This window comes from Anopheles funestus, chromosome 3RL (genome assembly GCF_943734845.2).
Source record: "Anopheles funestus chromosome 3RL, idAnoFuneDA-416_04, whole genome shotgun sequence".
NCBI classification, from domain to species: Eukaryota; Metazoa; Arthropoda; class Insecta; order Diptera; family Culicidae; genus Anopheles; species Anopheles funestus.
The window spans coordinates 40419070-40531318 of NC_064599.1; the positions used below are offsets into that span (position 1 = coordinate 40419070).

Sequence of the window (112249 nt, forward strand, 5' to 3'; positions counted from 1 at the left end):
GAATATTAGATTCTTTTTTGTACTAATTTTGTTCTACAAGCGATGTGGAACTTGTCCAGCCTCAACTACTGTTCAAGGATGTTTCTTATGCCTTAAAAAGTGTTAAACACACCGCCAATACATTACACTAGTAAAGAAACCGATTAAAAAAATAATTTGAGAAAACGTTTATATATTTCTTTGGAATAATGTTTTGTATTACAAAAAAATGCACAGCCATTTGCCTCGTCACATCCTCGGTAAACAGCAAGTGGTAGTGGGTCAAAAGATACTGCGAGTGCTTCCTGTATGCGCTTACCGTAGTTGTTGACATCTCTGTGTGCTCCCCGTACAGCCGTATCTGATTTTAATTTATCAGATAACATAATCAATCGACGGATGCTCGATATTGCCTATTACACACACACACACATCACGACAGAGTGTCTGAGGCAGTTCCGCCATATACGCTCTCCATCATTAACGATGGTTGCGGCCAGTCGATTGTGGGCAATAACGCAGAACGGAACGGTTGTTCGAACGGTGCGCGATTTCCAGCAAACAGCAAAGTTTGAGGAAGAAAAAACGAATAAGTGTCGTCGAGTGTGTCACTTCATGAGTTCTCACGTGTCGTTTTTAAAGATCTGCCGGCAGTGTAATGGGTAGTGAAAAGAATGTTGCCTTAAGAAGGCTTCCGTTGATCGTGATTATTACTTTGGTGCTAGTGTCCATCACCGCCAGTGCGCAAGGTGAGCAATCGAGTTTTGCGTGCGAAATGTTACACGTGTTAAATGAAATTACACACAGCTGCTACAGTGCTTATGCGGGCTTAGATGAAAATCCTTAGAACCGATGTTCTACATTAAAGCATGTACCAGCTTTAAGAAAGTGATTGGCGGTTTTAATGCGAGGTATCAAAGCGAAGCTCTGGCGCATACTCACACAAGAACAACCACATTTGCGGCATGCATCGAACCACATAAACCCGACAAAGCAAGGCGCATAGTGATGATAGATACTATCAAAGTGACAGCTACAATCATCGCCCATTTGTTGATTGCCTGTTAAAACACGTCCATTAAAACATCTTCCAGCGGGAAACCATAGTCCAGGTGCTGGGCTACTCTTTTTGATGGATTGCATTTTTCAGGGTTCCTCACGTTGTCTCGTTAAGTGTCAGTAATGGTGTAGATATGGAACAATCCCCATAACAGTGTGAATTACACCGTTTGACTCATCACCATCATCACCAGCGACAAAGGTGTCACCATAAGCTTCAAGACACTGTAAAAAAATTAGTCAGAAAGTTGGGTGGATAATGAAATCACATATCATCTCGATTCATTTAGGTGGGAGTTCCCATATTTTGGGTTCTTGTTTTTTTTTTGCAAGATACTAACGACAATTGAGTCCAATTAAATTAGTGTTATCAGGCCTAATATTTGATGGCACTGTATTGTTTGCGAGTCTTATCACGTTGTTCTCCGTAATATTACTTCATATTGGTCATTTTTTGGGGTTACGTTGAAATCTACATCCGTGTTCTATATTATCAATAGATTTGGATTTTAGCACATATGGGATAAGAAATGGTATATCTGACTTACTTATCAGACATACCATGGGACTAGATAGATAATTGGCAGAACTGTGTCTACATGTCTAATCTCTTGTCATCAATCCATACACAAGATGGAAGCGAACTCCCATTTCCTGGAAATGTAGTTCCCTTTTGAAGGATCGATCTATGTATAAGTTGATCTTCAGAAATCTGGTAAAGATTTCTCTCACTGGAAATGTGGAAGACATCGAGCCTTTGTTGTGGGCGTCTCGATAAGTGTTTAACGATCTAGCCAAACATAACGTATGCATTAGAAAAGCGATATATTTTTCCGATTTTCCATGCGACTAACCTGCCATCTGCTACTTGGCCAACCTATCATTATTCAATGTATACTGTAGTTGTCTATCAATGTATACAATGTGTCTAGTTGTCTATCACTTTATTTGTGACCGCTATTGCCAGAACAGTGAAAGATCTTCGATTTACAGTTTGTTTAAGTAGCCTGCTTCATGGTGCCTGCCTGCTCAGGTAACGCACAAGGCGTCAGATGAATATTTTTATGGTTATCATTTCCTAATTGGCAAAATGTAATTTAGTTTATTAAAATATGATTTTCCGTTATTTTTTATCATCCACTTGAAACTCTGTTTTCAGTTAATTCGATAATTCGCGCGAATGTCTCTTGTTGATACTTTGGGAATATTCTACGCTCTTTACGTTAGGAAATATTAAGATTAGAATGTATTTATGTTAATTTCATCAATCAGTTTAACAGGTATCTCACATAATCAAATTCTAGATTGATCATACATCCAAATACCTTTGGTAATTCATTATAATGCGGTATCTAACGTGACCCCTGTTGTCTAGATCTTTGTTTGTAATTACCCTTTTCAACTCAAATCGTCGATCGTTGCACCGGAAAAAATAGTATGGGATCATTGTCAAAGGCCAAGTCACCAAACTGTTCATCGTTTCTCAACAAGTCGTCCGGTTATTTGTCCTAGGCTTATAAACATTAATATACAACAAGACAGTGGCGGATCAACCTTCTCGGAGGCCCTAAGCGGAATGGTAGTTGGGGCCACCAAAACTAACGATGATCGCACTGTCGATAAATTTAAATCAGGGAGGTTTATTTTGTATTGGTTTGCTGTAACTACCAAATTTTGAAAATACTGACCGAGTGATGTACTGATTTCAAAAGTGCTGACCAGTGGGGCGGACTAAAATATATTAACGACAAGCACGGGACCCCTAACAAGCTCGGCCCTCAAGCATCTTCTTAGTTTAATGGCCAGAACCAACCAATTCGTTTGGTGTTTGAGCTAGGGTTCTCTTCAATCCGGGGGTTCCACGCTGCCGCTTGGTCCACTTATAGGAAAATCCGCCTCTGCAACAAGGCTTTGTGTCGTATACACAATATATTGATGATGTCCTGCAGGTCAAAATGTTAGGTTGTGTCTCCCATGATCTCACATTCTAGACTTATTTAGCTTTAGAACCAAAACTGGACCACTCGGTGTATAGTACAACACAAAACGTAATAAGGTCCTTACCATCAACCCCGTATTTTTTCCTTCATGTACAGAATGTTCATCACCCACCCTCAGCTTTGGCGGTCAATTTCCTGTTGTTCCGGAAATTTCGGCCAACGTCGGAGCAGGCTACACGCTGGCACAGCATGACGTGTCCAACGTTATTTCTGTGTCGACGGTGAATTCATTTTCACCTGATTTACCGGTATATATTGATGCTGTGCTCGAGAACGGGAAGCTCATCATCAAGACGAATCAACAGTTTACGAACTATGAAAAGCAGGAGGATACACTGCTTTTCCTAAACAATGTCCTCTTCACATGTGCGTCTGGATCCGAACGGACTATGACGTTCCGACAATTCATCAAGGAGGAGAACAATCACGCTCCGCTATTTGCTCAAGAAACGTACAACATAGCAATACCGCTACCGCTGCCCAGGGAGTTCAACATACAACAGTTCATTGCCGATGTAAGGTTACGTTTCCATTGGATTGTGTACCATTTGTCTGAGAATCTGAGTGAAGTATTGAAAAATATTGCATTTTTTCCAGGGTAAAGGGATCGTTGCGAATGATTATGATATAACGAAGAATACGATAACATTTTCCATCGTGGAAAATGATTACTTTACCGTGAAAACATCGGGCGGTTCAACGCGTACGGAGTTTATAGCGAATCTAATAACGAAACAAACGCTGACGAAAATAGAACCACCGATCACGTTGCAGATTACTGCTGTGGTAAGTATGATGATCAATAATGATACAATCTAAAGTGTAGTTTATTTTATTCAATAGCTTACTTGAATGAGCTGTTTCGAGCACCGAGACTGCGTGAAAAATAGTATGATAAATAGTGGAAAATAGTATGAAGCAAAAATTGTCCTTCATCACTTCCCTTTCATTGAAATCTCCGTTATTTGCGACAAAATCAAGTAGAACCCGCCAGTTTTATGGGTTTGGATATCAAGAGAATGCAGTTTTAAGTGACACTGACCCAGATTGATGAAGTGGAATTAAGTTTACAGCAGAATTCTTGACACTAAATTGTAATTATAAAGAAAGACCTCTTTCATGATTTTTTTAAGATTTAAAATTAATCTGAAACACTTCTTTCTATTGCAAATAGTCAAACTTAGTTAAAATTATGTTTTTTTACACAATGTCGTAAGGAATATCAAGAATAGCAATGGAACCAGTATACCAGGAACTGGTATAACAAAAAACATTCATAATTCAGTTCATCATTCAAGATTCAGTTCAATGAATCTTTGAACTGAATGAATGAGCTTGAGTGAGTTTCGGAACAACCCGATGTTTTATGTGATCTATGAGGATTCATTTGAATTTATTAGAATTCATATATTTTTTTGGGAGTCGGCCCATGATTTGAATGATTCTTCACTGAAGATTTATATGACGAATTGCTCTTTTCAAAATATTCAATAAGGACAACACTAGTTAGTAGCTAAAATGGCGAAATACATCGTTTCTTGAGGATTTGTTCTCAATTATCGAGGATTTAAAAAGAAAATGATATCTATTGAGAGATTCTTTTGTATTTCCAGTAGCTTACTGATTTGTTCATTTCCACTCTAACTACTTCAATAGTACAACGCATGACACTATCAGTACAACGTGTATCTTAATGAATTCAATTATTTGTGCGGTTTTAGGATGCCGGAAGCCCTCCGAGAACATCGCAAGCAAGCCTAAACATTCAAGGTGACCCAGTGATAGCATTTACACCAGCTCCGGAGTTTGAACAAAACTTGTACCAAACAGTTTTTAAAATTGGTGATAATTTCACTCCGGTTCGTATCAATTTGCTGCCGGGAACATACGATTCAACCGTACGATTTGAATCTTCCGGTGAAGATGTCGATTATTTCACCATTACACCTGCTACAGATAGTGGCAGCGCCACGGTCACATTACGCCCAGGTACATCAATCGATGCGGAAAAGAAGCTGCTTGCTCTTACCATCGCTGCCAGTCGCTCTGGAACGGAAACCGTGGGACGAACCGCACTGGTAGTGGAACTTTCAACTGAACCGAAAATTGTGCCCACCTTCGAAGCATCCCTGTACACCGGTACCATCAATCGCAACAAAGTGATTCAACTCGATAGCATCAAACTGATACCGTCCAGCAGTGATAGCAGCGTGCGGGTAGAGCTGGCTGGAGAAGATGCTCGGTATTTCACTGTGACGTTGGCTAACAATCAAGTTACTATCGCACCATCTAGTCAACTGACCGACGCAGTGTTGAAAGAGAAGAATTTCTTTCAGGCGACTGTTCAAGCGGTCAAAACAGATGTCGGTACGGGGGAAGCGTTGGTTATTTTGTCGGTGGAAAAAAATAACTTAAAAGATCCACATTTCGAACAGTTGGTATATGAAGGTACGGTTACGGAATCTGGTGTATTGGATGTGCCGACGGTTCGAATATCACCTGACAGTTTCATGCCAGGTTTGACCTATAGCTACGCAGGCGATATTACGTTGTTCACGATCAATGCTGACACCAGCGGTACAATCACTATAGTATCGAACAATATTACACCGGAAAAATTGACAGACAAAAGCTATATCATGCTTTCCATCGTGACGAAGCTGGATGACGACGAGGTATCGCACGCTGTAGTCATCCTCAAGGTACTACGCACTCTGGTAAAGTTACCTCAATTTACCAAACCATTCCTGCAGGGTGAGTTGATTGAGAAAACGTTAACGGTAAACCTTCCGTACGTGGAACTTGCGCTGGAATCCTTCTCAAGCGATACCGTACTAAGGGTCGTCGATGATCGATACTTCTTCGACATTCTGGAATTTAATCCACGAAACGTATTCCTACTGTACCTGCATGGGAACGTCACCAGAAACATGTTGCAAGGAATCGATCGACTTTCGTTTACGGTGGAAGCGTCCAATCCGAAATCGGAAAAAGTTTACTGTATCGTTACGGTCGATATTGTTCGAACCGTACCAACTTTCGAACGACTGATCTATGATGGTGTAATTGATGAGTCGAAACAGTTAGTTACAGAGATGATAGCAAAACTTACAACCGAATCTACTGATGTAAACATTGTGTACGCGCTGGAAGGTGAAGATGCGAGTTTCTTCGCACCTTTAGTACCAGTTACGAATGGTGTACGCATTCAACTGAAGCTACCGTTGAGTGACGATGAGTTTGATAGGCGTGATCATTTTCAGTTGAGTTTGAAAGCTACCAATCCACAACTACCAGCCGACACGGTTGTACCGGTGATAGTATATGTGAGGCATTCCTTGGTGAAAATTCCCCGTTTCGAAAAACCACTCTACAAGTCCCGCATCGATGTAAACCTGCAGCTTGTGCCGTTTGAGCAGATTAATGTTGAACGTGGCAGTTACGTTGATGAGGCTACAGTGGCTATCCGTAACAGCAACAATGAGCTGTTCGATGTGAAGCTACAGCAGGGAATCGTTACTGTACAGCTAGCCAAGGAACTAGATCAAGCAGCTGTGAATGGTGTCAGCCGATTCGAGTTTGTCGTGGAGTGCACTAACCCTGAACAGGCGTCCGGATTCACTACCATACTCGTCGATATTGATCGTGTGATTGTTCCCGAATTTCCCGATCTGTTTTACTCTGGAGAGATTCAAGAGAACTCGAAGAACATAACATTTAACCGAAGAATAGCTCTCTCACCGCAAACGATCGTAAGCAATACAGAGTACAAGGTAGAAGGACAAGACAGTGCTCTGGTTGCGTACCTGAAATCAGACGATCAAAGTCTAAGTTTCTTTTTGCGCGATGAAGTGTCCCAGGAACAGTTAAAAGCACGCTCAGAAATCGGTTTCATAGTCGTTGCGACCAATCCAGGCGCTGATCAAAGAGCAACCGTTACCTGTTCGGTAAAAATAGTGCGCGAAGTTAAACCCACCTTTACGAGAAGCTCGTTCCATGGTAAAATTGTCGAAGAAACAACCAGTGTCAATTTTGGCAGTGTTCCAATTGCTTGGGAAAGCGGAAGCATTAAAGAAACAACCACGTTCACTATCGTTGATGCAATTCCGAACGATTTCTTTGACGCGAAGTTAGCCGAAGATCGCAACACGGTCAACATTGTTCTAAAGTCTGACGTGAAGTGGGATCAGGTAAGATCGGCCGTCTACTACCAAATGCAGTTGCAAGCCGTAAATCCCGGTTCCGAAACGACACAATGTACGATCGTGATCGACGTTGAAAATCTTCCCGCAATCACACCCACCTTTACCAAATCCATTTACCGTGGTTCCCTGCAAGAAGGTACGAAGGAGGTGATATTTTCTGCTGCAGAAACAATAACCGTACAACCGGAGACGATCATGTCCACCTTTCAATACGCTGCTGGACCCGAAGGTGATGCCAATCTGTTCGATGTGGTGCTGGTAGAGGACAACAAGTTTAAAGTGTCGCTCAAGGATGGTATCGAACCGAGTATCATCGAAGGACGCAATATGTTAAGCTTCATCCTAACCATCAACAATGCGTACAGTGCGGATGATGCAGCGACCATTGTGATCAGCATCAAGCTGGACGATATCATTATTCCAACATTTTCGAAGCTGTTATACAACGGTAGCATCGTGGAGGGCACAAACGAATTAAGTCTGCAAGAGACAATTCTACTCAACACGGGCACATTTACGGATAACACCGAGCTAGGTATCGGTGGAACTGATGCAGCACTATTTACCATCTCTAGAGAGGGGTCTGCGATAGACCTAAAGATTCGAGACGAATCCATCAATTGGGGCGAATTAGTATCCAAGCATTATTTGAGTGTATACGTACAAGCTACCAATCCTGGTAGCGAAACGTCAACATCCTTTGTTGTAGTTGAGATTGAACAGTTACAGCAACCTCAATTTGCTCAATCTTCGGCCCACGGGTATATTGCTGCTGGCGAACGAGAGGTACAGTTTTTGGAAGGATCGGAACTTAGGATAGTGACCGACAGCACCCAACCAGGCTATCAGTGGAATCTAGTCGGGGACGACTATCAGCTATTCGATGGATCGTTAACAGACGATTTGTTTAAATTTACTCTCAAAGAATCTATTTCCGATGAACAACAGTCCAGGACGGTTTTCAAATTTAGAGTTACTCTAAAAAATCCCACGGGCAAGGAAGTCGATTCCATCGTTGTAGTTAATCGTCAGCTGTCCGTACCCCAGTTTTCCAAGAACATCTACACCGGTACGTTCGATCAGGATCTACGCTTATCATTGGCTGATACGATAGAGCTAACGCAAGCCAGCTATGCTAACGGAATCCTTGTGTCGGTGATCGAATCAAATGTGGACTTTCTGTCATTAGAACAGACTGGTCGAAGTATCAAGCTGAAGCTTTCTCGTTCGATTTCGATAAGCGATTTTCAGGGTCTGGAAATGGTACGCCTTGTTCTATTAGCCAAAGCTTCAGATGACATCTGGAGTACTTGCTCTGTTACGTTGAACGTTCCCGAAGGAAGTAAGTTTCATATTTTGTCACCATTTACTAATAGCAACGACACTAATTACTTTTTGTTTACCGATTGCAGCACCTTGCATTCCCTTGCCACCGGTGGTTGATTGCTCTAGTTGCTATAACTGCACAACGGGAGGTGTCCTGGAGGATGTGCCTGTATTTGCGTACGGTAATTTCCGATTTCAATTACGGAGCGATACTGCCGGTCCAATTGGTTCAGTGACCGCTACAGTGAAGGACCCAACGGCCGTTGTTCAGCATAGCATAGATGTAGAAGATGGTGAGTATTGGTTACATTGGAATTACACACATTGTTCTATTTATTACACATAAAAAAATTTTCAAATATGAAATGAGTAATAACGACTAATAGAGATATTCAGAAGTTGAAGGTAGTCAACTGATCAGAACAAAAAAATGACATTTTAAATGTTTGACTGATATCAAACTATAATTTTCAGCTTACTTACAATCGCAACTCTCTATAACGCCCGAAGGACTACTAATCATAGCGAATCCAATCATACCAAACGTATATCAGTTCCTTGTACACGCGACGAATACAGCCGCTGGAAAGAAGGCCACGGCAAACGTTTGGCTAGATGTACTGAACCGATTCGAATGTACCGAAGGTGATAAGCAACCCACAGTCGATCAAGTAATGATAGTGCAGCATCTGGAAGAAGAGCGACCATATGCATCCATCTTGTCAACACAGTTGAACCCATCCTGTTCGTATGAACTGATCAGCGAATATCCTACCGACAACCAACAGCCTTACTTTTACATCGACCTCGAAACAATGTGGCTTGCCTCAAGAAGCTTCGATCGGGAAAATGAAGATCTGTTTGAAGGCATGCAAATACCACAGTTCAAGCTCGTAATGAAATTGAAATGTCTCGAGATGGACGAAACACATGAACAAGATCGACGATCGCTAGTGAAACGATCGCTCATTGAAACGGATACAATAAACTACGCATCAGATATTACAATTGTGAGCATTGTTGTGGATGATATTAACGATAACGATCCAGTCTTCGTGGAGCCCGCTATCGTATCTGGAAACGCAGTACAACTTGGTTTTCCCGAACCATCGTTAGCTAACAGGCTGATGCTAGCTGGGTTGATAGCCATCAAAGCTACTGATGCGGACGAAGGTTTAAATGGAAAAGTTAGATACAGTTTGTCTGAAAATGTGCACTTCATGATACACCCCGAAACTGGATCAATTGAACCAACGAAAGATGCTCTACGAGACTCCAATCGCATTGATCTAACGGCGTTTGCTACCGATCGTGATGGAGCCCTGGACGGGCGTACTACACAACTTGTACTAACAGTGCATCGGCTAAATGAAAATCACATAGCATTTGTAACTGTAACTGCAGCTGATGAAGCTACCGTTCTGGATATAATCGAGCAAGTAAATATTCAACGAGATTTTCACCTGAAGGTACTTCGTCAAGCTTATATTCCTGAAACAGTAGAAGCGCGCGTTCACGTAAGCCGCTATCCTTCAGCTGCACGTGATATTGAAGCGTCACTAAGTACTATGCGTTTGATAGTGTACGCGTTGAATGATAATAATCAACTGCTAAATACGGACGACATTCGAAAGTAAGAAAAGATTGGAAATATTAAATTAAATAATTTTAACACATTTTCAATTATTTTATATCATTTCATTTTCAGCGCCATAAGAACCGTATTTCCAAGCATTGCAACTACAGCAATAACATCATTCAATGATGCCATTTGCTATGGCAATAGTACGAATCCCTCCTGCCCTTCGAACCCTAACTGTCCAGAAGAATTAACGGGTCGCTCTAGCAATGGTGGCCTGATAGCTTCGACTTCAGTGCTGGGTGGACTGCTTCTCATCAGCTTAACGATTATAAGCGTGCTGTACCTGCGGTACATTAGACCTTTATCGAAAGGAACCGACAGCAACACCTCTGATATAGTGCAGCTTGAAAACGACTTCGACGCCACTCCACCGCCATCGCCAGCGACATCAGGTGGCAAGAAGGATCCGATTGCTGACCCACCGATGCTAGAGGATCGGAAAATATCGATCAACATTGTCGGTATTACTATGCAAGGTATGGTAGAACGGATGAAATAAGAGTAGATCGTAATAAAGAAACATTAACATACATTTTTAACACAAATTTCCACAGAGTCCGAAGATACCAATACGGACACTAACCGTTTGGCACGCTCATTAACCGACCGGTTGGATGAAGAAGATGAGTATGGTGCCGCTATTTTCGGACCGTCGGGTCAGGATACGTTCAGCGAACCGAAAAATGTTAAATTTAACGAAATAGTCGAACGGATAGAGGTTGAAGAGCATCACAGTGATGAGGATAATGATGAATCAGTATACGAAGAACGATTGTAGTGAATGAAGTTATTATTTAAAAATTAGTTTTAATGTACATGATGTACACAAAAAATATTGTACAAATTAAAAACGACACAATAAAACTTAATACAGCGCAATAGCTATGAGGGCGATACTCGAAAAAGCTTTGCATCTTTTTAAGGAGCAAGAAGGATGCGCCGTAGGCCATCCACGATTGTTATGATACATACAGTGCTTTTGTGCATAATAATATCGATCGTTATTGAGAACCTAGTAAAAACGAATTAATTAAGTACATGCAATTCAAACTAAAAGGGAAATAAAGCTAAAAAAAATTAAATTGTTTAAAATGAATTGTAAAATTAAAACGCTGAATATAAGGATGATTAACTATTGCGTAGGTGTATGAAAATGTGGAAAAATGTAAATAATGTCTACTTGTTATCTGCCTACATTCCTTGTCTTCCATTTCTTTTATGGAATATACTATTCTCACTTTGTTTCCCTTGCTACAAGATCCAAACCTACGTAAAGCTCTCCCGCTCTCCTTTACTCAACTCGTATGTCCTAGATCAGGTCTCCCGTGTCTGTGTAATCAAGGACTTGGGTGTTTGGCTTGACTCTACTATCCCCATAGATTCCGTGGTGTGCAGGGCTTAGAGAACGCTCGGCATCATAACGCGCATTGCTAGTGATTTTTCTGATCCGTTATGTTTGAAGGCTCTGTTCTGCTCGTTGGTTAGGTTGTTGCTGGAGTATTGTTCTATAGTATGGGCCCCGACTGCTCGGATTCATATTGAGCGCATAGAACGGGTGCAGAGATCCTTCACCAGGTTTGCAGTTCGCAAATTTCTGAGTGGTTCCACTGCTGCCATGCCCAATTGTGAGTACAGGTGTCGACTGCTCGGTATTGACTACCTCGAGAATCGCCGCTCTCAGGTCCGATCCTTATTCGTTGCTTCCCGCTTGCTCAATTATATTGATTCACCAACGTTTCCCTCCTCGATCCCCCTTTAAGTTCCTAATCGTTCACTCCGTATTTGTCCTTCCTTATTTATCCCCAGACTATTGCTTGCTCTGCGATCGTTTCACTCCTCTTCCCACTTATTTGACTTCCATCACGCTTCACCCTCTATCCGTTGCCTCCTTAGATTTCCCTTTTAGCCTCTCCATCCTGATAATTGAGCTTCTGTAATGTTTACCGGGGGCGGCCTGGTGGTGCATGTGATAAACGGCGGACGTCCACACGGCAGGAACGGGTTCAAATCCCATCCGGACCGTCCCCCGTAGCAAAGCCTTGACGATCCGGCTACGTGGTAAAATAAGTCTAGTAAGCCAGAAATGGTGTGTGCCAACAGCAACACATGGGAAGCAGTCCGGACCGCCGCAAGGACCATCTTCAGAAACCTCCAAGTGAGATGGAATGAGGAAAGTCCACCTACGGCCAGACGGAGACGATAACAACGACGGCGGAACACGGAACACACGGGACAGCAACAGCTGCCGCCGCTACCGCACCAAAGGATGACGACAACGGAAGCAGCAGCAGCAGCAACGAGTAACCAGAGCAGCAGCAGGAGCTAACCCCTACCGGAAGTAGCGGCTACAGACAGGCGGGCACGAAGGCACGAAGCAGCAGCAGCAGCTGAGACAACTAGGACGGATGACGCAGTAGCAGCATTGGAAAGCAGCAGCGCGTTAACAGGACACATCAAGCGCATCGGCAGGGTTCGGATCAGGTCGAGGAGTGGTTTAGTTAGGGTCCCATCGGCTGCCGGGTCCGCTTCACGGGCCCAGCGTCACGATGAATCCCACATAATCCATCTCGGAGGGATTGGTTTGTAGCCGCAAGAGGCCCTCAGAGGTGGGTACCTTTTGAAGGTTCCCTCCCCGTTAAAAAAAAGCCAGAAATGGCCGGCGTGACCTGTAAGGTCGTTAAAGCCAAGAAGAGAGAGAGAGGATGTTTACTTCAATAAACTTCCCGTCTTGTCTTAGTTTTAGTTGTTAGTTATATATTACGTTTAAGTTAGCCGAAGAAGTCTACGTGCAGCCTTACGGCAGACATACAGAAATAAATGAAATGGAATGAAGATGAAATTAAATAAAATTTACTCAGATTTTCGTCCATTTCGAGAAATATGTTTCTTTCCATTCATCGCCGCGTATTTGGTTATATACTTCAAGCGGTACTGGCAAATGACTAGTTATTTTCACGTCACATTTATTTCGTACCTCTGTTTTGTTTTGCATTTTCACCATTCGTATAGGCGTTGCTGATCTCGCGCAACAAACATTCCAATGGCGCGCTTCGAGTGCGTTAATGTACCAGCAGAGAATGTAATGCTCGTCTCGATGTCAAGCCTCCAAAAAGGAAAACGATGCTTTTCTAACCATCCTGTTCTAAGCTTAGCTTTTCCACGCACATACACATACACACATACACTGGACGATCGTGAAACGCGCGCTCATACACACACACATATACACACTCACACCGCTGGCACATATTAAATTTAATCATTTATTTTCGTACTACTACATGCTACGTGTCTAATCTCTTCGCCTCATACGCCCGGTAAGTAAAATGTAACACAACGACGCTATCATTTAGCCTTTTTGTTTTTTTGTTCTTTTCTTTTCGTTAGTTTGCTTGTATGCTCAAGTATGCTTTTGTTTTCTTTTCGTGCCAGCTGTCTACTGGTGAGAGCTAGAGTTCAAGGAATGTTGCAGATTAATTTTGATATTTGGTGTATTTGCATTTGTTTTGTTTTATCTAAACTTTCTTATTTTACTCCGGCAAACTTTTCGTTTGATTATTTGTTTTTTTTTTTGTTTAGTTATACGTTTGCTTTGTTTCGTGGCGAAACTCCCCTTTTAGAAACCAAACTTGAACACAATCATCAAAACGGGGTACTGTTTTAACGCTTTTGTTTGCTTTTGCATTAGCTGCTGTTCCAAAAAGGCTTTCATCGTTAGGCGTAACATATACGGGTCCGCTTTCCCAGCCATACTGGGACGGACGGTTTTCATAAAACTGCTGCCAGCTGCAAGCCGTCGAACGTGTCTTAGCTTATATAGTATTATGGTTTAAACGGATTCCATATCCTTCGTACGCGAACGCCCGCTTCCACTTGTTAACACTATGTATGAACTAAAATTATCGTTAAGCCTAAGTTTATTGACTGGTTTCTTTGTTCTCTTATTTGACAAGAGACGTGGCATATCTTTCGAACCAGATGAGCCAGTAATAGGAAAGTAATAATAAATAAATCAAAATATTATTTAAGCATTCGGAGGAATTTTATGCTACCAATACTACGGCGTTAAACAGACTACTGATCTGATTGATTTTTTTGTTTGTTTGTTTGTTTTGCTTGCTCTTCCGCTAAACCTACACATATGGTGCTGTCGTGCTGTTTATGTAAAGGTTTTGTTTGTGTTTTTGTTTTGCATCTTTCATTTCATATCACTTTTTCGTCGGTCGGACTGTTAGGACCGATTGAATTCTCTATTTCACACTTTCTACTACTTTAGCTTATATAGGTGGGAGCAAACGAAAGCTTCGATCGCAGAAAGGACATAGCTTTGCATTGGTGCTTACTATTTACTGAAACTGTTGCACATCAGTAGTAAAGTCAGAGAATAAACATAACTACCAGCCACATATTTACCAGCTGTACTAGCCGGTAAAGCGTTGGTTCGACAGGATGGATTTTTTCCTTGATAAGCTTTTTTCTTAGTTAGCTGTTGGTAAGCTTCCCGAAATAGATAGTGTTTTTTTACAAACCGGAGGAGAAAATGATTCAAACTATTTGCACGCTACATCTCCCTTGCGCTCTATTGAGCGAGCGATATAATGAAGGTAAATTTACTTACAGTGCTCTCAATTCAAATTATAAACATTTGTAAAGATACAGAATATTCGACTGGTTAGGTTATCCGAAACGTGTTAACATGTTTTAAGTGGGAGTGTGCAGAAAAATACAACCAAACTCAGTATCGGAATCGGCTACATCGATACTCCCTGTCATCCTCCAGTCGTGCGTCATTTATGCCACTTTAGGGCGACTTCCTACACGGAATCATCTGCAAACAAATTGAAACCATAAATCGTTACTATCTTTAGATGGGTTCGAATGGGAGACTCGTCGTCCCACTTACCGTGGTACCACCATTTTGTTTTCTTAGGGTTTTTGTTGCATGTCTTCACATAAATACCATTGTCTGGTGGTCGTCTTTTCTCCCGACAGCTGCTTAACATCGACGATATACTAAGACACACTGATTGTACTGACAACGCTGGCGACCTATGATTGGCAGAAGTGGAGGAAACATCACCATTAAAAGAATGATCGACCAATGTTTGATCAATTTTACGCTCTCCTTACCAATCGTCCGTTAGGATCGAAAGACATATATGACCATTCGAGTAGACGTGCGGGTGAATGGGAATATTAGAGCCTATAAAAGTAACCTAAAACAGAATGAAGCATTAATACGCATCGTTCATGGGTTCATGGCAGTACCGTATTCTTACCTCTGGCGAATCGAAAGGATATTTGTTGTTGAATTTAAATAACAATTGAAAATGTTCACCCTCATACAACGTTCCTTCCACACCATCTATGTTTATTATCCACCTAAAGCAACATTAAAAAACACATTTGTTTGTTACGATTATCGTGAATCCCTTAACGACCATCATGCCATACTTACTGGGTTAGGTTTTGACTCACACTTTCCTCATCGACTGACACACCTGGCGGGGGTTCCTTAATTAAAGACATCAGTTCCTTCTGGAGGCGTCTCTGTTAACAACAATTGAAAAAAATATATAATCAACGGTATAAAAAGCAATAATAAATTTAATTTGCAAGGAAAGCCAAATATTTTCATTATTTAGTTTGAAACATGTATTCATAGTAATTGCTTTTTTTCTCTCTTTTGCAAACAAACTTGCCTCCCAGCGGCTATTGTCCAGGATAAGCTTTTTATTATCCTTTGCAGCATCCTGTATGACGGTCGTGTTGGTCGTAGAAATCGTTTCCGATTTCGACGGTTTCTCCTTCCGCATTCGTAGTCGGTTGAACATGTTGATGTTTGTTGCTTTTGTGTTTATAAAAAAATATAAACTAAACTTATTCTTCGCTCAAGTCGGTAGCCACAACTAACTAAACACCCAACAAGTTTTGGATTTCGTTGCTTTGAGTGATTATTTCTCGATCTATCCGATGGAGCATTGATCTGATTTGGCTTGGTATTTATCTGGACGGATGTGAGGCACACTATTATCTGCAAGGGTAGTTGATACTATTTAATTAGGTGTTTAAATTTCCCCGTTTATAAAACAGCGTCATAAATTCGATAAGAAACGGTTTATGCTAGACTGGTAAGCATGTTTTGGTTTTGCATTGCAGTGCAACGTTGTGCATTAATTTATTGTAGCACAAACATTCAGCAATCTGTATGGAAATACCACAGCACATTATTGTAGAGTGAGTGTCTGTGTTTTTGTAGCCTCTAAAAGATTACATTTCTTCCTCACAAAACAGTTAAAGGAAAGTAGACTTTGTCCAGAAGACAAAGAAGATTATGAACTTCATTTTCCGGCTTTGCTCAATTGACCGTTCGGGATTGATAGGATGATGAATGATAATACGGATGAATGCCAGACAAAGCGGTAGCAAACAAAGAATGACTCACTGCTACATGCGTTTTGTACTAGAACAATTGCTTGAAAGCCTTCAAAACGAGTGTTGGAGCCATTTAAATGAATTAGAATCAAAACCATTACTGGCCAGGTCTTACATCTAAAAACTACAACACCGAACCGGATCGTTGAGCGTGTGAATCACAAATTTCGCAAACGCTTACGCAGCAACCAGTTTCCATATGTTTAAGCCCGATCACAAGCACATGGTAAGCATGGCATATGCTTTGAATCGTGCGGTTAGCACAAAAATTGCGCCGAAATACAAGTTCAAACCCCAATGGCGCAGCACGAAAAAACGCGAAACAAAAAATGCTAGCGAAATCGAAAGCGAAAAGTGCACTGGTAAGCGCATTTGCAACCGGTGCAAGCATTGAAGTGCACGCTTGCACTCTTCATACAGTAGAGCGAGTGTGAATATGTGCACACGAAATATTCGCATGCCATGGCTGTTCGCAGACGGTTACGGAGGTTTAAATTTCAATGAACTTCGAAACGCTCGCAACCCTAGGTTAGCCATAACGGATGACTGCTCGCCAGAAGGGTAGTTAACCTGGCCATTTGCTGCGATGCGTATGCTCTCCAGCAGAAAAGATCTTAAGCAATCTTAAGCTGCACCAAGAAGAACAAGGAGCTACGTCACGTAAACTACAGAACGGAATGAATCACTCTGGGGTTGCCATAAACGAGCCAGAGGAAATGGTTTTTTTTTCCTCTTTGATCCACACACATACACAAAGATAAGTTGCGGCCATTCGGTGACCATCTGAAAGTGAAAAAGGCGTAGAAGAAACTTCGAACATATTTGCATTGGCAGCCTTTGTACAGGACCGCAAAGAAACACTTCCAATACGGTGCGAACACAATGCATGCTAATGAGCAAATGCAGGCCGCGGTGCACCTTTTAACCCTTGAAGGGTTTGTCATTTTATGTGCTGGTGCTGCTATAAGGAAATTTTATCTCATTTTCTATTAATTCTTTTATAAAACCTCAACTTGGTGCTAGAGCTCACGAAGTTCATTTATGTTTAAGATTAAAAACAATTGTGCTGAATTCTTCGACATTTTCAATGTGTAATACATACCTAGAACATATATCAAAATTTCCAAAACATTGAAAGGTTAACAGGCACAATACTTTCGTTAAAACGGGAGGTCAATGCATGCAAACTGCATCTTAAAAAGGGGTCCAGCCAAACGTTGCACACAATCTCACCGTACTTAAAAGGTATTGTCGGCAGCGTAAATTTGTTTACTCAACATCACAAATCACGCATAAATCCGGAGCACAATCTTCCATTACGATATGGCCACCACCCTTACGGTGGCTAACGAACATACTTAATGGTCCAGCTTCGCGGTTTGTGCCAGCTGACACGGGGTTGGTGAAACAAAACAACACCCAACACGCTACACCAACGCGATCGTAGCTGATCGTAGCTGTCAGGTGGTGTGGGGTAGCTAAACCAATAAAATGAGGTTATGTCAACACACAAAATCGATCATGGTTCTAGCAGCAATATTTTGCATCGCTAGCTTCCCTTGAGATTAATCAGCTCATAATTCTGGTCAGCTCAAGTTTAAGGACGCGTATAAACGTGTCCCTAACGATCACATCAAATCAACTGAACTTGGCCTAAAACAGAGCGGTAGTAGGTAGTTAAGAACACACATCGGTCGCTTTATTATTTAATTAACTCCGGTGGAACGAAACTATAATTTTATCCAGCTGCACCCGTTAAGCTTTTTTTATCGATCAACTTTTAAATGTTCTTCTAGAAAAGGAAAACTTTTGCCGTCGAACCACGTACTGACGTTCATCGTTTGTTAGATAATCGTTATGACATCGCGGTGATCGCATTCTAATGTTTGTGCCAACCGTTGAGACGTATGTGGTGCGCACGTACTAGTGGCGCCTGTGTAAAATGCAAAGAGGAAGTTGAATAATATTTCCCTAACAGAACGCAACAAATGATGCATTTTTAATTGCTGCTAGAATGTTTCCCAATTGCTAAAGATAGTCAACATTGGCTGTAATGTGGAAATAGAAAATGATAAAATTGGAAAATATTTTCTAGTTATGCAAGTTAATATGTAAAGCCGTAAAGTATTAATTAATTAACAGTTCAAACATTTCCAGTTGCGTTTGTGTCGCGTAAGACAATGAAGGAAATACATTAGCTGTACGTGCCGTAAATAATCAAACACCTAGGCACGTCATGAGAAATATGCTGGACTAATCGGTTAGCAAAATGATATAGAAATGTCAAAGAACCACAACTAATATGTCTCGAGAAGCGCTTAAATTTTATGAAAATAATTTAAGTTTCATACAAACAGTTACAGATGAAACAATAGCAATAGATTCTGAACAGAATATTTCTCTACATCATTCAACGGAAGAAAATAAATATTCTTGAAATCATCTTCAAAATAAGTTATACACAAATACACATACGAAATACGGAATATTGGAAATGTGCAAATAGAAACTCTTCTTTTTGATGGCTCTTCATAACCTCGGGGAAGGGTCTTGGTCGGCCATTTCTGACTTTTCTTGACTGGGCTACCATTGACCTTTGATAATGATTTTCAATTACCTATAGCTAGTAAGTCTTGCTTTGGTAGAAACAATAATTCGACTAAAATTTGTTACCCAGTTTGTCGGGTGAGAAATGTCTAAAAACACATTTTTTTCACATTTCAATGTGAAATCAATATAATTTTTATGTACACCAACAAAACTAATCGACTTCGTATTAAAACAGAAGAAACTAAAATGAAAGAACACAGTAGCGTTTCCTTCCGATCTTTTCTCTTCTTTTCTGATGGATCTTTTCTAAAGGAATCCATCGCTGTTCAAATTTTGAGGTTTCCCAAGTTATGCACTGAATAAAACGGTTATTATCTTAATAAAAACCAAAAGAAAAAATATTGAGGTAATTGTAATCACCGATCAATCTCGCTTCTTGAAGTCACGCAAGGCTCTGACAAAACTATAATTTGTGATAAATCAAACTGAGCAACTGATATGAACGAGCAATATTTAAAATAGAAACACCATAGATGATGGCATTGGGTTTTTGATCCGTTGGTATGTAGGATTCGAAACCTTACTAGAGCAGGTCATGTATGCAGCTTTAAATCTTCCTCATAAATTACACAGAATCATGATTTTGATGCTTAATTGCTTAGTTGTAAAATTAAAAAGATTGTAAATTAGGCAGCTTTTTTGCGAGGTTTGTTACAAAACAAAATATGTTAATGAGTTGGTAAGGATTATCACAAAATAGTAATTTGATAGCTTCGTTTCTGATGACCAACATACAGGGTTTCGAATCATATAAGGGAACAGTTCAATCGGTAAGGAGAAAGATTCAACCGCTCAGGGGATGTTTGCAACGCTTTGGTGGAACTTTTCACTCGCTTAGGAGAATTTTGCAAGCATATAGGGGAATGTGTCAAGCAGTTAGGGGAGCCGTGCAATCATAATAGGGAATTTTGCAACCGCTGAGGAGAGCAATCTGTCAACCTCCAAAATGTCATCGTTGGTCGTCCGTTTGTTTGTTTACATTGAGCAGCTGCATTACGAAAAAATGAACATAAATTTACACAAAATATGAATTTAAAATAAGCTTAATAAAATAAACTGCTTTCGCAAACGTTTTGATTACGGATAATTGTTGAATACAAACAAACAACGGACGACCAACGATGACATTTTGGAGGTTGACAGATTGCTCTCCTCAGCGGTTGCAAAATTCCCTACTATGATTGCACGGTTCCCCTAACTGCTTGACACATTCCCCTATATGCTTGCAAAATTCTCCTAAGCGAGTGAAAAGTTCCACCAAAGCGTTGCAAACATCCCCTGAGCGGTTGAATCTTTCTCCTTACCGATTGAACTGTTCCCTTATATGATTCGAAACCCTGTATATGATTCGAAACCCTGTAAATCACTGGTAACAGTGACAATTTGTATTGGACATGGCTGTGAACCTGTAGTGAGCGGTTCGAACACTCCATGAAGTAAGTAAGTAACAGATTCACGCACTCTTGTGAAGCTAATTTTCAGGCACAATTACTACATCTTGATGGCAACATCGGGTGCTTCGAGTGGTGCAATCGTATATGCATGAATTTAATTAACAACGATCTTGCAACCACTAGTGAGAGTACCGTGCAACTTTAGATGCATTTTCTTAACCAGTTACACAAATACACAAACTGGCTCGTTAAAATGTAAACTACCAACTAACCCTGAAAAGATCTCTGTAATCTTTGAGCGCGAATGCTAGACGGATCGAACCGTTCAATAACAGCATTCGGATGCACTTGGAACCGGTATCATCGATTGGTGGGGCCAGATAACCTTTTCCAGATGGACGTTTGGCCAGAACTAGGTGAGAAAGGAGGCCACCAAACCGTTGTTTGCGAAAACAATCTAATCATCCAAGGCAGCACAAACCACTGACGGGAATCGCCATTACCTATCGTCCTTGAATGAAGTGACTTTGTAAACACGATGGGTAAATTAAAATAAACCCAATCATCCTTATCCTTCTGATTACTATTTAAACAGATGGTCCATGAATAAAGAAGGGTTGTTCATATTCGTTGTAATAAGGAATACCATTTATTTTGCTAGTAAGGTTAAAAGCACAAATAAAATAGGTTTTTAATTATTATAAAAGACGAAAACAGTTTGACTTCACTACAAAAGATCTCTTATAAAGAAAAAATACGTACCACAACATTTTTACATTCCAATACAATTTTCCTTGAACTTATTACAAATTGCACAAAACATTCGAACATCACATCCGGAAGCTGTTGTGGTATGATTAACTCCCGAATATTGAAATTCAGGGTCATTTATGTATCGATGACCTCATCGGTCGAGTTTAGGTCACCAATATCGTCGAACATAAAATGGTGTACATGTTCCATCAACATCATATGCTACTGGTCCTATCCCACCCTATGTGGCTATGGTTAACACATCGATAAAAGTCCGTTCCGATTTGCTCGATAATAGAATGAACGAGTGTCCACTTTGTGTGGAGTTCAAACGGAATAAAAACGCCAGAGGGAAACGATTCCTAATGCAGCTGATAAACATATGTATATTTAGAGCATGTTTTGGCCGAGGGGTGCCTATGTTATTAAAAACGATTTATGATCGTTTTTTTTTGTTTGCTTAGCTTCTCGCTTCACGATCTCTCTCCCGAACTAAGCAAGCATCCATCAGAACGCATTCACAAAAGCACCATAGATGCGAGCAGATCTTTAGTATCGTAGAAGAAGAAAAATTCAGAATTGCCTTGATCTACGCACACACACGCGTCCACTTTGACAAATCGTTGTCGAAGAACTTTAAAGCGTCCGAAAACATGGACGTGACAAAATTGAAGCCAAATTAAAATGAAATGTTTATTCGTCATGAATTTGATGTTTAATTTCCTTCACAAACCATGTCGCTACCGTCCCATAAGTCGTCCGAGAGCTAGACAAATGGAAATCTTTGATGCTACAGGAACATCACACACGCCTATTCCATGCGTCCTTCAAACAGAAAATATTGCTCAGTCGATCACGCTGCTTGATGGCAAGCGAAATGGAATGAAGAGACATAAACCCCAATGCTTTATCTGTTTGTTATTATTATTGTTGTTTTTTTTCGATCTTTACTGTACACACCACATAAAAAAAAGAAAGATACGAACAAAATGACAGACATGTAACATGGAAGGTGCCATTTGGAAGAGCAGCAAGCGGATTAACAGCTGCTTGCAATAAATATGATCGTAGACCTTTCTGGTGACATAAATGAAACGGCTAGCAGTGCGCTTATGACAGATTGCATCGTCGCTAGAGTCGATGGCCATTCGATTAAAAATTATAAAGATTTAAGATGTGCTTTGGATTGATTTTCAGGATTAGTACAAGTGGAAATATTACATTTAAGATACATTGTTTTATATACATCATACATGTTGTATGATGTATTCGTTGGTTTCTTAAACAGCTTTTTAAGATTCTTAAGCAAAATTTTAAAATCTTGTTGTAGTAAATATACTTATCGTCATTATTTAAATTATTTCTATTAATTTCCAAACAATGTTTTTTTCGTTGAAGTAGAGGCAAACCTAGAAATGTTCGTTGAACGCAAAACAATTCTTTTTTAATTTTTCTTTTTTAACAAATTGTAAAATTTCTCACCTAAAAGTTTAACGACTTACTAAGAGTTTATTAGAAGTCTTTCTATATTTAGATTGGTATTTAGATTGCATAGTCGATTTATCAGATGGCGTTGAAATAAGCATTATTTCGATTAGTTGTTTGAATTATAAACGAAAAAGTCTGTGCTGATGTCAGATTGCTCATCTGCCGACAGTCAACTCTTGTCTAAACTTATATATGAATTTTTGAACTAAATTTCAATAATATTTAATTTGTAGAAAAAACAAAAATCATCATCAACCATCATTTGAAAGTTCACATACTCTACATTACAGAATAAATAACATCACAACACTTCGAACATTAACATTACATGTTGTTCAACTCTTGGCATTTTGTTGTATTACTTTATTGATTTGTAGAACAATGAATTCCTGTCGCCCACCGTTAAATAATTTGGCACTCTAGGATCCATTGGCTATTCGTGTGAAATATTGATTTAGAATATACAAATATAAATATTGATGTGCTCTTTCTGTCATGGACATTCGAGATGAGATTCGATCTACTACGTTCGGTGTATTAGCCCATACAACGATGCACGAGACCATTGTATCGGTACCTATGTGCTAAGGTTATCAGCGTACAAATAAGAAATGGAAGAAAAATATTGTTTTTCACAAAATACTATTCATAGTAACGGAGCCAAATTATAGTTACAAATTCCACTCTGGGAATATTGAAATACATCATAAACAAATCGTCGTAAGGCTCCAATGGAAATATATGCGTAATTCTTTTTTTCCGCATAATGAATAAAAAAAACATGATCGTATGTTGTACGAGCAGCAAATAATGCCACATACGTGAATACCTCACAGCACGAACCTTACACAGATTCTACTAAATTAGCTTCTTCGGTGACACATGATCGTGTAAAGCCTTCGATGTGTTTTGTACGATTGTAGCAAATGGAAGTTTGTAAACTTCCCCATAAGGGAAAAATAAGGAAGCATGATTGCAATGCCCGTATACTGACCACATACAACACGTGAGAGATTTATCCTCTTCGTGCACATTTCTACGCGGAATACACCTTCGTGACCACACAAGTCGTGAGGCATGATAAAGCGCGCGCGACAACAGCAGGAACCATTGCTGGGTTGGGCGGTTTAATACAAATTGCGGAAACTAACCTACCCTAACGGTATTGGAAAGCAAATGCGTTTTTGTGTTGTATCCCAAAACAGCACCGTAAAAGGAAAGTCTTCCTTATGTGCCATCGGCTTATCGTTGTACGAGCACTAGGCACAAAGAAACAGCCATACAACAAAAAGGCACAAAAAGAAACAAACATTCGAATCGGTACAAGAAAAGGGAAAAAAGGAACCAATCCTGACCTATCGCAAAGCATTTTGTTGTGGCGTGACATTTTGTTAATTTCAAACGCACTTTTTTGTTGCTACTATTGCACTACAAATCATGAACAGCGTTTCTGCGTGTATGGTGTAATGGCTTTGTAATGTACGTCTACACAATTTACTTAGTTAAAGCAACAAAACATGATATTTTTTATGGTTTTAGATTTATCTATCTTAATGTTGCTTTATATGGCATCATACGACGCTTACAATCGGGATTACAACAATAAGCTACTGAATGGAATATAAGAGCTTACGTTAAATGACTTCGCAGTTGCATTATTGTTGACGATTAGAATGGTGTTAATAATTCAAGGAAATGGATTCATTAATCCGACCTAAATCCACACTTAACTGTAAGCATCTGATAAGACCAATCATCACTATCAGTCTCTTAAGGGAAACAATCTTGCTACTGATTACAAGTCTCTCAAGGGAAACAATCACCTCGAACAAGAGTATCATAATCTGTCGATAAAGGAAAAGATTTTCGTGACACTTTTTGATAAAAGTATAACATAACCGGCACGAAACCGACGCATGGGACAATAGGGTAGCAAAATGTCGATCTAGTGGACATAAGCATTTCTGCAGAAGTATAGCCACCTATTTATAGCACCTTTTATTCTGCCACACAAATGTGCACGAGAACGCGGCTAAATTTTAACAGTGAAATAAAAACAGTTGCCATTTAAAAAAACACCCCAACACGTATTGGCATTTCTACGATCATAAACAGTCGAATGTCGTAAATCTGGTTTTGGGCCACAAAACTTAACCACCAAAAAGCTACGATGACAGACAGCTGTGCTGACAGGTTTCCGAACGACACTCAAACTATCCCTTGGACAGTGTGTTAGAAATTTACTTAAGAATGGGCATGGGAACATTCTTTGCAGTCTCTCCTGTCAGTATAAGCGATTTATTGAGCGGTTCTTACGCTGTCGGCCGTCACTGTGTCATCCGCGGTATGGTCAGTTGGAAGATATCATAATCAACATGACCCGTGGCAGTGAGCGTAGGAGTGCAAAACCAGGAAGCAATTAGACGTGACTGAAGCAAAACAAAACGTCTACAGAACCAGAACGAAAGGACACACCGCGGTGATCGGTGAAGCTCCTGTCAAACTACACCACGCTGTATTCAATCAATGACTTCACGATCCGCACTCTGTGCACCGTTCCGTAGCGTGCTATTGAGTGTTCCTTCCTTTCCCTTTTTTCGATCAATACAAAAACGAGGATGACTAAATTCTGGTGAAATATTGCAATTTAATTGCTACCGATGTGTCGTTGAGTGAGGGAGGAAAAATAATAATAACAATAACAAACGTACGCAAGAACACAGCGCACGAGCCACGACGACTCGCAAGGCGCGAGGCGATGCAATTAAGCTAAATTGAATATTCAATTCATTAATGGTACCCGACACGGCACACACCGGCGGCACAACTGCCGGGTGAAACTGACCGCACACACAAAAAAAAGCGCAACATGGCCATTTATTAGAAGTTAAACACGTGTTTCGGGGGCACGCCAAAGTTAAAACAAACATTTCAAACAATAGTTGAACCGATAACCTTCACCATGGCAGCTCTTGTTCAGCAGTGCGATGCTTTAGCGAAGACTTTCGGAATATGATTGTATTTATTTTTTATTGCTTGTTCAATTTACACAATCAATCAAGCAACAAGAGTGTGAGAACAGTTCGAACTACGTGAACTTAGTGCAACATTGTAAATCGGTTATGTTATGTGAAACTTTTAAAATACTGTACTTGCAGTTCAGTAAATATTTCATTCGCTTAAGCAAGAAAAAAGCTTATTTAATCATTACTTTGACTTACTTAAATTAAACGCACACAATTAAACTTTTCGCCCGCAAACCAAATCAAGCGCACGTTTACAGTACATGTTTTATTCCTTCACTTCGTCGGTTTCGTTTTTACTTTGCTGACAGCAACCGATGAAACCGTATCATCATGTTTGCAGCAACATTATTTTAACGATACGATCGCTCGCAATCGATCGCGGCTATGATTTCTGCGATCAAAACTAGGCATCGGTAGCGTCCCAGTTTTGCAGCACCATTACACTACAGCCAAATGGTACCATATCCTAGACTCGACGAGTAGCACTAGTCGAGACGATGATAGAGGCAATCTAGCAAAATTCATCGCTTGACTGCGTGATGATCACTTGCGAACCCCTCGAGCTAAACGTGTTTATAGCACAGCATAGTAGCTCGAGAATATGTAAACATCGGAGGAAGAAAATGATCGTACGCCGTGTTGGATATCATATCCATGAAGTATCTGCATGTTTTATGCTCCCAAAGTCAACCAATGTCATAAAACAAAGAGTTTTTTTACGATTATCTGTGCATAATTATAGTGATTATTAAATGGTCCATACAATTTTTTAGGACAAACTGAGTGAAAACTAAAACTTTCTAAAATGCTATAACTTCTCCATTTGTTATGTAGTTTCGAAGTTATAAAACAAAATGAAGTATAAATTTTAATACACGTTTTATAAATTCATTTTGAGCTCATGTGAAATATGGTTGGAAAAAAAAAGTTTGAGTTATCCACGACGAAAGGGTTGTCTTGAGTTCATCTATATTGAGGTATTTTATAATATATATATATATTTTTTTTTTAACTCGGTTAGAACGGCCTGGCCGTATCAAGACTTATTTTACCACGTAGCAGGATAGTCAGTCCATGCTACGGGGGGACGGTACGGATGGGATTTGAACCCGGTCCCTGCCGTGTGGACGGGCGCCGTTTTTCACATGCACCACCGGGCCGCCCCATTTTATAATATTGTTTATATGTAAATTACTCCTGTAAATTACTTCAAATGGAGAAATCCTTCAAATTCTAATCTGGTTCGATTGTGAAGGCCTTGCGACCAAACCATGACAAGCTCAACCGAGATTTCGTATTTCACTTTGAACTATCATCTTGTTCACAGTTTCATAGCAGCTTTTAGCATACATTCGAGGTTTTTGCGCCCTGAATTTGGAAATATTTCTGTTGATGTAGCTATCTTGTACCTACTTTTATTTTACTTTTTTATACAATGCCAATAGTACTAAAGATAAAAGAATTTATTCACATGGAGATAAGGTTTCAACATTATGAACCTAAATATCTTTGCACTTCAACAGAGCGCAATTACGCTGTAACTTAAGATCACTGGCATGAACAACTTTTCTGTTCAACAAGAAAGGTGCAAGAACTTGTGAACTTATTAGTTTACAAAGAACAAGCTGTGTACAGCCGTTATACAATTATCAAACATGGAGTTTTGATACAGTCGTTTTCAAGTCAGCCTGTATGAATTTATTCTGACAACGGCTGGGCAAAAGTGCAATATAAAACGACTGGTATTTTTATTTTAACGACGTTTCAATTTTTGACCATTGCAGGAAACGGAATGCAACAGAATATGTTCACCACTAAAACCTCCAGTATCGCCTCATAAGCGTATACGCTATTCGCTCAACATCACCATTGCTGCAGCAGATCTTCTTTTCTGTCTGCACGAGCGACATGCCATCCGCTTAGCGGGTGCTGTGAAAAAATTAAAGCAATTAAATCCCGATCGCCCATAATCCGACACTTTTGTGTAGATTTTTTTCCCCCAGTCGTTTTTGGTTTCGTGAAACAATTCTTTGTTTGAGTGGTTTTGATTCACAAACGAAAAAAAACGGCCAAACATGTTTCCAAATTTCTTTAATCCATTCTCATAATGACCTGTGATGGAAATGCTTGATAGGCTGCTTTTTTGCAACCTACTTGATCCTATCATCAGCGAAAGAGGAGTATCTTATTAGCGAATCATTCGATTAATGTACACCAAACACCAAAGTGTTTCCGATGGATTGTTCACGCAAAAATAATGGCACTTGAGCGAGACGTTAAAGGGCACTTGACCGCATACATCAATCTCACATAATATCAGACCCATTTCATCGCGCAGAACCTGTCTATACGATCTCTGCACGGAAAAGTGCGGAGTTATGAGCTAATGAACCACTTGACTTAAGATGCGACTCACCATCTATTGGCCACTTCTAGCTTACGATCGCTACTCCCCCCACACAAACAACTCCATCGTAAATTAGCGCGTATTAAATTCGTTTGCGCATCCCAACAACTAATACCAAGCGAAGGAACAGTGTCGGCGATAGGCCAGTAGACAGAGGCAGAACCGCTATCACAATCATAAAAGTTCCCGAACGATGGATGCTGAGAAATGATGTCTTGAGGACAGCGGGTTGTTCTGGCTTTAATTCTCTGTGCTGATTCGTATGCAATCTTTCTACCCTTCTGCGACGATGATCATGATGATGACGAAGGCGCGAACCGTAAAGTTGATTGCATGCACAGGCTTTGGCTCCACGGTGCAAACTCTCCCAGAAGTAGAAACACAACACCAGACCTCCTTTGCATTGCTGTGGTCTTTGCCTGCCATATCGGGCATGGTGGCATAAGCCGATTGATGACTAATAAAATAAAACACCAGACGTGTATAATTTCGTGTTTTAGGAGAGCATCGCTCTCGGTTGCGTTGCGGCAGACATAAAGCCGCTGTGTTGCAGAACTGACGTACGGAAATCGACAGAAAATCGTCCGTCTGGCCTTCACTTACAACACACAACACACTTGCACATGGCATTTAAAATAAACCTCTTTAAGTAGTTGTTGGTTCGATCCGCCATAAGGTGTTTGGAATGGTTTCGAAAATTTTTATGCCAATTGTTAAATGTTACTTGAACTAAGGTTTAATACATGGTAGAAATAAAACTACCTGATGTAATAGTTAATCTCAAGTATTGACCTTTCGTATATGTACATGTTATATCGTGGTGATAAATCGTAAGTACGGTGGCACAATGGTAGCAATGTGAAGGCCCACACGACAGAACTGGCACTAAAACCTTACAGGAACCGCGCGACACCAAATCCACCGTTTGTAAAAATGTATTATCTAGTTACGACTAAATCGGAAACAAAAACAGTCGCAAATTTAAAATCTCTACAAATGTTAGTGCCCAAAGAGAGAGAGAGAGACGTTATCCAACAAAATTTTATGTATGCCTTATTTCACCACTTCTATTAACACATAATACATTTTCTTTAAAAAATGTTAAATTATATGTGCAGTCTACCAGAGATAATGTTGAGGGGTTAATTGTAGACAATCACTTAACCGTTCTCCACCCTTTGTCGAAAGCAGACGCCTCTCGCACTCCTACCGTTCAAAACCCGGTCACGCTGTCAATTATTCTAACAAATCATAAACCATCGTTCGCCGCTGGTGAAGTGAAAAGCTAGAAAAACAAAAATAGATCCCTCTCCATCCAACCCGAGGGACAAAAAAGTGAGAGAGAAAGAGAACGAGGTGTAAGTGCAAACGGGAAACATAAACTTCCACTCCGGTTCAGCAACGATCAACCACGATCAGACTGCCACGACGCGTGCTTGGTTTGCCGGAACATGTGCGGAAATTGGAAAATACCCAGCTGTCAGCCGAAGGTGAGTGACCGAACCGAAAGCGGAATGGCCAGTGGTACAGGGTGTGGATTTGAAAATTAGGAAGGAGGTCACCGAAAGTCACGACATCCTAAATTGCGGGCATGGTACCGATCTGCAAAATCCACGGCAAACTACTGCCCCCTTTGTACGCCACAATCCACCTTCTGCTTAGTTTGCTTTGGGGTGTAAATCGTTTGCGAAAAGCCAACTAATCAACTAATTAGTTACAAAGTCACTATATGAAGGGCGGTGGATAGGTGGTTGTACTTCTGTGGAAAGAATTCGACAAAGAGCGTGAACATTATTGCATCAATTTTTTAACAGTTTTGTATCCGTTTTTTTTTGCTTCACGCACGGGGCCCTAACTGATTACGTAAGCGGCATTTGAGCGTAAAAGAACATAGGTCTCAATGAATGATGTTTGGGGAAAAACGCATCGTAACTGGGGAGAAAAAAAACTGCACGCGCCAAACCGTTCGCTGGGAAAGTTGAACCGATTTTCCGTTCGTTGATCGCAGCTATAACGAAAAAAAACGCCCCGTTGGGCACGTTGTTGGTGATCGAGTAGGTGTTGCGAGATTTTTTTCCCGCCTATCGCCAACGCCAATGATCTTGAAAGACGTGCCCTCACAATGCAATCCACACACTACTTGCCGAGAGTGTTGGGAATTGGGAATTGAGTATGATGTAAAAACTGATGCAAAACACGGCTGTTTCGTTTGGGAAAGTGCCGGGAATAGAACCATAATCCCATCGGTACCCTTTTGCTTCGGGTGTAGCAGCGATCTTACTGTTGCTGAGCAGCAGTCCAACATACCAATCGCACTTGAATCCGTGCTCTGGTTGGTAAACAACGCATGGCATGAGTCGAAGACCTGCCTTTCGGTAACTTTATCTTAAACACGATACCTTGCACAATTTGGCTTGCACGCAGAAATACAGACACATTGGACAGTGTTGTGTTAGCGAACAACATAGTATGGCCCTTTGTTAAGACGTGAGGCGTGATTAAGACTAGCCAAGATGAAGCCAACAGGTTCAATTCGATTTGCGCTAATGTTACTATCTGCCAAATGCGTAGTTTTTGCGTCATCTCAAAGCGATCAAGTGCTTCACATTCCGTGCCAAATTTGCCAACTAACCAAGACGCTATCCAACACTACCCAAAACAAAACATCACAGATGCAAAATCCTTTACATTGACAAATGATGCACAGTATGCCGATCAGATCGCTTCCTAGTGGAACAACACAAACTGAACAACGACACAAGACTTTTACCTCCCTCTCGGGGCAGTTTGCGACTGCTACTTAAAGTGCATGTCATCACCATTGTCAAAGGACATCCCAACCGCCATTATGGGTTCGTTGGCGAAAGTGTCTTGTGGCGTTGAGCGCAGTCACTTTTTATACCCAGCCTACGCAGACCTTCACCCACAAAATGAAACAGAGATCTTTAGAGCGATCGCAATTAACTGCAGGAGATTGTTTGTGTGTGGGAAAGCAAAAGAAAATACTAGGGAGATTGAAATGAGGAGCAGCGATCGGGGAAACACACTCTTCCTTGGCCCATGTTCTAGACAGTATGCATCTTTTCTCCTCCGTGTTGACAGACAAAAACGGACGGGAACGCCTTGATGCTGTACTGCATCGTGCCAAACTAAAACATTGTTCGACAGCTTGTATACGGCGGTTCAAAAATATTTATTTGCACTTGTGGATCTGTAGATGTCAAGAGATTGAAAGCGTAAAAAACAAATGTCAGAAAAAATACAACACTTAGAAATAAAATAATAAAATTATTCATAGTGATTCAAACTTCCAAATAATCTAATCAAGAATCAAATATCCTTAAGTTACTGAGCATTTGAGTGATATTTAACATTTCCACATAGTCTAACGCAGAGTGAATATAGCATTATTGTAAAACAATGTGTTTTATAGTATTTAAAAACTTTCAGAAATATTTCATAACAGAAACTACTGAGGTTTGATATGATAGCCTCGTGACTAAGATATTGAGCCTTAGGTTTCTGCTGAGATTTAAGTAAAAAATCGTTTGGTGGCGCAGAAAAGTAAAGCCAAAGGTCCAAAAAGAAGTTCAATTCTATCCGAAGAAGCATTCCTTGATTCAATTCACCTCTCTTGGTACAATCATTACTACGGACTCATATTTAATTGCTTTAAAACCCCTGTTTTTCAATTGAAAAAATAAATTGTTTCAATAAAATAATACCGACACTTTCATACTACCATTAAGAGGATTTGGTGCGATCGTTAGAGATAAACCATAAATTGCAATAAAAATAATCGCCATCTTTCAACGTAACGCCAATGCATCATCTAAAGCCACAGCAAATTGGATTCTTCCAGACGGGAAGGCCAATAATACCAAGCGCTGTCGGCACAGAAATGGACCGATCTGTGCAAAAACGACTCGACCATAAGTAAACACAATATCACACTGCACCGAGAATATTCGTACCAGTTGGAGGACGAATGCATCCAAACAATGGGCCCGTTCGATGTCGGCCCTTCGGTATGAAAAATGAAGGGCTAAAGAAAGATGACGGTTTGACGTTATTTTTCTCTTAAAGCATCCAGCATTATTTAGCAACTGGTGAGTGTGTGGGAAAGTTCAAGGAAATTGAACGATCGAGAAAGATACTTTGTTTCCGTCATTGGTCATCTCATAAGGAGCGGTTTATTTTTTCACACCAGACAGCTCAAAACGAGCAAAATGAAAGCATTTCTGAACAAAAATCTGCTGTGTCCAGAAAAATCTACTTTGTGTGAATATTAATGTATTTTTTTTCAAGAATCGTATCAAAGATCATTGGTTTGATGATGATGATGATGATCACCACAGAGACTTAATAATTTTTGAATTAAAAGCATATCAACTTTTCAAGTTTCTTCGAATACAGCATATAAGCTTTCTTTGTTGCGATTGAGAAACAGGTTTGATGGTGCCTAGAATTGCATTGCTTGCTGTATTGTACTGTACATCGCTGCCATCGAAGATCATCTCACGCACAACCGAATTTGTAGCATTGGTCTACATTCGTGCACGAGTCCAGCTAACGAAGACCTCGGCTCTAGATAAGCGTTCTAATTTCATACAAAAACAAACACTCTTCAAAAGGTATACCCGCAACCAGATGCCGCACCAGCACCAGTACACCAGTGTTTGGGGTGTTGTGTTACCTTCTTGCCGCGCATCCAATTCGAGCACTCCAAATGTCCAATAATGCTGGGGTTTGCTTTGTACTGGTTCTAGCGTACCGTCTTGCCAGTGATCTCCACGCTTAGAGCAAATATGTAACGCGCCTTCCAGTTTTACCGCAATGGCGCAACGGTGCGGCTCGATGACATTCAAAAGCGTGTACTCCCCGGGTCTTTCGCTCTCCTAAGGGCAAAACCAAAACGCACACACAACCGGCTGGAAGACATTAGGGAGTCTTCTAATGGTATTGGATGGTCTGTGTTTCTTGTTCATTTGCGTTGTATCTTTAGACGCACCACCCACAGCGATGCACGATCATCGCGATGCAGCAAAGCAAGGTATGTCGCGTACCAAAAACGAGATGATGGTATAGGAAATTGCGGCCAATATGTTGTAACTCCACTGAAACTCCAAACACATTAGAATATTTTTGGAGATCTTAAGACGAGTTGCTTTAAGATATTAGCAAAACTAAAACAAATTTGCATACATAATGCAGATTGAAGCTTCAAAAACATAAGGAAACATTCGGAGCAATAACAAAAAAAATGAAATCCTCCAGAATTGTGGATTTCCTATTTTAAATGCAAGACACGTGCTTTGAGTTAGTTCGTCGGGTAAGGCAAAATTTGCATATATCACGTGCACGACGGGGTGCTGCTACTTTTTGTTTCCGCAGGTTTTCGTGTCGATCGAACAGCGCTAAAATACCTAGCAACGATCATACGCTGGACAGATTGTTTCCTTTTCTCCCCGACCGATCATAATCTGCACGGATGGCACGAAGTAATCGTAAAGTATTTCCGGCTACGATCGTCTCATATCTTCGAAGCGGGATAGAATAAAGCTAGAGAATGATGAGTCTAGATTGGCAAATGCAAAAGAGATATAAGTTTAACACCCACACTGTGCAATTTGCATTTTGTGGTTTTTAAGTCAATAAAATGGTGTCACAGTAATTTCGCACATTTGCCCACTAAGCATGCGGCACAGTGCTCTTAGTGGCAAATTATGATCTACCCAAAAAAAACCGCAAGTATTACACCACTTGCGAACTTGGTACCGAAAATATACAAACACACATGCAATAATGCCGAGACGAGTGTAGGGTGGCTTGCACATTCAAAGTATACTAAACCACGGTACGCTCTGCACACAGCCAGCCCCAAGTAAACCGAATTTATCACGCTTTTCATAATAAATTGCCACCGTTGGTCGTACGTTGTTTCTCGGTCCGCCGGTTACCGACAAACCGCCAAAAGATCAAATTACTGCTCCTACGTGTTCTGCCGCTGACGATCGTTGCTCGGATGCTCGGTCGCTCCGTCGGTAAGCAATACACTTCCTGACGCGATGACACACTCGCGAACCACTAGAGTCTGCTTCTAAACACACTAACTGGCACGGTAAGGTAACCAGACGCTAAGTGTTTCGCACCGTCTTTTCTGGTTTCGAGAGGGTTTTTTCCACTTCGTTTTCACACACGAGATAATTTCGGGTTTCTGGTTTTTCGCAGGTTTTTCTCTTTTTCCCACCCCTCCTTGGAACTCTTTTTTCCCTCTATTGTCGAGCACACCACACTAAGCCACTAAACGACATTGAAATGAGGGTTTTTGTTTGGGGAAATTTCTGATCGTACTGTTTCACTTCTGTACGTGTGGAGGGAAAAACAGGGTAGCCAAAAGGAACCGGATTTTCCAGCTGAGAAAAAGTGCGCACTGCACTGTACACACTCAAAATATTTATAAACAAAAAAAAGGAAACACACTAATCAGCAGCAGCAGCACCGTTTCGTTCTAATGTTGAGCGCCACTCTATCGGTAGTGTTATTGCCACCCCTACGACTGAACTGGGACTGGTGGAACTGATGCTTAAAATCCTTAACCAGCAATACCGGAGTGCGTCGTTTTCCCGCAAGCGCTAACATTCACTTTCACGTGCGACAACAACGGATGGATGCGATGGGCAATCGGTATCGGCAATCGGAGATCACTCCGAGACGCAGCACACACAACTTCTTTGTCGTGCGCTACTGGCACAAACCGTGGCTACATTCGTACTGAGTTGCTTGCGTACGCGCGCGTACGAACAAAAGTGGCCTGCGACGGTTATGCGAGCGAGAAACCGCCTTACCGGAGGATCGCGTTCGTGAGTTGCGCGAGAGCGCTGCGGCGTGAGTACTTATGGTAGTAGAGAGCGAGTGAGAAAAGGATGATGACCGAGAACGACGCAAACCCTTCAACAGAACGCTGTCCGGTTGGAACTTTGTTTTGACCATGACCATCGACATGATGTCGCGTGGGTGCCGTCCAGCAATCAGATAACACAATTTGACTGATACGCGCCAGTGCGATGGATGGTGCGCGCTAAAAGGGTATTGAACCGACCATTTCTGGCATGAAATCCGATCCAATTGAGGGCAAAGGGTTTTTATATTATTTCTAGTTGCTAACCCCATTTCTACTGAGTTCTTGTATGCATTAGGAATGAAGGGTGAGAGATGACCGTCACAAGTACATGAAACATTGATAAAATATTCTTCAAAGAAAATCTATCTTTTAAAATAAAAAAAAAGTAAGAAATAGTCTAACATATGTATATGTTAAACGAAATGAACAAAGAATTGCTCTCTTCCTGGATGGTGCAAGCAAAATGTGTATGATCTTAATCCACCCTTAAATGTTTCATAATTTAAAAACAATTAAGCACGCTCATTCACACAAACAGCTTGGCTAATACCGACGATTAGATGCATTCCTCCGAGTGTGCGATAATAGAGGGAATGGATTTGGAATTGAAAATGGAAAGTTAAGGCACATGCAGCTCCCATTACTATTAATCTTTGGGCTGAATTTTCCCTTCGGAACGCGTGAAATAAATTGCACATCGTTTATGACAGTTTCAGCACAATACAAAAGTACAAAACTGTGCTTTACAATTAATCGTTCACCTCGTACACCATTACGCTAGTTCGTCGTTTGCTTCTATTCGCGCTAGAGTAAAACATTTCCGTACGGAAGAGAAAGCGCCCGCTGGCAAACAGCGACCACACCAAACAATCGAACCACTGATGAAAATGTTGCCTAGGATAAAGTAGGATTATGGATCCATTTATTGACGTGCGGCGTAAACAAAATGAGGATCATTGTATTTAGAATGTTTTCCCTTCCAATGTGAAAACACTTGGTTCATTCATCGGAAAGACGATGGATCGATTATGTAGAAATTGACTGATACATTAATACGAACTATATCGCTGAGCAACCATTTAAGCGCAACACGTCCCTTGTACTCATTCATCATCGAAGATCGCACTTTTCAGGGTGTGTGGGATGAAAAAAAAACCCAAACAAATGCTGCACATGAAGTAAACTTTTCTTCCACACAAAGAAGCCCGTTGTACAACGAAACATATGGCTGTGAGTTGAAGGGAAGCAGCTCGAACGGAGAGGTTATAACTTCCTGCTAACCGTTGGTAATTTTTTTTTTGCATTGTGTAAATGAATCGTGCTTCTAGCCGATCGTTCAAGGCAAATGCATCTTCAGCGCGTTCTTCGCATGCATAGATAATCGATGTAACTGAAATGCACCGATCGGTACACGAAAGCGAATGTACAGCAAAATGTATATTCCAGTCGTTCCGTTTGTACTGCACATTCTACGTGCAATTGCAAAGAAGGAAACGTTAGCAGCTGGTTAGCGAAGATCACGTTTTTGATAATGTCTTTTGCAATGCATAAAACAATTTCAGAATTTACGAACACAAGACACACAACAGAAGCGCAAGAACAAGAGAAAAAATCACTCGATTTCAGGAACAACATAAACCTTATCGCCTGTGATTAAATAGCAAAAAACACGATACTTTAGATACTTTAGGAGGCAAAATCCATCGTTGCATACTGTCTCATTTTTTTGCCATAAGCTCGACGTAATTTTGAAATTACGATAAAACGAAAGTTTCATCAGTACTGGTCTATCTGATAAAAAAATGAAAGTGTAGTACTATCTAAACAAATTTGTAGACTATATTAGTATCTTATTATCATTATAATTACTATAAACCATAAAATTTAAATTGTTTAATATAAATCAAAAAGAGAGCACCCGTAATAGTTATAAGCTGTATAATACCACTCACACCGGAACCATTGCATTGCTATTACTTCCCCAAAACTTATCTTTCTGAAGTGGATGTCAAGGATTGTTTTGTTGCTTGAACGAACAAGTGAAAAAGGCAACATAACGAACGTTCTATTTGCTTAGTCTATATAGATACATCACGCATCAATCGCACCAATTTCGGTATCCAGATGATTGCCGCCCAACCAACACTACAATGAAGAACGAAAAAAAAACACCACTGGACGCCAGTACCTTCTTTCTATCGTGGGACCATCCATAGCCGGTCCCGATACGGATGCGGAAGGTGTGAACGTGTATTATGTTTACCCAAAATTGACCTCATCGAGCGCCGCTTCGGTAAACATAAATAACTGAAACCAAATTTCATCAAACGCTTCTCAGCGCCACTCCCGAAACGGGCGCACCGATGATGGGGCACTGGTCCTGTTTCCTTTTTTTCGGGCCTTTGAATCAATTGTACATTTCATTGTGCGTGTGTGTGTGTATGGTCTGGCCGGTACCATTGCGATATGATTCACGGCTTTTGTTTATCAACAGCATCCGACAAAACTGGCGGCGCACCGTACCGACAAGAAGTGTCGACAGAAGTGATAAATGTTTGGAGCTCCGTGACGCTGTTTGGAAAATGGAAATTGTAATTATTTATCGAAGCCGTGTGCGAGCTTAGAAGCACGTTAGTTAACGAGCTATTTATTTGGAAACTCTTCCATTATTGGGTCCATTTCATGAGAATCGTAGAGATCGCGAAGATCGGGAATATGAAATTGTTTTGAAGCAACGATGAGAATGTAGATTGAGTTCATCATATTGGATGGTGTTGTATCAGCACTAACTGCACATTAATGCAATGCAGTAGTCATTTCATTAGTGAAAATCTGTCCCATTTCCGTTCGCATTGGTGGCGTGCATGGCTGAAATAAAATAAAATGTTCTTAATAAAGTCAACAAACGCCAAAACGGTACCGATATGGGCAGGATTATTGGAGCTACCTTCATCGTACAACAGATGGTGTGACGCACGGCTATCGATCCTGGCAGAGGGCCAACAAACCCGGGGAGGGATGAGAACAAAAAAAAATCCAGCGTGACCTTGAGCTCAGCCGTAGCAGTTTCTGTCACTCCGAAGATAACCCACACGGGGTAGATAACGACAGCCCGGTGGAGGACAATTACGATTTGATTGTGTCTACACTATAATACACCTTCGCCAAATGCATTGAACCCTCTATGATTGATTATCTACAGCATTCACGCTGATCTAGACATTCTTCAGTAAAAAAAAGAAACCTTCATTCATCCCGTGTCTTCGTGTGCTAACCAACTTGCCATTTCATTACGTATGGTATTTATTTAAGCACTTTAAAAAACTGGCCAGCTCGTTCGGAAAAACGAACCTCGTGAACGTGTTTATTTGGCTCTCCTTGCGTAAAATACAACAAACAACAATACCACTCACCTCGGACGGACTCATCGCCGTCTTTTTGGAGCAATCGGGTTTGCTCATAGAATTTACACCATTCACAAAAAGCACAGCACAACAGTATAGCACCAAACAGGCTACGAAAATCCTTCCGCTAGCGCAGATTTCGTTTTGTCCTTGTTGTTTTTGTTGCACAGAATATTAAATGTTTTATTTTTTATCACAGAAAGAAATGCGGCGACTTCACCTGAGCACTGGTAAACATTGGTGCATCAGGAAGGCTCGTCTATCGTATTGTTATTTGACAGATCGACACGTCAAGAAACCAGAACCGCGCTTGACGTTTCTGATCGAATGCACGTCAATAGCTACTTGGATTTGTGATTCGGAAAATAAAATGTTTAGCCAAGTTTTACTAAAATTTTGAAAGAAATATAAATCATACCAGTTTAAACAAAAAAAAAGGTAAATTTTTCTTTTGCTGTTAACTAATTTTATTTAAAAAAAATTCCATAAACACAAGTGCAAATAAATACAAGTAAATAAACGATTGAGATTGGCATTTAGGGAAATGCATGCAAATGTGCAGAAATTCATCTAATTTTAATAATATCATTCCAGATGATCATCTCATTTGTAATGCCCATCACTATGCAAATAATGTCGACTTTCCTTACAAACAAGCGGTTCGTCGACTATTGGTCGACATAGGCGAAAATTGACGATATATGCTAATTTAAATTATCAGACTAGAATAATAAACTAAATATAATTGTTATTACTTCTTCATTCATTTCACTAGGTTTATAGGTTGAGCATGTTAACAAAGTTTCATCTTTATAAATGCATATTTGTAAGCTACTGTTAACGGTTGGCTTTATAAAAGAATTATTCTATAAGCTATTAATAATAATATATTAATTGGATCAAATCGATAAAATTCTTTCAATAATTAACAAATCTAAGCAACTACAAAAAATCGATCTCTTATTTTAATTATCTCCTATTATTATTCAAACTCATATCTGTTTCGTATGAACAAAATGTATTTCCACACAAACTAACTACACTTAATATATTTACAGTTTACTATTAGATTGCAATGCTTCCCTCACAAGTTGGACCGCGTATTTTGCCGTTCCGGGTGCAGTCGTTACCCCATACCCTCCATGACCATAGTTGTGTACGATGCGTAGATTTCCGTTTGATGTAGGCAGTAATTCAATTTCAACGCGCACAGGATCACGATGCGGTCGCAACCCGACCGTTTCCCGTATAACAGGTGCCCCTTTCAAGCTTGGCAGCAAAGATTCGCACCGCTCACGAATCGCAGCAGAATCATGCCGAGAGACCTCCGTATTGTAGCTATCAAAATTACGGCAACCCCCGAGCGTTACACCCTGGAAGCCCGGAATAATGTACGTATCGAAGTCCGCATAGAACGCCGTCTTCACCCAGGACGCTCGTACCTTTATGACCTGCCCGCGGATGGGTACCAGTTTATGATCGTTGCACAACCGCTTGGCCCCCAAACCGGTACAGTTCACGACCACGTCGTACTTGCCGCGCAGCTCCTGCAAGCTGCTCAAGGCAACAGTAACAATCCGTCCACCATTGTCAAGAAACCTGTAGAAGAACGAAAACGAGTAACCCATTAATAATCGCTTTCACCGTACTTGTTTGCACTGCCTCTGTGACCTCGTGCCACCCTCGATGCCAAACGAACCAATCAATGACCTACCTTTCTGTCGCCCACGGTTGAAACAGCCGACACTCGGTAAGGATGGTGGTGAAAAACGACCCATACTTCCATTCGCCCGGACATATTTGAAGTTCCTGCTCGGTAGCAGCACGATACACTGGCAAGACCTTTTCGATGTAGTGATTCTATGGATAAAACATTAACAATTAGTTTGCAACTGCCTGAGCGTTAGTTACCCCCCGTTCCCGACCCGTGCTCGAATTCCATTCCCAGGTTGTAACTCACTTACCCTAACAATGGCAGGATCACGGCTGGAAAAAATATAGCCCGACAGCTGGCACACACCGGCACGGGCTGATTGTTCCGTCTTGCGAAGTTCATCCCAGTGGTTGTACGCGTCTGAAATCCATTTCCTGAAAAGAAGCACAGAGCAGACGAACCATCGATCTGAGGAAAACTGGCAAGGTGGATAGCAGCTCTTGTGGAAAGAATAGCGTCGATTAAAGCGAAGGTCCCTCCCGTAGCTTGCGTTTTTCCCGGAAAAGGCAGGAAATGACAGAACAACCCTCAAGCCGCAAGCAATAACGTCGACCGCATAAACTCCGGAAAGCAACAAATGAGTGTAAGCACCGAATGGGGCATGAAAGCGCCTTAACATTAAGCCCGACGCCTTTCACTGCCAGGAGGCCGGTTTTAAAGAGTTCGATAGAAAATTGTACTATACGATCCAACATGGTGAATTGTTCCTTTCCTTTTTCACTACACATTTTATATGGGAACTAGAAGCAATCAAAAAAATGCAAACTCAGCATCATTAATAGCATTATATCATATACAGTATGTTTGACTATTTGACCCTTTCATTTACTTTTTTTTTCTTCAAAACGTGCACGATCTATTTCTGTTCCACTAATGTAGTAATTTACCGCTGCGGATAGTGCACTTGTTCTGTGTATATGTGTATGTGCCCATAATTCGTCCAAACCCCTTTACGATCGATTGCCACGGCCTGGAAACGGGCCTCCCAGCGTCAGCGTCGTGTCCTTTGTATGTAAATATTTACGCGAGCTACATTCGCTCGCCACTTAATGCACTTGGGACAGTTTTCATCACACTGCGTGCCCACACGAATCGGTAGGTCAAAGGACCGTAACTGTAAGGGTTCGCGACGCTACCGTTGTAGGTTAGCAATTTGACACAATAGATTTCACTGCACACTGTGTGCCGGGTTGTGGGGATCGCATGACTGGAGCACATTACGAAAATCATCACGTTAGTGACCCGCTATTCCATTGGGGCCTCAACTTACAGGTCAAAAGCACCAGTCACTACTGCAACTTCCGGGTATTGCTTAATTGGAGCTCAAGAACTTTGTGCGCCCGTATCAAACCAGAAGTAAATTAATCCTTCACGAACGGGTGGTAAATTGTTTCATCGTTGAAGAAACTGATGCAACATGTGTCGAGAGTTTATGAGCAGAGTTTGTTTCGATGGACAGTTCTTTACCCTAGTTCCCTACTTAAATTGATCTTTAATTGTATCAATAAATTGTTGCTATTGTACTTAAATCAAACAAACCTCAAACAATCGTAACGCGTTAATAGGTTATTTATTGTACATTTTCTCATTGAAAGAAAAATTCATAGTACTACAAACTCGAAGGAAGGAATCGTGACAAAGAAAGTAATCGATTAAAAAATTATCCGCCACCAGGCGTCTCCATTTGTATGGAGCGATCACAACTAATAAAAAACAACAACAAATCACAGCAGTACAAGGACGTACGATCGTTCCAGTGCTGGCACAACCAGCATTTGGCTGTGACCGTGTAGTCTGAATATAGGCACTGTGTTCATCTGCCCCACCGACTATCCCATTAGGAGACCCCAGTTTTCATATATTTCATGTCACCAAATGGTTTCGCTCAAGGGCTTCTTCAGTCGGTATCGTTTCTCGGACACGGGAAACTAGCAGAGAAGGAAAAAGCAAAAGTGACAACACTGGCTATGTGGCCTATGGTGTCGATACCGTATACTGGTTTCGGTGTCTATCGATTCTTTTGTTTTTCTTGTTCTCTATTCGCGTTACGCACGCCAGAAATCAATGCCAGCGGTGATTAGTATCAGCACGTTTGCCATTGGTTAGAAGCAAAAAACAAAGTACAAATAGAAGAAAGAAAAACAACAGCTGGTTGCGAAACATGTGACTTAGCGATGGTATGTTACGTTACGGAACTTGCTATCAACAGTTCCGTTTTTTGCACAGTTAAACGTTTCATCGGTACCCATTTCTAACAATAAACACATTGTGTTGTAAACAATTAAGTCTACGTAGAAGTAACGATGAGGTCTTCATTCATCTTAATGTATTATGGTCTACCGGAGTGATCCAATTATCGATGAGCAACATTTCACCAGTTTTTAATTCCTTATCATTGGTGCCTAGAAATAAGTTTCCTGTGATTTTTTCCCCTACAGTTGTAGGCATTATTAATAAGGAAATTAATAATTATTGATAGTTCAAAGTATTGTCCAACATTGTATTGGAAGGTACAACTGTTCATTATCTTTCTGAAAATATATGCTATTTGGGCTTAAAAGCCGGAAAGACTATGCTTTTTCTTTAAGTTTTGCTTCAAACTTTATCGCTTGGGTGGTGAAATCACACGAAAGCAACTCATAATATACGATATTTTACTGATCCCAACATGTATCAAGCATTAACTGATCTACCTAAATTTAAGATAAACTAAAAGCTTTCTTCTTATATCTACGTAAATGTAAACTGTTCAAAACATTCCACAATTTCGTTCGATAAAATCTTTAGAAATGTACAAATAGTATTGAACTTGATTGTGTCCGAATTCTGCAGGTGGCACATTTTATTTTATAAAATGCACAAAACTCTGTTGCGCCACCGCCAGACGTCCACTATTAGCATTATTTTCTTTGTAACGCGTACATGAATAGAACAAGATTTTTTTACAATAAAAAACGGTTAACATATGACATTGGAATGCAAAACTAATGCAGCTCTGTAGGTCCGTGTAACGGCCAAACAATGTCCAACTAGACAAGTAGTAACCCGTCTGTACGATACAATAGTGTAAATAATTAGTCGACCAAATGAAATGGCATATGAGGGCGGAAATTGTTGCCAGCACGAACACCCGCCCATTAGACGTTCCCCAGCGCTATTTTGCTAATTCGCTGAATAGTACGATGGATTCCTAATTTCAAACTCTCCTCCACACCCACCACGTGTGCCACCGTTACTCACTGTGTCCACATACCAGCCAAACTCACTTTTGCTTGATTCGTGTGGTTTATGGTATGGCGTAGTAAATATGGTTTCGATATCCGACGACGGTTTCGGTCGGTACAGTGGACGGTTCGGAGAGACGGAAGCGTACACTTCACGCTAAAAATAGCAAGTTCTCCCCGTAGCAGCCGTGCACAGGGTGGTGTTTTAGGAAAGTTGGCACAAAAAAGAACATTGAAGCATAAACTATGCGAACCACGGAAGAATGACCACTTGGAAAGGAGAACCTCAAAAACGGCTCCGTACCGCACCGTTTGTACGTTGCTTCGATGGCCACTCTTTTCGCCAAAACAAACTTCTCCCTTTGGCCGTCTCTCGTGAATCATTTTGCGTGTAAATTACGTAATTCCATCCGGGGAGGGAAGGGACGACTGTGGCGTTTTAAACGTGGAGCGGGAGATCCTCTTTTGGTGACCACCAACACCCGACCCCTGGATGTGCGCCTGTCGTGGTAAGGTGCTTCCACCAGGTGCAGCAAACATTCACGGTGAGAGAGAGAGAGAGAGAGACAGAGAGTTACGAGGGAAGGAAAACACCCCAGTTGGCAACGAAATCCTATCGATCGTGACCGTCTGTCGGAGGTATGTTCCATTCCCGCTCGACTTGACCCGGAGCCAAGCAGAAAGAACCGTTCGTTCGACAGGTGTCTAATGGAGCGAATCACTGCACACACGCGTAACAGTGTGGTGAGGGACCAACTCCATCCATTCGGTTCCAACTTGATTTCCCATCAATGGTTTGTTGCAGCTTGTCACACGAGTCGATTAGTATCGTGTCTTCCCACTGAGATACAGTCGGAAAATTGGGAACCTTTTTGTAATGCAATTATCAAATGAATGAGCTTTCTAGCGTTATCATGGAACATTAATCCAATTCTTTAAATTGGTTATTTGCCATCTAAATTACTCATCTTTCCAGGTCAATTCAAAAGCGAAATAAAGTATGATCGGTTTTTGGCGGGTTTTGCCAACGATTGGCGCGTGTGGTCATCGCGTACAAAAGTAACCCTCTCTCTCTCGTTTCGAAAGATACTTTGCCTGTAGGATATTAATCTTTCTTCTGCCTAAACCTCGTACGTAAAGAGTGTGGGATGGTGTTGGCTGGATGAAAAATTAAATTGCTTCTCACGCAACGTAGGACAACTTTGACGTTGATGAAAATGAAAAATGATGATAAGAGAGGTCCACCTTGTGTGTGTGTTTGTGTGTTGGTCCGCCTGTTGGCACTTAACAGTGAGCACTTACAGTGAATGGAAAACAAAGGTTTAATCGAAAATACTTTTGTTTCTATTAAATGAAATAAAAAAAATCTCAATTTACTATTATTTTAAATAATAGTGCGCTAAAAGCGAAGTAAAATTAATTCTCTATTGAAGATTTAAAAAAATTAACACAAAATATAAGAACAAAACACAACTATTCCACATTCGATCACTGTAAAAGCACTGCGCATCAGTCTGAATAGCAGTGAACCGTCGACCTGGTGAGTGTGAAAATGGGTTCAACGTTTCCTATCTTCCCCAGTCCCCGTACTTCTGTCCCATTATACCCTTCCTCGTCGTCTCTCTCTCTCTCCCTCTTCTCTCCCCCCTTAAACTCTATTTTGTGTTACACCACACACTACTACCTTGTAGCTGTTTACCTGGTGATTTCCTCTGTCGGGCCGGAAAAGCTAGTTCCGGGGCGAAATAGGCCAGCCGCAACGTCGCTGCATGTGTCCTGCTCGAACCGATCAGCTAGAATGGTGACATTGGCGTTCCGCATCTCACGCTGTAGTTCCAGCGCGGTCGTCAAACCGACGACACCCGCACCAACGACGCATATATTCATTGTCGATAAAGGATTTCTTTGTCCCTGTTGTTGTTGAGGGTTGTTTTTTTATTTCTACTTTCAGAAGGACAACCGCCGTCTCACCGATTGCGCCACAAATCCTTGTGTGAGTGTTATATCGGTCCGATGTGTAAAGCTGACGAAAGCTTCACCTGCAACACTAGCAAACAAGCAAAAAAAGAAAATATTAAATTAAACAACCGACTGGCGAGGAAAAAGTGATACAGACACGGGGCCGCGGAGGGGGAAGGAAAGAGACCGGTTTGGTGAATAGTTTTCTATCGATTTGTGGTCGGTTGATACAGTTATACTGCATCGTATAACCGGGTACCGGGTTTTGTTGGGTGTTGGGCGATTTTGCTATCTTGATGCCCTGTTTTCCGTTCTAACCCGTAGCCTAAATTCTTACTGATTTTATTATAGATTCCAACAGAATCGGCTAGAACAGAACCGGACGACCGAGTTCGGTAACATATGCCGCGGGCGATGTGATGTGAACCAAGGTCGAGTTTTTTTTCAAAATATTATGTGCCAATAAATGTAGCGGTACGGTACATTGCTGTATTTGGGAAGTGGTCGTAAAACAGCAATACTGTGCATGAGATTGTGAAATTGAGAAGTATTCCGTGTTTAATTTTATGGTGGAAAAATGTATGATTCAAAATTAACTGATATTCGATATAGCATTAGCATAAGGATTAAGGAGGAAAAAAAATTTTCGAAGCTTGAAAACAGGTTATTTTTGGGATTATTAAAAGAAAAACTAACTCCTAAAAATGAATAGTTATCGTGGCCATTTGAATGTTTAGTTATCCGGGAGTAAATAAAAAATATATTTAAACAACATAAAAATTCTCGTTTTCGCAAAGACAACTTCGAAGCGCTGTGGACATAAACAGAGTTTCCAGAACTCACTGATATTTCGTCAAAATTCAAAAAATTTAAAATAATTAGAAAAGGATACATAAATTGGATTTTTTGTTATTTTAACTGTTACAAAATGGCGGAAGTTTAATGTTAAAAAAATACAATTTTTGCTTGAAAATTCATCTTTTTTTGCTTAAAAAAGAATGATAAATGTATGTAAAATCAAGCTCAAGGAAAGTATTATTAAATCGATCTATAAAGAATATCTGGTGAAAATTTCAAGTCAATGAGCTTACTAGCTACTGATTTGCAAAACGTAGTTTTGGATAAAAGCGTTTGTTATTTGTCATTTTACATTTTAAAAAATAAATTTAAATTTTAAATTCACATCAAACATTTTTGAAACCTTGAGCTTCTTCAAAATGCAACAAAAAATCGATTTTTTATAACCCACTTTTAACAACTCTTTTCAAAAGAAGGAAAGGACGTACTTGTTTACTTCATTAAGACCAAAGCTGACATTTAATACGCTTTATTAAAGCATCACTTCCCTGACGACCTTGTGACCTAACGAGCAACATTAAGTATCTAACCTAAGGGGTAAACTGTAAGATTAAATATTTTTGTTACTTTACATTGATTATTAGCATTCAAAATTCTTCTCATCTCGTGGCCCAGTCCTATCTATCTAGCGAAAAAGATAAATAGCTAAAACCCAGGAAATTCTGAATTTAAAAGCCACAAACAAACCTTCATCTGGGAAGCTTCGTGCCAAGTAAATATGAATACGTACATTTAAAAAATTAAAGTAAAAACAATACAAAGGCGGACGATTCTTTGTTATCTTTCCTGCTTGGCATGATTCCATCTATAAAGGCCACCGCGGTATACTGCACAACAGTTGCTCCGGAATACAATTTATACACGGTGTCCTCATATAACCCTATCGTGTTGGTGGCCAGGTTTTTTTATTTTGTTTTTCTTAGTTATATGGCATATTTTATTGTCACTGATAGGTGAAGGTACACGAAAATGGCTGCTCTCCTTCAGTATGATTGCTTTATTGACTTTGATGAATAAAAATAGAAAATGGAGATTACATAAATTTAACAGAAGGAATTCATTCATTGTGCTTAGAACAAGTTGAGAAACAGTTCTCGGTTAGCACATAAGAATCACATACACACGCGAAGTGGCCCGATATGAATCATATGGCCTTGCCATTGAAATCAACAGCTGGTTGAAGTGAGTAAGGACTCGGTTATGTGTGTGTGTGTATGTGTGTGGGAGTGTTTTTTTTTTCTTAATTCTTGTTCCCTTCTATTACTTCTCGTGATATTTCTGTTATTAGAATCCACCCGAACAGGTTTCCATCGCTTGCGTAATCATCCCGGCAAACTCAGGGACGCAAACTTGCAACGACGATCTTACTCTTATATGTATGATTCTCGTCGGAAACTGATGCTCACAGAGAGCGGCTACCCTTTACTCTCGCGTACGCGCATCATTTGCGACAAACATACACGCACACCACGCAGCACTAAAAATCGAATCGAAAATACTACTGCCAGCAAAGATGTCTTATGTCGCACAACTTGAATTATTTTTATTTACCCACCTGAGGGAATGCCGCTTTCCCCGACCCGGAAAACAAAAAAAAACACTTAAACACCACGGACCGGAGAGATTCGGATAGGTTCGTTTCCGTTGGATGCTGCAACCACGGACGGACACTTTGCGTGATCGATCCGAGCACACAGCGTCGTTTGGCGGAACTGAAGAAGGATGCAATGCAATCGGAGCAGCTGGACCGAAATACTGGTAGTACCCCTAGATTCGATGAGCCGTTGTTGTGAGAAGTGTTTGCAAACTGGTATGTGTGAAACTGATTGCGATAAGAGCCGGGAAGCGTTCGTTCGAAGATGTGTTGTAAACAAGACACTAAATCAGACACACACCTATAAAGTCGGAATAATCTTACTTTCGCGTTGATAAAGACGAATCACTTAACAAAACCAAGCACAGTTGTGTATGCGATTAAATTGTTTGTAAAAACAAAAACACCAAATAATACCAAAACCAACTGATCAACAGCTGGGTCAAGGATGGTAAAATATATTGCTGTGCGTCCAATCGTTATCTAATCACGGTTCAATTGGTTGTAGTGTGTCCAATCGATAAGCCGGCTATGAATTTTTGCTACTTTCAATTCGATTTACAAAACTACAAAATACTCACATGCATTTAATGTGATTTTTTATAAAAATAAAAACATCTCATGAAATTCAACGGACGAATCACCCCATTTGCCTCAAAAGTTTGGTACAACTGTTGTCTATTAATTTTCAATAGCAAGCAATCATAACATGTTTGCGATCGTCCCGTCAAGGAATCATAGACATGAAATGCTTCATTTCCCTCCAATAATTTATCGTCTAGCACCGTTAGCAAAGCGGGTGAGATTAAATTATGCTTTCCCCGAATCGTCAGCTCCATTTGCGCTCGTGTGATTGCTCACTGGTGTTTGCAAACAGTTCACAAATTTGCCATCCGGACAACACGTTTTTTTTTGCGCCTCTGACCGGTCACTGTCGTCCATTACATTCGAATCGACAACCAAACATAGAAGAATCAAATTTGAAACGAACTGCAGTGCCCGATCCCTCTCGGATCGCACCTCCACACGTTGTAGGTTATTCCCGGGTGCATTCATCACACCGAAATCAGGTGGCCTTCGGCTGTTGCAAAATGTGTGTCAGCTTCAAAACCATACCATTTCAACCAAATAGCATTTCCCTGTCGTACCAACGCCATCCCCCCCGCCCCACCATTCGATGCATATGGAGATCGTAGCGCTTCCCACCCACCCCTACTAATACGGTCACTTCCCTTCTTCCGCTTGTACGGAAATGACGGTTATTGACAAAACGACCGGATGGGTAAAACGTTAGACAGTTGGCAAGAGAACCTATAGGTAGGCGCGAGCAAAAGCACCGAATGAAGCAAGTACGCGACAGTAACAACACCGTTGATTGATTTACCATTTTCCCTTTTACCCCGTGGCCTGACAGGCCCGGGGAGGTTCGATGGAAGCGACCGTTTTTGGTGCTTGTTTATTGAAATGCTTGTTCAATGATGGATAAATAATCGCATTCCTATTATTGCTTCGCTCCCTTCCGCCCTCCTGAGCTCCGCTCAGCGCAAATCGGCTGAGTCGGAAGCTTTTATGAGCTTCGATTACAATGTATTGTGCTACGATTTCAATAGCCAATGAACTTTAAGAAACGGCAAAAACTGTACGTATAAAACATTTTCTTTCTTTTCTTCACCGATTATTCTAACCCAACACGTCCTAGACATGAGCCGTAGCAAGAATTTGAAAGTCAAATGAATATTTCTTTAAAGTACGCTTCTGCTAGAGTGTGTTTTAATTTTAGAGTTGCAAAAAAAACTTCCACAAGGAGAGGAGAAAAAAAGCAATAGTAGACTGTCGTCATATTTTGACTTGCTCGAATGTGTCGCACACAAATCAATGGCGCCCTTCTTGGTTTTGGTTTTCAACTGTGGCCACTGTAGTCGAACGATTAATGACGTTCTCCGGATTTAAAACGGAGTGAAAAATACTTGTAGATAAAAAAACCACACGCTTACATCAGCTAGTAAGTACCAAACAGGGGAAGGAAAACCATTTTTGCTCACTTACATTTTCCATTCTGTTAACAACTGAAGGTCTATGTGTCGCGTTTGTTATGTTAATACTTATATCCACTATTTTGGTATTCATTAAGACCATCCTACTTATTTAGTATTTACTTCGTATTTGGTACTTAAAAGTAGTTGTAAGATAGAGCCAGAAGCATATATTCCTTACTTACTTTTCCAGAAAAATTGGAAGCGAATGTTTCAAGCTTATACACAAAAGTTATACACATTATTTCGTGTGTAATTGAAATTAATTTTAATTTTTGTTAAGTGAATTAAGATTTTTTTGTAGCCTTCTGCTATATTATGTTTGATTAATAAAATGAAAAGAGTTTTCTGTTGTGGCACTTCAACCTCAATAAGTCTTGGTACGGAGTATACGGATGGGATTTTATAGAATAGTTCTGTCAATATAGGGACTAACGGTCAAATGTTAGTGTCCGTATAGCATAAAACTCAAAAAGAATACCTTTTCTGAGGTTCAGAATCGGTACTTCTTTCGCATTTTTCTTTATAGAACATCAAGTTCCTGATACGGAAGGACAGAAATGGTCTGCTTAAGTGTTATGATCAGTTTTGTGTGAAGATTTGTATCGATATCACGAACCCATTGGTAGGTCTAATTAATGTAGCAGTCAGTCATCATTCATTTACGCAAAGAATGCCAAAACCCTCTAACGATCAACTCAAAATTTTAAAGGATTCTACCAGCTTGGAACCAAACAAAACTATAAAACATTCTCCAAAACCCAAAAGTTTGTAGGAAACATTAACTGAAACTGAACAGTTACATGTTTATTTATCAGGCTTTACAACCGCATGACACTTTGTGGACAATTGCATAAGTTTTTAAAACACTCACAGTCGAACGGTCGTCGATTATTGCTCTTTTAAGCCGACCTACGTGATGGATGCAACAACGTCTCGTTACTCCACATTTCTTCAAGCCTTTTGGTGTTCAATTTCTGCTCTACAAATGTCAGACATAAAACGACCCTCCACCACATAGAGGCTGGTGAGTCTAATTCGCTACACGATAATAAAATTCATTGACGCGGTTCCTTCATATACAAACTAAACGTTTGACTCAGCTTTAGACCAACTTCATCTTTTTACGAGTGGAGAGTACTGGGACTATTGTACATGTGTTGTGTAGTTTCAACCCCAACTGGGACGTCATTTTTTTTAAATGGATAAGTTTGTACAGGCTGTAATATGACCGATAGGCAGTCAACCTGAACCTGAAATAGCTTTACAATAAAACCATTGAACTCGTCCTATAAATCGTATAACAAAGCATTCCAAGCGGACTGGAGAAGTTTCCATTTCAGCTATTAAACAACCATACTTACCCTTGCTAGGAACAATAGTCATTGGATAACATTGTCCCTTGCCTCGTTTCGGACAAAAAGGACAACACATTTCGGACCCAACATACATTACCCGGGTTTTTCTGTATCCTTTCCTATTCCCCAGCGTGGCAGTGTCCGAGACGTTGCGAACAATTGTACACTTTTAATTATCCTAATGCAACATACATTCAGTGAAACCCATTTCCGCAATTCCGAGGCGACGCGTGCTTTGGCAAAAAAAAAAGAAATAAATAGCAACGAAAGGAAGCAAATTTCTCATTGTGAAACAAAAACTCCCCAACAAAACCAACACGGACGCAGGTTGCACAGACAAATTCATTTGACGGCGCGTGTGAACTGATCGTCACACGCGATTTCTTATTTTATTTTCGGTACATGTCTCACACCGATTCTCTCCTTTTTTCTTGCCACCGATAACGATAGGCTTTTTTACACCGCGAGACGTACAGTAGTGCTGCAGAGAGGGACGTCTGTCTGTCCTTTTGTCTTTCTAATTCTCGCGCGTCACCATTTTTCGTGCGTATTAGCGCCTTCAACTAATCGTCACCCAACAACCTCCGCTCTTTATTCCTCTCCAAGTCTCGATTCTTTTCCCTTTGCGATCGTGTACGATGTTCTGGTTTATTTTTTTCAACTCACATTATCATTGGGCGCAACCATGAGGGATATAAGGGGATCGAAAGATTCAATAAAACTAATTTAATTATGCATGATCTGTTGCATGATGTGTGGGTGAATGTGCACACCTACTACCTGTGTAACTTTTGTGTAACTTTGTGTGAGCTTTCGTGTTTCGTGTATGTGAGTTTTAGGTGTCTATGCGAATATGTGTATGAATGTGTGTGTATGTGTGTAACGCTCGATAATTACAATATTTATGATTGGTTCAAAAATTATACAAAGTGTAAACCAACTTCGCTTCCGCTTTCTATTCGATTTTTGCTTTAGCTCACATTTCTTTGAAAATCCTACATCACTAACTTTGCTTGGTTTCCGCTACTTCTTCGGCAACTTCGGCATCCTTGCATTACATTATGCGGTTCTCCGGCTATACTCCGGCTTACACCGTCTCAGCATTGCTGTTTAATTTCGTGCAACATCTTTCTTGACCTTGGCAGCGGCTGCTTTATTGTACCAAGCGTCCATGTATACCGACGCCCTACAGATAGCCCTGTTGTCAATAGGTACCTACATCTTTTACAACTTGTTCCTTAAGTTCAACATACACCTGCCGGACTTCATTTATGCGCCGGTACACATTGAAATATTTATCAAAATTACACAGTTTATTTGCTACTTCATAGTTTTCAACCTTATGTTTTGTTTTGTTTAACTCACTATATGTTTGTTTTGTTTTTTTTTCTTTCTTTTGTTGTATAAATTACTTAATTGTTCTTATTCATTTTTCGTTCCTTTGTTAATGCGTTTCCTAATGATTAACACAAAACATTCATCCCCTTCGATTATGTGACATCATGGGATAAGTGTGCCGTAAACGGTGTATTGGCACGGAAAAAACATGCAGTAAACATTACTAGTTCACAGTAAATTAAATCTAGGTTTTGTGTATTTTTTTATACAAACAGAAATATATTTGTGTATGGTTTTCTTGTTGTCTCCAACACAAACCAAATACAAATTCTATTGCAAATTGTTCGCTTTACGGGGCAAAGGATTGATGATGATTGAAGGCTTTGCATAAATAATCTTTAAACGCTGGATGTTGTTGAATATCTGTGTTTGCAATATGTACTGGTACTGCTAAACGTCCTGACTTGCTGCTAGACTTTGTTGGACGCAAGTTCTACGTGAAATCTATGGTCAACGTTTATCGGGAGTTTTCCGCCACTAATCATTTGCGCAAGTTTACATCGACAAAATGGATATTGTAGCAGCTCACAGTACGCTCGGCTGCTATTCGGCGCTTTCATTTGGTCATACATGTACATGTGGGTAAGGTTTAACGATGATGAAATTTTTTTATTATTGTTTTACGTTAATGCGATGCGGATATGATTCGTAATGGGGCTGTAGAATGTTTCAACGCGGTACAGCACATTCGTTTAACGCTTGCTGACAAGTGAATATTAACAACAAATTGTTTTCAACACAATATTTGCATTTCGAAAATGACAGCTTTTGTTACCATTGGTCATCAAAAAAAAAAATATGTGTTTTCTTTTTCTTCTTTCCTTGAAACGTTTTGGATACTTTAGGGTTGAGATTCCTTTCATACGAATAATACAAATTTATGTACAATAAATTTTACACTTGCGATTTTATGGAACCAAGTTGTACGCATAGTCCGGAGTAAAGTGGTGTTAAGTAGACAATTGGATACTTTTGGACAAATTTTAAAAAGAGAAAGAACAACGTCATCAAGTTGTCGCAAATGTGGACAAGTTTTCTTAAAGTCAGGACTAACCAATTATGAATCCAATAAAGTCAAGGAAAATCAGAAATTAAATGCCAAAACCACATCCTGAAATGATTAGGGAGCAGAACGACTCATTTCCATGCTAGTCTCAGTTATCATCATTCAATTTTGCATGCCCAGTGAAAGGCGATGATAGAATTCAATATAGGACCTGGACCTTTGATAATTCTCAATCGAAACCAGTTGAAATAACCGTTCTAGTTAGTCAAGATTTTGATTTGCACTGACAACATGGACAGACACCTGTGGTTCTTCTTTCTGTAAAGCAAAGCATTACTATAAAGATCGTTCATCCATAAATGACCGCATCTTTCAAGTCGTCTAAAACTTTTCCTATCTCGGAGACGTTGTTTGTGAAAAGACAAACCTACTAATCCAGCAAGTAAACACCACAGCGAGTTTGTGGTGTCTACGTAGTAATTAAGTGTATTTCATAAAAAAATTGGAATAGATTTTGAAAAATGATAGTATATACAAAATAAAGTTTCACAAATGCGTATTTAAACGTGAATGTTTACTAACATTTGAAAACCTTTTCGTAATTGAGCAAAGTTGAATCCGTCTAATTAGAATAACAAATTCTGAAATTATATATTTTATTCCTACACACTTAATATTGCTACAATATTCAACAAAACATTATTTGTCGCACAAATTTCCTCAACGAAGTGAATTGGGAATAAAATAAGCTAATTGTTTGATAATGGAACATTTTTCACACGTTTACTGATGATGACTTTGACCAGGTGTTTGTTCAATTTTTTCGATCTTGATCTGTTTTACTGTTTAACGACCACAGAGGCACAGATGTCCTCTAGTGAAGGGTACGATACTACAGCCCATTTTCCAATTTAGGTTTGAGTCCCATTATGAAATCATTCAAATAAACTATACTCCTACAGTTTATCGCTATGAAACTCGGTATGTGGTTGTTTTGTGTATGATATTTTGAATGTATGCTGCAAGGAACTTAATAGATGACATTATGGTATAAATCAATTAATATGAATAACTTTTTCTACTAAACCGAGCTGTGGTCGTGACTAAACGGCGTTGACAATGGCATATGACGAGAGAAACAGTGATGTCACTTGTCCACACCAAATATTTATTTAATCAACTCATCTGAATATCCTCCTAAAGCAACGCAATGCCAATGAATAAAGAAAATCTCCTGTATGATCTCATAATATTTATTCAATCTCATTTATACAGCAATACTTCTATTACAAATGATTATGCATGTATTCCGAGACACTTCCACAATGAGTAATCGAGCACGAGGAAGTAAAAAATAATGAAGGTGGTTTAGTAACCCACATGGAAACGGTTGTCTGGTGGTGGTCTGTGTAACTGAGCGGTAGTTCATAGGTGATGCGTTGGTTTTATCCAACATTTGCACTCGTTCATTACGCTTGTTCAGTGGAATATGTAAGTATAAAGGAAGGTGATACATGAATGTTTCCATATTGTAAATTCCTTATGACGCTGAGAAAAGCAACTTTCTTCTCTAAGAACCTAATTTTCCTTCCATCGCAATTACGAAATCTCATTCGTTTCGTCCATCATATGATTGTAGGAGTTTATGTTTTCTAAAAAATTCACCCTGTTTAGATTGGCAGTAAAAATGCACAACCCATGCCGGAAGAATTACAAAACGAACAGACCAAAATGTATGTATTTACTCTATCTATATTTTTCTAGAGCTACAAAGCTAAAAAGCTAAAAAGAGCTAAAAAGATCTTTTTTTTTCTGTTAAAAGAAAAATCATCACATATATTGGATTTGGATTGGATTGGATTATCCACTGGCGTTTCGTGAAAAACAATGTAAATTATAAAGAATTTAAACAATTCGAAAGAAAATGCCAAAATTTGATCGTATAACTCTTATCTAATGACAAAATGGCGAATTTGGATAGAGAATTCGCTATTTTTTCGATACAAGAAAGAGAAATCGATTCAGAACTATAAGACAAAACCGAGTAAATTGCTCGAAGAATATTTGATGAACATTTCAAGTGAATCCGTCCAATCCGTTTACTCTTTAGAGAGTCTCTTCTTGGCTTTTAACGACCTTACAGGTCACGCCGACCATTTCTGGCTTACTAGAATTATTTTACCACGTAGCCGGATAGTCAGTCCTTGCTACGGGGAGACTGGGATTTCATACGCGGTCCTGTCGTGTGGAACTGTGCCGTTTATCACATACACCACCAGGCCCCCGCAAATTGGTCATCGATACAATTAAAAAAAAACGATTTTTTCGAACATGCTGACTGTATATCTCAACAGTTATCACCGACACACACAAAACATACTCTTATCGAATGCGTAAGCTATACAGCAAGAGAAATATAGAGTGTCCTTTAGCTGATGGCTGATTTGGAAGAATATGATTATGTAGAATGTATGGAAAGGTTGATTATCGCGTAGGAAAAAATAGTTTCGACTGCCATTTGACATCACAAATGCGTTGCCACCAAAGTCAAAAGGTCTTACTGCTGGTTTAAACGATGTGCAATCTCAAAGATCATCAATATTTCTGTCAAACTATGCGCTTTTTTGTTCTGTCGTTAGTGCGTTACATCATTTTTTTTTTGTTCATTCGCACTTTTCAGCAAGAATACTGCAAGAGATAGAATAAACAAATCCCTAATTTTCCGCGTAACAACTTTCACTTAGATTGGAAAACAATTATATTTCTGCCGTTTTTATGTAATCAAATTAACAAATTTTGATGATAAAACCTAGCGAAGACACGATCGGTCAACATTTGACGGCAAGATTGATGATAATTCTTCATGAATGCGCATCACGCAAACCGGCAGTAATATGTACTGAGCTATGCAATCATATTCCATGTTTATCTAACGCAACAATCGGCAGATCGATCCCAGGAACACCATTCGGTGAGGTAAGAAGTTGGAAGAAAAGAAACAAACATTTCCTGCTACACATCTGACCATCATCTCAAGACCTTCTTTTCTAGTACGATCATTCTAATCGTGTGAGATCAATGCGAAAGTCCTGCAGCATAGTCAGCAGATTTGTATGTCGTTTTAGTTTAGTTATGAGCTTTTGTCTTTCGTATTTCCTCCCCTCAGGACGGACTACGTAGTCTGATCTTCTTCGGCGTGTGTAAACGGTCAAAAATGCTGCTGGTAATGCTCCCGTAATGCTTTTGATGCAATGTGTGCATTCCATATAGTAGCTGCAGTTTCCGGGACAGGGAGGTTTCTGTTGGTTATATGAACGAAACAAAAACGGTACGGCACACAGACTTGTCAAAAACGGCCGCGAAATTTGGTATGTTTTTCAGCTAAACTGCCACTACTTTTTCGAATATTATTGTGTTGATGTATTTAAGGGATGTTTTAACATACGCGTAACATAATATTTATAATGATAATATTCAAATATAAGATACTACTACCACTCCTCTTCGTAACTTCGCCTCTCTTAGCATCCATATGACCTATTTTCTATAATCCCTTAAAAATGTTGCTACCTGGTTCTGTGTTTGTTTAATTATGTAGCGTTCAATTACTAGTAACGAAATATTTGTTGCCTGCTCCCTACTGCATTGAATTATTTTTTTCTCAGTGCGGTGGTGCCTACCCACCGTTTGTGATTGCACCCGGTCCATGATTTCATCGCATTCTGTTCCGTTTTGAAATTCTATTGCCGATTGTGATGATACAGTTGCAGTCGTCTTATTTTGCGACACCGTTTTATAATATTCACATTTCATTTGTTCCAATTCCGCTTCTAGTTTGCTAACGAGGGCACACACGGCACATTGATGTTTTAGATTTTCCTTATTTTCCTGCAAAATTAAACTAACATTAGAACACTTGGGCAACAGGCGTAAGTTAGTTCCTTCTCCGCTAATCAATCAAATAATACAGATAAAACGATTTAGTACTGCACTAGCATATAACTGAATATCCTTTGCTCGAATGCGTGTTATGGCTTTTGTGAGGTCACAATAGTAATGGGTTGGGGATAAAGAAAACAACTTTTAAAACAAAAATTTCGATTAAATCTAACAAATAATCGCAGTTGACCGGCATGTTGTTAGTCATAGCAACGGAAGATTCTAATGCATTTGTGGTGGGACTACAAGAACGAGCTACCGTATCGCCAAACCAGGCCAGAATTCGTCGGAAGCTCAGGGAACTTGGGTGGGAAATTTGAGAAGTTTTACAGGGAAATGCAAATGATAAGGTGCGGAGAGCCCACTTTAAGGAATCACGCAAGCAAATATTTAATACGCGTCCATTCATATGGAAGCATCCAAATCATCCAAAATTGTTATAGAATCGCCATTAATATGGAATGTCTAATGGAATAATGAATTTCTTTTTCCCCAACCTAATACCAATGAGATTGTGTTTCAGTCGGAAAAGGAACAAAGATTACATTATATTACATATGCATCCGCTTACTTACCATCTATTGTTCTAATTTGTAAAGCTGATCGTTTGATGCGGGGATATTGGGATATTATTCCTACACAAACTTCATTAAGAATTTCGGTCTCCGCCTCTATGTTACATATTTCTGCTACATATACCCACTATAAAAACGATTCACACACTATTACAACGGGCTGCAGCTGTGCAAAGAGCGCGCTGCGGAGTAATTTTCTTCTGCGCAACCATGCCACCATAATCACCACCGTTAGCAATCATTGCGGCCACACTTTAACAGAAACACCAACCGATTGTTCCATTCGATTGTTTCTGCTGACGAATTAAAGTGATTTTCTGACGTGGTAACGAAGAATATGAGTGCCGAAACAGAGAGAGATGCATCAGTCTGCTACTTCTGCCTGTTGTATGCTGCTAGTGTCGGTTGTTCTTCGCTTTTGCTATTCTCTGCTGGAAACAGTATGCAATAATGTTATGACCACCGTATGTTACACTGCTTTTGTGTGTGTTTGTGGCTTTTTGCATTCCAGTCGAACACTTTTGGCAACAAGCACTTACTACACCACAACGTGTTTTGAGCATCTCATTTCATCTACACTTTCGATTTGTTTTCATTTGCTTTTATTACTATCACTCTTCCTACGTTTGCTTAACAATTTCGCTTTCCTGCTTCCTGCTGTTTTCACTAAGCACACCGCGCGTCTATAACTGCATCCTGCACTGCACCATTTGCTATTCCTTGTCGCAGAATTGCCATAACAACGCACACTCACACACACACATAAACGCGCATCACATCTGCACCAAACGCTCATACAATTTTCCTTTTTACACAATATAAATCATGTTGGACGCCGGCCGTTTAGCAAACTAATATCCATACGCACGAAAAAGCTCTTGCACTCCACACATAATGTGCACTTTTCACAACACACATTACCCCTGCACTGTACTGATCTCTGGGTGTTTATTGAGGTGCATCTTGCTTGCACATGCACAGACACGATTGCTCGTCACGATGGTCGGGGCTCAGTGATTCAGCCACGAATGACGAAGACAGTCGGCGGCTGTAGCACGCGTACGTGGATCGTAATCTAGCATCGGTTTGAGGAAATCACTAAACTCGAACGCATCTTCTTCCGGCCATTCGTACTTCTCTATCAGCACATCCACCAATCCCCAGGGCTTCAGGCCGGAGATGTTTTTTAGCAAGCCCTTTGAGTTGAAGGCATGGCTCGAGTTCTTGCCCGACAGGGCAATACGTTTGGGGATTGGTCCCAACAGCTCGATAATGTGCGCAATGTGGTCATCGTCCCGGCAATAATCTTTGCCGGAGAACGGTTCAAACAGATAGTCACCGGTTGCCAGCTCGAACGCCATGCAAGCGGTACTCCATATATCCGCCGACGTGTCGAACCCGGCACCGATGATGACTTCCAGCGAGCGGTACTGGCGCGTCTGAATGTCGTCCGTGAAATGCTTATCGACCCAGCACGCATTACCGAGATCTGCAATCTTCACATCAATGTCACACACTTCAAAGGCCGGATCTTTGCTTTCTTGCACCGACGACAGTATTTTGCGCACCGATTCGCTGATGTCGAGCTTCGATGCTGATGTAGCCGAGTGCAACGACGAGGAGGAAGGTTTGTCCGGCGATTTCGGATCGTGCTGCTCCCGGTCACAGTCCGTTTCTTTCTCCAACGTATCGCCGCTTTTGGCGGGCGATTTCCGGTCACTGGCGATATCATCATTGTTGTTCGAAGAAGTTGCCTCGCTACTCGATGGACTGGAAAGCGTCGATGCGCACGGCGTCAGGGTTGGTCGATCTTCTTCCCCGGACGATGGTGTACCAGCTTCACCGCCACTTTCCTTGCTGCCACTACTCACACAACCGGCGGTACCGTTCACTAGCAACCGTCGCGTTTCAGTTGCCTCCTTCCTTTCTAGCGGCGAATTCAGGGTCGTCGTTCCGTCGGCTGTTGTCGTTGTAGTACTCATAGCGATTGTAGAGGTACTGCCATGTGTCGTTACGCTCCGAACACTCTTCATTCCCGCACTACCGTCATCGTCAACAGTTCCATCAACGGTCGGTGCCATTTTGCCGGACTCTGTTCCATCAGTTCCGTTCTCCAGCAGCCCCAACGTAGAAGACGACATTCCGCCGGTACTGCCAAACTCCAGCTGCTGAATGTGTTCCATTTGCTGCCGAATTAGCTCCGACTGCATCTTCGCCTTTCGCTTCATCTTCTTTTTCTTCGCTTTGCTCATATTCTGGTTCATCGGTTGCTCCTGGTACTGGGGTGGCGCGGCAGAGATGAGCGAAATCGGTAGCTTGCAGCCCATTGCGTGCATCTCCGTAGCCTCGCAGGCCAATTTACGCACGTAACTTTCGTTCACACACACCAGCACATTTTCCGGCTTAATATCCGTATGTATGATCTTGCACTTCGTGTGTAGATAGTCCAACCCCTCGAGCACCTGCCGGATGATGGACTTCACGTTCGCCAGAGGGATGCCGCGATAGTTTGATTTCATGATGAGCTTCAGCAGATTGTGCCCGAGCACTTCGAACACCATGCAGATGTGCGTGCCGTTCACGCCCGTTATCCGGAAGTCGTTCAGCAGCTGCACCACCTTGTTGCGCTTCGTATCGGTCGGATCGGCGTCCAGGATCGTCTTGAGAATGTGTATTTCGTCCTTCGCCGTCTCACTAAAGTGCTGTGCCGATTTGACTATCTTTAGCGCCACGTATCGCTTCTCCTCGAGATCCCAGCTAAGCCACACGGTCGAAAAGTGACCCCAGCCAAGCTTCCGGATCACATGGTAGCGCTGCAAAAATAGATCGCCCAGCTTCACCGGATGATAACCACCCCGGCAGTAGTCTTCGCGGCACTCCTGTTCCTCCTCCTCGCTCGTGTACCCATCGGCATCACGGTCCCCGTCCCGGTCCTGCTCGATCGTCTCGTTCGATGAGCTTGTGGTCGCGTCCAGCGCTGCCACCGTATGCACTGCTGATTTTGAGCCTCGGCGTACCGAATCCGACGCCACGGCCGACACCGAATGCTGACTGTCGTTCATCGCAACACTACCACCAACACCACTGACCACCACCGCGCCACCCGACGTCGTGCCCAGGATCATATCGTCATGGTCGTCGTCGTCCTCGTGGAGTTCTGACCCGCCGCCCACGAAGGCACCACCACCAATGGATGCCGCCGTTGCAGGCGACTGGTGATTCTGGCCGCTCCTGTAACTATTGCTGTTCTGCGCCGCTGCTTGCGCCGCCGCCGCCGCCGCCACTGCTGCCGTCGCCTGCTGTTTCGCCTTCTTTTTCGCCGTCTTATGACGTTTCTTCTTCGCCTGTATCGTCAGTACGTGTCGGTTCGTATCGGGTTTTATGTTCATTGCTTTTTTTGCTGTAACGCCCGCCTCTTCCGGAATCTTCTCACTTGCTACTCCAAAACACTGTCCGCAGCACACACACGCACAACCCCACCGTTGCTTTCCAACGGGTTACCGTATTATTGTTCTCGCCTGTTCTAGCACACGCGCGCACACGCCAACTGCACGCCACACCGAATCTTAATACGCGCTCTTCTCGCGCCTCTGCTCTTCAGTCAGTCTTCTATCTCTTTTAGTCTCGAGCACTATTGTTTTTGTCTTGCCGACGTCTTCTTCCTCCCCTTCTTTTCTTCGCCTATTACTTTCTTTCGCGCACTCGCACCGTTTCCCAATTTTTCTGCAACTCCGTATGACAGCACTCCGTTCTTCGGAACAATAATAATATTCGCCACTGGGATTACTGCAACGAGCGCACCGAACCCATGCACAAAGAACCTGCGTTGTCTTCGCTTATGCAATTGCTAGGTGATGCTTCTGTTCGGCGCATCAGCTTTCTTGTACCGTGCACAGTCGCCACACGGAAGAAATGGTCAGGCCAGTTAATTTAAATGCACTATCCCCTACGATGGGTAGTGGCGAGTTCGAAGCGACCCGGGAACACAACGATGCACGGTACGGCGCAGAGAGCAAACTTTCAACCACCGATAGAATGATTGGTTTCAACACCGGAACTTCGGGAGGCAACTAAAGCAGACTAACTAAAAAGAATGGAAAAGAAGGAAACCAATCAGTCACTTTCCCGACACATTGATTGCAGGCAGGACAATGTTCGAGCCAAAGAACTTAAAAAAAAGACTACTACGATCGACGGGGCGAAGTTTGCTCAGGAAAACTAAACAAGTGGCTACACACTGTCGAAGCAAAACGAGAAGCTGTCACAGAATCAAAAAGCTGCCGAGCACCGCCGCCGTGCCTCCTCTGCGGCTCCGTTGACCGTATCTGCTACTGCTTCCGCCCTGACCCGTGCAGAATACATCCGGAACGTTCTGCTGCTCGGAGAGTAGCGAAAAATTTTACGACCACACACTACACGCACGTTTTTCACGCCGCTGTTCTTTCTCGTTGCTGTTGCTTGTCGCAGCTGCTTCTTCGCACATCCAAGATGATGCGCACCGCGAACAATGCGCATCTGTCAAGATGCTTTGCTGCTTTTCCTTTTTTCCTATGACGCGATTTGATTTCTTCGTGAACCGGAACAACTTACAAAGCAATGGAAAACCAGGAAATCTGGTGCCTCATTAGTTCGCTTCAAAATTTTCCTTTTTTATCATAATTGCACTCTATCAAGAAAATTTGCTTCACAATAGATCAAACTTGTACAATCGATGTAGTGAGGTTTACTCGAATAAATGAAATCTCGACGAACGGAATATTTTGATGCCATAAACATCGATTTTTTGACTGTTGGAAATCCGTTTCGTCGACAAATTTATAAATCGGATTTACAACAATGACCATTCGAGAGTTCATCAAATTCACAGTCAAGCCTAAGTGTAAATAAATTAAATTAATAAACCATTTTATGGAGCCATTGATGAATTCCTGTTCAACAAAATACACTTTATTTTATAACACTGTTGTCATCAATTGAAGGGCTCTGTAAAACGTCAAGCGTTCGACGATCCCACATAAACAAGACACATACCGTAAACAAACGCCCTTTCGTCGACGACTTTGACGCAGGGTTTCATCGACTATGCACAGGAATGCAATTCCTGCGCATCACCAGCCAAGTGCAGGTTTAAATTGGAGGGAAAATCAACTGACAGAACACGATCGTCGCATCGAAAAGTAGCTGCTGACGCGTGCCACTGATAACAATTTTCTTTCGCAATTAGTTAACTAGTGAAAACAGTGTTACCATTAGATAGTTTTTATTTCCTCGTATCAGCTACATAATGTCGCAGCCAACGGTCGCGTCTTACTTTAACACTCGCAAACGCGCTGCGCATGATGCGCTGCTTGGTGCAGGAAAAAATAAGGTACTGATACTGGAAAACTCTATTGCGCATACGAATGGAAACTTGACGAACAGTTCGCTGAACTCGGATCACGAAGAGCTACGCTTCGTACATGCTAACGATAATAACTTTACTTTGAAGAACATTGAAACCGCCGGAAAAGACAATGGTGGCGGCACCAGAGCAAACCCTGACCCGACGGAGATGGAACGCCGTGTTACGAGAGCATCAAGGGCTATCAAAAGGATTGGTCCGGTTGATTTGGACGAGAAAACCAAAGCCCTTCTATCATCAGCCCAACCGAAGCTGGTGTCTTTCATCAAGAAGGGTAACTTGTCACCGCAGAAACGCGTTCATACGGCTAGTCCCTCAAAACAACCCGTTGTGCCAGAAAAGAAGCTAGCATCTCCTAAAAAGATCGATAACGGTGGTGTTGCTGGTAGCGCTCCTGCTTCGGTTGAGTTTTCTCCCAGAAACAGCTTAAACAATGTGGCTAAGGCACCAACGAAGGCTACCGTTACACGAACGCTTCAATTGGGAAAAGACAAGGATTCCATGTCGCTGGCAGATATTCGTAACAAGCTGCTTCAACATCCTCGTCTGCCGGAGCTTAAAACGAAGCTAAACAACATACAGAGCGGCCTGGATAGAGTGGACCGTCTGCGGAAGGAGCGTCTGGAAGGAAAGAAGCCCGCCGTCTCGCCGATTGTGGCTGCCAAAAATCTACAACAATTTTCAACTCTTGACGTGGAGGTGATGGTAAGGTAAGGGGTCGCCGACAATTAGCCTAATGATTTGTTTGTACGCTTCCGTCGGACGTTGCTAATTAGTTTCTGTCTTTGTTTTTCACAGCCCAAAGAAAACTATTATCTCTCCTTCGAAGTTGCTTCGCACACCGACTAAAGATGCATCCAACTCTCTGTCACCATCGAAGAATGTGACACCCAAGCGTATATCGGCTCTTATGAGTCCGATAAAAGATCCTTCGATTGGTACACCTATTACGGCTAGTCCAAAAAAGTTGCCAGCATATCAGCGTTTCCACAATCTGGTCGAATCGGGCACTCCTACGTTGCACTTGCCATTCAAGTACCGATCCCTGTTGGAGCTGTTCAAGTGCACCGACACGGTCTGTTCCATGTTTCACAACCGTAAGGAGCAGATCACTTTCAAGAAGCTCAAACCAGCCGTTCAGCGGATGGCACGGAAGAACTTTTTCGAATCACACCTGGCGCAAATACAATTCCTCTTCCCGAAAGCGTTTAGCCTGAGCCAGGAAATGACAAAGAACTACGGTTCGGCTACAAAACACGAAACGTACCAGCTGGTAATAAGGCCCAACATAGAGGAGGATGTAGAACAAGCGAAGAAATCCCAGGAAACCGATTTTCTACGTACTATCCCGAAGCAGTCCGTAAATCCACAGGCATTACTCGAACGTTATCAACACTTTCGCCGTTTGCTGTTAGAAAAAACGAAGGACGCTCATGAAACGTTTCTGCTAAGTTTAGATCCACCGTTGAACATTGAGCGCAACAAGATCGTTCGCTGGCACGCTGATTTCGATCTGGAAGGCTGTCCCGATATAGAGAAAGCGGAACTACCGCAGCCACCAAATGTGGAGAAGTTCTCCTCAGCCAAGGACGTGCTTTCGACGGCAAGAAACCTTTTCAGTTGTGGTACTGCAATGGAACGTGCGCTAGCACGCTTGGAGCAGAAAAAGAAGCAAGACACGGCGGCAACTGTAACTTCACAAACGCCGCTTACCGCAACGGAGGATACAAAGCCAGTTGAAGTTAAAGAGGAGAACTCTAGCGACAGCAACGCCACTAGTGTTCCCGCATCGATCAGCAAAGATCCCGCGGAGCATCTTCTTAGAAACGTTCCAAAAGCACTGCTAGAGAAGATACGAGCAAAACAAGCAGCTAAAGCACTAGATCAAATGACTAGACGACCGTCCCAGGAAAAGGAAGCGATGAAGTACAGCCGTTTACCGGAGATTGCTCGACATTTGCGGAACGTGTTCGTGACCGAGCGAAAGAACGTGCTACCTCTCGAAACACCTGTAGTTAAAATCGAAAACAGCTACCGTGGTAAACTGACGCTTCAGGAACTGGAAGACCACATTCGCATGATAGCCCAGTTGGTACCGTTTTGGTTAACGTTACCGGAGGTTCGGAAGGTGAAGTATGCTAAAATTGCTAAAGACTGCGATATGTCCAAAGTTCTGGGTGTGCTGGAGCGAAAGGCAAACGAAGTGGTACAGTAGCAGGTGGTTGGTACCCAAGATGCCTAAATGAAATGACCACCCTACCCAGTTGAAACTATTTACGGATATGAATAAGGAAGATTTGGTATGTTTTTTTTTTGCAGTAATTTTTCTGCTTTGCAATTTTTTACAATTTTTTTAGAATCATTTTTTCGTCTATCATCTCATTTCTATTCTAATAACATGTTAAGCCAGCGGTTGCAATACCTTTTATTAGCACCGATGCTATTGACCATTGATAAATTGCTATTGTTAGATAATGTCGCATTGTTAGTTAGTAATGATTTTATCCCTACATATATCATACTACCGTTTTCATTGAGCCGTTAATATTTTGCGTTTTGAGACAATCCCCATGTGTGCGAATTAAAAATAAATATAAAATGTTCAAAAAAAATCTTTTCCTTATGTTTGCTGTTCATGAAAGAATGGCAGTATTGACTTGTATAATGCTTTAAACCCCTTTTTTCCTTTGGTACCTACTACATGTAGAATAATATTCAACGATAATTTCATGTGGAATTCATCCCGAAAAACCTTTTTATTGCATAGCTTTATAATTCGATAGACAATGGAATCAATAGAACATGATTCTTGGTGTTTTTTAGCGTCCACCAGCGTCCTAGCCGATGTTCCTGTCCAACGGCCACAACCAAAAATTGACCGTCGCTAGTAAATTCGATTGCATTCACGAACCCTGCGACTGGAATTTGTAGCAGTGGATGAATTGTATTTCGTTTGTTAGTAAGCTTCCAAACACGAACGGTCCCATCGCAAGAACCGGACGCAACAATGTCCGAGTTGGACAATACACCCACCGCACTAATCCAATTCGGATGACCAGCGTCCTGTTGCCCATGAGCCAGCTTAATATGATGTAGGGGTTTCTTTTTCCCGCTACTCCACAGCGAAAACGAACCCTCCACTGAGCCGGACACGAAAAGATCATTACTAACAAACTTTACCGCGGAGAAGTCTTCTGCGATTGAATTGAACACAAGCTGCGATTCTTCTGCCACCTTCCAGATGCGTAACGATTGATCCATGCCACCCGACGTAACGATACGTTCCAGCGTTAGCGCATCAATGCCTGAGATCTGGCTCTGATGCCCGTACAGTGTCTCGATGTACACCATCTCGTCCAAACTCCACACCTTCACGGTTCGGTCAGCACTGCACGAGAACAGTTCATATGAGTTTAGCCGAAACACAACTCCCGTGACGGTGTTCGAATGTCCTTTTAGGGTGTTTTGTAGTACCAAGCTAATGCCATCAAGCACCTTGATCTCTTCCGTCCCGTCCGCCACCACCAGATACTTCATGTCGTGCGACACAGTAATCGATTGTATTGAGTTTTTTGGGGCCTGAAAGTACGATGTGCGTTGTTTCGATTTTACGTCCCAACGAACGACCCAGCCACTCTTGCAACCAACATACAGAAACGCATCGTCTGCGGACAGGACACAGCAGGTCGGGGATAGACGTTGCTTTTTCCAGTGAAATGATACAGCTTTGTCCAGCTCGAAGCCAGTGTATTTGCCACCGAGTGTTCGGTGAATTTTGCCCGTTGCACTAAGGAAAGAATGTTTGAGTGTACGGGCCATGCCGCTAGCAAGATCACTCTCATCTGCGTAATCATCCCGCTCTTGTTCCTCTTCCTGCACTTGTCGCAAATACTGCTTGGCCAAACGGATGCGCTTGTCCTGTGTGGTTTCAAGCGCTGCCACTTCATCGTCAATTTCGGCTTGCTTATTTTGCTCTTTCTCTAACTCTTCGTCACTATCGATATCTTCATCATCGTCGTTTCGCCGGGATGTTTTGCTCGGTACGATGCTAACTTTCGGTCCGCTCTTTGAGCGCTAAAACATGAAGTAGTAAATTTTTACACAACTTTATCTGCCATGATTGAAAAGTGACAATTACCTTACGATTAAACTTTTCATGTTGCTTTCGGCCAGCTTTAAACAACGACATTTTGCTGTTGATAATAACTATTTGTTAACGAAAGACAAATCAATACGCTGTTCTGTTTTTTACGAGAAGAACAACAAACCGCATGGCTCGGCGAAGTACGCACACTGACAGCTGGAATGTTGTGATTTTCTACATTAGGCGGTGGTTAAACTTCACTCGATGTAAACATCAATGTCGGAACATTTTGTCGGATAATGGGGAGCTCATCGTAATTTTGAAAATTACAATTGTACGAAAAGTACGTTAACATTACAAAAGGAGTACATAATGCTTTGTTATAATATTGAAACTGTTCTTCGTAGTTAAATCTACGAAACATAGTAGAAAATCGTTTTAAACTTCAAACCAAACATAATTGATTCGAAATTTACTTTATATTTCCCCGCAATGAACAAAAATTCCTCCACATTACATTCCACGTGGAACGATCCTTATAGGGCGATTCAATTTCGATTTGAACCCGCCATACATTATGGCACCATGCTAAGCACTACGCATAGGACAAGACGAATTGTGGAACGACATAGTGAAGAGAGAAATATATCATAGTATATGTAGCCAATTATTCTTGTGGCACATGTGGTCGATTTTTTTTAGACACTCAGACAAACATTACCGGGATTGCTCATGCGTTCCCATGAGCGGAAAATCGTAACGGCTTCAATTGAAACTATTGTTCCCTTAATTGTGCTTAACAAAAAGTGTTCAGTTTATTTCCAACGTTTGTTTTGTTAAAATCGTTTAATGTATTGCTTTTGTTAACTAACTAATAACAGAAAAATGGATACATCCGCATCGTGTTACCACACACACGCACAGACATACCTCGCTCTCAACTATCTAAGCATTTAATACTTACTTACAAATCACATTTGTAAAACATGACGTACATTAACTATTATTTATTGGCATGACTAGGAACATTCCGGGGACGACACATGGCGCATTTAGCACGTTCACGTTTTTCACGTTAAGATTTCGCTATCTTGTGTAAACAGTGGATCAACCTGAGCTTTCCTTCGTTTACGCAGCAACACCGCAATGACTCTGCGAGATAGAAAATGAATGAAATTGGAACAACACTTTGGTTGGCGAACGCACCACCATCAAATTACTCACCCGACCAGCACGACATTAAGTGAAAATATTCCCGAAGACACAAAATTAAACACTTGCGGGGCCGATGCAACAGTCGAATTGTAGATGTACGTGAACAATGGCGCAGAGGCCAAGGAAACAGTGTTCGTCATAGCCATCGCTATCGAGTAGAATTTAGCAATTTCGCTAGAAGGTATGATGGACGAACAGATGGCCATTAGTGCCGCACCTTCGGTTGCCTTCAGCGGTGTAATGCCGGTAGCCAGAAACAGTTCCCAGCCCTGTCGGGCCAAACCTTTGATAAGGGCATCGAGCGCATAGTTGAGCACTGAAAGAAGCGCCAGCCAAATGTCCGGCAGCTTTAGCAGCGTTTTAAGCACAGATATACCGATCACATTGCCTGCCACGATCGACAGCAGCTCCACTGCCTGCCAGATGGTAAATTCTTGTATCGTCCAGCCAAAGCGGCGACGCGTGTAGAGGAAAAACACTGTGCCTCCACCGGCTCCCAGCACTGTTATCACACCGATCGAGATCGTTAACCAAACGATGCCACGATCGTACGATGATCGTTTCTTGAAGAACGTCCTAAGCAACTCGCACAAATGGCTTAACCGGAAGATTTCCCGCACCTGCCGATGCACCATACTCGCATCCGGTTTGATACTATCCTCGAGACAGAAGTACAAAAAGGCACTGCTGGCGGAAACTGCAGCGGCCGAAAGGAAAAACATGGTAGGCACGTTCGTCCACTGCAGGATGAAGCTGCTCGACAGTAGTCCCACGAAGGCACCGAGCATGGTACAGGCCTGCAGAATACCTATCCGCACCGTACGATTATCTTCGGTCGTCGTATCGGTCAGATAGCTAAATATGGCGGCCATTAGTACAGTGCTGCCGCCCAAAACGGCGGCCGGTATATGTGCCACTACGTAGCACCAAGGATCCACCAGGAAGTGTTTGGACAGTAGCGACAGTATGCCGATCATGAAGTACGTCGTGATGAACCCAACCGAGGGAACGATCATTGCCGGCTTACGACCATATTTGTCCGACCATGGTCCCATAAACAGCGCACAGAGTGCAGGCAGTACCGACATCAGGATAGTGTTCACCATCGTAATCTTGGCCGCGTACGGTTGTACGATCGTTTCCAGCTGAGCGACATCGGTGGAGTTGCTTTTGGTGCCCAGCTGGGCACAGAGAGCCCGATCATAGCCGAGCGTCACGACGCACGATTGATAGATAATTTGGTCCGCCAAAACAACCCCTTTATCGGAGGAGAGCAAAAAACAAAAATAAGTAACAATGAAAGTAGGGCCAAATTTGCAAGTCACATTTGTGTTCGATTTAATAGCGCAGCGATAAAAGCAATCTGGCAAAGAGAATGCGCATTTGCTTACCTGAAACACTGAGGCCGAAGCAAAGCAGTACCAGAATCGGTTCGAATGTACAGAACCGATCAGATACGCCCGGCACTTTTGCTCCGGCAGATGCGCTGGTAGACGAAGCAGCTGCTGCTGTTGGTGAGGCTGATGTTGAAGCGGCCATCGATGTTAAGCTGGGAGCTGCCAACAGTGGAGTGTCTTCGTCGCTATTGCGACTGTGTACACTCGGCCTGCGCATATCACTTCTCATCGTTGCGCTAAACCCACCCCTGCCTATCGCTACCTTACCACACCCAGGAAAATCCGTTCCAAACTACCGTGTTGCTGCACCTGCTTTGGGTTATCCACAGAAACACACGCAGACACACGATGGGTTCGAGACGCGTGGACACTGTTTTATCTCGCTAATACCTCAGTTATCTTTTCGCAAGCATGAAAGCTCCACCACCGTGGTGCTTCAAACATGCAGACAGACAGGGTTGAATTATGACTCACACACCACCGCGCAAAACCGTATCTTGATTACAAGGGCTAACATATGTGCGATAGGGCCACAATGCACGTTTTCACATCAAAAACTACTCTCACTGTGTGCGCACGTATTACGCCGTCCTCGAAGGTGATCGTTCTGTACAAAAAGCAAAGAAAGAAAGCATCGAATTGATCAGCATCTCAGTTCAAACTGACGACGGACAACGACACACTGTTCATTGTGGATGCTGCAAGCAATCTCCGTACATACCTTCGTACAGTCGTTATCGATATCGGAAACTATTTCACGTACCAGCGAAGCATTACACTGTTTGTATAAACTTATGCCCACCGCACAATGTTGCCGGAAAAGTACGAACAACTGTGATGCTGATGCGATAATGTGTGATTGCGCAGCGTATTAGTGGCGCGAGCCTCTTCTTGATGCGCGCCTGTACGTCCAGCTTGATCGTGTGGCGAACCGTTTCTAAGGTAAACGAGTCATAATTGTACTATCAAACCCGAATCCCAGCACTAAAAGTACAAACACGCACAAAAACAATGCTCTCGAACGATATCGATGATGGTTTGTCACCTGTTTTTGTTACTATACCGTTTGCTGATGAATCACGGCCGCGATAGAGCGGCAGGGAGGTTTTGCGGCCAATCATACACAATTACTCTCCCCCGCCCAGGATGAACTTTTGCTGGGGGTGGGGAGGTGATAACGATGCACAGGTATTGTACATTGATTAGAACACCGACATTCTCTAGCGTGGCCTCACATCTGTAAAAGCGATAGAGTGAACCGCTTCACACTGTAGCTTTCATTGTTTACGGGCTAATGAAACTGGCCTGGGAAGTATGGATGAGAACCGGCGTTAATTTAGTTTGTGTTTATTAGGCCTTCGGAGGAAAACACCGTCACGCTGTATGGCATGCATCTTATCTCCGTCCGGTTGTCGCATTTCAAATATAACCGCCATTCGCTGGGTGCAATTTGTAATCCTTTCATATACCAGTTACAGCTCCATCACACATTACATTTGTTGAACAGTCAAACAAAGTAAATGGTCATTTATATGGTTACGGCTACTGTTTGGCTTTACGAAACGAAATGTTTGTAAATTGTTGTGGCCTGAGAATTGTCTGAATATTTTTCTTGTACGCCATTATTCATCTAGTTCATACTAGTCGTTCATACTTTTAAGGAGCTTTTTAGGAATCCTCTGTCCTTGTGGATGACCAAAACAGGTTTAATGAAATTCTCGACAAAGCTGTGAAAGTGCCTGATAGGAACTGTTCCTCTAATTTCTAAACTTAAAAGAACAATTGTCTTAGCATGGGCATGGTCACTGTTCCATTTCTAAGAAAGTCGTCACAGTATTCGATCTCCGACTAGCTCTTTTTCAAGACGATTCTGACGATTCATGTGTCTCATTTCGCATTGTATTTAATGGCTCCTTATACTAACACCTCCTTATACCCTATGCGAGTGACATACGCCCAGTGTTCCAAAAGGACGACAGACTGGACTGTGCTAACTTCCGAGCCATCACAGTCCTGAATGCTGCCTACAAGATCCTGTCCCGAATACTCTTCTGCAGACTTGTGCCCCTCACAAGTCCCTACAGATTTTGTCGGCAGCTACCAAGCTGGATTTGTTAGATGCAAATAGATCATCGGCCAAATTTTTACTCTACGGAAGATCCTCCAGAAGAGTCGAGAGCACCAGATCCCTACGCACCACCTGTTCATTGACTTTAAGACGGCCTACGATACCATAGATAGGATCAAACTATGGAACACCATGCAGTAGTACGGATTCTCAGGGGAGCTGGTACTGCTGCTGAAGGCCCCTATGGACGCGCGCGGGCTTCGACGTCCGGGGCATGATTTTTATCCATTCTATGCAAATTCTTGGTTTTGCGGATGATATCGACATCATCGGACGGACATCGGCGGCCGTGTGGGACGCGTACACCCGACTGAAACGCGAGGCGATAGAATTGGATGGAGGATCAACGCGACGAAGACAAAGTACCTGCTTGTCGGAGGCTTTGACCGTGATAGAGCACGAACTATCAGTTGACTGCGACGATCTTTAGGTAGTAGGGGAGTTCTGGTACGATCGTAACTTCGGACAGCAACATGAACGGATTCTTAGTTTTCCGTTAGAGTTCATATCGTGGTCAAAGTCTTCGGCGAACAGGTACTTTCCTCTGACGCATTAATCTATAGCCGAATCCTTAAGGACGAACGCGTCAGTTGGGTATAGATGACTGGCATGCATGTATGTTCTACTGCCTAACACTTTGATAGGATTTAAGCTTCAAATAAACCCCAAAAAAGTATTCGCTACAGGTTTTTAAAGGTCATATTTTTTCTCAAAGTGGGAATTATTAGCCAAACATTAGACGAATCAATTTTTAATCTACCATAGAATAGAACCACCGAATCGAAATCGCTCAGGGTCATGTTTATTATTATACTTCCCACAGGTTCTTTCCAAGGTACTAGCGTAGTACTGAATGAACTTTACACACGAATCTGCACACAAGGAATCTCGGCAATGTTTTGTTCTCAGACGATATCAACAAAACAAAAAAAAATCAATCGGTCACAGTATGTGTTTCAAGATTTTGATAACACCTACTCCCAAACACCATGGGCATAAGAATGGAATTCTGATTTCCTTTCGACACGAAATCAGTGGCACAGTGATCACCATGGAAGAAGGACGCTCCGATAGTGTGTACTCTAGCGGCGAAGAGGATCTGTTCGCCAAGCAGAGTCTGGCGAGGTTGCGAAATTCAGCCCGCTGGCGTGAACAGGCTCAGTACATTAGCTTCGAGCCAGCACTGTTGATCTTCTGCTTTGCCATGAGTATATCAGGTGTCATGATTTTTTTTTCTTTTGGGATCTTGTGGAATACCGTGATGTGTAATTGTGTCCTGTACTTGGCAGAGGTCGTGCTGGCGAATCATATCATCCTGCAAACTTGCATCGTGGAGGGGTTCAATAAGAGCGACTGTCAACTGCTTAATGTGGATTCGAATTCTTCCCAGCGGGCAATGATCGAAACGAGGGTGCAACCTATAGCCGCCAATGTGACGATGGTGATAGTGATTATTAAATCCGTTCTGCCTGCACTGAGTGCCCTGCTGCTCGGTGCATGGTCTGATCGATATGGTCGAAAGCCTACGATGCTGATCGCGAGTGCCGGTGCGTTTGCTACTGCATTGCCGATAGTCATGCGTGATTGAAAGGACACGCTCAATATCGTTCCCTCTCGTTGTAGGTGTGTTGTGTTCCTTTCTGCTGCTTACGATGCTAACCTTCCTATCGATGCGGGTCACTGTGACCCCGTGGTATTACACCGCGGCTTATCTTCCGTTCTCGCTGCTGGGCGGTATGACCGTGATTACAGCCGCCGCCTTCAGCTACCTTTCCGATGTTACGAACGAACAGACGCGCACTATGCGCATGGGCTTCATGGAGGCATCCATGATGGCCGGTGCACTGTTGGGATTCCTTTCCAGCAGCTACATCCTGGAATGGTTCAACGTGGCTGCTACCTTTTTGATTGCTACCGTACTGATCGTACTAGCGATCGTATACATTATAGTCTGCACTGAGGATAGTATCATATTAAGCAATGATATCGGCATCAGGGAGAAATTACGCGATCTTTTGTCGTGCGACCGGGTACGGGAACTTTCGGGCATATTTTTTATGCGCCGTTCGGGGTATGTGAGGGAAATTTTGTGGGCCATTGTACTGTTGACCGGTCTTACGGAGCTTGCTGGTGGGAGTGGGGGTGTGTTTTATATGTTCACTAGAAGAAAATTTGGATGGGATTTGAAACAATTTAGCTACTTTCAGTTCACGGATGTGCTGATAATAATTATGGGTAACGTTATTGGAATTCCGATACTGAAGCAGGTTAGTGTTGGGATGAAATTTCCATTACCACTCTTTTTCTAATTTGTTGCTTTTTGTAGCTTCTACACTGTTCGGATACTACTGTCGCCATAGTGTCGATCATCAGTTACATTATCGATTCGCTGATCATGGGATTTGCAAGTAGCGGATGGATGCTGTATCTTGCTATATCGATTACCGTCCTGAAGGGAACCGATGGAGCCGCACTTATGACGATCTGTTCTACAATACTTCCCACTGGGGATATGGCCAAGTTCTTCACTATGGCCCTATCGTTGACTGCCGTCGTGCCGCTGATATCGGCCCCATTGTTTACGTTCGTGTACAACAGCACCATACAATCTGCTCCGGAAATATTCAACTTTGTTGCTGCCGGGTTCTTTGGCGCCGGATTGTTGCTAATGCTGTAAGTAAGGAAATGCATTATGCGATTGTATTTTTTCTCCTAAAAATGTTTTTTTTTATTTTCATTCATTTACAAAATTACAGTATTATAACGAATCTCATTCGACGATTTTATCAGCCAGAACTGCTGTTGTAGATAAAACATGCAAAACAAAAAATACGATGAAAATGAATAAGCTGTGAAATTGGTTTTGGAATAATGTTTTAAATTTAAAAAGTTTGGATAACAAAAATTATTATTTTTTTTTGCTCGGTCCTGGTCCTGGAACGGCCTGGTTCGTATCAAGACTTATTTCACCACGTAGCAGGATAGTCAGTCCATGCTACGGGGGGATGGGCCGGATGGGATTTGAACCCAGTCCCTGCCGTGTGGACGGGCGCCGTTTTTCACATGCACCACTGGGCCGCCCCAAATAACAAAAATTAAGCTTAATAAAATAACTCACCAAAAAATGGAAAAGGAATTTGTTTGTTTATACGCTTATACTTATGGGCATCACTGTATGCCGATCAGCTGGGGCTTGTCAAAACGGTATTACATTCCATTCAGCTCTTTTGTTTTGAATCCCGCACCAGCCCCGCGTTTGTTGTGATATTGTGCAAATGTTAGTGATAAGAGTCGACGAAAGCAACATCAACGTGTATCAACAGCCTCCATCGGGAAGGGTGGCTTTACTATCACAGGACTGCCCCATTGTACGGTAAAGAGTGCGTGAATCTACGTGCGGTTGGGTTTATATTTCCGTCGGAGAGTTGCAAATAGCGCGATCGAGAGACGAACTTGTCACCTATCTCCAAGCAGTTCGGGACAACCGTCGCAGAACCGTGGTGCTACTGTGAAGTGTTTTTGCGCATCGATACTGCTTGCAGAAACACTTTTTAGTTTCAACTGGTTGTTGGAACAGTCCTTTGTTTTGGACGGATGCGTCATCAATAGACATAGATGTGTAATCTTCGCTTTCCAAGAACGGGTATAAAAACATTCTTAAAAGATAGTTGAAACTCTTTTCACCAAGGTCACACGTAAACGTAGCGCGTGAAAGCCATACGAACAGGGAAAAAAGCATTTATTTTTTTGAATTTGAATGTAACATTATCTGGCGCAAAATGGACGACAATGAAAGCACTCCGGTAGTTGAACTCGTGACGCAAGAAACACCTCCCGTACTGGAACGGAAGTATCGATATTTAATACTTGAACCAGCCGTGCTGCTAATGTTCTTTGCCTGGAATGTTTCATGTAAGTATGCGTTAGCAGTTGCTTAAAAATGTGATCTTGCTGCACAAACCGTTTCTCATTTTAGCTGCCGTCTTTGCAAACCAAATCGTGTACCAAACGTGTACCGCTGCCTTTGGAAAGAATGAATCGCTGTGCGATCAACTCGGCACGGAAAATGAAACGGAAGAGATACAGGAGCTGGAAAAGGCGGTTCAACCATACTCGGCTAACATCTTGATGGCAAAATCGTTGGTGGAATCGATCGTGCCAGCATTTTGCAGCATGTTCATTGGACCTTGGTCGGATCGATTCGGCCGGAAACCGGTGCTAATTTCTTGCTTTACGGGTTCATTTTTAACCTACGCCATTGTGGCGCTGATTAGCTTCCTATCCATGTACTACACAATCAACCCGTGGTACTATGTGCTGGCCTCGATCACGACAGCACTGTCCGGTGGCACTTGTGCGCTGATTACCGGAGTGTTTTGTTACATTGCCGATGTGACTCAGGAGAAAAATCGCGCGACAAAGTGAGTTTCTAGCGCGGGGCATGCATGGTAACAAATAATCTCCCATGCTGGATTCACTCAATGCCGCATCGTTGTTTGCTTTCCAATCTAGAATGGCAGTCGTGGAAGCGGCTATATTTACCGGACTACTGGCGGGAACCTTGAGCAGCAGTTTTATTCTCCGGTGGACAAATGGTGCCACCGTGTTCACAATTGCAGCCAGCGCCGTATTTCTCGGTTTGCTGTACATAGTATTTTACATCGAGGAAAGCATAAAACCGAACGAACTGAGTGAAACGAACAACAAATTACGGGAACTTTTCCGATTGGATTTGGTTTCCGAGCTTATGCAGACGTGCTTCAAGCGACGACCGAATTACGATCGACTGATCATTTGGCTGGTAATTTTGGCACTCGGAGCTAACATCTTCGCTATGGGTAAATATGCGCCTCGGTGTAGTGAAATTACACATCACATTCAATCATTTCTACTCCTATTTCCATTTCCAGATGGGTCCCAGACAGTGTTTCTGCTCTTTTTGCGAGAACGTTTCGAATGGACAGTGAAGGACTACTCGTATTACGATGCGGCTAGCATTGTTTTTATGATTTTCGGTAACACGGTCGGTCTGTACGTGATACGGAAGCTTTTCAACTTATCCGTCACAATGCTAGCCGCCCTCGGGTTCTGCTTCTATGCGATCAACAGCACAATTCATGGTCTAGCGACGGAACCATGGCACTTGTACATGGGAGTAGCGATTTGCTTTATGAAAGGAATAGCGGGTCCGATGAGCAGGGCCGTTATCTCAAACACTGCACCGCCCCATGATATTGGTAAGATTTTTTCGCTGACAACATCGATCGAGTCAATAACACCGCTAATCTCGGCCCCACTGTACACCAACGTGTACAAGAGCACTCTGTCGTGGTATCCGGGAGCGTTTAATTTAATCACTGCCACCGTGTATTTCACCTGCTCGTGCCTAATGATGTAAGTAGACGATAATTCCGACTGATCAATTGCCGTTTCGATTTACCTTTGTACATTTTCTCTTTTGCAGATTTGTAAAAATTTTCCAAAGTATGTATCAAACCACTACATACACATCGATTAATTAAACAGACTAGACAGATGTTTTAGAACATAGCTCTACAAAGGCTAACAAACTCACGGGTTATGGTACCACTAATATGCATCTGTTAAGATATTTGGAATGTGATAAATAAATTATTTTAGTACGACATTTTGCATAACATCATGGGATGGTAAGATAGTTTATTTTTTTATTTGAATGAAAGGCAATGAAAGAAATATGAACTATTAATTATCTAACTGTACGAATTGAGGGATTTATAGGTATTGTATTAGGTATTGTATTAATGGTCGTGTGTTTCCATAAAGATATGTAGTAATTATGTACTACTTTCCTGAAATAACGAAGAATTTTGAAACTCGTGTTAATTTTCCCCCATTTGAACTAGACTTGTACACAAACATCAGTGTCAAACTAAAAAATAAACATGGCGTACTATGATTGACATTGGCCTAACCTCTCCGCCGTTGACATTGACTTTGAGCCCGACAGATGACGCATTCGACAATTGTTCGCGAGATCGGAGAAAAACACAAGTTTCTTTCGGGCTAGAATTTGTTATTTATTATCTGTGATCGCTATCATAGCAGATTTAACTCGATAGCACACTGCGCAAGCAACAAATACAGTGAGGATGAGTTTCTTTGGGAAGTTATTTTCGGGGAAAAAAGGCGAACCAGCGCCGACCCCGAGCGAAGCGATACAGAAGCTGCGGGACATAGAAAATATGCTTACAAAGAAGCAAGAGTTCCTAGAGAAGAAAATCGAGGTCGAGATTGATACAGCCAGAAAAAATGGTACCAAAAACAAACGAGGTATGCCCAAGCGTCGGGTTTCGGTTACCGTCAGCGTGGTAGCAGTGCACTAAAGCATGAGTCATAATTGTTTCGTGTTGTTCCACAGCGGCCATCCAAGCACTGAAGAGGAAGAAGCGATATGAGAAACAGCTACAGCAAATTGATGGTACACTTTCGACGATTGAAATGCAGCGAGAAGCGTTGGAAAATGCGAATACGAACGCAGAAGTACTGAAAACGATGAAGAAAGCTTCCGATGCGCTTAAAGTTACCCATAAGGATATGTAAGTTGTGGCATTGGCGACTGTTTGACGGTCTGGCGCTTATCACGACAGCCCATTAATGATGGTTTTCGTTGACATTTTCAGGAATATTGATGATGTGCACGATCTAATGGACGACATTGCCGAACAGAACGATATTGCGAACGAAATATCTAATGCCGTATCCACTGCCGTCGGTTTCGGTCAAGATATCGATGAGGATGAGCTGGAGAAGGAGCTCGAGGAGCTCGAGCAGGAAGAGCTTGACAAGGAACTGCTTGGAGTTCAGCCCGAAACCGACGAACTACCAGAAGTTCCCTCCACTGATTTGCCCGCCAAGGCCAAGGAGAAGGAGAAAAAGAAAGGTAGCTTTATGACTCCAGTCGTATAGTGCATCCGTGTTTCTGCTTCATTGGTTTAACAAACGGTCGTGAGTCGCTTGGTTAGATATATTGGATAGAAATCTACAATTATTGTACTCAGTTCGATCTGTTTGAAGATATGGAACTACAAAATGAAATTTGTAATAACGAACGATTTGCTTAGCCATCCTTGAACCAAAGAAGCTTAATCAATCCTTTATAAGTTACTTATGAAAAGATAATGAAATATTGAAATGAAAATGAAATATGAAATAAGAATATTAAAAATATATTCTATTCATTTTAGCTGCTGTCGCCGAAGAAGACGATCCAGACATGAAGGAGTTGATGTCATGGGCAAACTAATTCTGACTGGATCAGGAGCATTGATAACAACCAGAGGATAGAACTGCAAAACAAAAAAGTATTCTTTGCAGTCAACTTATGTTTAGTGATTACCTTTTGTCAAATAATCCACTTACTTTCATTTACATGCGTTCGATGCTATAGGATGAAATCCGTTTTAATTAGTTCGTCCTAACAGTGGAGGGGAATGTCGCGAAAAGCCATTTCCTAGCGAAACAGTCACAAGGTGTTTAATTTTTATGAATTCAAGGTTCGAGACGCGTTCCACACCACTTGCTTTCGTTACTGCTTGTGTTTTATATAAACAGCAATCATTTGCAGTGCATAGTGCAGCAAAATATGACGCTGTATCAGAGGGAAAGAGTACCTAGAATGCTCGTAAGAATAGATCGGATGGATGCATGTGCCGCTATGCGTTTGTTAGACGTTGGATGAATAATCTATGCAGTGTAACAAACTTCTGCAAATAAAGTATAATAAAAAAAACACGTTGCATGTGCTGAATTGTAAGAACTATACCATAAGACAATCCATTCATTGCAAGCGGAAGGACGGTGACCCATTTATATTGTGACACAATACTTTCCTTAACCTTGGCGCTTAATACAGAAACCGAACCAGCATTTTATGTATCGTGCTTGAGAAAGCATTTCAATGTACGAATCATGTTGGTAATGTTGAAACTTTCGATTCCATTCATTGCGTCACGTGCGCAATGATGGGACGTCGGTGCATATCGAAAGTGGGGTAGCTCATGACTTTACCCGATTGAACCCGTCGAGCATATCAATTAGATTTGTTTTATAATCTACATTTTTCGTGCACCGGGATAGTATCGACTATTGGCAGCATGTCGAGCTCATTTCACTAGACGAGTCGAAAGCGATAAGTTGCAAAGTTATAGTTTTTATCAATAGTGCTCCTAGCATGAAATCAGTAAGTGTTGCAGTTTTGCGTGTAATTCATAAAACACAAAACGGAAAGTGATATATTTTTTTTCTTTGTTCTGCAGATCGTATGTTGGATTGTACTGTTGACCGTGGTACAACAGGTGTACAGTTTCTACAATCCATTTGATTACAATTTGAATCTTCAGAAATTTGAATATTTCAAATATCCACCACCTGGCAAAAGACTCCCACCCCGTGATGCATCTGTGGCACAGAAGGCGATCGCGGTTGTAACTTATTTTCACAATTTACTTGTGGGACATCCAGTGCAGGAGAAAAGATATTACATTCCGTTTGATCCAGATCGTGCACTGAAGCTCCGGGGAGCTTATCAACGGCAGTTTGGATATCGTGGTGAAAATTTGATCGCTCTGATCGGAAACGGCTATTCGCCGCAGGCTCTACGATATTATGGTGCGATTGGAAAGGATTTTGGGAAATACTGAAAATAGTTGTATAGTTACAAGTTAGACATAAAGTAATTTATTATAAAATGATTCTGAAATCAGAAGAAACTGAAATAAAATGCATCGTTTTGAAATATTGAACTGTTCACGATTCTGCTCCGAATTCTGTCCTATGGGTTCGAAAACCAGCTGTTATACATTATTTTGCTAATTGAAAATACGAAGAAGCAAATAATGTAATCGAGCCAACAGATATAATGTATTAAATATACATAAATTTGCAATTCTTTTGTGAATTTGTGAAGGTATTTAGTATTTATGTAAATAAAACAATACCCAAATATTTCGATGGAAATATTCGAACATGGCAATGCGTATCAAATGTCAAACGAGTTGTCAAAACTCCCGCTTGGCAATTGTATTGTTTACATCAAACAGCAAAACGCCGCACTTTGCAAAACGAAATCAAACAAAATTTTGTTGGAAATCATTAATAAAGGTAAGATTAATGTGGTATATCGGCTTATTAATATGGTATATCGGACATAAAGATTGTAACGAACCATTTCTAAACATTGGCCTTATAATGTGTGCAGTGTACTTTATAAAAGACCAACACTTGCTCCACACAGTGTTGATTCCTTCTTCCAACAGAGTTCAAGATGTTCAAGAAGAATGATAATCAATTGTTAATAAACCAGCTTCCATGTATTAACGAATATTAGTAAAAGTAAGCGGATCCAAATCTTACGTTTGTTTGCAAACTACATCATCCACATTTTTGGAAACAATATATTGATGTGATAGATGAAGAAGTCCTTAAATGTTGTAACCTGTGTTTTTTGGGTTTTCTTCTTCTTTTTTGTTAACCTATTTCTATTGTAAGCTAGTACATATGTAAGTTTATTTCTCTTTCAAAATTTGAGGTGTAAAAGTAGCTTGAAACATTTTGCTAATACTGTTGCTCATGCTTTTTCCGCTCACAGATTCACAATGTCTCGCAAAGAAGCGCTTTCTCAATTCATTAACCAAATTCATGGCCGTCCAGTTGTCGTTAAACTCAACAGTGGAGTCGATTACAGAGGTAAGTTTACAGACGATATGATCTATATCGTGCAAACGAAACTCTATAATAATAATTATGATTTATTCTGGATAAAGGTGTTCTTGCCTGCCTGGACGGATACATGAATATTGCGCTGGATCAAACCGAAGAGTACGTAAATGGGCAACTGAAAAACAAATACGGTGACGCCTTTATCCGTGGTAACAATGTTCTGTACATTTCGACACAAAAGAGACGAGTGTAGTGTGTGCTTCTAATGTAAAGAATAAAAAGACGAATCTGTGTAAAAGGTATTTTGTTTATATTTATTTGGTAACAAATTATTTTAATGTTTTCTAACACGAAATTCCCTTCCTCATGTTCATCTTCTTCACGTCTTGGCTTAAGTAATAAGATGTATTGAATTTTTTACCATTATTGTTATTCCACCACAAAAAGGTAGTGAACGAAAAACGCGGATTGTGTGAAACAGTCGCGGACTAATGCGATGCCACCTGCAACATATGGTATGGTAAAGCGCCGAAGTATCGCTCCATTGCTTTCAGGACAGCAGTGAATTTAATGCGCTCAATGAATACCATCCAAGGGTGAGAAGCTTTTGTATTGGTATAGTTCTGGTCCGCCATAGCCGTAGAGTAGCTTTCCTTTGCCGTTTTCATCGTAGTAAGGATACCGGTACTTTGGCCTGCGAAATGAAACCCATAAATAATGTATTAAACTTGCACTAACTGTCTTAAATGTGTTAAAATGGCGATCTTACCTTTCAAAGTATTGAAAATTGGGAGCTTTTGGTTGTAACGTACATTCTGCGGTAGAGAAGAGACTCGCTAGCACAAGGGCCAGGATCTGTAAATAAGGATAATCATTAAGCAATTTGTTGTTAAATCCTTTTGATCACCAATGTAAGAAACAATTTGCAACAAAATAGTGGCGCAATAAGGAGAAATATTGTAAAATGGAACTAGTTTCAGGATCATCTTTAAATTTGTCAAAAGGTTTGCACAAACATTTAATCAATCCCAAAGGTCACAATAAACAAATACGGATAGCTCTGCTAGACTCACTCCTCACAGACACACATCAAAATACAAACAGTGGCGAGGGTATGTCGTGCCACCGCCCTCGACCACCGTTACACGTGGTTATGCAACAGTGGTGTTCGTTGTTTGGTGGGGTCTATCGTTCAAGGAAATTTGCAGACGTGCAGCACTGCAGGTAAACAGCCTGATCGTTCGATCGCACCTGATCCGTATTGCGATCGCGTATTTCAATGTTGGTTTCGACCAAAGAGCTGTTGTTTAACGAACTGTCCCCGTTCTGGAATATTCGGCCACTTTCTACAACTTGCTTCACCCGGCTTGGTCGCACACAAGGGCGTAACACTTTCCCGGGACCCAGTTCACACTACGAAAAGTCATGAGACGATATACTGTACGGTTCGTTAATTTCTCCTGTTTTCCCGCTACGTACCGTGAAGCACAATGCAACACACTTATGCATTTTTGTTGTTGGCAGCTGTTTGGCACTATGCTGAATGTGAATGCGGACGTATGTGTAGGTTTATGGGATGCCTCTTTTTTGCGCGAAACAATTTTCGACTCCCGGGGCACAAAACAGTTATTCAACCGTGGTACCGTAGTTCCCTAGTGGCACTGTAAGCACTTTTGATCCGAAACTGAAAGATTAAGCTCAGCATCAGTGATGGTGAAGATGGAATCGGACGTTTTTAGGAAGCACCGATGTGTTTCGGGGGCAACCTTCGCACTTACTCTCACTCGCACACACAAACACAGCCCCTCAAGGTAGGTCACCAGTTTATGTGCGCAATCGTACGCTTAACCGTGTGTCCGAGCACGTCAAACAACAAACCTCCAGCTCGTAAGACTTCCCACCACTAACTGAGATTGGGAATGATCGTCTTGCTGTACGGCCGTACATCGCAGGTCGTTCGGCCGAGGTTGGTCGCATTTCACGGCAACAGTGGGCAGAGACGAAATGCCGTGGGGAGACCGATCTACCAGTGGCCTCGTGTCGATCGTGCATAGTACTTTCGGTTTTTACCACCTTGTATGATGGAGGTAGGAGTGGGAAAACGAATACGGTCTGTTCGTGTTTCACGATCGTCACGAATGGAACGAAAAAAGGCTGGGGAGTGCTGAATCAATCTAAAAAAAAAACACATTTTTATTTTGATATTTAATGATAATTACAGTGAAATAAAAACGTAAAACATCCCAATAAAATGACAAACCACAGACATTGATTATTTTAGTATTTTTGTTAAATTTTAGAGCTTTTGAATAAAAAATAAAATGAATAAAAGAATAAAATATACATGCTATGATAGTTGAAAAGTAAAATTCCTTTCGATATTGAAAATAAACTTCATACGCGAGTAGCGGAAGCGAACTTGTGATCGTGACGATCAACACACATCGGTTAAATGTTTTCCAACAACCGCCGGGTGGGGCGCAAGGGGTGGAAAGTGAAAGTAGGAATTGATGCTAGTGCGTACAACGGCACGAAGATCGAACCGATCGTACTGGCGCGTACGCCTTTCGTGTACCGCAGTCTGTGTGTTTTGCGATTCCTCTTCGGCTTGTTGGATTGTTATCAAACCAGCGCCACGCTACACTAGTTTCGAGAGTGTAAGTTACACCTTTACCTTCGGTCTAGTTCTTGTAATGAATGGACAACAAGTACAGATGCAGTTTTTTGACGAGGATCATACCAACAGCACACCATCGACACAGTGTGTACGGTTCTGGCTTGGTATTGGTCACAATGCAAGCACGCGATCATGCGCGAACGCAACAAAAGAACTGGTCGGGAGTATAAGCGACGAACCTATAGCGTTGGGATGTTGACAACACGAATGGGCAGAGATTCTTTCAAGAAGACGAGGTCTTGATAATGCGGCTGACCATAAAAAACGTGACAGCGGCAATGTAGACAGTTTACGCACGTGTTTAAGCTACCGCTGCATCTGCGCATGATCGGGTTTTTATTGAGATGGTGGTATTTCTTGCGCCATTCGTTTTGGAGGTTGATCTCACAAGTAGTAAGTGAAGGTTAACATTAAGGTGCCTATTTTACCACAAGTGAGTAGTTGCTCACATGCGAATTTAAAAATTTCTGTAATTATCCTTGTTTTTGAGTGAGGGAGAATTTTTTTTATACAAATAGTTTTCAGAAAAAAACTTTGGGGGATAAATTACATAAAGGGAAATTTTTAACGAATTCCACATTCTTTTAAACAGTAAATTTAGAAAAATAATATCACATTATATTATATATGGTATGACTTCCTAATCTGCTTAAAATTAAACAATTATCAATTTCTATTGAATTCATACGATTCATTACAGACACCAGACCACTAAACGACAGCCCATGTAATGTGCGAAGTGTGGACAGAGAGTTAAGGAAGTGTGAAGCATCTTTTCGAAGGAGATGCGTTGATCGAGTGTGCTCGTGACACAAATCATACTATGCGTGATCGTTCGTAGGTCGTTTCATGGTTGGACGAGATTCAACAAGAAATTGCATCATCATTCCGGAAGGGAGTTTTGATATGATTAGATTTCACAGTTTTGCCCTAAACAATGCGTTGTCTATTTCGTGTTTTGTTTTTCAGGTTGAGTTGAGGGCATTTATTGTTTTAAATTTCCGTATAGGAACATTTCGGAAAAGTAGAAATTTTGTTTTTAATTTGTTAAATTGCTTGCCAGCAAAAAGAAAGCCATAACATAATTTGTAAATTCATCAAACAAATTGTAATAAATCTATAAATCATTTGTAATAATTTGAAACATAAAAAAATACATCAAAATAAAAAAACAACAACTTCATATCTACATAGATCTCATCTGAAATACCGCTGATGGTAGAAAAATTAGGTCAAATGTTCAATTGCGATCGTGTTCCACCTTGCTGGGTTTGGGTCACCTAGTGCCTAAACCGAAAGCCTTCGATCGAGTGTCCCGCAAACAGATTTGGGTTGAACGTTTTTTTTTCTTTAGCTTTCTTTCATTATTTTGGTTGTTACTCTTCATCATCTTTCTTTGGTGCTGGAATGATCGAAACTCCTTCGTTTGTCTTGCCGTCGTCTGTAACCGGGCTTGAAGATGATTTAATCGCCTGCCCCACAATCAACCGAACCGTAGCGTAGTGCAGTTCGTTCATTTCACCAAATCCGTACAGCCGTACAGGCGTGTTCCGCGTGCGCATTCAACTGTTGCTGCACTGTTTCGGGAAGTAGAAAGAAAGATTTGAAGGAAAACTCGATGTGAATTTCCTCGTACCTTTTGTTAGCGTTTGTTTAGGCTGTAAGGTACATTCAGGCAGGAATTCAACAGTCAGGAAAACGATCGATGGTAGTGCTTATGAACGTATACAAAACACTGGGGGTTACCAATCTATCGACCGGTTTCGTTGTAACGCAAGCCCATATGTGCAGGTTGCATTCCGTCTGAGAATAAAACCACGGCGGGAGTGGATTTCTACTAGTGTCTAGGAGGTTGGCTTTTCCAACCATATTACTACGCATCGGTGTCGAGCGCACTAAGACTGGGTGGGAGCACTGAACTAAGACGTTCGGCGGTAAACGACTGGTAAAGGAACGTTTAAGGTGGCAGTACGAACCGTATGTTCTGTGTGTATGGTTTATATATTGGCCAGTTCGTGTTTCGTTTGCTCTTGCTAAAGTTGCGGTAAAACCATGACCAAATTGGCTGTCGCTGTAAGTATAGTACAGGTTTAGTTTGTGGCTATCGGCCGATATATTTATAGTGTGAGTGTGTATTTAATTTCGTTGCACAGATATGCATAGTCATACTAGTGGCTTCGGTGGAACATCGTGTTGAGGCAACCGTGGTACGGTTGTTAACGGATTTCATCCAAAACAATGTCGCTGGTATACCGCTCATTCACAAAACGGAGGAGTATGACTTCGATCCGGAGATAAGCAAAAAACGAAGGGAGTTTTACTACGAGGTTAGTATTGAGTAGATAAGATAGTGGTTTATAGTGTATGTAGGTAAACGGCGTGGTTCATGTGGTTTATGTATCGAGTGGACGATCATTTGTGTCTTGTTTCTTTGTGTCCGTTGCGCAACTGTTCAACTGACGCCATACCACATCCAGTACCAGGTCGAGATAATTAGTGAAGATCATGCTTGTAACCACTAATCATGACAGCTTATACTCGTTTGGCATGCAAATTGTATTGTGACATGTGTAAGAGCTTGTCTTTTAAAAGTTGAAACATAAACTCCTCGATTCGCGTTGCGTGCATTAGATATATTTTGTATAAAAAAGTTTGAAAAATCCTCTATTGCTTGTTTTTGTTTTTTTTTAATTTCCAGCTCCATGGATACCGTGGCGAAAAGGTAATCGAACGGCTAGGTCTCGGTATTGATGGCAAACACCACGAACGGCTTGCATTCCAGCGGCAGCGCGACGAGGGCCATCTGCAGGGTCTCAACTATCTGCAGCCTTAGAAGGAAGCCTTTTTTTGGCACATGAAAATAATGAATCAATCTTGAGTGAAGGTCACACTGGAAACTTGCTAACATAGATGGAAGCACTTGCCGTCCGGTGGGTTTGTGGCCCGATTCGTTGCATGCGTTTCGTTTTGCAACAATGAAAATTAAAAAGGCCGATAAAGAATGTAAAGGTTACTTGGCGAACAGATTGATCGCTTAAATACCGAGAGTCTGCTCAAAGAAAAAAAAGGATATAATTTTCTGTTGAAAGAACGAATTTAGATGTGTCGTAGTAAAATATTATAAGCGAATGTGCAAAGCACCAAGCTGAAAGCTGATGATGAGAAATAAAAAAACTTATTTTTTCGAAAAAAAAATTTAAATAAAAAAAGAATTTTAAACATAATCAGGCGAATCTAGTAGCAAATTAATGAGGTGAGCACTCGCGCCTTCTTTGCTTGAAAAGAACAAACATTCGATTCTCTCCCGCTTATAGTACTGTAGCAGTTAATCGGAATTCAAGTGAAGCATTAAGTTAATTTTAAATTTATCAACCCAAGAGTTTGTTTGGGTGGCGGCGGGTCGTTGCTTCCACCGCGCGATGTTCCGGATGTTCCATCCCACCACAGTGTGTCGAGGTGAAACAGCCAACCAACGGCAAACAGAGTGGAGAGCTAAAACAAATTTTAATTAAATTCTACCTTATCGTCTTTCACCGTTATCCGCCCAGTCGGATGGTCTGCTCCGGTTCCGTGCTCCGATGCGGATCGTCAGTGTCACCGGAAAGCGGCCACCAAAATTAAACAGATTGGAGAAAGTTTAAAAAATCAGTAGCTGCTAAACACACCCGCACTAAAGGACCCGCGGTTCAGCGTAAACGGAAATGTGAAACATCTAGGTAGAAGGTAGTGTAGAAAAGGTTTCTGCTTTGCCTGGTATCCTTACGTATCCTTACAGCTTAATATTATGAGAAAGTCTGCAAAGTGACCTCGGGGTAGCTTAAAATGGCGTATCGCGAAGGAAATCGTAGCAAAGGTTAAGTTCGGGCCATCGGTGGAACGATAATTTCGGTAGCTAAATTAATGCTGAAGCTAAATAAATTGCACACCAATCATCTGTTCCCTGATGAAGGGAACATCAGCCATCCGGCAATGGTTGTGGAGGATGTATCAACGCGAAGGATCAAAGGACCTTCGGCTCAGGGGTATTTTTTTTTTTGGCTGACGGTTGTAAAAACATTGGCAGCAGTTTTATTTTATAGAATAATTAATTTTATTTTCTGTTTGCTTTTCCCGTTAAACCGAAAACGCAAACAAGTCAAGGAATGGAGCAGAAAACCGTATCTAGTGAAAGTATTCTTCAGCATTGGGCACGAACGGTGTAGCTGGGGATCAATATCGAAAAGTTTGCAGAGATTTAGCATGATGCTGGCCCACAACAGTCTGCAATGGTTGACAAGATACAGAATGGAGAAACGTGGGGTATTGAAATCGAATTTGGTTTATTTACAATCGTTATCAATGAAAACTTCGATTTTCAATAGAAATTGATTGCTTGTTTTCATGAATGTTATGAACCTTAAAATAATTAATTACTAGTTGTAAGTTGCAGAATCTTCTCTCTTTTGTGGCACTACAACCTTAAGAAGTCTTGTCCTGCCATTGCTGGCTTTCCTAGATTTTATTTAGGATAGTCAGTCCTGCGTACTGGGGTTAGACATGCGCTTTAATTCCCGGTCCCGTAGTGTAGAGAAAATTCTTCTTCTTCTTCTTGGTTTAACGACATTTAAGGTCATGCAGGTTCACTTGTGGTTACCATATATCTGGATAGTCAGTCCTTGCTACGGAGGAACGGTTCGGTAGACATTAGGAAATATAATTCCGTAAAGTAAAAATTGAAAATTGTTTACACCCTTTTCTATATTGTAACCAAATTTAACGCTGAGAGTAGCGATTCTGATAAAAAAATAATTTCTAAGAATAGAATGTTGTTTTTGCGAGTTATTTCATTTCCATGTGCTGACACATGAATTTGCTATGTTGGTTTAATATAACCTGTTTGACATCACAGGATATATTCTTCATGATTCTAGTAATTGGTTGTCTCTTTGTTTCGGCCTAGACAACATCTTTCGCCACTCCATCTGCTCTAAGCTACTCAGCATAATTGGCATGATGAGCCGAGGATAGGTCAGCCCACAAAATAATATCTCTTGATTGAATCGAGAACTGCCGAAACACTCTTCGTAGTCATCACTTCAATCTTTCAAAATCCCGAAGGACATTAGAAAAAACATTAGTTTTTCAATCGCAAAAACGGACTTCTGCGACAACATTGAGTGCATTTCGTCTACGCTTATTTTCTTGGTGTAGAACGTAAAGTCGTGGGGTTACGGATCAGTCTTTGCCATCTTGTATGTGCAATAAACATTTCACCAGCGCCAACAGCTGTTTTTTAAAGATTACTTTGCAGGAAGAGCAAAGGTATTTAAAATACCATATCGGACGATCACAGAGTCCCTCACGATGTTCTCGTTCCGTTGTGAATCGGTCTAAAAGAATAATAATTCTTTAGCCCATATTAGATAAGCAACTTATTCCATGTTACGTTACGCAAAGTTAAGCTCTCATTTCTCTTCCTCACCCGTTGATACAGGGTATTCATAGATTTTTGTGACTCGTTCCCAGATTTGTATGAATTTGTATTAATGGAAATCTCAAATAATGATAAATAAACACTTAAGTAAGCATCGTATAAAAAATAAAAAAAACCTCAGGACGAATTCAAAAATATTTGGGAAGCCGTCAAAAAATGTCGTGACAAATTCTAAAATATCTGGAAAACTGTCGAAAAAACAACCTGAAATATATCGTACTGTAGAAAGTCCTCCCACCATAAGCGTTACGGAATGAATGGATGTCGCCCTAGCTTATCTTCATTTGTGGCCATCTGTATGTGCAATGCACATAACTATGCTGCATAGACGCAGGCGTGTTGCGCATACGGAGCGAAATGATCCAACTGTGCATGCGTAAATGAAATATTTCAGTGCAACCGCCATTTATCCAACAACAACAATGAAATTTAAAATTTTGAATTTGACTTTTTGGCCTAGAGTAGAAAAAAACTTCGTTTCCATGTTAGCCCATTATTCAGCCGCAACTTGTATGGAAGAAAAACTTGTGGGCTCTTTCTACTCTACAGCCTTAAATTTAAAAAAGTTTTTAAAAAGAACTTCCTCATCGTATGGCTGGTTTGTTCCGGTTAAGCAGTCCATGAGGAGTTAGCACGGTTGGCGATCGTGTCCGAACCCCATTGTTAGGGTGGTTTGTTGTGGATTTTAATCGGCAAATTTAATTAATTTAAACAATTCTTGAGCCAGATTATGGAGTGATTCAACTTACCTGCAGAGTGTCCTTGGTGCTTGGTGTACAGGAAAGCCTGTTAGTTGGTCTAATGCAGTAAAGTTTCTCCCGGATTCAGTTGGCATTTTATAGACAAATAGTTTTAAAAATCTTCAGCCGATCTGGTTACAATTCTCGATAGGATGTTGTAAATCTGTTTCTCATATTCATAACTGGCCACTCGGCTTTGGTATTTACAGTAACAGCCGTTAGTCACTTTCTGCTGCGTTTAATGGTTGAACGATCTATGATAGATCTAATGTAATGGGAACCACCGGACTCATATGTAGGTTGCTATTTTGATTACCTTCGTGCTTAACACGATCATTCGAAACAGACTCATTTGTTATAATACTCTTTGATTCATTGTATTAAGGGAACACTGGCATTGTCGTATTGTTATACTATAGATGTAACAAATGAATTTTGGCAATCCTATAGATGTAACAAATGAAATTGATTCTTTGGCTGTAAAGTTTTAGTCAATAGTTCAATAGTTGTTTAATAACTTCACGAAAATCACTATCCATGGCAGTCCGTTAGTATCACCGTGGAGATTACTGTCAATGTCCTTTTGCTTTCAGAGGTTCATGAAAAAATATCCCATAAGATTAACTTAGATACTCTACATTTCGGCCTTCAAATTCAAGACGTGTTATACTTAACATTAAACCTAACGGGCCAGAATATTCGTCTGATACGATTCATACTAATCACATAAATGTTTGCAGTTGAACAATTCTACTGTGTTTGATACATGACTTTTATATATGTATTGTATAGTACAAACTCCAAACAATTATTAAAACATAATAAAGCTCCTCAAAATTCGTTGTAAAGTAATCTTGAATAAAAATACGTACTTCTAGTAATAATTTTAAACTTGTTTATAGAGCATGATATTTCACTTATTGTAGTTTACATATGCAACTTTACATTTAAATATTTTGTATTCCATTACTTGAACAAGTATCTCAGAGTCAGTGTTCTCTATTTGTTGATGTGTTTATGATTGTGTTGGGAAAATTAAAGTGAATGAAGTACATATCTTTGAAATACGATTAAATGCTCATAGCTCAACACAAGCTCAACTACAAGTGAATAACCGATTTACCTTCAAAAGCGCTCATTGAAAGGAAGAAAATTACAAACCTGTCAACCTGCATCGGATGATTGCCGGAGCACTAATTGAAATCCATTACAAAGGCAACTCGCAACTAATTCATGCGAAACTATGTGGAATCTATGTGCGCCACGCTTACAGACCCTTCCTCGCACATAGCTACGTAACATGTTGTCTCCACACCGAAATAGGAATAGGATCCGTACTAAGTATCGCAGCAGGTAAGTGTTCTGTAAAATGGCAATCTGTACCAACAAAGCGTTTCCGTTCGGTTGGCCCGGATGGATGGAGCACTTCAGCGCTAAACCGACTGAAACTGTCACACAAATGTGTGGACCGGGTGGTGGTACTGCGGGGTCCGATGGTTGGTAATGGGAGTTAGCAATGGTAGGAATTAATAACTTTTGAGGAAAAATTGAGTGTAAAATGAGGGCAAATTTCAACAGTTTCCCGCCGATTTTCTTGCCCTCGTTACCGCATCCGCCATCTCGGGAGCAAGATAAAAACTCATAAATAACCTCATCAGGAAAATCGACCAAAGGTTAGTGTAATTGTTCTTGGTCCGCTCACCCGTCCACCCGTTACCCGGTGGGTCAATAAATAAATGAAAATGAAACATTTCCCCGAGTGAAAGGGGAACCGAGGAGAAGCACCCATCGTCTCCTCTGCGAACGAAAGTGGTTCCGTTCCTGTTGTAAGGACCCTGTCCCGCATGGCTGCACTGTCAATTGGGTTCCTTCCGCAAGCCTCGCCGGTGCGAAAAACAAAGATCCTTACGGTAGACACAAAGGCACGGTTCCTCGGTCGGTCCCACCACGGCCGGATGTGCCGACATGAAAAGAAAATGTGAAAAATTGTCTTCCCACCGGGAAGGAGATTATTTCGCTAGCTTTGCCCCACGGTGTCCTCTTTTTGCCTCGGTTTGGGGTTTGACTTGGGGTTAGACTTTTGACCGTGCCCGTCCTGTCTGGATTTGCGGGCGAGCAGGCCGCCTGTTTTGACTTGGCCGGCTGGAAGGTTGGAAGAGAGAACAAAAGAAATTAAATTGCTTAAGTTATTATGCGAATGACGCGAAGGATGACGAGCAAGGCAGCGACACAAAGGCGTCTCCGAAGACGACCATATTACTGGTGATATCGATGCCATGGCGCATCATGATACTGGCGGAGGATGCTGGCAACCTGCCGTTCCGTTCCTTTCTTCAGCACCCGAACCGAGCGGAAAACGGTTGACATTTAGCAGCAATCTTAAGGCCAACAGAGCGGAGAATTATAGCCATAAGGATGATGTGGTTTAATTTAGATACCATTTTTCTGAAGGGTGTATTTTTTGTTTGTTTGTAGTTGGTTTGAACTGGAATCGTTATTATGTGCAGTTGTGTCGTAGCGATTTGTGTGTAGTTTTTATGACACAAACACACACGCGCGCAGAAGGATAATTTGATGCACCCTCTTGGCACCTGTTCATCGCCTCTTGTTGTCACTGATTCGTATTCGTAATCATGGAAATGTGGGGAAAATTTTCAAACCAACCGGCTTATTAAACTACCCCAACTCGGGTCTGCTTCTACCGAACCAGAGTGTCTGCTTCCGGTGAGAAATACATATCTTACAAGCAGATTATTAGCGCCAAGCGTTGTACAAAACCACACCGAAGTAAAAGTAAAGGAAAGGAAAAACCTTCCAGTCAAAAGTTTTTCAATTAACAAACTGATGATAATAATAAAAAATAATGGAAAAATCAGCAGGACATCGGTGCATTTGCTCTCTGATAGTTGGGCAGTGCTGCGCCACCCTTTCGGCTGCCCGATTGTTCCCAGCGCACGATGGCAAATGTCAAAAACATATCCATTTCAAAGCAGAAGCCGGTTGTGTAGGAAATATTATTGTGTGAATAAAATGAGATAAACAATCATGTTTATCACAAAGGCTGGTGAAGTCATAGTTATTTGTTTTGCTGGCAGGATTTGTAAGGACATTAGGCTAGGGGTAAATATGGCTTTGTGACCGGAAATAAAGGAAAAAATGAGTTATTATAGTGGTAAATAGCATTTGCAATGTGAATTGGATTCATTTCCAGCTTGTTTCAAGCATTTAGTGAGCATAGGAAAGGATGAAAGGAAAGGATAAAGAAAAGGACAAAAATAATTGTTAGTTTAAAAATCATTTTTAAGGACGACCAGGACAGGCTATGTCCAATATTGAATCATTTACTAGTAATGAAATACTTGCTTATTTTTTTTCAGTAGATTCCATTATGATGCAGTTGTGGATAAATGTTAAAGAAATTCAGGAACGGTAAGTATAATATAATACCTTTTGATTAAAAAATAAAAGAAAAAAAAGTTATTAAATTCGTTGATAATAATAACAAGTTTTTGTTCAAAACAAGAAAAGTAATAGTATTTCAATTTCAAGCCTTTGTATGTAAAATTTGTATAATCCACTATACACGGTGTAAATAAACGCATATTAATGTTGTACAACACAGTCATTAAATTAAATCGCACGCAATATAAATTGGTTTCTGATCCTTCCGGTAAACATTTCATTCCCAGCAAAAGATACAAATTTCAATGGGCGGTTGCCCCGCCTTGTTTCCTTGCCAAAAAGGCCTAACTAGCAAGATGAATGTCAAATTTCGATTCATTTATTTGCAAAGTAGCGAGGACAATCTTTAGAATAAATGTTCTCTCACTCCCGAAATGGCCCTATCCCAGCAGGGAATGGAGAACGGATCAAGAATCAAGTGCCGCGTCAGTTGATTCCGGTTAGATATCGCGTAACGTTTTTTTGTGGATAGAGATTAAAAAGGGGGAAATAATCGAATTCAAAAGGTTACCAAACAGGTACCCTGGTGAGGTAGTGTGGTAACAAACGGGAAGCGTTGGGCGTCTTGGTGAAGCTTCACCACGGCAGCCCGTTAATCCTCTGCGCTTATTGGAATAACGATTTTACTTCACGTGATAGCACCAGCTTCCGGTGATTATCCGTACGATCCAAGATGTTTGTGGCTGTCGGGTGTAAGGTGTAGAAAATCTTTATTTTATTAAAAATTTTCACCTACTCGCCGGGGTAGATCAGCACCGCTGAGCGGATCGTTTATTCAACGCTGTGTAAATCGCAGTTCCACTTTTCAAAGCCATTTCTATAAGACGTTCGAATGGAAGCAATGAGAATGTGGAAGCAAAGAAAGAGACACAAAAACTCCATTGCGAAGCTGAAGAAAGCAAATGGTTGGGGAGGTTCGCATTCTTATGAAGTTGCATATTCCCATATACCTTGAGGTGAAGCAAAGCTTTTAAGGTTCATTTCACTCAATTTTGAATTTTTATTTGACTTCACCCAATATGTATCCTTACGATTGGGATTGGGTTGGCTTGCGGGCGTCCCCATCGCTGACAGAGATGTAGCGGAATCGCTTTGCAACGACCGAGAAAAGTAAGCACACTAAGCACCTTCAGGGCAGATCAATTGGTAGGATGAACCCGATGCTAGTACAGTGCAGAACAAACTAAGAGCAAGCGACGGTTTTAGAGCTGGCAGGGAGAAAACTTTTCGTTTCTTAAATGTTTTTATATTTGATTGAAAAAAAGAAGAAAAATAATTTATTTACTAACAACGTAAAAATTTTACAATAATATAAAAAAAACAAAATTTTATAATTCAAGTGTTGGAACACTCTCCTTTCGGGGAACACACTACACGATACCATTTTCCCAGCCAGCTCATTCCGGAGGAAAGGGCTGAAAGCTGAAAAGAAAACTCAATTCCCTTCAATATATTCGATTGCTCGGCTCCTACTCTCGTCTGCGCAGGGAAAACATTATTAAATTTCCAATAATGTACAACCGTGTTGAGTGAATTGACTTCAATCTGGCCATACACATACGGTAGAAAATGGTAAGACGATAGCGATGGTACTAACGGGTCTGGTATCCGAGGACGAATGGGTATGAGCGTGTGGCTTGTAAGATGGTTTTAGTGCGCCATATTGGGACCCCTTTACCGGTACCGGTAACCTTGTGCAGTTGCTTTTTATTGGGATCCCTGATCCTTGCCAGTGCACCGATTACACCGGGACAATATTTTTAAAGCTATTTAGCTACAAAAGGGCCGCTCATCTTCAAATGGAAAACCCATCCGTCGTGTGCACGCATGCAATTTAATAAGCGTTATTCATTCCACGCGACATTCCGTCCCGGTAGTGCCATTTGAACATCGGTGAATGAGCGATTGCCTTTCATAAGGCATAATAAAATAAGGTGCGCTACAAAGGAATGCAAAGTGTACCGGGACCGACTGGTATACGGATGGTGCTGTGTAATTGAAATTGTTACAGTTTTCTTCCTTTCTACGAAGTAAAAGCGATGGAAATTTGGAAGCATTTTTTGTTCATTTCACGTGTCATGTGTGTATGTGGTTGAGGAAAACGTTTTTGATGAGCAAAATATGTCAATTGTTTTCAGTTTCATATTGTCGCATCGGGTCGTTAAATAAGATTCATCTTGTGTACGAAAGGTAACGTACAGGGGGCACAATTTGAATTTAAGTAATTTATTAGCATTTTTCATTATGGTTTAGTTAGTAAACCACTGAAATGGAATCAATAGACGCAAATGGTACAATTGTTAAATTATTGCATTTTTATAAAATCAATCTTTAATACAATGTGATACCTTATGAGCATTTTTTAAATTTTAAATTAAATTAATTTTAACTGACAGCAGCGAATACGTCGAACTTAGTATATCTAATTCAGCTGTAGTTTTTGCAAGAGTCCAATATATTTAAAAAGACGGTTTAAAACGAAGTCCTATGCTGAATGAAGCTTCGTTCATATAGTAGAATCTATCAACAATATAGGATCAATATAAGGGGAAGACCAAGGGAAAGACAAGCAAAACCTCAAGCCATTGGAGAAGTTGCTGTTCTTTGTTTTCTTCTCTGTGAGGTAAGATTACGGTGTAACAATTAAGTTTATATCATTAAATAATGATTCTTAATCGCGAGATCTACATCCTATAAATCTACAAAGTAGATCAGATCCAAGTCTTAAGTCCTTGGTTAGTTTTGTATCATTTTTTTCCAAATAAAGTAAAATAAATAAAGGAGCTGATAGCAATTAAATGTATATGTACAATGCGTAGAACTGATATCAAAGTAACTTTAGTGTAAAGATTTAGTAGAGTCTGCTGTACTACTTGAGCCACTATTAGTGTAGATACACTAATTCGTTCAAAATGCGGTCAACGGATATCCATTCTTTGATACCAGTCTTCAAACCATGATTATAAAACAAAACAACTGTTGCATGATTTGAGGTCAACAGTTTGTTAGTGCGGCGTTCCATTGAAGGTGTTTCGCAATGGAGTACCTAACAATCTGCCACTACTTCCATTAAGACTTATTTGTTTGTGAATTTCCACTTGACGGTCTAGCTGAAGCACACGCCAACATCGCACCATATTTTATGCCTCGTTCTTAAGCCGTGCAACATTACTTTGTGTGTTTCTTGCATCACCAGCCGGTTCTCTGGATGCATCACAATATTCAACAGAAAAAGGAACAGAAAGCTCCCACTACACGTTAATGTGTCCCGGTATGGAAGGTCGGTTTGAATGCAATTTTTAATTCAGCACTTTGCTTATTTTCTCCCATCACCCCTACCTAGTTGTGGATGCGATATTGAATACGCATTCGTCTTTTAGGGCCAACCGTGCGACTCATTGGATACTCGCCATCACAATTCGAGCGCATTAGTGATTCCAGTTCGACGGGTTGTTTTTCACGTGCCGTTCAACATCAGAGGGCGGAAAAACTTTGCTTCCGTTTCCGACCGATTCATCGGGTACGATTTTATTTCACCTAGCGCTGTGTTCACGTGTTTCAGATACGGAGCGAAAAGTTTTCTCCTTCCTTGCTTTGGCGCTTACAGCGATACGAAGCAGTAGAACGTCGCAACAAGCGCACGAAAGGTACGATCAAGATGCTGCAAATCGAGTGAAAAAGTGGAAAAGTTCAAGAGGATTTACCATTTACAGGCTCTTTATTTCGTTACTTTGTCTAGGCGGTGGAGCGCGAGACCCAAGCCCTTGACTCTATTCATTTACGAGTGCGAGTGCCGACGAGAGTATCGGCTTTGCCTCATTTGATTGTCACTCCCGGGCGGTGCGCGTAGAACACCGCATTAAAAGGCACAGGCCGAGATCAGAGGGCATCTTTCGTTTTATTTTTTGCCCCAAAGTGTTTGATGGAGTGGCAGGATTTGGTTGACTGGAATGTTTTGTACAACGGTTCGGTGTAATGGTTGCCTTAAGCCCGAGTCAAGTGGCAAGTGCGGGGCCGCGAAAAGTCCGGGAGACAATTGAAAATTTTCTCTGTTAATTTTCCATTCAACCGAATGATGCTTGCGGGAGGTTAGTGGTAAAAGCGCGGAGCGGTGGAGAGGGACTTTTGAAAGTTGATTACAATTTGATTTGAATGAAAATCTGATTCCTATTTTCATTCAATGGATGATAATAATAAAAAAAATCTAAGACAAAAGTCTTTTTGTTATTTGCATCAAGAGTATTTCTTGTGTGTTGGGCAAAAAGTTATGAAATTTTACAAACATGTACTATGCTAAACATATTTTCACTTCTACTAACTAAAAACATTAAGAATATTTATTGTTCAATTGCATCTGGATTCCGTATTTTACATGAAATGCCTAGTAACTATAACTTACTTTATTTTGCTCTTAAACTTAAATGGGGTTCTACTAAACTACGTAAACATTTTGACAAACAATAGGAAAATTCGATAACACTGAAAGTGATGTATTACAAACGATTACGATAATTAAACGCTTTTTTTACTGCTTCCAACCCTATCGTAGCAAATCGCAATGTTGCGAGCATCAAGATTAGCGCCTCTGTTAATTGCGGGATTATTTGGTTGGCCCCTCCTCTCTCATAAAAAACTTTTAAAAATTGTTTTAAACTAAATTCACCTTTGTGCAAATGCAATAACAATAGCAAAAACTAAGAATACTTCCGTTTACATTCTAAGAGTTTCACCAGAATAATTTTACACACGGATTCTGATTATTTGAACTCTATTGTTCCAACGGTATCTCTATTTCTCGTCTCGACGACGGTTTCAAAACCATCTTCCGTCCATTTTGGTTTTCGATAAATATTTGCACCAAAACTTTCTGAGTAAGTCCTGATTTTGATGTCTTGTTCGGCAACATTTTCAGCAAAATCTAATGAAAAAAGAACTGTTTTGACTCTTCTCGTTTCGAGGCTTTCCCAGAACTGCTATGTCAGCCGTAATTAAGCAATATTGAGATGGATTGCGAATCTATCTATCGACTAACGATTCTATTGATGTATCTATCGATTATCTTAAACCAATACATATCTTCATTCCTTCATATAATTGGAATAAATAACCTATGTTCTTGATAACGGATCACTAGAAAGACTCTTACCTTAGTAACAGAAAGATTCTTAATCTTCCCCTCCATACCAACGTTAGGTACAAGTTGAACGATCCCTAACATTGGATCATTGCCTGAATCTCTAAATGATTTTTCCAATGTTTTGAGATCTAACTTTTTATTTCCTAGAACTATACAACTCTTCCGCTATCGTATGTATTAAAAATTGGACTGACTACAAAAAGCAATAAAACTAAAGAATGAAGATAACTGAATGTTATAAAGTTTGCTTGGATCTGCTTGTTAATAAGGATTCTAGAAAAATCGTTCCACGCCCTTACTGGCTACCATGCGTCAGCTGGCCGGAACCTAAACCAAAGCAAGCCAAATTGAAAATATTAGCAAGTTCTGCTTTTTCGTGGTTTGACTCATCGATGACCCGTTTTGGAATTAAAATTATTGGATGAGATCTTCCATTTGATTCTTGACTATAAAGGTCCCGTCAAATGGGCCATTGGGAGGGTTATTGATCATGGGTGAAATATTTATTTCTATATAACTCATCTTTTACAGTATACAGACTAGGCCAGACCAGTCTTAAAGTTGGACTACTATTTTTTGTCATACTTATACATGAAAACAATAGCTTTGGGATGACACTTCTGGGCCATATCCCAAATCGTGGTAAGTTCCGAATGAAATATTATTTTCCTTTTATCTGATGGTTAACGACTTAAAGATAATTTTAGAAAACATGGAGTTAGAGTCGGCTATGTTTACCTTCTCGGCGAAGGAACTAAAGTACATGAATCCACTCTCTCTGATTCCACTTTATTAGTCCTAGTCATACACAGTCAAGTCATTCATAATGTTACCAGCGCCTTTAGGCGCTCCTTCTGTGTGATGGGCTACTGGTCAGATATAGATAACCTCGGCTGCCATTTTTACATAGCAATGTCCATCTTATCCAGACACTTCTCACCACTTCATTGGCAGCTCCGACCTTTTGAAGGAACTATAAGATAACTTTTCTCTGGATCTTCATCTTTAATTTCTGCAGCCCTTTATTGTCTCTTATGTCGTTGTACGACCGGAACTAGTTTTCTGGCCAACGCTCTAGGCTTCCTCCAGAAGAGAGAAGATGCAATAAATAGGGCGGCCCGGTATTGTATGTGATGAACGGCGCAGGTTCCACATGAAAGGCTCGGATATCAAATCCCTTCTTGACTGTCATCCCGTAGAAAAAACTGACTGTCCAGCCACCTGGTCAGAACCCAGAAATGGCCGGCATGACCTTAGAGCTTGTTAGGCGGAGAAGACAAAAGAGATTTTCTATATTTACTAAACTTAGAATGGAGTGGTCTGATTATTTTCACTAGAGCTATTTCAAATTAAGTGTTAACATTGTCTAACTTTGGCGTAGCGCAATAGCTATACAGAAGACGAAGCATAGGACGAAGGGTTCGTCACTAGGTGTTTGGGAACTCGAATTATTATCCATATCCTAAAACCTTAGTACCGCGGCTATCTTTTTCTTGCTGTAACGATCTTCTTGATCATGGGCTGACATTTTTGTTTAACTATAATAATTGTACCACACAGTCGAGTATTCAATTCTTGCTAATGATTATCTGCCTGAATAGACGATAATGTTACGATAAATATTCTACAAACTTGGGATATATTTAAAATAAATGTTACCTTACTTATCCGAAATGCTCGAAGCCAACAGTTTGAGAGTTTGTAAATCAGATGACAGATTTTTTGTAAGTAGCAATCTTTACATCTTCACGTGCAGAATTAACCATGACGAACTTGATACACCTCCGCATATGCAACTAAATCATACGGCAGCTGTTTTTTCCCTTATGCGTGTGTCCCTGCATGCGTTCCTTATTATTGTTACTATTTTCCAAAGCTCACATTTCACTCGCTCCACACAATAGGGGGCGCTGCTCGATGTGTGCTGGTGTACAGTAACCGGCAGCAGCCAGTGACAAACGTACCACACGAGACGGAGAGCGTAAATCCTAAGAAAACATATCCCTTTACCGTAAGGAAAACATTGTACACACACGTAAGACGTACGAGATCGGCCCATCCATGCCGAGATGCTCGAATGCTCCGCCGGATGCGTATGCGTCCCAAGGGAAAAGCTCCGGTGCCACCGAGACACAATGAAAACAAAGCATTATGTTTGCAAATAGAGTGCATTGTCGTCCTTGGTTAAGCTTAACGGGGCACCAACCGTTCTGTCCGGGGATGCGTAGCCTGGATTAGGTTGATTAGGTTGGTTTTGTGGTTGTTGCCCGTAGCTCACACGTTCGCTCTGTTTTGAATACTCATTTTCCGCTGATCCGGCTAGACTTTTCTCACTTGGAGGTAACGTTGAAGCGTTGGTGCGTTCAGTCGTATTCAGCGAAAGAGCCTTTTTATTGTGGCGATAAATTGTACGAATTGGGTCAAATGTTTTTCTGAGGAACAAACTTAATAATAGTTGCAATCTTGGTAAATCACTAATACACGAAAAAATGTAAGTAAACTACGCGCACATCTTTACCGTCTCTGCGCTGACTGTAACGTAATGTTTATGCTGTTATGTTAAAGGATTTGCCTAATCCGTGCCCGGTCTGCTCTAGATTATGATCTGTTTTCTTTTCCTTGTCCTCGTTGCCCTGGTGTGCCATCTTTCGGGACGCATCCTTCTTTTGTGTCTTGCGATAGGTGCTTGATTTTCGCAGCACCGCCATTGTCCGATTTCTTGGAGACTTGGACCAAAGTAATAGATACGCATCGATGTGTATTTTGCTGTTCGTTCCTGCAAAGCCACATGTCTCGCTAATCCCCCAAAGGATGTGAACCAGATTTGCAAACGGCACACATGCATGAGAGGAAACAAATGAGGTCGGCGTGCTAAAAAGCTCTTCATGTACCATTATTTTGTATCGGTCAATTTAGTTTGCTGCTTTGTCTGCTTAATGCAAACCTTTTTTTGTGGTCTCGTCGGACGATGAAAAAGAGTATTAAAAAAGCTGTGAAACCACTTGAAGTTGTTGGTTTTTTATGCGGCAATGAATGGGCGAGTGTGAAAGAAAGCAAGTCTAGGAATTTGTGAAAGGATCTGCACCACATGTCTTCCAGCAGCGAGTGGAATTAGCATGTTTGTCTCGATCGGTTACGATAAACTTGGGCGATGAACCTCTTGAACAATAAGAATGTTCATACGGAACGACACTTGCAGCTGCACAAAACGGCTAATGGTCAAAAGTACAGCGCAGCATAGATTGTCCATTTCGAGGGCGATTTCGTGCTACCGTACTGTGTCTGCTTATGCTCCTTTATTAGCCCGCTAACAGAGGTTGTGTGGCTGGTAAAATAATCGGGTTGTGTTTATCGCCTGTCGCCTCGACACAATTAGAAAACTGGCCGTATTTACTCGGAAATCATGGCAACAAATTGGCCCTAATCCCATTGCTTGCGTTTCGCCCGATGCGAGGGGAGTAACACGGGGTTTGGTGATGCTAGAAGAAACATTTTAGGCGAGCGCAAAATGTATGTCCTTCCATGGGAAACATGTTGTACCGTTTGCAAGCTGCATCCCTTTCGTTAGGCGAACTATGACACTACACAATGACCATTAACACGGCACGGACAAAAAGAAAGAAACAGTAACCGAGATGCGTGATTAGAACTGCACAAACAAAACCGGGAATCGAAGGGACAAACGAGTTAATAATGGGAAAAACCAGTTTTATTCGATTTGTTGATTGTTGTTTAGGTGACAGGATTGTGGGTGGGTGAATGTTTGTGAATGATGAATTTTTCTCATGATGCTGATTCTTACTCTTTCGTGAGTGCGTTATGTTTGCATTGGCAAGTAAATTGGCTTCGGTGCACAAATAAGAACGGTTCGATGTTTGAGGGAATTGATTTGTGCAGTTAGACCGTTTTTAATTAGCCGAGAGTTGGTTTTAATATCCGTGAAATTGTGTAGGGATATTTAGTAAAGCCTTTTCGTGTGTTACACGAATTCAAGAATTTAGAATTTTCGTGTGTAGAATTAAAAATTTCAACGGTGATTTTTTGTAATCTGAAAAAAACAAAAAAATATTAGTTTTGAATATGCTATGTAACATACATGAAAGTTTTTAATCCTATAATATTTATCTGATTCATAATTTTATCGACTTTATGAAAATTTACTCATGAGAGTTCGATTACCCTTGAGACTAGAATAGAAAATATTTTACGAGACAGTAAACCATTTGTGCAAATTTTTAATAAACATGAACTGCACAAACAGCTTGAGAGTTTTTGCTGTAATCCTCTACCAAACACGAAATTTGTAAAAGTGCATGACAATATTGTAATCCTTTCGGGTAATCTCGTCTAGATTGAGTCTCGCGTAACGGTTGACATACACACGAAACGTAGAAAAAGCTACAAAAGAGCGAGTAACAAAAATAAAAAAAAAAATACAAAACAGCACATACATACGAATGGCTCTGCCCAAGAAGCTTTAATTAAATCCGTATAATTGAATTTTCGAGTGCACTTGCCGGATGCTGTAATACGCGCTTATTAAAGATGACTCCCACTGCATAGGTTGGGCGCATAGGATGGATGGTGGTCCCAAGCTTTGACCTATTGCTACTCTCCGTTCGTCGCTTTCCCATTAACAAACCGGGACGAACGAATAGAGAAAAAGTAATTATAGAGAAGAATATGCATAGAGTAGGAAAATGATATTAGCTGGTAGCTGTCGTGAGTGGATTTAACTTTCAATATAAAACTTTCATCGCACATGTACCGCACGGTGCCACACACAGCATTACCCACACGTGATCACATGACGTGAACGCGAATGGATCATCTTAGTTGAAGATATCACATATGTATATATTGTTTTATGAAGCACATTTTAAGCACTTAACATGAATGCAGCCATATCGTGAAGATGCCATCTTGAGAATGGTTTAAATGGGCAATTTTAATGGATATCTTTTTTACATTTTTAATGTCTGTGTGGCATTATCTCACAATTTAAATATGTATAAAACATTGCAAAGACTTAATGTAAGGCTTACTTTCGCTAGACAAAGGGAAAATTAAATTGAGTGATTGTATGAAACATTTTCCTTCAATAAACATTTACATTAAAAGATTTTTTATTGCCCTTCTGCATACGATTCGGTGCATCCCATAGTAAAGGGAGTTTTCTCCCTTAATCTTCCCCGATTCGAACAATTGTCACAAGCAACCCAATCGATCCAAAGGGGTAGCATGCTTCGGTTCCACGGTACGGCCGCGTGTGTCACATTGCCGAGATTGGCTTCCGAAATCGAAACGATAATATTTACTGTCCAAACACCGGCACCACCACGGTTGGCACGGATGCGTGCGAACGCAAAAGCCACAAATAACTTTACAAAAATCAATTTAATACAAAACTGATTTACTCTATTTTCGCCCACACAACCTAGGGCAATGCAGGGCTCGTCCCCTACGACCAGGCCGGCCGTCGTTTGGTACAACCGGGCTGGGCATTTCCCGTTGGCAGGCAGGCAGACAGACAGAATCCTCTTCAATTGCGCTCTGGTTCGGAGCTCAGCATACAGAAGTCCTTGAAAGCGGTTTGCATGATCCTGGCAACGTGTCCCCGCGGCTGTATGGGTACGGGTTGATGGAGCAAAAGGGCTTTCTACGCTCCAGATAAAGCGCAAAGCAGCGGACAGGAACAGCATCGAACGAATCGCTGGATTTGCAATGGCAAAAGCAAAATAAAAGCAAAAAAAAGTAGAATGTCAATCGGCGACAGTCGCTACGTTGTTGATTTTTGTTTGTTTATTCACCCGACGAACCGGCAAAGGGACATACGGTTTTGCAATGCGCACACATACACATACACAATCCCATATCGATACGTCTCGAAACAGGGGGGAAATCACGGAAAACGGGCAGGAAAAGGACATTTCTCTGCCAGCGCTCGAAGGCACCGGCGACTTGAAATTCTTCGCCTCATCACAACGCCACAAGGTGCTCGGGGAAAAATGGTCGGGAAAAGTCGTGTCAGTCAGGCAGAAAGTTTATTGAATTTAATTTACTCCGTACCTCCGCCCTACGTTGGTCATCCGTTAGATAGGCACCTCGGGGACAAACCAATTCTACCGTGTACATTGTTTCGGGCGCGTGGCACCGTTCCGTGCGAGCTGCGAATGCTCTTTTTTTCCTTTTCGGTATGAAATGGAAATCTAAACGGTAAACAAAACAACCTACCGAAAAACTAAAACTAAAGCCCAATCGTGCCAGTACGGATTTGTCCCATTTTATTGGAGATTTTCGTAGCGGCACTGGGAGGTTAGGGTATTTTTTTTTACTCTTTCCCTAACACAGCCTAGAACACCATTGCCAGTGCACATCGTACGTTGGCCAGCGTTGGCACACATGAAACACATAAATGATATTAACAGTATAGAATAAATAAAACTTTATCGATATCCTAGCCCGAAGGCATAATAACCGTTTTCTATTGGCTGGGAAAAGTTGGTTCGAGGACACAGTTTTTTGTTGCTGTGTGTTGCCTTCCCTCCGGTAGATCGGTTGTGGAAAAGATTTTCCACATTCGTGTGTATGTGGGTGTCTGTGTGTGTCGGAAAGTGGTGCGGCAAGTGTTTGAAATTATGGGCCCTGGTGCTGTTGTTAGTCTTCTAAGCCTGTTGGTCTGTTTAGGACAGGGTATAAGAGGTACGATAAGTAGCTAATTACCCATAATTACAATTAAAAATTGTTAATATAACTTTTTTTAATGTTAATTTTTATTCCAAATAAAAACTTGTATGAGAGTTTGAAATATTTTTCATTCAATAATACTTATTGGCGAGCTCATATTAAAACTCTTCAAAAAAGTAAGTTTCCACAGCTAACCGTAATTAATATTGAATTACTTCTCGCTTGTATTCGCACTTAAATCGGGTGTAATAAATTCCTTAACCAGCTCACCAAAAGAACCTACTTCCAGCAAACGCTTTATGAGCGTCGAAACGTTTCCAATAAAATTTAGATCAATAGTTCGAAACGTTCGTTTGAGTTGGCAAGTTTGATCAAACAAACCCCAAAGCGTACGGACGATATATGTGCATTTTCCAATTCGAACTTAAATTACACGTTCCATATGACCCGGCTGCTGTATATACCCTTACTTAGCGCCCAACCGCATCTCCTCCGGGAATGACCGTAATAAAGTTTATTAGAAAATTATTTTCTGTATATGTTTGATATTAGGTCGATTGTTGGTAGTTTCCATTTACCCGTTCGCTTTCAATCCGACAGGACTGGACAGCGTGTGGGAAAGAACAGCAACAGCGGGGTTTTGGGTACCGAGTGTACGGGAAGGTACAAATGGACACCAATAAAGGGGCCAAACAAGAATTGGGAATTTACTTGTGCGGTGTACGAATTGGAAGTTTATCGTTTCGTTTGCGACTGCGAACTTTGGTGGAGCTTGTTGGATGTTATCTGACCGGTTGGATTGTACTGTGCTTCTTGTTGTGTGGTTTGTAACTCGCCGGGACTCTTGGGATTGTAGATGATGGTGTGGTTCTTGGTATCCTTAAATTGGATCTTGTTTACATTGTAGAAACTTCGTCCGGTACGAGTTGGGTCGCTTTTGCGTTGAATGAAGGTTGATGGAACTTGCTATAAAAAAGGTAGTTTTACGTGCTGAGTTAATTGCTAATATTCTTAATCTTTTATAAAACGTTTTTTCGGTATCACATATGTAAGAATGGTCATGTACTTACATATATTACACCTAAAGAGAAGTAACTTTTAAGAGAGCACACCTTCATAAGATCGCGTCACATTTCCGCCCTTTGAAATGGAAGAACAAAGTGCTGTAACGGTAATGGCACGTGTCACATAATGATAGACAATTTGCTTTTCACCTTAAATGGCATCCTTCCCTCCTTTCTGTATCGGAAAATGTTGATCATTTTTAACGGTATGATGAGTGATTTTAAATTTCACTCACAAACGTTTCTGTCACGGCTTGGGTGTGAAAATGAATTTATTGATGCGTATAAAATGGCACATACTTTACATTGCGTAATGTGACAAAAGGAGCAACGAGTTTCGATGGAATGCAGACACTCTTTTTGGTGATTATGATCTAATAAATGAAGATAATTTTTTTTGCATATTTTTGGATTTTGTATGGTGTATAACTTTATTAATTAATTTATGACCCTTGGAATTTTGCAGATGGTTTGTGGTTCGATTAATTTATAATTTAAGGTCTTGTAATGTAATAAATGTCTTGTACATGGGAGCTGTGCTATAGGAAACTAATAAGTCTTTCAACAGTTTGAGGAAATTTCTCCACTCCAAAAACACCTCTGAGATATAAATTTTGTATAGAACTGTTTAGAAGGATTTTTGGCACTTTATTGTGGAAAGACAATGGAGGAGATTATCGAATTAGACTCCTACTCTTGTCATTCGAATGACTCCCGACTACCCAACCCTTAAAGTGCTTTTAGGTCTTTCACATAGACAGAGGACAGCAGGCCCAAGGCCGAGAAGATGTTGTGGCGCTTAATATGTAAGTAAGTAACTACTTGTACTCGTGGACTAATTGGGAGAGTTACGATAACAACGACGTCTATTGTATAACAAAATAGAGTTCTGTGGCCGGTATGTCATTAGAATGATTGTAGATATGTCATTAGATTGACACCGTAGAGCCCATAATGGTTTCTTAAGTCACATGAACAGCGCAGGTGTGGTAAACTCAAGTTTAAGTGAGTAGTTGTGAGTGAGTGACTTTAAGTAACAGTGATTAAATAATTGATTGTGAATTGCAGACCAAAATCGCTAACAGAAATTTTGATTTATTCCTATAAATTACATTATTTTGAAGTTTTTGAATAAAGTACTGTAAAGAGACATCATACATTAAAATTATTTTCCTATTTTCAATCTATCGCCGTAATTTATATAACTCTTTTCATTTTACTAACGATGATCATTTTAATTTCACTAAATCATTTCCACCAGCGATCCATTCCTAATTTCTCTTTTTTTGCTTTTTAAATATTCCCCATTTAGAGATTTATTATGATTCAATTGTAGACATTACGTAGTATTTGAGTTGTGGCGATTATGTGTTGTTTTCCTTTATTTGCAAATCTTTCTCCCATTCTAGCATTTATTGCATTTTCCTTCATTTCACACCGATGTGCGCACATACCCACTTCCGATTTGCCGTGCTCGTGTGCGCCGTCATTCGACGGCATAAGTGGAACCGATTATTGCTCATCTCCTATCTCGGTGAGCACGCTGGTGGTGAGCATTGCCATATTCCTGGGCACATTACCATCGATTGACGGCACTTTTCCGGTCGCGTAATCGTCCTCGAAGCCCTCCGAAACCTTACCACCCTTTGCGAGCTTAACGGATTGGCGCGATCCGTCCGTATCCTTACTGTCATCGAAATGTATCACGTTGGCTCGAATATAAAATGGAACGGGTTGTCGGTTCAAATCGAGACGTACGTCACGGTATTCGAGCACTGCCGTTCCATCCCAAGTCAAGTGGTGGTGGGGCAAACGGGTCGTTTGGGCATTCTTTTCTTGTTTCATTTTTTCGCTTCCCTTCTGATGCTCTTGTTTTCCGAACCGAATCGTTTCGTCTCGTTGGCCAAAGGATGGCATTCGGTGAACACCACACCAATACTGATGTTTTACCGTAAGGGATTTTTTTTAACAATGGCGCAGAAGTAGATGCTGCCTACCGATTCCAACGGGAAAGAAACAACAGCATTCAGACGGCAGCCGGCAAAAAGGAAATTGAAGATTTGTTCGCGATTTTCGATGATTGTGATTGAAAAGTTGATTGCCTTTTAAGACCGTTTGAGTGGAAGGATTCGGCCCACGAACGGGATCACGAGCGTGGTTGGTGGGTTGACGGGCAAATGGCCGAATGAGTGTTTTAGTACGCCCGGAAGACGAAATCGAATAAGTGATAATTGTGGGGTAGCATTATTGATATAGGTGGTTTGTGTTTGAGTTACAGACTCGCCGGGGATGAAATATGATTAAAATTTTAGCAATAGTAATTGTGCATGGTTTGGTGCTTGGTTTGACTTCGTGGTTACTTTCATTTTTCTTTTAATCAAATTCTTTTCCATTACATAATTTATTTTCAACACTTTTTTGTGGTTTGCCTGGTATAAATAAAGTTTAGATAAAAACCCAACTTTATTACATTCAAAAAAATGTAATTAATGCTTTTCGTATTACCATTACTTTGCGACTCACTGTAAATGAAAAAATGTTACTTTCCGGCAATTCATTTTTTTTTATTGAAAAAATAAGTACAATTTTTGATCGAAGAACAAATTAGTTTATTAGGAAAAATCTGTCATAAACATAACAAAAGAAAAGAAAAAATTGTAATAATAATGTCCTGTGATTACACGAAATGTGAAGCTTTTTAATGCAATAAATGCTAAACTGTACCAAGTGGTTCTTCGAGAGAAAGAGAAACGGAAGAGATAAAACTTTGTTAGTTTTTCACGATCATAAATGGTATGACGAATGAAGCAAATGTTAGTGAAAATCATATTGTACTAGCAGCATCAGCAGCAAAGTAAACTATCCTGTTTCGTTTGACAAATTGCACCTGTATAAATTAACACCAGCTGATCGGCAATCATTACTCCGCACATCCGTAGCTGTGTGTGTTGGTGTTAACTGTTTGCAATCTATCGCCACTAAAGTACGCATCGGGCCAAGCATTTCCATCGGGTACGCTGTCCAATCAAAGCCCAGCATCAATCTGCGCATGTCCTGCCGAATGGGGATATCGTAGCACCCCTTACTTGCGGCTGTGCTCGAAAGTTAAGAAAGTTAATGCGAAACGCAGTCCGGAACGATGGTTTTATTTGACGTCATTTTCCAAAAAGACCTTACGCTAAGATTCTGGTACGATGGTCGTTGTACAGCGGTTCAAGAAAGGGTTGCGGTTTATGGGTCTAACCGCAAGCCTAACGCTGCTGTGCCAAAACAATGTAAATTAATCCGATTCCATGCTTCGTTTGTGGCGAAGATCATTATTAGTCTTATCATTAGTGTCAACCGGGTCGAAGCGATAGGGGCTATGTACCGAGGAGGATTGGACTTTCCAAATTAGTGCTGCTGCTGCTGCGGTTAAGCAGGAAGTTTCCCTGATCTTGCTGTCGTCATATGACGGATCAGATTTGCCCTCGAAGCAATCATTCGTCAGCTCGGAAATCTATTTTCGCACCAATGAAAACAAAGGATTACCTCTGGCTGGTTGAATAGAGTAGCGAGGTCAGCAGCAGCCACATTAGCTGGGCACCTCCTCAACGATACCTTCATGCTTACAAATGTTTAAAATTCAACAAGCAAATCATCCGTTAGGTTTGTGAATGAATGAATCTTAACCCTATACCTTTGGGTTGAATCTCCAGAAAAACAAGCCTTACCCCCGATTGACGTTCATCGATCGAAAGATCATCGAGGATCGACGGAAGGAATAACAAAACCACAGCTAAGCACGGTCATAAAACTTTTTCATAACCTTCTGCCTCCAAACGTTGGTATTTCGTTTGTGGTGTGGCTTGTAGCAAAACTTTGTTTGGCCTACGCCCGGTGCCTTCTGGTCTAAATAGTTGTAATCTTTTTGTTTTGACTACTTCCTCTTCTGTTCCATTTCACCAACCCCTCGGTAACCCCTTGGAAACCGTCTCAGGTGAGGATGTTGGTACCCAGCCCTACACACTGGTTGCACCAGACGGGACAGTAAGGTTACGTTCGCTTATTCGTCGGGATTTCGCGATTGGCCTTGGTCGCGACGTTCTACACGCTGTCTTTGGATGTTGCTGAATGGAACGGTTCAGCACTTCTGCTCTAACCGTACCAGGGTGCCTGTTCGGACAGGTCGAAAATTGAGTGGGGATTTTACGGGATCAACTCACACTATGAAGGTAGTGTTGGAGAGAGAGTTAAGTGTACCTTAGCTTTTGATGAATGAAGAACAACGAGCCAAACAAAGGGTACACAAGCTGACCATCGTCCGTAACCCTTTACCGTGTTCTTCAAGACGGGGTCTTGGCCTGTAAATGGCCTTTTTGTTGTTTTTTCCCCTCTCATCCACAGACCATTTGAATTAGTCGTCATCTTGTGCCTGGTTTTCATCTTGCGAAACACTACCAAAAAGGAAGGTGGTACGTACCCAACCACACCCTTTGTTGCGATCCTTAATTGCGGGAAACTTACATACTGTCTTCTCAAAGATCTTAGTTCGGAAAAAGTTTTGCTACCCGTGGAAATGAATGGTGGTATTGCTATTAAAATGTTTAATAGTGTCCAAACATGACTATGTTAAAGAGAGTGCTAAAATAAATTGGTAATTTCCGCACTAATGTTTGATACTTAAGAAACAACGCTTCAATTATGTTTTGGTGTTTAAAATTTAAATTGTTAAAGTACCAAATTAAATACACATATTCAAAATTGTTTTAATGATGGTTATTTGCATTTTTTATGTTTTTTTGTAATAAGTAAT

At 41.1% G+C, this 112249-nt stretch overlaps 14 protein-coding genes across 24 annotated transcripts; 8 read left to right on the forward strand and 6 right to left on the reverse strand.

The window, feature by feature from the left end:
- Positions 1–463: 463 nt before the first annotated feature.
- LOC125768808 (uncharacterized) lies at positions 464–11116 on the forward strand. Its single transcript, XM_049436933.1, has 8 exons — positions 464–728; positions 3135–3553; positions 3636–3824; positions 4760–8585; positions 8656–8862; positions 9044–10202; positions 10278–10687; positions 10766–11116. The coding sequence occupies exons 1-8, from the start codon at positions 638–640 to the stop codon at positions 10987–10989; spliced, it is 6525 nt and encodes a 2174-aa protein (XP_049292890.1). The 5' UTR covers positions 464–637; the 3' UTR covers positions 10990–11116.
- Positions 11117–13154: 2038 nt separating this feature from the next.
- LOC125768925 (ubiquitin-conjugating enzyme E2 W) lies at positions 13155–38892 on the reverse strand. Of its 7 annotated transcripts, none has more exons than XM_049437262.1 (7): positions 38642–38892; positions 15914–16245; positions 15670–15761; positions 15491–15593; positions 15342–15427; positions 15115–15260; positions 13155–15039 (listed from the first exon to the last, which is right to left on the reverse strand). In XM_049437262.1, exons 2-7 carry the CDS (start codon positions 16043–16045, stop codon positions 15026–15028), a joined length of 573 nt encoding a protein of 190 aa, XP_049293219.1. In that variant the 5' UTR covers positions 16046–16245; positions 38642–38892; the 3' UTR covers positions 13155–15025. The 7 variants fall into 7 exon arrangements, with proteins under 7 accessions (XP_049293219.1, XP_049293218.1, XP_049293217.1 ...); XM_049437261.1 differs by lacking the exon at positions 38642–38892 and adding an exon at positions 34934–35116; XM_049437260.1 differs by lacking the exon at positions 38642–38892 and adding an exon at positions 34808–35116.
- Positions 38893–39584: 692 nt separating this feature from the next.
- LOC125768890 (D-aspartate oxidase) lies at positions 39585–50240 on the reverse strand. Its single transcript, XM_049437192.1, has 5 exons — positions 47943–50240; positions 45270–45617; positions 40597–40720; positions 40347–40492; positions 39585–40231 (listed from the first exon to the last, which is right to left on the reverse strand). Exons 2-5 carry the CDS (start codon positions 45455–45457, stop codon positions 39685–39687), a joined length of 1005 nt encoding a protein of 334 aa, XP_049293149.1. The 5' UTR covers positions 45458–45617; positions 47943–50240; the 3' UTR covers positions 39585–39684.
- Positions 50241–51713: 1473 nt separating this feature from the next.
- Positions 51714–63007, reverse strand: LOC125768833 (SRSF protein kinase 3). 2 transcript variants are annotated; one of them, XM_049437021.1, is made up of 3 exons: positions 62881–63007; positions 58291–62374; positions 51714–57664 (listed from the first exon to the last, which is right to left on the reverse strand). In XM_049437021.1, exon 2 carries the CDS (start codon positions 61677–61679, stop codon positions 59301–59303), a length of 2379 nt encoding a protein of 792 aa, XP_049292978.1. In that variant the 5' UTR covers positions 61680–62374; positions 62881–63007; the 3' UTR covers positions 51714–57664; positions 58291–59300. The 2 variants fall into 2 exon arrangements, with proteins under 2 accessions (XP_049292978.1, XP_049292977.1); XM_049437020.1 differs by having other exon boundaries at positions 62529–63007.
- A 298-nt stretch (positions 63008–63305) lies between these two features.
- Positions 63306–66010, forward strand: LOC125768835 (DNA replication factor Cdt1). 2 transcript variants are annotated; one of them, XM_049437025.1, is made up of 3 exons: positions 63306–63658; positions 63779–64401; positions 64490–66010. In XM_049437025.1, the coding sequence occupies exons 1-3, from the start codon at positions 63575–63577 to the stop codon at positions 65904–65906; spliced, it is 2124 nt and encodes a 707-aa protein (XP_049292982.1). In that variant the 5' UTR covers positions 63306–63574; the 3' UTR covers positions 65907–66010. The 2 variants fall into 2 exon arrangements, with proteins under 2 accessions (XP_049292982.1, XP_049292981.1); XM_049437024.1 differs by having other exon boundaries at positions 63306–64401.
- Positions 66011–66291: 281 nt separating this feature from the next.
- Positions 66292–68073, reverse strand: LOC125768869 (U3 small nucleolar RNA-interacting protein 2). The gene is made up of 2 exons (XM_049437122.1): positions 67830–68073; positions 66292–67765 (listed from the first exon to the last, which is right to left on the reverse strand). The coding sequence occupies exons 1-2, from the start codon at positions 67878–67880 to the stop codon at positions 66461–66463; spliced, it is 1356 nt and encodes a 451-aa protein (XP_049293079.1). The 5' UTR covers positions 67881–68073; the 3' UTR covers positions 66292–66460.
- Positions 68074–68767: 694 nt separating this feature from the next.
- Positions 68768–71742, reverse strand: LOC125768861 (proton-coupled folate transporter-like). Its single transcript, XM_049437114.1, has 4 exons — positions 71109–71742; positions 70382–70994; positions 69000–70248; positions 68768–68927 (listed from the first exon to the last, which is right to left on the reverse strand). The coding sequence occupies exons 2-4, from the start codon at positions 70614–70616 to the stop codon at positions 68846–68848; spliced, it is 1566 nt and encodes a 521-aa protein (XP_049293071.1). The 5' UTR covers positions 70617–70994; positions 71109–71742; the 3' UTR covers positions 68768–68845.
- A 530-nt stretch (positions 71743–72272) lies between these two features.
- LOC125768856 (tetracycline resistance protein, class D-like) lies at positions 72273–75436 on the forward strand. 2 transcript variants are annotated; one of them, XM_049437109.1, is made up of 5 exons: positions 72273–73732; positions 73805–74062; positions 74139–74782; positions 74842–75188; positions 75272–75436. In XM_049437109.1, the coding sequence occupies exons 1-5, from the start codon at positions 73369–73371 to the stop codon at positions 75321–75323; spliced, it is 1665 nt and encodes a 554-aa protein (XP_049293066.1). In that variant the 5' UTR covers positions 72273–73368; the 3' UTR covers positions 75324–75436. The 2 variants fall into 2 exon arrangements, with proteins under 2 accessions (XP_049293066.1, XP_049293065.1); XM_049437108.1 differs by having other exon boundaries at positions 72273–74062.
- A 245-nt stretch (positions 75437–75681) lies between these two features.
- LOC125768863 (proton-coupled folate transporter-like) lies at positions 75682–78177 on the forward strand. Its single transcript, XM_049437116.1, has 5 exons — positions 75682–76427; positions 76492–76936; positions 77028–77353; positions 77426–77909; positions 77980–78177. Exons 1-5 carry the CDS (start codon positions 76295–76297, stop codon positions 78035–78037), a joined length of 1446 nt encoding a protein of 481 aa, XP_049293073.1. The 5' UTR covers positions 75682–76294; the 3' UTR covers positions 78038–78177.
- Positions 78178–78485: 308 nt separating this feature from the next.
- Positions 78486–80316, forward strand: LOC125768912 (charged multivesicular body protein 4b). The gene is made up of 4 exons (XM_049437233.1): positions 78486–78827; positions 78916–79093; positions 79178–79437; positions 79742–80316. The coding sequence occupies exons 1-4, from the start codon at positions 78647–78649 to the stop codon at positions 79798–79800; spliced, it is 678 nt and encodes a 225-aa protein (XP_049293190.1). The 5' UTR covers positions 78486–78646; the 3' UTR covers positions 79801–80316.
- A 111-nt stretch (positions 80317–80427) lies between these two features.
- On the forward strand, positions 80428–81520 carry LOC125768943 (uncharacterized). The gene is made up of 2 exons (XM_049437285.1): positions 80428–80736; positions 80813–81520. Exons 1-2 carry the CDS (start codon positions 80728–80730, stop codon positions 81194–81196), a joined length of 393 nt encoding a protein of 130 aa, XP_049293242.1. The 5' UTR covers positions 80428–80727; the 3' UTR covers positions 81197–81520.
- Positions 81521–81541: 21 nt separating this feature from the next.
- On the forward strand, positions 81542–82516 carry LOC125768958 (U6 snRNA-associated Sm-like protein LSm6). Of its 2 annotated transcripts, none has more exons than XM_049437299.1 (3): positions 81542–81656; positions 82144–82241; positions 82319–82516. In XM_049437299.1, exons 2-3 carry the CDS (start codon positions 82151–82153, stop codon positions 82465–82467), a joined length of 240 nt encoding a protein of 79 aa, XP_049293256.1. In that variant the 5' UTR covers positions 81542–81656; positions 82144–82150; the 3' UTR covers positions 82468–82516. The 2 variants fall into 2 exon arrangements, with proteins under 2 accessions (XP_049293256.1, XP_049293257.1); XM_049437300.1 differs by lacking the exon at positions 81542–81656 and adding an exon at positions 82005–82054.
- LOC125768959 (uncharacterized) lies at positions 82508–84188 on the reverse strand. The gene is made up of 4 exons (XM_049437301.1): positions 83993–84188; positions 83694–83898; positions 82984–83069; positions 82508–82908 (listed from the first exon to the last, which is right to left on the reverse strand). The coding sequence occupies exons 2-4, from the start codon at positions 83721–83723 to the stop codon at positions 82791–82793; spliced, it is 234 nt and encodes a 77-aa protein (XP_049293258.1). The 5' UTR covers positions 83724–83898; positions 83993–84188; the 3' UTR covers positions 82508–82790.
- A 2385-nt stretch (positions 84189–86573) lies between these two features.
- LOC125768953 (uncharacterized) lies at positions 86574–88115 on the forward strand. The gene is made up of 3 exons (XM_049437295.1): positions 86574–86964; positions 87045–87218; positions 87590–88115. Exons 1-3 carry the CDS (start codon positions 86944–86946, stop codon positions 87722–87724), a joined length of 330 nt encoding a protein of 109 aa, XP_049293252.1. The 5' UTR covers positions 86574–86943; the 3' UTR covers positions 87725–88115.
- The last annotated feature ends 24134 nt before the right edge of the window (positions 88116–112249 follow it).

Bases quoted from the DNA above. Each gene is read 5' to 3' on its own strand.
- LOC125768959 (XM_049437301.1), bottom strand. From the start codon at position 83,723: ATGCATAAGTGTGTTGCATTGTGCTTCACG. The intron at 83,070-83,693 runs GTACGTAGCGGG...CCTTATTTACAG, and splicing joins GTGTTGCATTGTGCTTCACG to ATCCTGGCCCTTGTGCTAGC. The intron at 82,909-82,983 runs GTAAGATCGCCA...TTCATTTCGCAG, and splicing joins AATTTTCAATACTTTGAAAG to GCCAAAGTACCGGTATCCTT.
- LOC125768861 (XM_049437114.1), bottom strand. From the start codon at position 70,616: ATGAGAAGTGATATGCGCAGGCCGAGTGTACACAGTCGCAATAGCGAC. The intron at 70,249-70,381 runs GTAAGCAAATGC...CCTCCGATAAAG, and splicing joins CTTCGGCCTCAGTGTTTCAG to GGGTTGTTTTGGCGGACCAA. The intron at 68,928-68,999 runs GTGAGTAATTTG...TCTATCTCGCAG, and splicing joins CTTAATGTCGTGCTGGTCGG to AGTCATTGCGGTGTTGCTGC.
- LOC125768863 (XM_049437116.1), top strand. From the start codon at position 76,295: ATGGACGACAATGAAAGCACTCCGGTAGTTGAACTCGTGACGCAAGAA. The intron at 76,937-77,027 runs GTGAGTTTCTAG...TTTCCAATCTAG, and splicing joins GAGAAAAATCGCGCGACAAA to AATGGCAGTCGTGGAAGCGG. The intron at 77,354-77,425 runs GTAAATATGCGC...TTCCATTTCCAG, and splicing joins AGCTAACATCTTCGCTATGG to ATGGGTCCCAGACAGTGTTT.
- LOC125768808 (XM_049436933.1), top strand. From the start codon at position 638: ATGGGTAGTGAAAAGAATGTTGCCTTAAGAAGGCTTCCGTTGATCGTG. The intron at 3,554-3,635 runs GTAAGGTTACGT...CATTTTTTCCAG, and splicing joins TACAACAGTTCATTGCCGAT to GGTAAAGGGATCGTTGCGAA. The intron at 10,203-10,277 runs GTAAGAAAAGAT...TTTCATTTTCAG, and splicing joins AATACGGACGACATTCGAAA to CGCCATAAGAACCGTATTTC.
- LOC125768869 (XM_049437122.1), bottom strand. From the start codon at position 67,880: ATGTCGTTGTTTAAAGCTGGCCGAAAGCAACATGAAAAGTTTAATCGT. The intron at 67,766-67,829 runs GTAATTGTCACT...TTCATGTTTTAG, and splicing joins ATGAAAAGTTTAATCGTAAG to CGCTCAAAGAGCGGACCGAA.
- LOC125768925 (XM_049437262.1), bottom strand. From the start codon at position 16,045: ATGTTCAACCGACTACGAATGCGGAAGGAGAAACCGTCGAAATCGGAA. The intron at 15,762-15,913 runs GCAAGTTTGTTT...TGTTGTTAACAG, and splicing joins TGGACAATAGCCGCTGGGAG to AGACGCCTCCAGAAGGAACT. The intron at 15,594-15,669 runs GTAAGTATGGCA...ATGTTGCTTTAG, and splicing joins GTGAGTCAAAACCTAACCCA to GTGGATAATAAACATAGATG.
- LOC125768953 (XM_049437295.1), top strand. From the start codon at position 86,944: ATGACCAAATTGGCTGTCGCT. The intron at 86,965-87,044 runs GTAAGTATAGTA...TTCGTTGCACAG, and splicing joins TGACCAAATTGGCTGTCGCT to ATATGCATAGTCATACTAGT. The intron at 87,219-87,589 runs GTTAGTATTGAG...TTTAATTTCCAG, and splicing joins GAAGGGAGTTTTACTACGAG to CTCCATGGATACCGTGGCGA.
- LOC125768912 (XM_049437233.1), top strand. From the start codon at position 78,647: ATGAGTTTCTTTGGGAAGTTATTTTCGGGGAAAAAAGGCGAACCAGCG. The intron at 79,094-79,177 runs GTAAGTTGTGGC...TGACATTTTCAG, and splicing joins AAAGTTACCCATAAGGATAT to GAATATTGATGATGTGCACG. The intron at 79,438-79,741 runs GTAGCTTTATGA...TATTCATTTTAG, and splicing joins GGAGAAGGAGAAAAAGAAAG to CTGCTGTCGCCGAAGAAGAC.
- LOC125768856 (XM_049437108.1), top strand. From the start codon at position 73,369: ATGAACTTTACACACGAATCTGCACACAAGGAATCTCGGCAATGTTTT. The intron at 74,063-74,138 runs GTGCGTTTGCTA...CTCTCGTTGTAG, and splicing joins GATGCTGATCGCGAGTGCCG to GTGTGTTGTGTTCCTTTCTG. The intron at 74,783-74,841 runs GTTAGTGTTGGG...TGCTTTTTGTAG, and splicing joins GAATTCCGATACTGAAGCAG to CTTCTACACTGTTCGGATAC.
- LOC125768835 (XM_049437024.1), top strand. From the start codon at position 63,575: ATGTCGCAGCCAACGGTCGCGTCTTACTTTAACACTCGCAAACGCGCT. The intron at 64,402-64,489 runs GTAAGGGGTCGC...TGTTTTTCACAG, and splicing joins GACGTGGAGGTGATGGTAAG to CCCAAAGAAAACTATTATCT.
- LOC125768958 (XM_049437299.1), top strand. From the start codon at position 82,151: ATGTCTCGCAAAGAAGCGCTTTCTCAATTCATTAACCAAATTCATGGC. The intron at 82,242-82,318 runs GTAAGTTTACAG...TTCTGGATAAAG, and splicing joins CAGTGGAGTCGATTACAGAG to GTGTTCTTGCCTGCCTGGAC.
- LOC125768833 (XM_049437021.1), bottom strand. From the start codon at position 61,679: ATGAACATAAAACCCGATACGAACCGACACGTACTGACGATACAGGCG.
- LOC125768890 (XM_049437192.1), bottom strand. From the start codon at position 45,457: ATGAATATATGCGTCGTTGGTGCGGGTGTCGTCGGTTTGACGACCGCG. The intron at 40,721-45,269 runs GTAAACAGCTAC...GCTTCTTTTCAG, and splicing joins CCGACAGAGGAAATCACCAG to GAAATGGATTTCAGACGCGT. The intron at 40,232-40,346 runs GTAGGTCATTGA...GTTCTTCTACAG, and splicing joins CAACCGTGGGCGACAGAAAG to GTTTCTTGACAATGGTGGAC.